The sequence below is a fragment of the Euleptes europaea genome, chromosome 20 (assembly GCF_029931775.1).
Source record: "Euleptes europaea isolate rEulEur1 chromosome 20, rEulEur1.hap1, whole genome shotgun sequence".
NCBI lineage: Eukaryota > Metazoa > Chordata > Lepidosauria > Squamata > Sphaerodactylidae > Euleptes > Euleptes europaea.
In genome coordinates this window covers 22504118-22648296 of record NC_079331.1, presented here as the reverse complement: position 1 = coordinate 22648296, position 144179 = coordinate 22504118, and the positions used below count along the sequence as shown (strand labels likewise).

The window sequence follows — 144179 nt, the reverse complement described above, 5'->3', positions numbered from 1 at the left end:
AACTCAGGGCTGCCAACTCCAAATTGGGGAAATACCTGGGGGTCCCCTCACCAGCTACTTCAGAACTTTGCTTTGATTACGGATGCGTGTTCCAACTGACAGAGGTCACCTCTCTCCCCGCACGTTTCCACGCATTTTGCCCACGTTTTGAACACATGAATACATAAAGCTGCCTTACACTGAATCAGACCCTCGGTCCGTCAAAGTCAGTATTGTCTACTCAGACCAGCAGCGGCTCTCCAGGGTCTCAGGCTGGGGTCTTTCACATCACCTACTTGCCTACTCCCTTTAGCTGGAGATGCCGGGGATTGACCCTGGGACCTTCTGCATGCCAAGCAGATGCTCTGCCACTGAGCCACAGCCACAGCCCCTCGCCTGTGTGGAAACGCATAGGGAAAGCGAGACGACCTCTGATGGTCAGAAAATGCAAGCATAATCAAAGCAAAGCCCCAAAGTAGTCAGCAGGGTGACCGCGAGGAAACAGCTATGCATAAATGGCCAATGTCTGCCTGCCACTGAGTATCCATCACCATTTTTAAAAAACCTGAACTTTTGCCCAGGACCAGAGGATCATTCAGACTGCCCCTCCCTTAGCTCTGGGTTGCAGGATTTGGCGAGACAGAGGGTTGGATTCTGGGTGACTCACTATTATGCCCCCACCTTCTTATTTCAGTCTTTTGATGACTGGAGATCAAACGGGGCCTGTGTGGGTTCTGATTCCATCTATCCCTGCAATGGAGATCTGAATCTTTCCATTCCCACTCGTGTCTGACAAAGGGAGATTTGTCTTGCGAAAGCTGGTACCCCAAGTAGATAAGCTGGAACGTGTCCAGAGGAGGGCAACAAAGATGGTGAGGGGTCTGGAGATCAAGTCCTATGAGGAAAGGTTGAAGGAGCTGGGTATGTTTAGCCTGGAGAGGAGAAGACTGAGAGAGGATATGATAACCATCCTCAAATACTTGAAGGGCTGTCATATAGAGGATGGTGCCGAGTTTTTTTCTGTTGCCCCAGAAGGTCGGACCGGAACCAATGGGATGAAATTAAATCAAAAGAGTTTCCATCTAGACATTAGGAAGAATTTTCTAACAGTTAGAGCAGTTCTGGTCAAGAGTCACTGGAAAAGACAGTCATGCTAGGAAAAGTTGAGGGCAGCAGGAAAAGAGGAAGACCCAACAAGAGATGGATTGACTCAATAAAGAAAGCCACAGCCTTCAATTTGGAAGATCTGAACAAGGCTGTCAAAGAGAGGACATTTTGGAGGACTTTCATTCATAGGGTCGCCATGAGTCGGAAGCGACTTGATGGCACTTAACACACACACACACACACACACACACACACAGAGAGAGAGCAGTTCCTCAATGGAAAAGGCTTCCTCGGGAGGTGGTAAGCTCTCCTTCCCTGGAGGTTTTTAAGCAGAGGCTAGATGGCCATCTGTCAGCAATGCTGATTCTATGAGCTTAGGCAGATGATGAGAGGGAGGGCACCTTGGCCATCTTCTGGGCATGGAGTAGGGGTCACTGGGGGTGTGTGGGGGAGGTAATTGTGAATTTCCTGCATTGTGAAGGGGGTTGGACTAGATGACCCTGGTGGTACTTTTCAACTCTACGATTCCATGAAAATCTTGTTGGTCTCCAAGATGCTATTGAACTAGAATCTCTCTGTTCTACTGCAGACCAACACAGCTACCCTCTGAACCGAACGGTAGGAGACACTGATTTTGCCTACCAGGAGGCTGAACTTAGCTGAGGTCAAAAGAGTGGGAAATAAAGGAAGCTGGATCCATTAACACCTGTCAGGCGAGTGCCCAACAACTTCCTTATTTTCCGCTCACCATCCCTTTGAAGCTCCAGGGGCTGGCAGCCACCCAAGATTCTCCAGCAGGGTTGGTCTTCTGACGACTTTCCGCTGTTGTTCATCAGGTGGCCTAATAGATCCCTGCTGGTTGTCATCCCCAAGGATGTGTTCAGAGCAGAAGGGGACATCTTCTATCCCAAGGGCACATCCAGCCCTCGAGAGCTTTTCATCTGGCCCTCAAGTTGTTTAAGGATTCACTGGGAGCACCACCCTGCCAGATTGCAGTATCAGCAACCTATAATTAAACATTGCAAAGATGGGAGAGGGGGCCACATCTCCTGGTGTTGGACACAGAAATAGCCAGCATCCAGAAGAAGAGTTGGTTTTTATATGCTGACTTTCTCTGCCACTTAAGGGTGAATCAAACCGGCTTACAATCACTTTCCCTTCCCCTCCCCACAGCAGACACCCTGAGCTGTGACTAGCCCAAGGTCACCCAGCAGGCTTCATGTGGAGGAGTGGGGAAATCAACCCAGTTCACTAGATTAGAGTCTGCAGCTCATGTGGAGGAGTGGGGAATCAAACCCAGTTCTCCAGATCAGAATGCAATGCTCTTAACTAGTACACCACACTGGCTTTCTCTACACCACGCTGGCAAACCCCCATCCTGAATAGCCAAATTGTTGGAACAGGCCATGTCTGATGTACAAAGAAGAGAAGAAGACCCTGCAGGGGGCAGCAAATGGGCAGTTAGATAGGATAGTAAGGGTAGGACCTTCTCTCCTTAGGGTTGCCAGGTCCCTCTTGGCACTGGCAGGAGGTATTTGGGGCAGAGCCTAAGTAGGGCAGTGATTGGGGAGGGATTTCAATGCCCTAGAGTCCAATTGCCAAAGCGGCCATTTTCTCCAGGGGAACTGATCTCTATCTGCTAGAGATCAGTTGTAATAGCAGGAGATCTCCAGCTAGTACCTGGAGGCTGGCAACCCTATCTCTCCTGTTAAGTGTCATTCCTTGTCTGTCTCCCAGTTGCTACTCTTAGGGCAATATCCTGCTTCTTCTTGAGAGTTTCTCCTACTCTCTGCTCTCTCTTAGCTAGTTATGTAGCTGGGAGACGCTCTCTGTCTCTACTCTTTATTGTCAAGTATGGTACTTCCTTAATAAATATTTATCCACATTTAGTCGGGTTGTGCATCTTTCCTGTTGTTACTCACTCTGCCAACAAAAACCAGCTCTGCTCCCTCCATGGGAAAATAAAAGAGTGGGAGCAGAGAAGCAGGAAAGCTCTTAGAAATAGAGCAAGTGTGGTGTAGTGGTTAAGAGTAGTGGACTCTAATCTGGATAACTGGCTTGGATTCCCCACTCCTCCACAAGATGCCTGCTGGGTAACCTTGGGCCAGTCACAGTTCTTGCTGAACTCTCTCAGTCCCATAGGGTTGCTAACCTCCAGGTACTAGCTGGAGATCTCCCATTATTACACCTGATCTCCAGCGAATAGAGATCAGTTCACCTGGAGAAAATGGCCACTTTGGCCATTGGACTCTATGGCATTGAAGTCCCTCCCCTGCCCAAACCCCACCCTCCTCAGGCTCTGCCTCAAAAACCTCCCACTGGTGCCAAGAGTCTGATCAGTATTTTGATAAAAGTTAATGCCTATGCAGAAAGGTGTCATGGTCCGCAACAGACTCCTGCAGCACCCGACATGGAGCTCTTACCCTGAATGGATGCAGTGGCGATTTCATGAATGTTGCTGGTGTTTGATTCCAACTGTCCCCAAACCAACACACTGTCCTCAGTGTGCCCTTAGATGCTGATCTGATGGAGTGGTGGATGATTCGATCTTGGGATCTTGGGATCGAATCCCCAAGAACGGAGAAGGATTGAAGCTTAAATAACACGGAACTGCTAGAGTCCACTCATCCAGTCCTCACGCTACTTGCTTCCCAGACACGAAAGAAATACACAACACAAACCTATAGAGGTAAACCAACCAACTTTATTGGAATACACTTTACAGAGGTAGCCCTAAAACACCCATAGGAGCCTCACTACAGGTGATGCTGTTTCCAGGTCCGCTCGAGGTCCTGTTCAGCCTGAGGACCCGGGGCGAACCCAGAAAGAGTGTCACATGTAGAGAAGTCCTGAGTTGCTTCCAAGGAAGGCAGTGCAGAGAAGGCGAAAAACCTGCGTCCACCGAGGCCAATCTGGGGCCGCAGGGAAAAATTCCTTCTCGGCTCCAATTCTGGCAACCAGCTCAAAGCCTGCACTGTCCGGATAGCAGGGTGGGTGGGTAGGGTTGCCAACCTCCAGGTATTAGCTGGAGATCTCCTGCTATTACAGCTGATCTCCAGCCGATGGAGATCAGTTCCCCTGGAGAAAATGCCCGCTTTGGCAATTGGACTCTATGGCATTGAAGGCCCTCCCCAAACCCTGCCCTCCTCAGTCTCCGCCCCAAAACCTCCCGCTGGTGGCGAAGAGGGGCCTGGCAACCCTATGGGTGGGGCAGTTTTGCTTCTCCAAGCGGGCCCTGACCCTATGGGATCAGGCCTCTCCCTCGAAGTCTGCGACGTCTGTGTCTTCGCATCTTCTCATCTTCTTGGATGAGGAAGGGGGAAAGAATGGTATGAAGAGAGGGGGCATGGGGGGAGGGAAGGAAGAGACAGGTATGGGGGAGAAAACAGAGAAAGGAGGGCGGGGGAAGAGGGAACAAAAAGAGGAAGGTGAGAGGAAGACTGGGAGAGGTTTCGGGAAGAGGTGTAGGAGGGATTGCCCAACCTAGGGAAGAAGTGCAGGGCGTTGCCCCTCCGAACGAGAGGATGTTATCCCCGAAGGGTGACAGCATGTGGCTGCTGCCCTCCGGGGAAATCATGGGGTAAGATGTGGCCTCTAAGTGAGAGGCTTTTGATCAGAGGAGGCCAGGAGAGGCCTTTTTATAGGCAATGGTCTTGTGACCTCAGAGGACATTGTGAGGTTGGGCTTGGCTCATTGTGACGTCGCATGGAGGCTGGGCAGCAGGGTTGCCAACCTCCAGATACTAGCTAGAGATCTGCTAGTACAACTGATCTCCAGCCGGTAGAGATCCGTTCTCCTGGAGACAACGGCCGCTTTGGCAATTGGACTCTATGGCATTGAAGTCCCTCCCCTCCCCCAACCCTGCCCTCCTCAAGCTCCGACCCAAAAACCTCCCACCGGTGCCAAGAGACTTGGCAACCCTACATAGAGGAGACATCCAGGAATTCAGCAGCAGAAGTCAGAATAAAACAAGATGGTTGGAATCGCCTTGCCCTGGCATAAGGACCCCCTGACAGTTGTGTCTCGGCTTCAGACAAAAGGAGATTCTAGGCAGATCTCTCCTAGTTTCCCAACATTGCTGATGGGTCTGGCTTTGGGTAATTCGCTTCACTTCAGTGCTTGTTGGTCCAAACTACAATTCCCACAATGCCTTGTTCTCAGTAATTATCTCCCCCCCCACACACACACACACATATACACACACGGCTGCAGCGTCCACCCCACTTTGTTTGTGACTGCTGTTGTAGCATTGTAGCAAATTGGCTGACTGTTTTGTAATATGTACATTTCAGAAGACTCAAGAAACGCTAAAACTACAAGAACAATTTATTGGGTTTTGGAATTAAATGCATCCTGCTTTGTATTCACCCCCAAATTGGTAGGGGAGCCCAAAGCATCCTCCATGCAAACACACACACACAAATATATACACACTCATAGGTTTGCCAACCTCCAGGTGGCGCCTAGAGATCTCCGGAATTACAGGGGTTAGTTCCCCTGGAGGAAACGGACTTTAGGACATTATACTCCCCTGAGGTCCCTCCCCAAATCCTGCCTTCCTCAGGCTCCCCCCCCCCCAAATCTCCAGGAATTTCCCAGCCCAGCTGGCAACTCTATTGGTCTGAGCAGGTTTTAGTCACATGAAGGAAATGAAAGGGTATGGAGGAGTTTTGTTGCCTGTTGAGGTCCAAAAATCCTGATGTGACAGGGTAAAAAAGAGAGATTTCTTTTGTTTGGGGCTTAAAAAAATAAAATAAAGGCCCTTTTGAACTGTTTTATATGATCATGGGACTTCAGATCTCTAGCCAGAGACAGGTTCCCCTTGCCAAAATCAGGGATTAAAAACACACACACACAAAACCAACCACAGAACCACAGGCATAAAAGACAAAGCGTTGTTCTCTCCTGCCTTCAGTGGAGGCAGGTGGTTCTGCATCGGATCAGGTCCAGAACGGTAGCAAAGGATCAGGAAGTGAGGAGCCGAAGCAGCAAGCCCCACAGTGGAAATAATCACGCCAGAGGAACAAATTCCCAAGTACTGTGAAGTCCGGCCAGAGGTGTGGAAGACAGGAAAACCTCATGTGAGGGCCAAGGCAAAGGGAAGAGAGGGTGGGAGTGAGAGGTTAGGAGGCGTGGTTGCCAAATCTGGGTGGGGAAATTCCTGGAGATTTGGGGGATGGAGCCTGGGGAGGATGGGGTTAGGCGGGAAGGGACCTCAGCAAGGTGTGATGCCGTATTTTCCACCCTCCAAAGCAGCCATTTCCTCCAGGGGAACTGATCTTTGTAGTCCGGAGATCAGTTGTCATTCTGGGAGATCTCTGGGACCCACCTGGAGGTTGGCAACCCTATGTAGGGCCAAGGAAAAGCAGGACCAGGGAGAAGGCAAAACTGCAGGTGTGTATAGAAAGGCTAGTCTAGCTGTACCAGATATTAAATTATACCATCAAGTTGAAGCATTAGTCTGGCTGTCAGACTGGGTTATCGACCCAAACTGAAGGAATGTAAGATTGGAAATAATGGATATTAAAGAAGGAATACATAACTATCTATGGATTAAGAAGTCTTTAAGAGCAATTCAAACTCAAGATGGAAGACTTATTTAGAGAGATAGTTTGCTAAGAATATGGTTTCAATGGAGAGGAGGAAGAACAAGAGTTGGTTTTTATATGCTGACTTTCTCTACCAGTTAAGGAAGAATCAAACCAGCTTACAATCACCTTCCCTTCCTTTCCCCACAACAGACTCCCTGCTGATATCATACCGCCCTTGTACAAATCTATGGTGAGACCACACTTGGAATACTGTGTACAGTTCTGGTCACCACACCTAAAAAGGATATTACAGAGCTTGAGAAGGTGCAGAAAAGAGCAACCAAAATGATTAAGGGACTAGAGCAACTGTCCTATGGGGAGCTGTTAGGACGCTTAGGGTTGTTTAGCTTGGAAAGAAGGTGGCTAAGGGGAGGCATGATAGAGGTCTATAAAATTATGCATGGTTTGGAGAGAGTGGACAGGGAGAGGTTTTTCTCCCTCTCCCATAATACTAGAACACGGGGTCATCTGCTAAAGCTGGAGAGCGAGAGATTCAAAAGGAAATATTTTTTTCACACAACGCATAGTTAAATTGTGGAACTCCCTGCCCCAGGATGTGGTGATGGCTGCCAGCTTGGAGGGCTTTAAGAGGGGAGTGGACATATTCATGGAGGAGATGGGTATTCATGGCTATTAGTTAGAATGGATACTGGTCATGCTGCATACCTATTCTCTCTAGTATCAGAGGAGCATGCCTATTATTTTGGGTGCGGTGGAACACAGGCAGGATGGTGCTGCTGAAGTCGTCTTGTTTGTGGCTTCCTAGAGGCGCCTGGTTGGCCACTGTGTGAACAGACTGCTGGACTTGATGGGCCTGGGTCTGATCCAGCAGGGCCTTTCTTATGTTCTTATGAGGTAGGTGGGGCTGAGAGAGCTCTAAGAGAGCTGTAACTAGCCCAAGGTCACCCAGTTGGCTTTGTGTGTAGGAGTGGGGGAAACAAGTCCCTCCCCAAACCCTGCCCTCCTCAGGCCCCACCCCCCAATCTCCAGGAATCTCCCAACCCGGAGCTGGCAACCCTACTCACAAATCGTTGGGCGCTTTCCAGATTATAAGAAAAAAGGCCACCAGTCTCCTTCAGAGGCATTGCAGAACAAACATTGGATGGGGCTTCCCTTGGCGCATACCCAGAGATCCATATATCGCCGATTGTTCCCCAGACAAGCCCGTCAGTGTTTGGGGCTTGCTGACATTTTCGTCCTTGACACCCTTGCTCTGAGGCGGTGCTGGTAGGCGCCTTATCGAAGACTGGGTGGCATTGTAGCCAGCGGGACATCGCAAGCGAGCCGACTCTGGGGCAGCCCGGTGTGTGTGTGGTGCAGCGCGGAGAGCCATCGGAGCCAGAAAAGGCCTTTCTGTGGGCACCGGGACGGCCGACAGACCTCACGTCGCCAGACAGGACAAGCGTGGGCAGGAGCCAAAGATGTACGGAGGCCTTGTTGGCCTCGGGAGAGAAATGCCCGCCAGTCGGCATCTCGGGCCTGGCCTGGCAGAGCTTCCATGGAACCGCTTGTTCCCAGCATGAGAAGAACACTTTTCAAAGGAGGGGGCGGAGGGGGGGGGGGTTGTACGCTTTGCACGGAGAGCTCCAGTTTGCAGATTAAACCTTTCCCTTTCTCGCTGGTATTATGTGCCAAGATAAAACTGGCGACAGCTGTTGATAAAGTGTCTGGCACCGTCTTGAGGCAACTCTGCGGCTGCTTCTGTCTAAAGCCGTTCCCAATGGGGGAGAAACTGACCCCAGCGTTTAAAGAGGAACATTCTCTAGATATTTGTATCTCGCCAGGGAGGGCCGGGGAGGAACAATTGGTCTCCTCTGTGAACAGTGAAACCCAAGTCCCGAGTTCACTCAGAGGGGAGCGGGTGGGAGGGCTCGGAGACTCTCCTCACATCGACCCTTTTCCATTTTAAAAACGGCTCAAAAGTTGGCAAGGGAATTCATTGCCTCTGGTCTGAAACCGAGCACCATGGCACACCCCGTGCCCAGGGACCCCTCTATCTCTGCCTGGGGTGGAAACAGCCGTTTGTGAGAGCCAGCATGGTGAGGTGGTTAATGGGTCAGATTAGGGTCTGGGAGAGCCAGGTTCAAATCCCCACTCTGCCTGGGAAGCTTGCTGGGTGACCTTGGGCCAGTCACACCTACCTAGCCTACCTCACAGGGCAGTGGTGAGGATAAAACTGAGAAGAGGAGAACGATGTAAGTCGCTTTGGGTCCTCATTGGGGAGAAAGGCAGGATATAAATAAAGTAAATAAATGTGTGCCCCCCTTTGGACTTTACCCGAATGACGAGGAAGCCCTATGAATCTATACACATCTGACATTGCCAGAATGTTTGGGACTTCTGCCCCATGTTGTTTCCTGTTTTGGCTGTCTAGGCACAGTTTCTTCCCTAGATCCCATTACCCCAAATCCTTTCCAACTGGAGAAGCCAAAGACTGAACCTGGGACCCAACATCCATTTATTTATTAATTCTAGCATTGCCAAATCTGCGTTGGGAAATTCTAGGAGATTTGGGGGTGGAGCTGAGGGAGGGCAGGTTTTGGAGAGGGGAGGAACCTCAGTGGGGCACAATGCCATAGAGGCAACCCTCCAAAGCAGCCGTGTTCTCTTACTGGTTGCTGTATTCTGGAGATGAGCTGTAATTCCAGGTAGGGTTGCCAGATCCCTCTTCACCACCAGTGGGAGGTTTTTGGGGCAGAACCTGAGGAGGGCAGGGTTTGGGGAGGGGAGGGACTTCAATGCCATAGAGTCCAACTGCCAAAACGGCCATTTTCTCCAGGCGAACTGATCTCTATCAGCTGGCGATCAGTTGTAATAGCAGATCTCCAGCTAGTACCTGGAGATTGGCAACCCTAATGGGCATCCCCAAACCCTGCCTGGTGGTTGGCAACCCTCTCCAAAAGACTCGCAACAACATAAGAATTGTCAATAATAAAACAAGACACAAGAGCAATCCTGGGACAAAAAGAAAAAGAATCAACATAAAACACTCAGCAACCTAAAAGATTTTTGCAAAACAGTTTGCAGACAAGAAGAAAACCATTAAAAGAGCATAAAAAGTTGGAGCACGTCAGTGAAAAGCTTGGCTTTAAAAAGGAATGTTTGGGCCTGGCAGGTAAAGGGCAGTACATAAGAACATAAGAAGTTGAACATAAGAAAGGCCCCGCTGGATCAGACCAAGGCCCATCAAGTCCAGCAGTCTGTTCACACAGTGGCCAACAGTAAGGTTAGTACCAAGTGAGTCTCAAGGGGGAGGAGCCACCACGAAGAAGGTCCTGCCCCTGGTTGCCAGCGGCTTCATCTCTGCGTTCGGTGGCATGGAGAGTAGGTCTTGAGAAGAAGATCTTAACTGACTTGCTGGACAATATGAGGTGTGCGGGGGAGGTGGGATCCTACACATACCCTGGTCCCAAGCAATTTAGGTCCTTAAAGTTCAGAACCACTTCGATTTATACCCAGAAACTAAAGGGCTCCCACTGCAGATCTTTCAGCCCAAGGAGATATCATTCTGATCCAATCCCTGATAGCAACTGGGCTACCACATTTTGGACCCATCAGAGTTTCCAGACCATCTTCAAAGGCAGTTCCCTGGTATGGGAATTATGGAAATCTCACCTGGATACGGCCAGAGCGTGGATCGGTACAGTCAAGGTGAGCTTTTCAAGAAGAGCTGTAGCTGGTGTAACAACTGAAGCTGATTAAAGGCTTTGCTATGTCCCATGGAGGAGACCTGAACCAGAATTCATCATAAGCTAGGATCTGGCAGCTTCCCCAAGCTACAAACCTGCTGCTTCAAGGAAAAGGCAACCCCCTCTAGGACAGGGTGACTCCCTAGACCTCCAGTGGCTTTCTCATTGACCAGCACAACTTCACTCTTGTCAGGACTGAGCTTCAGTTTATTGGCCCTCATCCATCCTGTTGCTTTCTCCAGCCACCCATTCAGGACTTCCATAGATCCACCTGAGCTGTCTGTTAAGGAAGAAGAAGAGTTGATTTTTATATGCCAATATACTCTACCTTTTAAGGAGAATCAAACCAGTTTACAATCTCCTTCCCTTCCTCTCTCCACACCTTGTGAGGTAGGTGAGGCTGAGAGACTTCAGAGAGAACTGTGACTAACCCAAGGTCACCCAGCTGGCTTCATGTGGAGGAGTGGGGAAACCAACCCGATTAGAATCCACTGCTCAGGTGGAGAAGTGGAGAATCTAACCTGGTCCTCCAGATTATAGTCCACCGCTCCTAACCACTACACCACGCTGGCTCACAAGGAGAAATGGAGCTAGGTGTCATTCGCACATTGCTGGCATGGCGCTCCCAATCCCCACTCTCCCAGCAGTTTCACCTTCATCGTGGGGGACAGATGAACACATGAAGCTGCCTTCTGCTGAATCAGTCCCTTGTCCAACAAAGGTGAGTATTGTCTACTTAGACTGGCAGCAGCTCTCCAGGGTTTTTCAGATTACCTACTACCTGGTCCTTTCAATTGGAGATGCTGGGAATTGATCCTGGGACCTTCTACCTGCCAAGTAGATGCTCTATCCCTGAGCCATGGTCCCTCCCAACAAACATGCAAACCTACACCAGCATGGTGTAGTGCTTAAGAGTGGTAGTTTGGAGCTGTGGAGTCTGATCTGGAGAACCAGGTTTGATTCCCCACTCCTCCACATGAGCGGCGGATGCTAATCTGGTGAACTGGATTTGTTTCCCCACTCCTACACATGATGCCAGCTGGGTGACCTTGGGCTAGTCACACTCTCTAAGCCCCACCTACCTCACAGGGTGTCTGTTGTGGGGAGGGGGAGGGAAGGTGATTGTAAGCCGGTTTGATTCTTCCTTAAGTGGTACAGAAAGTCAGCATATAAAAACCAACTCTTCTTCCTCTTCCTCTTCTTCCTCTTCTCTCCTAGCCTGGTCCTCCCTGGGCCATTCTGGAAATGCCAAAGATCAGGTGGACTAGGAAGAGCTTGCCGTGTTTGCTTGCTTTCATCTTGCCAGCCCCTTTGAAGGGCGACTTTTTCCCTCCAATAAATCATATCTCAAGCTGCAAAGCGACCAAAAGGCAGTTGCAGCAAAGTGGTGGAAGCAATCAACGGATGACAAGCCCCTTTTTCGAAAAACAGGAGAGGGTTCAGCTTGCAAACAACTCCCTCCCTCCCTCCAGCCACTGAGTTCCGCCCTGCAGTTCATACGAGGTCACCCCAAATTTACAGCCCGTTTGGAACTAATAGCCACTTTATAGGGTGTGAGAAGCCGGCATCTGTCACCGTGGCTCCTCCACAATCGTAGATTTGGGGATTAATATTGTTTTACGTTTTTCTTCTGAGTGGCTGGAAGCTCCAGCACCAGTTTCTTTCGGAGAAGTGTTAAAACGCCTTGCCGGAAATCTGCTTAACATACCCTTTTTACAGGGCGAAAACAAACAGATGAGAAGCAGTTTCAGTCAGCTCTGCCATGTGCTTACTGAAGAGTCCCGTGAAGCTCAAAAACCTGCAACAAAGGTTAGAATCATAGAGTTGGAAGGGACCATCAGGATCATAGTCCAACCCCCTGCACAACGCAGGAAATTCACAACTACCTCCCCCCCCCACACCCCCAGTGACCCCTACTCCATGCCCAGAAGATGGCCAAGATGCCTTCCCTCTCATGATCTGCCTAAGGTCACAGAATCAGCATTGCTGACAGATGGCCATCTAGCCTCTGTTTGAAAACCTCCAGGGAAGGAGAAACCACCTCCTGAGGAAGCCTGATCCACTGAGGAAGTGCTTTGACTGTTAGAAAATTCTTCCTAATGTCTAGACAGATCTCTTTTGATTTAATTTCAATCCGTTGGTTCTGGTCCGACCTTCTGGGGCAACAGAAAACAACTCGGCACCACCCTCTATGTGACAGCCCTTGAAGTACTTGAGGATGGTTATCACATCCCCTCTCAGTCTTCTCCTCTTCAGGCTAAACATACCCAGCTCCTTCAACCTTTCTTCCATTGGTTGTTCAATGGAGAAATATTTTTGCTCTATTATCTCTTAACTATAAAAGGAAGAGTTCCCAATTTAATCAGACAGCACAGAATCTTTGAACACGAGTTTCACACCAACCTTGCTGCCGATGGCACTAGCCACCTAGCAGAGTTTCAGGTGAATCCACCCTCCGAGGGAAACCCAAGAGAGTGCCCAACAGCCACAAACAGTTCCGGCTGTCCAAATTGAGGCTAAAACAGCTACAAACTAGACTTGGCAGAGGAGGGTGGGGGGAAAGACCTGGGACTTTAAAAAGGTATGAGAGAAGGTGAAAAATCTCACGTTGCCAAGGAGCCCTGATCTAGCCTGACGGCAATTCCACCCAATTATTTCTAATCCCTCTCAAATTTTGGCAGGGACGGAACTCAAACATTGACAAACAAGTACAGAAATTAAGGGAGAATTTTGGAAGACGGCCAGGAAAAGCCCGTCACCGGCTGAAGTGAATGGCAGAAGCTGAAGCAAGCAGAAGAAACTACAGAAAAAGGCAGAGCCCTAAAAGAGCAATCAGATTCCAACTGATGCTCTCTGCCCATCGGCCCTTGCTTCTCAGGGGCCTTGAAACTACCTTCCAGAGCAAACTGTACAGTTCTACCCCTCTCTCCTCCATCAAATCTCTCCTGCCAAAGACCAATGTTTTGTACAAAGCCTTGGGCAGAACCGTGTGGTCCAGGCGTGGGCAAATCTGTTGACCCGAAGGATGCGCCAAGATCCCTCGCTTCTGAGAACTCCGAGTGGGATGCTGGATGGCTCTTCCAGTTTCTGGGACCACAAGTGTGGTATAGTGGTTATATTGGGCGTCCCTGACCTTTTTGAGGCTGTGGGCACCTTTGGAATTGAGAGGGAATGGAGATCGCTACCACAAAATGGCTTCCATGGGAGGCAGAGGCAACCCCCATATGGCTGCCTTTGGAGGCAGAGCCAAATGGAATACCTCTCTCCTTATACCTCCTGGGAAGAAGGAAATCCTGAAGAGGGAATGAGACCACACACTGATTAAGGAAAGCTCAGGTGCTTACTCCCATCTAAGCCTATTGCATTTATTTATTTATTTATTTTATACTCTGCCCTTTCCCTGCAAAGGCGGAGAAGAAGAAGAGTTGGTTTTTTATATGCTGACTTTCTCTACCACTTAAGGCAGAATCAAACCGGCTTACAATCACCTTCCCTTCCTCTCCCCACACCAGGCACCCTGTGAGGTAGTTGGGGCTGAGAGAGCTCTAAGAGAGCTGTGACTAGCCCAAGGTCACCCAGCTGGCTTCATGTGGAGGAGTGGGGAATCAAACCCGGTTCTCCAGATCAGAGTCCACCACTCCAAACCACCACTCTTAACCACTACACCACACTGGCTCTCAGGGCGGCTAACAGTAAAACAATTAAACACGATACAACAAAAATTTAAAACACAATGCTCAATGCATAGTTATCATTCACAAGTGTGAATGAGCCACAACACACACCCTTTATCCTCTCCCCTCGTGACTCCATGGAGACTGTCCACATGTTCAGGTGGGACTCATTGAGTGGTGAGCAATCAAGTGTTGTGCATGCATGTTTGAATCTATGAATGGGAGGTATTTTGCAACGGGAATTACCTGCACGGAGTAGTGAAATCATGGATACAAACTTTTGAACCACACAGAACTCTTTGTCAAAATGTTTTCATTGTGTCACATTGTAAAGCCTGTCGTATTGTATCAATATTCAATCACAATAAAACAGTTGGAAGTTGAAGATTCAAAGCAGTTTGTTTTTATTGGCCAGTACACAAAATGCTGGTGAAAATTGCCTAAAGCGCAGAGCAATTTCCACACACATCAAAGGGTTGCAAGCATGGATATAGACTTTGATAATGGGTGGTTACAGAAGCGTAACACACATGTAAGACTCAACTGCCCAATAACCCTTATAGACGTATAAACAACTATTTGCATATCCAATAGAAAATGCTCTTCAAGGCGTTCCCTAATGGTTAATGAGGAAACACAAGTTTACATTCCAGGATGACACTTTTTGTCTTAAATCAAAGCTCCAGGCCTAATTAGGGAACCTGCCTGTACCATCCAAGACACAGAGAGCAATGATTTCACTTGGTCAGCTGCCTGCAAACTGCTTGCTGGGTCAACGTGACCCAATTTCCTTACAGTAGGAAATGACTGTTGACCAAAGATTGCTACTTTACCCATCATCATCGTGATTCTAGATCTGTACATAAGAATATATATATATATATATGTGTGTGTGTGTTATGCTATGTGAATATGCATATATGTGAAAGATATGTTTTCCCCATAAACTAAGTTAATAAGGCACTACAACATGAGCATGTTGACTGAGCTATGCCAAGTCAACCTGAAGTAGACACTTCAGGGGACGTAGCAGCCAAGGTGGGCCCAATCCAAGAAACCCAGCATGGCATAGTGGTTAAAAGTGGCAGATTTTAATCTGGATAACCAGGTTCAATTCCCCACTCCTCCACGTGAAGCTAGCTGGGTGATCTTGAGCTACTCACAGTTCTCTCAGAACTCTCGCAGCCTCACCTACCTCACAAGGTATCTGTTGTGGGGAGGGGAAGGGAAGGTGATTGTAAGCCAGTCTGAGACTCCTAAAGGTAGAAAAAAGCAGGGTATAAAAACCCTCTTCTTCTTCTTCAAAAAAAGTGCAAGTTGATCCTTTTAAAAGCATTTTCATTTACAGGTATGCCTGACAAATATCTTTTGGAATACAGCCTTTTGTTGCCAAACCTCATTTGAAAGAAAGAAAAGGGGAAAAAAGGAAAGGAAAGGAAAGGAAAGGAAAGGAAAGGAAAGGAAAGGAAAGGAAAGGAAAGGAAAGGAAGGAAAGAAAGAAAGAATTTCTGAGGGTGATCCTTGGCTTCAAATGTGGAACCCATTAGTGGCTAAAACCACGTCTTCCATAGGCTCAAGTGCCCTAATTGTGCTTTTCACCAGCATTTCGCACACAGAAGAAAGCTTTGTCGGATTTTGCTCTCCACGCTAGTATCTCTTACCCACAGGAAATTAAATAAAGTAACCTTTTCAAATGGCTGTCAAAACAAGCAAAGCCGCCGTGCTTTCCATGATTTCACTTCTAAGCCCTTATTTTTACTTCTGGGCTCACTTTGATCTAATTTAATCCAGAGTCAGGGTTCTTCAGACAGATGGCCAGTATGCTTTGTGGTAAAACCTTGCAGATGTACGGTCGCGTCCTCTTCCATTAGGAGCACAGGGGAAGACGAAATCTGGATGCTTTTGCCCTGTATAAGAAAGTGCGCTTCTGGGTTGATGGAAATCGTAACCGTTTGTGTATTATAATGGTGTTTTTATAGGGTTTTGTTTCATTCGCCACTGGGTACCGTCTGGGCACATATTCAGAAAAAGAGAGCTATCCGTCTTCTGATCCTGTTAAAAATGCAAGAGTGGAGAAAAGCTGCAAATATATTTTGGGCTGAGCCCAGGACACAGTTTTGGTCCAGATTTTGTGATCACTTTAAATATTAGTCTGATGCAGGATGACAGTCCCTGTCTTGGTCCAACTGAAGTCAGTGGTTAAGTCAGTGGTTGCAAAAAAAAGAAACAAAAAAACCCTTCTCTTGGAAGTAGGGCTGCCAACCTCCAGGTGGTGGCTAGAGATCTCCCATTATTACAACTCCCACTATTACAACTGATCTCCAGGTGACAGAGATCAGTTCACCTGGAGAAAATGGCCCCTGTGGAAGATGGAATCTATGGCATTTTACTGCACTGAAGCCCCTCCCATCCCCAAACCCCACCCTCCTCAGGCTCCACCCCAAAATCTCTAGGTATTTCCCAATCCAGAGCTGGCAACCCTACTTGTAAGTGAATCCCATTGAAATCAGTGGGTCTTCTTTCTAAGTAAACTGCAGGGCATCTGGAAGTTGTAAAGGGGTCTTGGTAACCGACTTGATCTGGTTCCTCTTGATATTGCTTTTCTTGTTGATATTTAATAATAATATTTATTTGTGTTCTTTATAGTCCATCATTCTCACTGAGGCTCAAGGCAGATTACACTGTGCGAGTCAGCACAATCAACAAAATAGGACATTCAATAAACAGGGCACTAGGACTGTAGAAGTCTGGAACCAATTAGAGAGAACTGAAGCATAGTGTGAGTATTAGCATAACACATTAAGCGGTGCAAAAGTTACATAATAGGATCCTACTTACAGGAAGCTATAAACAACAGTACAGGCCACCATTTATCCAAGTAAGGTCATTTATGCATGGGGTTCGTTGCTTGCCGGACCCACACTTTCCTGTTGGGAATCTATTCACCAGCTGTCTCCAAGCTCAAATCAAGCCCCCGCCCCTTTAAATGTTGCTTTGCAATTGGCTTACTTTGTAGAGCTTACTGTGAGAGAAAATTCCCCTCCAACCCAATTGCCACATTAAAAAGCATTTTAAGAACAAAAAAAAGCAATCTGAAAGGGGAGGAGAAATCCAAGTCTAGGTTTTAAAAAGGCTTCCTTTTGCTCAGAAAGAGCTCAGAGAAAGTAGGAAGCCTTTGAATCCCTGCCTCTGGACATGCTGCTTTGTAAGTACCTGTGAGAGAAACCAACCTAGCGTGCCCCCACACTTTGCCTTATGCAAGGGCATTTCACCTGGGCTGAGCTTAGGGGAGAGGGAAGAGTCGGGTTAACAGAGGAATGGGAAGACCCGGACATTGCGAGGGCTGGAGAGAGGTCATCTCTAATAGACGGAAAACTCATGCAGAACTCCAAGGAACAATCACGTCAGACAGGGGGCTAATGTGAGTCCAAGTAACCATCCATAAATGGCCTTTTGTAAACCAATTTGTACAGTGCAACCCCATTACCTGTGCAGAAAAGGTCTCTCGAATAATTCTGCTTTTCATCGTTTGCTGAAAGACAGGAGAGAGAGAGCCTTCCTGACCTCCTCGGGCAGGCCATTCTACAAAGCGGGGGCCACAACGAAGAAGGCCATGTGTACAGACAATTGCTGATTTTGCTCATTTCCAGGTTGGCACCTGTAGAAGACCCTGCTCAGATGAGCAAGCTGTCATGGCGGGGCAGAGGGGGAGAGGCGGTCCCACAAGTAACAGGGGCCAAGGCCATGAAGGGCTTTGTATGTGATAGCCAATACCTTCCACTGGGCCAGGTAACAAATGGACAGCCAATGGCGTGTCTACAGAATGGGAGTCACATGCATGCTCCGTCTTGCTCCCGCTAATAGATGAGAAAGCCACGGCATTCCGCACCAGTTTGAGTTTCCAAGTAGATTTTGAGGGGAGACCAATGTATTGTGCATTACAGTAGTCTAGTCTCGATGTTACTGTGGTGTGGATCCAGGTGGACAGATCATAACAACAGTGGTGATGATGATGATGATGGGGGGGGGAGAGAGAGAGAGAGAGAGAGAGAAATCTCCAGCTAAGACAGACAGACAGACAGATAGATGATATTTTGTATACTTTACATTGCTGCCATGCTTTAATGCTCATCTTTTTGGAGAGGCGATTAAGCTGCTTTGAGACTCCTTAAAGGTAGAGAAAAACAAAGTATAACCACTGTGAGGGTTCCCAACCTTCCTGTGCAAACTCCATAAAATCACTTGCTCAGACTGTCATGCAGAAACAAGGAACTTTATTGGAAGCTTCCGGTAGTACAGGCCTTACACTGGTAAAGTTGCAAGTGAATACAGTTTCACAAAGACAGAATTATAACCCCTACAGGAAAGCAGATGTCAAACGTATGTTATGGGAATCTACGAGATAATTGTGCATGGTACAAGAACATCAAAGACCTCAGGGAACTCGTTAGGCTATCTATCCACCAAGGCCACAGCTGGCGGGAGGGAGTCAGAGAGAGCAAGGGAGGTGGACGTGGGAAGAGACATTCCAACCTGGGCCTGTCAGACCCAGCGCCTGAACCAAGGAAAGGCAAAAGGCCTGGACTGCTTTTACGAGTCCAGGGGGGGGGGGGAGAAACCACACCAGGCAAAGGCATACAGACCCTCACAACCACCACCACCACCACCACCACCACCACCTCTTCTTCTTCTTCTTCTTCTTCTTCTTCTTCTTCTTCTTCTTCTTCTTCTTCTTCTTCTTCTTCTTCTTCTTCTTCTTCTTCTTCTATAAACCACCAAGGAAGCTGCTATGCAGAGGCAGGTGACAGCAAACCACCTCTGAATGTCTCTTGCCTTGAAAACCCTACAGAATCACAAGTCAGCTGCGACTTGATGGCACTTTTCACCACCACATTAATGAAGCCACATTAATGATCACTCAAAAGGAGGAACCGAGCAGAACCTGGTGCTGCAGATTTAGATCTCCATGAGATCAGAAAGGATCAGATCAGTATCTTGATAAAAGTCAATGCCTACACAGAAAGGTGTCATGGTCCGCAACAGACTCCCGCACCTCCCGACATGGAGCGCTTACCCTGAATGGATGCAGTGGCGATTTCATGAATGTTGCTGGTGTTTGATTCCAACTGTCCCCGAACCAACACACCGTCCCCAGGCCAACACTTGCTCTTAGATGCTGCTCTGATGGAGTGGTGGATGATTCGATCTTGGGATCGAATCCCCAAGAATGGAGAAGGATTGAAGCTTAAATAAAACGGAACTGCTAGAATCCACTCATCCAGTCCTCAGGCTACTTGCTTCCCAGACACGAAAGAAATACACAACACAAACCTATAGAGGTAAACCAATCAACTTTATTGGAATACACTTTACAGAGGCAGCCCTAAAACACCCATAGGAGCCTCACTACAGGTGATGCTGTTTCCAGGTCTGCTTGAGGTCCTGTTCGGCCTGAGGACCCGGGGCGAACCCAGAAAGAGTGTCACATGTAGAGAAGTCCTAAGTTGCTTCCAAGGAAGGCAGTGCAGAGAAGGCGAAAAACCTGCGTCCACCGAGGCCAATCTGGGGCCGCAGGGAAAAATTCCTTCTCGGCTCCAATTCTGGCAACCAGCTCAAAGCCTGCACTGTCCGGATAGCATGGTGGGTGGGTAGGGTTGCCAACCTCCAGGTATTAGCTAGAGATCTCCTGCTATTACAACTGATCTCCAGTCGATGGAGATCAGTTCCCCTGGAGAAAATGCCCGCTTTGGCAATTGGACTCTATGGCATTGAAGGCCCTCCCCAAACCCCGCCCTCCTCAGGCTCCGCCCCAAAACCTCCCGCTGGTGGCGAAGAGGGGCCTGGCAACCCTATGGGTGGGGCAGTTTTGCTTCTCCAAGCGGGCCCTGACCCTATGGGATCAGGCCTCTCCCTCGAAGTCTGCGACGTCTGTGTCTTCGCATCTTCTCATCTTCTTGGATGAGGAAGGGGGAAAGAATGGTATGAAGAGAGGGGACATGGGGGGAGGGAAGGAAGAGACAGGTATGGGGGAGAAAACAGAGAAAGGAGGGCGGGGGAAGAGGGAACAAAAAGAGGAAGGTGAGAGGAAGACTGGGAGAGATTTCGGGAAGAGGTGTAGGAGGGATTGCCCAACCTAGGGAAGAGGTGCAGGGCGTTGCCCCTCCGAACGAGAGGATGTCATCCCCGAAGGGTGACAGCATATGGCTGCTGCCCTCCGGGGAAATCATGGGGTAAGATGTGGCCTCTGAGTGAGAGGCTTTTGATCAGAGGAGGCCAGGAGAGGCCTTTTTATAGGCAATGGTCTTGTGACCTCAGAGGACATGGAACATTGTGAGGTTGGGCTTGGCTCCATTGTGACGTCGCATTGAGGCTGGGCAGCAGGGTTGCCAACCTCCAGATACTAGCTAGAGATCTGCTAGTACAACTGATCTCCAGCCAGTAGAGATCAGTTCTCCTGGAGACAACGGCCGCTTTGGCAATTGGACTCTATGGCATTGAAGTTCCTCCCCTCCCCCAACCCTGCCCTCCTCAAGCTCCGCCCCAAAAACCTCCCACCGGTGGCAATGAGGGAACTGGCAGCCCTACTGGGCAGCCCTCTGGCCTCATTTCCATGGGCAGGTTTGAAGCCTAATTATTTTAATATTACATTTACAACACTTATAACCTGACCAGCATCCATAAACAAGAATTAAAACATTTATAATATAACCAATATCCATAAACAATAAAGTTATTTTGGGAGTAAACCTAAGCAGTCTACTCAGAAGCCAAGTCCTATTTCGTTCCCTGTTGCTTACTTCCAGGAAAGTCATGAATACGTTGCAGTGTTAATTTCAATGATCCTCACATCATCTGAAACTGTGTTTCTGCAAGCATGCTGCTTGGATTTTAATATAACTGTTTAACCAAGTCCTCAAACTACTTTTCTAATTAAAAAGTGGAAATGATGGACATATAAATAAAGAGTATCGGTCTGGCATAAATGCTGACATAGCTGGATTTATGGAATTTGTTAAATACTTCACAATAGTGTAATCCGTTGCCTTGAAAGTAACATGCCTCATATAAATACATATTAAAATAGGTCTCATTCAAAGAAAGATTCCCATATTTCTAATTTTTTTCCAGATTTACTTTTATTTATTTAATAAAATAGTTAACGTGGTGTAGTGGTTAAGAGCAGTGGTTTGGTGGACTCTGATCTGGAGAACCGGGTTTGGTCCCCCACTCCTCCATATGAGCGGCGGAGGCAAATCTGGTGAGCTGGATTTGTTTCCCCACTCCTACACACGAAGCCAGCTGGGTGACCCTGGGCTAGTCACAGCTCTCTCAGAGCAGGCTGTTGTGGGGAGGGGAAGGGAAGGGGATTGTAAGCTGGTTTGATTCTTCCTTAAGTGGTAGAGAAAGTCAGCATATAAAAACCAACTTTTCTTCTTCTTCTAAAATGTCAGTTAGGAATGAAAATATTATTTCTGTCAATTGGGGTATGTATGGGTAAGTTATTTGGCCATATACAGCTCATCATTTGGCCTGACTGGCCAGTTTGCCAAACAGAGCGTCCATTGTCTTAGTCACCATCGAGAAAGCGTCATCAGCCATGGCTGGACCTGGGCTATAAAAAGGGCCGAGGTGGCCCCGGCCAGCCTTAAGCTCTGAACGGCCCCCGAGGGGCAGGTGGGGCTCCAGGCTACCCAGAGCAGGAGAGATCCAAGCACCACCCCAAATGGCAAGATTCAGGCACAGCCGGAGCCGCAGCCTCAGCCGTCGCCGACGCAGGGCAAAACGTGGAGGGAAAGGCGGGAAGCGGGGAAAAGGAAGGCGCCGTGGGAAAAAGGGGAAAAAAGGAGGTAAGGAGTCTTCACATTCGTCTGAACTTAACATCTAACATGACTCAGGCCTTAGAAGTAATAACCATGGTTTTCATTTTCTCAGTAAGTGACCATGGTTTTCATTTTCTTAGTAAATGACCATGGCTTTTATTTCCTCAGCAAGTAATCGTGGTTTTTATTTTCTCAGTAAGTAACCGTGGTTTTTATTTTCTCTCCTATCTAGGGAGACGCCGCAGGAGAGGAGGCAAAAGAAAAGGTTAATCTTGCTGAATTCCTGCTCCCCTCAGCCCAAGTTTTGTCCACCTTCCTAGAGTCTCCGGCAAACAGGAATGAATCCGACCTTCCCACAGAGCTTCCAGAATGACTTCCTCCAAATCCAAGGAGGCTGAAACCATTTGAACATCTGCCACCTGTCAAATAAAAAAGGCTGACATTTCATTTGTGTCTGCCATTCATTGAAGCCTGAGGTGTAATCATTGAGACCAAACAATACATGGTGACCTGGATTGTCTGAACCTTGATGCTAATTGAAGGCAGCTTCATGGTTTTCGCTTCATGTTTCCTAAATTAATGGAATTACTCCTTGTAGATATTATTTACATGGAGGCTTGAGGCCTGTGCTAGCCTCTGCGAACATACACATTGAGTCCTGCTGGAACATGGGTAGGGTTGCCAGCTCCAGGTTGGGGAAATCGTTGGAGATATGGAGGGTGGTACTGAGGATGGCAGGGTTTGGGGAGGGGAGGGACTTCAATGGGGCATAATGCCATAGAGTCCACCTTCTAAAGCAGCCATTTTTTCCAGGTGAACACATGTCTGTCACCTGGAGATCAGTTGTAATAGTGGGAGATCTCCAGCCACACCTGGAGGTTGGCAGTCCTACACATGGGGCTTCAGCAAGGTGGAATTCAAAGTCCCCTTACTCTCAGGAGTAGATTTCTGTAGTTGCAATGTGTATATGGAAACATACTTGTTTTCTGACTATACTCCATTCACTCTTAATTGGATCTAGGGTTGCCAACCTCCAGGTAGGACCCGGAGATCTCTTGGAATTTACAACTGACCTCCAGACAACATACAGTTGTCCCCCTGAAGAAAATGGCTGCTTTGGAGGGTGGACTCTATCCAGCCAAGACCCCTGCCCTCCCCAAACCCTCCCCTCCCCAGACTCCACCCCAAAATCTGGAATTTCCTAAAATTAAGCTGACAATCCTAATTGGGTTCAGTTTTCATCTGGGGAGATTTAAGCACAGTCCTAACCTCTCTGAAATCAAATGGACTTGAATGTACATCATCCCAGCTGTTGGACCATGGATGTGTTCATTTACATAAGTCACTGTGGTCATGATGTTGACACATGACCACCACCACCTCGGTCATGATGTTCACACACACACACACACACATAAAAAAACATTAGGGAAACATACATTTTTCGTAGGGAAATGGAAATGGATGGAGAGATAATATCAAGCAAAACTGTGGTTCCACAGATGAAATCTAGGTGGGATGCTGAATTTTCTTATTCACTCTCCCTCAATCCCGTTGCCCAGCAGCTGATGGAGTGGCGGATGAGGAACCCTGGACAACCCAGGCTCAAATTCCCACTTAAGAACATAAGAAAAGCCATGCTGCATCAGACCAAGGTCCATCAAGTCCAGCAGTCTGTTCACACAGCGGCCAACCAGGTGCTTCTAGGAAGTCCACAAACAAGACGACTGCAGCAGCATTGCCCTGCCTGTGTTCCACAGCATCTAATATAATAGGCATGCTCCTCTGATACTGGAAAGAATAGGTATGCATCATGACTAATATCCATTTTGACTAGTAGCCATGGATAGCCATGAACATTTCCATTCCCCTCTTAAAGCCTTCCAAGTTGGCAGTCTTTCTTTCTTTCTTTCTTTCTTTCTTTCTTTCTTTCTTTCTTTCTTTCTTTCTTTCTTTCTTTCTTTCTTTCTTTCTTTCTTTCTTTCTTTCTTTCTTTCTTTCTACCTTAGAACATAAGAAAAGCCCTGCTGGACCAGGCTAAGGCCCATCAAGTCCAGCAGTCTGTTCACACAGTGGCCAACCAGGTGCCTCTAGGAAGCCCACAAACAAGACAACGATGGACAGGTGGACATTGCTCTAAGCCTAGGGTTGCCAGGTCTCTCTTCGCCACTGACGGGAGGTTTTTGGTTTGCAGCATGAGGAGGGCGGGGTTTGGTGAAGGGAGGGACTTCAATGCCGTAGAGTCCAATTGCCAAAGTGGCCATTTTCTCCAGGGGAACTGATCTCTATTGGCTGGAGATCATTTGTAATAGCAGGAGATCTCCAGCTATTACCTGGAGGTTATTCAACACATAACTATTTTCATCAGTTGGTAAGAAGATAGAGGATTAATTTTTATGGATAAGAAGATAGAGGATTAATTTTTATGGACTATGATACTTACCAACTGATGAAAATAATTATGAAACAGGACAGTTACCGGAAGCCTGTCTTGATGGTCCGGGAATATTTTTACTTTATGTTTATGTGTCTTTGTGAAGAAACAAAAGACTAATACAGGAATTGTGTTTATAATAATTGATATCATTGTGTTGAATAACTAGATGTTGCAATCCAAGTTTGTTTGTAAATTATTACCTGGAGGTTGGCAACCCTATCTAAGCTGCTTTGAGTCCCAGCTGAGGAGGAAAGCTGGCTGTAAACAAATAAAGGCAAAAAATAAATGCACGGTGTTCACTTGACACCAAGGTCAATGGAGGAAAGGCAGCCCCTGGGACCAACGCTTTGAATTGCCAAATAATATATTTTTTCCATGTCGCTCTTGAATCACTCAAGCTGAATGAAGCAGCACCACCATTTCCATCCCCTGCTGCGCACCAAACCATTTATTTCACCAGCTGCTAACTAGGCACCGAGTCACAGGAGCCGAAAAGAGATGACATCACCTGCCTTTACGCAGAGTTGAATATTATCCAGGAGAGAATAATTTTTAAGGAGGCCTTCTGTTTCGTCTTGTTGGAACTTGCGCATCCCTTCAGCCCTAAGCCCACAGAAAAGAAACTAATACAGGGTGGCTCCTTCACCCAGAAAACACACACACAAGAAAAGTTCCCTCCGGCAACTTCCCTTTATCCTTACGTAGGTTTGCTCAGTGGCAACACAAACAGAAAGCCAGAGAACTGTTACATTAGGCACACCTCAGAATAAGCTGAGTATTCTTTGAGTGAGTCAATGTTTCAGCTCGGTCAGCAGATTGACCCTTTAAATAGGGTTGCCAGGTCCCTCTTCGCCACCGGCGGAAGGGTTTTGGGGCAGAGCCTGAGAAGGGCAGGGTTTGGTGAGGGGAGGGACTTCGATGCCATAGGGTCCAGTTGCCAAAGCGGCCATTTTCTCCAGGGGAACTGATCTCTATCAGCTGGAGATGAGTTGTAATAGTGGGAGATCTCCAGCTAGTACCAGGAGGTTGGTAACCCTACCTTTAACTGACCGGGAAATTTCCTGGTCGGCTACTGCCCTGGAGGGGCTCTAGTGTCCAGGGGCAAACCAAACCGAATCCAGCAACTCTGGCAAGGCCTCAGAGGCTGCTGGGTCCCAACCAGAATGGTGGCACCAAAGAGTGTAGACCCACCTGTCGCTACCTTTTCCTCTAGGTTGCCAACCTCCAAGTGGCACCTGGAGATTTCCCACTATTACAACTGATCTCTAGATGACCAAGATCAGTTCCCCTGGAGAAAATAGCTGCTTTGGAGTATGGACTCTACAGCTTATTCCCGGCTGAGGTTCCGTCTCTCCTAAAACCCCAGGCTCCACCCCAAAATCTCCAGGTATTTCCCAACCCAGAGCTGTCAATCCTATCCTCCCAAAACCCTGCCCTCCTCAGGCTCTGCCCCAAAAACCTCCCACCAGTGGTGAAGAGAGACCTGGCAACCCTATCCTCTCACATTTGTTTTTTTAGACTATTAACTTTACAAAATCAGTTGAAAACTTACTGAGACAAAGGGGATGAAGAAGTTCCCTATCAATACCCCTTTAATATATCCACGAATGTAATTTAAATAAATGTGCATCCTATCAAAACCTCAATTCTAGGGTTACTAGTAGGGTTGCCAACCTCTAGGTGGTGAGCGAAATCCAAGTTAGCCTGCTGCTACAAAGCATAGCTGAAAAACAACAGCAGTAAAGCCAGAACACATATATGCAATAGTAATTGTTGTTGTTGGAAAGTGCAAATACACACATTACATATAGACACTGGCATAAACAAACCAGGACCCTATCACAAGAGTCCTTAATGAAACACCTCTTGGGACTAATCTTGTTACATTTAGCTCCTCTATGTTAAAACTCATGACTTACCTTGTATGCATGTATATTCCTTTAACAGCTACGGTACCACCAATTACTGGTTCTCCATGAGCAACCACAGCTATGAGTTTTTCAGATGCTATTTATTGTCCTTCCACTAAATGTCGTTAGAGCAATTCTCTCACACAAAAATGTGAACAAGCTACGTAGCAGTCCATGTGTGAGTATATGATGAACAATTAATATCTTATTATTTTTGTTAGATAAGGATTATATATTATAGAGTACCTGATGTTATATTATTCCTTGTACTTTTCCCTTGTAATTGTTAGTGTGTTCTGAAGAAGATTTTTCAATCGAAACAGGAAGAATTCCGGATCTCTGTATGATTGCAACGCCTTTATCACAGATCAAGGGAACCAAAAACCAAGACTCAAGCTAATTAACAATATATGGCTTAATATGAAGATCGACCTTACAAGAAATATATGATCTCTAATCTTGGACTGTTTCATTTAGGACTCTTGTGATAGGGTCCTGGTTTGTTTATGCCAGTGTCTATATGTAATGTGTGTATTTGCACTTTCCAACAACAACGATTACTATTGCATATATGTGTTCTGGCTTTACTGCTGTTGTTTTTCAACCTCCAGGTGATGGCTGGAGATCTCCTGCTATTACAAGTGATCTCCAGATGATAGAGTTTCGTTCACCTGGAGAAAATGGCTGCTTTGGAAGGTGGACTCTATGGCTTTAGACCCCTTTTAAGTTCCTCCCCTCCAGTGCCGGATTTATGTATAAGCTAAACAAGCTATAGCTTAGGGCCCCACTCTCTTGGGGGCCCCAATTTTTTTTAAAGGAAATATACTTCTTCTTAATTGTATTTCAGTTCAACAATTACTTTGATAAAATACATATTTTGTTATGTGCAAATGGCTTTAGATACCTATTAGGTCCATAAATTACCATATAGCATATATTCAACACAAAAAACAGTGACAATTTGTTGTTGACAAAGGACAGCTGGACATATAAAGGGCCCCATTACCTTCAATAGCTTAGGGCCTCATCAAACCTAAATCCGGCCCTGCTCCCCTCCCCAAACCCCACCCTCCTCAAGCTCCACTCCAAAAATCTCTGGGTATTTCCCAACCCAGAGCTGGCAACTGATAGATCTCTTGAAATTACAACTGATCTCCATATTACAGAGATCAGTTCCCCTGGAGGAAATGGCAACTTCAGAGGGGAATGCTATGGTATATCACAGAGTCTAGGAGAAACAGAGTCCTAGAGTGACATCACATCCCTATGGAATGCCTTCCCCTTTCCAAACTCCGAACCTTCCCAGGTACCACCCCCAAATCTCCAGGAATTTTCCAACCCTGAGCTGGCATTCCTATTCAATACAGAGAGCGTGAAAAAGAAAAAGATAATTTTCAATATAATAACCAAACATCCATCATTAGAAAGGGGGGCCATTATCTTCAGCTAGGGTTTGCCAGACCTGTGCCAGGCAATCCTGGAAGCTTTCAGGAGGCATGACCTGGGGAGGAGGAGGAGCAGCGCAGATGCTGTGGCATTACATCTGGGTGACTGCCTGGAAGTGGCATCACAGCCCCTCCCCCTGATTAGGGGAGCCAGGCTTTGCCTGGCAGCCTCTGGGAGCTTGAAGGGGGCAGATACAAGTGGGGGCACCGGCATCACATGCACCATGACATCACTTCTGGAAAAACCTGGACAGGATGTCACATCACTCTAAAAACTGCCAGAAACTTTATAGGAAAATCATAGAGTTTACAGTGATTCTTACAGTGACATGACATCACTTCCAGGTTTTTCCTGGAAGTGATGTCACACCACACATGACACTGGCATTGGGGGGGTTTTCCTCCGCAAAGAGGAGAAAAAAAACTGGAGTGTGGGGGGTGATGGACAGGACTTGTGTATCTTCAACATTTTCCCTCCCATTCCCAATTCCAGACTGAATCCAAAAAACCCTCAAAATATTGTGCCATTAACTTTAATTCCTACCAATTAAAACTGGACTGTGTTGATTCATCACCTATAGGTTTAGTGTATTGATCCAGCAATTAAATTAATTGTTGCTTCAGAGGCCTAATTTATACAGATCGGACCAATTTTTGAGTGGATGATCACAGGTCATGTTAATTTACAAAAACCACCCCGTGAAGAGCAATGATTTTTGAATTAAAGGCAGTATGTACATCCACTGTAACTAGACCTTGGTAAGTACTAAAGCAAAGGAGCTGTTTTAATGTTGAATTAGGACTGAATTTTCCTACTTGTGTTTTCAAATATTGTTTGTTTACAAATGAAACCAGGGATCAGTATGTGGATAACGGTGAGATTTGTATCACATGTTCAGCTGTACATGCATCAAGTGTAACGTGAGAATTACTCCACGCGCATACAAAGAATAATCAAATGTACCCTGTAACTAGGGCTGCCAAGGGCCAGGAGATGGCGGGCAAACCCCCGCCAATCCACCTGGCTGCCCGCAGACAACTGAGGGTTGGCAGGCAACGCGTGCACGCGCGCTTGCCTACAGTGCCACGTCACTTCCGGTTTCCAACCGGAAGCACCACATTGCAAGGGGCCGTTTACCACTTTGAGTGGTAAAAGGCCCCTTGCGATGCAGCACTTCCGGGTGTAAACACATCGCAAGTGGGTGTCAGGACCAGCCTGGACTGAGAACGGAGTACTGTGGTTTTTGAGGTTTAGCCAGGTGCTAACCCAAGGTCGCAACTGTTATGCTGTCATGCTATTGTTTTGAGAGCTGTATGTGTTGTCTAACTTCTGTGGGAACTGAAGGGTTGCGCTAGCAACCAGAGGAGGCCTGACTTTGTAGCCTTTCTTCTATATATACGATCCTCTGTAGACTGCACCCCCATTAGAGTCCTTCTAGTCTTCTGGCTTCTGCAACTTGTTGTATATTTCCAAATAAACCAGCTTTCTTAGGATTTCCTGCCTATGGAGTCTGTTTATGGATTTGTCAACGAGCATAGAGCTTACAGGGGGCTTTTACCACTCAAACTGAGAGTTGGCATTTCACTTTACCAATTAAACCAGGGATCAGTACCTGGATAAATGAGGGGTTCGTACCACGCATTCAACTGTACATGTATTGAATGAAACATGAGAATTACTCAATGTGCATACAAAGAATAATCAAGTGTACACTGTACACGGATTGCATGTGTGTTCATTGGCTGGAGATCAGTTGTAATAGCAGGAGATCAGCTACTACCAACCCTATTCCCAACCCAGAGCTGGCCACCCTATGTGGTGGTGGTGGTGGGGGAGGCCTGTAGTTCAAGCTAAGCATCCCAAATGAGCATGCTTACTAACACTAACCCCAATATTCCCCAGAGGCCCAATATTTCCCCAGTGCAAAATTTAGAAAAGAAATTAGCATTTAAAGAGTTGGGCCCATATTTGGTGTTTCAGCAGATAAGGGTTTTACAGCACTGGGATCCTGGGAGGGGTTTTTTTGCGCTCCGACTCTCCACGCAGAAAGGGGCCTCTGCACAGCTTGTGGTCGAGGGCCATTTGCTGGTGGAATCCGATATGAAGAAGGAAAGCAAAAAGGGATTCCCAAATACACTTGCTCGAAACGCTGCGCTCTTGACTGCAAGCCAAAGCTGGTGGATCACCTGTAGGGTTGCCAACCTCTAGGTACTAGCTGGAGATCTCCTGCTATTACAACTGATCTCCAACCGATAGAGATCAGTTCCCCTGGAGAGAATGGCTGCTTTGGCAATTGGACTCTATGGCATTGAAGTCCCTCCCCTCCCCAAACCCCACCCTCATCAGGCTCTGCCCCCAAAATCTCCCACCAATGGCAAAGAGGGACCTGGCAACCCTAATCGCCTGGTTTGAATAAGATGACTGAAAGCCTGCCTGCCACTTAATGTGTGTATGTTAAGTACCATCAAGTCGCTTCCGACTCATGGCGACCCTATGAATCCATGTCCTCCAAAACGTCCTATCATTAACAGCCTTACTCAGGTCTTGCAAACTGAGGGCTGTAGCTTCCTTTATAGAGTCAATCCATCTCTTGTTGGGTCTTCCTCTTTTCCTGCTGCCTTCAACTTTTCCTAGTATGATTGTCTTTTCCATTGACTCTTGTTTTCTCATAATGTGACCAAAGTACGATAGCCTAGCCAATCATAAGAACACAGGTGTAGTGGTTAAGAGTGGTGAACTCTAATCTGAAGAACCGGGTTCGATTCCCTACTCTTCCACATGAAGCCTGCTGGGTGACCTTGAGCCAGTTTCTGGTCTTCTATGCAGGGATATTTCCCTGCGGTCACCCCTGCCAGCTCTATAGTGTGCTTTCCAGCCTACCCACCAACGCTGCTGTTTCCTCCAGGGGAACTGCTCTGTGTATTCAGGAGATCATGTGTAATTTCATGAGAACCCCATGCCCCATCTGGAGATTGGCAAACCTAGACGGTATCCAGTTCTGAAGGCCAGTTAATACAGTTCTCCTCAAGAGTAACTGCTGCACATGTAGGGTTGCCAGGTCCCTCTTTGCCACCGGCAGGAGGTTTTTGGGGCAGAGCCTGAGGAGGGCAGGGTTTGGGGAAGGGAGGGACTTCAATGCCATAGAGTCCAATTGCCAAAGCAGCCATTTTATCCAGGGGAACTGATCTCTATCGGCTGGAGATCAGTTGTAATAGCACGAAGCATGGGACATGGGAGAACGTGGTGGGTTTTGAGGCTATGGCTAGTACATATTGATGACATATTGGCAAACACAAAGTACCAACCTGCATTGAACTGGACTGGAAATACTGCAAGCAGAACTACAGCCCAAGGGATTCCCCCCCCCCCCCCGTTCTTGGTAACTGGAGATAAAGAGAGAATTTGGATCAAGCCGTTTGCTGAACTTTTGCTCACCTCCGAAAGGAGAGCAAGGGGGATTTCTTCCGTTTCCTCTCCTCTGTTTTGCCCATCCCTAATTAGCGTCTCAGAGATATCCATGTCAGGATTTTGTAACCGTATGAGAACAAGGAGGGCCTCGCCAGAATTTCTTGGCATTCCAGAAATTTTATAGTTTACTCTCCCATCCTGTTCATAACACCAGATTTCGAAGCCAAGCTCCTTGGGTGTTCCAGGACGATGGGGCCAAATGGCTTTCTCTAGAGTTTACACGGGTAGAACGCAGGCTAGAACCTATAGCTTCCAAGAACTCAAAGGAGGGTGCCTGAAAATAATAACCTACATTGTGGGAACGGAAGGGAGCAACAGGGCTCCCACTAGCCATGAATCCACTCTATGACACGCGCAAGAGGCTTCTTGGTTACCAGCTCAGTGGTCCAACGAGCCCATCACGATCTGCTCTGTTCGGGTTGCCAGCTCCAGGCTGGGAAATTCTTGGAGATTTGGGGGTGGAGCCCAGGGAGGGCAAGGTTTGGGGAGAGGAGGGACTTCAGTGGGGCATAATGCCATAGAGTCCTCCCTCCAAAGCAGCCATTTCCTCCAGGGGAACTGATCTCTGTCTTCTGGAGAGCCCATGTAATTCCAGGAGATCTCCATGCTCCACCTGGAGGTTGGCAACCCTATGCTCTGTGCTCCAACTGGCAGCAGCTCTCTTTGATTTGGGGCAGGGGTCTTTTCCAGGGACTGAATGTGGAAGCCATCTGCATTGGGGTTTTTTTTGGGGGGGGGCATTATTCCCCCACTCAAAGACTATCGACAATGAGCAAAATTTCAGTTTCTTTCTTGTTCCAGAGGGGTGGGAGAAGCTTCTATTCTAAAAAAGCCAAGAGTGTAACTGGGAATCTTGGGCCATTTCTCCAGAGCTACCTTGGAATCCTGGATGTCATTTGCAGTGCTAAATTTATTGTGCAGATGTGCCTTCCTGCAAACAGTGAAATACACAAGCAACACACACACACACACACACACGTGCTTTCAAGCATGAGAATTTTGTTCTTGTTCTTGACTCCTAAAACGTCTATAGCAGGGGTCCCCAAAGTTTTTGAGCTTGTGGGCACCTTTGGAATTCTGACCCAGGTTGGTGGCACTGCCTTAGGTTGCCAGCTCTGGGTTGGGAAATACCTGGAGATTTTGGGGGTGGAGCTTGAGGAGATTGGAGTTTGGGGAGGGGAGGGACTTCAATGCAGTGTGTTACCATAGACTCCACCTTCCAAAGCGGCCATTTTCTCCAGGTGAACTGATCTCTATCACCTGGAGATTAGTTGTAATAGTGGGAGATCTCCAGCCGCCACCTGGAGGTTGGCAACCCTAGTACAGTCATAAAATGGTCTCCACAGGAGGCAGAGCCTACCATAAAGTGGCTGTCATGGGAGGTGCAGCCATGTGTGTGCTCTATCACACGCACAGAGGATACAAAAAGGTAACTTAAAAATATATACTGGGGGGAAAGAGTGAGTGAGAGAGAGAGAATACAACCAGCACGGTGGTGGGTAGTTGCCACCAAAACAATGTTATTTTAATTTGCACAGCCAATCAGATCACCAGTGGCCAATCAGAAGCCCTCCTGGGCAAAAGCCCCACCTGGCCCCACCCTAGTGTCGCCAGGTGGCTTGCAAGTCATGAGATTGCTGACAGCGCGGATTGCATGCATGCACGGCTGCGAGCAATGCAATCCCGTGACTTCTGGTTTACTTCCAGAAAGCTGCAGCGTGATGGGGACCCCTGATCTATTATGATCCCCAGAGTAGTTTAGTGGTTAAGAGCGGTGGACTCTAATCTGGAGAGCCGGGTATGATTCCCCACTCCTCCACATAAAGCCAGCTGGGTGACCTTGGGCTAGTCACAGCTCTCTCCGAACTCTCTCAGCCCCACCGACCTCACAAGGTGCCTGTTGTGTGTGCGGGGGGGAGGAATTTGTCAGCCGCTTTGAGACTTCTTTTGGTAGAGGAAAGTGGGGTATAAAACCCAACTCTTCTTCTTTTATCTGACAAAACGTTTTGATAGATGCTCTTTTCCTAGAGGTGCCCTGGTCATGGAAGAGGGCGTATGCTTTCACATCAGGTGTTGGAATTCAGGTTCTGAAATCATGACTGACGTGTTCCGTGGCCTTTGCCACTGCAGGCAGTGCAGAGCCAGGGGGAAATACGATTCACCTGCCAGTACAGGTGAATGACCTCAGAGCATGCCAGCCAATGACATCAAGAGAAGCTGAGCAAGCGGAGAGGAGGGAGGCAGAGGAGGGGGCAGGAAAGGGGGGGAGATGGGATTGCACAATCAGGCCGAAAGAGTTTGGGCGCTCTTGAAAAATCCATAGAAACACAGCAAGATTATGTACGCACATCCCCCTGAAATGAACTGGGGTGGTGTCGCTGCATGTTCACTGCACTTAATGCTCAAATCTTGTCACTGGGATGTATGCAGGATTAATTTCTAGAGGGTTGTGGTGCAGGAGAGTAACTCTGGTTGAAACTCAAGAGCTGCCGTAATCCTTGTGCCAAAAGGCCTGCAAAAACTTTTTCAAGCCGCACCTGACAGCTCAAAACACAGGTCAACCCATCATGTTTCGGGGATATTGATTATCCTGTCGTCAAAAGAAAGGATCTCTCCAATTGTTACAGCCGGCCAGCTGGTTTTTGGCTTTCCTTTCCCCCCGCCCACCTCGCAGTGTAATATATATCTACCGTTTGGTGGAGCGTCTGACTCACAGTCTCTTTCTTCTGTGTGGAGCCGGTGGATTGGATGCTTGGAGAATAGGGACATAAATCACGGTGGCGCCTCCGTTTAACAATAAATCTTCTGATAATTCAGAATGTGGGGGGGGGAGAAGTCTATAGCAAGGGTTTGATTTTTTTAAAAAACATTAAAACTTAAAAAAAATTAGTCATATAATCCACAAGGGGTCACTCTCTTGGCAGAAATTCCTTCTTTGAAAATGACTTTAAAAATAATATAAAACATGGTTTGATCTCAATAAATGTAAGGAAACCAAGTGACAGGTCCAGCCCCCAAGAGCTCAAAACAGACTAAAGCCAAGCCTCTCGCCTTGAAGAGACAAAATGAAACTCCTATTTCATGAATATTTTTTTTAAGCGGCTCCGTTTTCACGGGACACAAAATCCCAGCCATGTGAGTCTCTCTGGGTAATCGTGCCAAAGCAGAAACAGAAACAGCCAACTACAACTGTGGCTTGGATGCCGTAGATTTTCTTTTTAATGTTGGTCTCAACATTGGAGCTGAATAGATAGGAGATTTTACGTCCCCAAAATGTAATTTTAAAAAAAGCCCCGTATTGACTGTTTTTCTCCTCCCCAGTACAATTTGACATCTCTCTGGCTTTACTTCTCAGAAAATTTCATTCCATCCAGAATTAAGATGCCCCAACTGTGTGAAGGGTCTCGGAAGTGGGGGGATACTTGGACACCGTGGTGAGATTTGAACCGGCGACCTTCCGGACACCTGCTCCCCCTCTTGGTTCATCATTCAAGATAAGTCAAGGCCAGGAGTACGGAGAGAAGGATCTGCCCCTTCTGACTATCAGGGCCGGTGGGAGGCTCCAGCCAAAAAACCCCAACCATCTGTGATGTTGCAAACCTGTGCCGAGATCAGGGTTGCCAACTCTGTAGATTTGGATGTGGAGCCTTGGGAGGGTGTGGGTTTGAAGCGGGGAGGACCCCAACAGGGTATAATGCCTTAGAGTCCATCCTCCAAAGCAGCCATTTTCTCCAAGGGAACTGTAGTCTGGAGATCAGTTGTCACAGTAGGAGATCTCCAGGTGACATCTGGAAGGTAGCAACCCTACCTGAGAATCTTGCCTATGAAGAGTGCTTACAAGCAGGGTAAATGGAAGACATAACTAGGGTTGCCAGCTCTGGTATAGGAAATTCCTGGAGATTTGGGGGTGGAGCCTGGGGAGGCTGGGGTTTGGAGAGGGGACATAATGGCATAGAGTCCACCCTCCAAATCAGCCATTTGCTCCAGGGGAACTGATCTCTGTAGTCTGGAAATCATTTGTAATGCCAAGAAATCTCCAGGCCCTTCCTGGAGGTTGGCAACAATAAGCCCAAGAGGTCTGATCCCCTGGTAGGGTTGCCATCTTTAGGATGGGAAAATCCTGGAGATTTGGGGATGGAGATTTGTGGATGGAGCCTGGGGAGGGTTAGGGTTGGAAAGGGTATGGAGCTCATCAGGTGCTGTGATTACACATTGTGATCCCACCCTCTAAAGCTGCCCTTTATCCCAGGGGAAACTGATCCCTGTAGACTGGAGATCAGTTGTCATTCCAGGAGATCTCCAGGCCCTGCCTAGAAGTTGGCACCCCTGTGCACACTGCAGGATTTTTGCAGTGTCTCTCTGTTGGGTGGAAGAGTCACACAACACTGACCCTCAAGAGGAAAGCTACCAGCCCAAGGCGAGCGATCCCTGCCTCCTGCAAAGGCAAATAGCCCCAGTGGAGTCTCTTTAGCCGGCTCGCAGAGGTGCCCTGCTTGGCACCGCCCGGCCCCTTGGGAGTTCATAAGATAAGAAGCACTTCTCAGCATGAATGCGCTGGGAAAGGGATTTGATGGCCAACCCAGTAATCGGGGACGACACTTCCAAGACGCCTGCTGGGCACTCTCCGTTTGCTGGAAGAGGCATCACTGCAGCTGGGGGGGGGGGAGGGGGAAACACAAAGAAAGCAGCCCCTCCCCAAAACCTTTCCCTGACAAGGCCTCGTGCTGCCAAGGCTGGCTAGTCCTCACAGGTCCCAGAAAAAATTCACCCCCACCTGGAGGCTGGACTTCAAATAGTGTTGCCAGCCTCCAGGTGGGACCTGGGGATCCCCTGGGGATCATCTTCAGACTACAGAGATCAGCTCCCCTGGAGAAAACGGATGCTTTGGAGGGTGGATTCTGGCATTGAGGTCCCTCTCTCCCCACACTCCACCTCCAAAATCTCCAGCAATTTTCCAATCCAGAGTTGGCAATCCTAACTTCAAACCAAAGAAAACACTGCACATTTATGAACGGGGGTTTCCGAGGAAGTTTGCAGTTGGCCTTGATTTTGATATTTAAAGTCCACTTTCCTCCTGATCCAAGGCTGCTTGTGATACAGCTCACCACTCCTCCATTTTAACCTCACAACAACACTGCAAGGTAGGTTAAGCTGAGTGTGAGAGAGAGAGAGACTAACCCAAGGTCACCCAGCAAGCTTCCACAGCAGGTTGAGGATTCACACCTGGCTCTCCCAGATCCTAGTTTGTGGTTCTAACCTTTATGCCACGCTATCCTTTGCTCCCCAACCTATGGGGTTGCCAGGTCCCTCTTCACAACCGGTGGGAGGTTTCTGGGGGGGAGCCTGAGGAGGGTGGGGTTTGGGGAGGGGAAGGACTTCAACTGATCTCTATCGACTGAAGATCAGTTGTAATAGCAGGAGATCGCCAGCTAGTACCTGGAGGTTGGCAACTCTACCAACCTGCCTGCCTCCTCTCTCTGGACTGCTTTCAGACTACATGATGGCCAGACCTTTCCTTGGCATCCATTCACCTCACCTGCCAGGCTGGCTCCATTCCGGTCCCTTTCCTTTTATCCTTTTATCCCTTAGAAGCTCCTTGATCAATTGATCTTGAGCAGCATATATCTAGTATTGGAGGGATATAAGGACTGAAACAAATCTTGCCACTGACAATGTCGCCTTGGGGTCCCTATCACTTAGTAAAAAAGGCGTTATGTCAGTCACAGAGGCATTGGATTTGTATATTAAAAGGGGGAAAATATAGTGCGATCGAAGTTCCTCGTAAAAGCGGCATTCCAAAAGGGCATGGGCTAATGAGTCAATAGAGCCAGAAGAGCAAGGGCAGATCCTGTCTGAGTAGGGTATATTCAGAATTCTGCCCTGCATTACCATAGAAGGGTTAGCATTCAATCTAGCCAAGCAAAAAGCCATTCCGGTCCCAGTTCCCGAGAGCAGCCAGGCAGGCACCTCTCAAGAGCCGCGATGCCAGATAAGGACAATTTGGATTGCAGGGCTCCAGGATTGTCTGCTCCAAACCCTTTCTGTGGGGGGGGGGGGAGAGGTATAGCACCCTCTACTTCATCTCAGGCAGGAGCAAGCCCAGTATAGTTGCTGCCTGACACACTTAAAAGTAGTTTAAAGGCCTGTAAAGTTTCTCCTTGCTTTCCTGCCCCCCACTGGCTCTCTTGCCAAAAGCGCCGCCCTTCCTGCTAGGGTTGCCAGCCTCCAGGTGGGGCCTGGAGATCTCCAGGAATTACAATTGATCTTCAGGTGACAGAGATGATGAAGAAGAAGAGTTGGTTTTTATATGCCGACTTTCTCTACCACTTAAGGGAGAATCAAAACGTCTTACCTTTGCTTCCCCTCCCCACTACACACACCCTGTGAGGTAGGTGGACTGAGAGAGCTCTAAGAGAGCTGTGACTAGCCCAAGGTCAACCAGCTGGCTTCAGGTGGAGGCGTGGAGAAACCAACCCGGTTCACCAGATCAGCCTCCGCCGTTCATGTAGAGGAGTGGGGAATCAAACCCGGTTCTCCAGATCAGAGTCCACCGCTCTTAACCACTGCTCTTAACCACTACACCACGCTGGCTCTCCCCTGGAGAAAATGGCTGATTTGGAGGCCGCACAGTCCCTCCCCTCGCCATACCCCGCCCTCCGCAAGTTCCACGTCCAAATCTCCAGGAATTTCCGAGAGGAGCTGGTCACCCTCCTTCCTGCAAATTCCTGTAGTCATCCTGAGAAGGCAGAGCAATTGGCGGAAGCCCCCTCTGGGGCTGTGGGTGCTGCGAGAGAGGGGGGAACTCAGCCAGAATGCTGTGCCTCCCCAGCACTGGGAGGGCTCTCCGTTCTCTCTTGAGACCTGCGCTGGCCGTGCTAGGGAATGCTCGCATGCTGTTAAATGTCGCAGCGGTTAGCCGTAGCTGGGAACGTTGCACAGGAAAAGGGTGTCCGTACCTGGCATGGAGGCTTTGCATTCTTGTATGTGGTCGAGAATTTTCTGGCAACACGCCTGGAAAGTTTAGTTTAGGTATTTATTTATATGTCATTTCCCTCCCCTGTGGGGACCCAAAGCAGCTCACGACGTCGTTCCTCCTCCTCCGTTTTATCCCCACGACAACCCGGCGAGGTACGTCAGACGGTGAGTGTGCGACTGGCCCAAGGTCTCCCAGTGAGCAGAGAGGGTTGCGAACCCAGGCTTCCCAAACCGCAGTCCAGTACTCTAATCACTATACCACATTGGCTCACAAGAAGAACATGATGGCCACAGCCATTCTCTTGTTTTCCACCAGCCGTCTGGTTTTTGCAGGTAGAGTGCATCTTGCTATGGAGGGTATCTCCAGTCATCACAGTTCTAGGCCTACCCTTCATGAACTGTGTAATCCTTTTTAGAGCAGGCTTTTTCATGTTAGGAAACCCTGCTGTTGGACGCTGCTCCTGTTAGACCTCTTGCCAATTAGACTCCCTAGACAAGCCCATGTTCAGACACACACTTTGACTTCCTCATCCGAAAAGATCCTGTCTCAGGCCTTCCAGAACCCCTTAGCATCTCACACAACCCTTCTGACTCATGTTGCCAACCTCCAGGAGAGACCTAGTGTTCTCCTGGAATGACAGATGATCTCCAGACAACAGAGATCAATTCCCCTAGAGCTTTTTTGCTCCATTCCTCCCTTTCACCATTGTTCAGAATATAATTCCCCCTTCCCAAGATTGTTTAACTAAAAAAACAAAAAAAAAACAAACACACCCTACAATTTTACAGATTGTACATAATCTACAGGACAGCACACTTTGCTGAATAGTGGTCCCAATTCCCACCCTGGAACCCTAAACCCCCCCCCCATGTTGAGAACCCATGCCCTAGAGGAAATGGCAGCCCCAGAGGATGGACTCTATGGCATCATTAGGGTTGCCAACCTCCAGGTGGAAAAAAAGGGGGAAAACAAACCTTAACCCTATAAACAGAATTAAGTACCTAGAAGGTCAAGCAAAAACACAGCGAACACGGCCAACAATATAATTAAAAGCTAAACCATTAAAAGGAGCCCCATGGCACAGAGTGGTAAGCTGCAGTACTGCAGTCAAAAGCTCTGCTCACGACCTGAGTTCGATCCCAACGGAAGTTGGTTTCAGGCAGCCGGTTCAAGGTCAACTCAGCCTTCCATCCTTCCGAGGTTGGTAAAATGAGTACCCAGCTTGCTTGGGGTAAAGGGAAGATGACTGGGGAAGGTACTGGCAAACCACCCTGTAAACAAAGTCTGCCTAGTAAACGTGGGGATGTGACGTCACCCCATGGGTCAGGAATGACTTAGTGCTTGCACAGGGGACCTTTACCTTTTACCTTTTAAACCATTAAAAAGTTGTCTAAGTACATATAAATTTAATACAAGTTAAAGCCAAAATGATGCTAATGACTCCTATATGGCCTTGCGAGGAACCTTCCAAACACATGTATTAAAAGGCTCCACACAAGGCCTTGCAAGGAGTCATTAGCATCATTTGGTTTTAACTTGTATTAAATTTATATGTACTTAGACAACTTTTTAATCTTTTAATTATATTGTTGGCATCATCGTTAGCTGTTTTTTTGCTTGACCTTCTAGATACATAATTCAACCTCCAGGTGGGCCTGGAGTTCTCTGAGAAGTACACTTGATCTCCAGATCACAGATTTCCCCTCGAGAAAATGGAAGCTTTGGAGAACAAACTCTACACTATACCATAGATTCTACATGAAATCGCTCCCCAAATTCCCCACCTTTGTAGGCACTGTCCCCCCCACCCCCCCAATCTCAAGGAATTTTCCATGCCAGAGTCGACAACCCTGAGTCACATCATTGAATCATAGAATCTCAGCTGAGGGCCTTCCCTTCCCCAAACCCCATTCTCCCCCATCTCCAGACTAGGGATGCCAACCTCCAGTTGGGACCTGGAGATCCCCTGGAATTACAGTTAATCTCCAGAGATCAGCTCCCCTGGAGAAAAGGGATGCTTTGGAGGGTGGACTCTATGGCACTGTACCCACTGAGGTCCCGGTCCTCCCCAGGCTCCACCCCCAAATCTCTAGGAGATTCCCAACCTGGCAACCCTACCCCCCCATCCCAGTCACCAGGGGGGACCGGTGACCCTAGTAGTGATGCCAACCTTCCCGGTGGGACCTGGAGATCTCCCAGAATTACAACAGTTCTCCAGACTACAGAGATCAGTTCCCCTGGAGAAAATGGCTGCTTTGGAGGATAGACTTTATGGCGTTATACTAGGGATACTAGGTTATACTAGATAATTCACAGTGGGTAGCCGTGTTAGTCTGTTTGCAGTAGTCAAAAAGGGCAAGAGTCCAGTAGCACCTTAAAGACTAACAAAAATATTTTCTGGTAGGGTATGAGCTTTTCGTGAGCCACAGCTCACTTCTTCAGATTCTTCAGGTATCTGAAGAAGTGAGCTGTGGCTCACAAAAGCTCATACCCTACCAGAAAATATTTTTGTTAGTCTTTAAGGTGCTACTGGACTCTTGCCCTTTTTGACTAGGTTATACTAGGGATAGTAGGAAATTGAAATTGTTCAAGACTTTCTATTCCTTGGCTCCACCATCAACCAAAAGGGAGACTGCAGCCAAGAAATCAGAAGGAGACTGAGACTGGGAAGGGCAGCCATGAAGGAGCTAGAAAATATTTTGAAGTGTAAGGATGTGTCACTGGCCACCAAGACTAGATTAATTCATGCCATCGTATTCCCTTACTATGTATGAGTGTGAAAGCTGGACAGTGAAGAAAGCTGATAGGAAGAAAATAGATTCCTTTGAAATGTGGTGTTGGAGGAGAGTGCTAGGGATCCTGTGGACTGCCAAAAAAACAAATCAGTGGGTTCTAGATCAAATCAAGCCTGAACTGACCCTAGAAGCTAAAATGACTAAACTGAGGCTATCGTATTTTGGTCACGTCATGAGATGACAAGAGTCACTGGAAAAGACAGTCATGCTAGGAAAAGTTGAGGGCAGCAGGAAAAGAGGAAGACCCAACCAGAGATGGATTGACTCAATAAAGGAAGCCACAGCCTTCAATTTGCAAGATCTGAGCAAGGCTGTCAAAGATAGGACGTTTTGGAGGACTTTCATTCATAGGGTCGCCATGAGTCGGAAGCGATTTGATGGCACTTAACACACACACACTAGCCTCCAGGTGGGACCTGGAATTACAGTTTCTCTCCAGACTACAGAGATCATTTTCCCTGGAGACAAATAGGTGCTTTGGGGGAGGGGGACTCCATGGCATTGTACCCCACTCCCACTGAGGTCCCTGCCTTCCCCAGGCTCCATCCCCAAATCTCCAGGAGTTTCCCAACCTGAATCTGGCAACCCTACCTGCCCAACCCCCACCGGTAGCCAGGGGGAAACTGGCAACCCTACAGGAATTCCCCAACCTGGAGTTGGCAACCTTACTTCTGGCCTCTGGGCTAGCATACAGACCCCCACCCCCAGCTTCTCAAGGGGGGACTGAATTCCCCCTCCATTACTTCCCCCAGGATCAGACTCATTTCAGCGCTTATTGGTCTCCTCTGGAACTTCCGTGACTTTGCAGGATTTTCAGAGTTAACAGGAGACATCCTTTGGGTCATATAATTAACCGCCAAGAGCGCTCTGAGTCTCCCCACCCTTAAAAAAAGGCCTGTGGTGACTCAGTCGTTGTGGATGCAAATGGCTTTGTCATATTCATTAGGTGTGGTTAATTGCCTCCTTTGGAAGGGAGAAGGGAAAAGTCAAGGTAGGGAACCCATTGATAAAAAGCAGGCCTCATTCTGTTTTGGCAACCCCTTGATAAAATCAGAAGGGGGAGGGGGGAGGGGCAGTCCTTCTTCCAGATGATCTGATGCCTTCACTTTGTAACTGGATCTTGGCTTCTGCGCCAAAGCAGATTTGGGTTTTTTTCTACTACGCTATTGAATAACCCCCTCCCAAATGCCACAGAGTCATGGAATGCGCATGCTTGGGAGGGCGGGGGGAGATAAAGGGTTCACATGTTGTGCCTTAACCAAAAACAGAAGCTCATTCTCTCTGGGCAACAGCGCAGAGTTCTGAGCCGTCCTCTTCGAAATGGGACGCTAGAGAGATTAGGACTAGGGTTGCCAGGTCCCTCTTCACCACTGGTGGGAGATTTTTGGGGCTGAGCCTGAGGAGGGTGGGGGGTTGGGGAAGGGAGGGACTTCAGTGCCATAGACTTCAATTGCCAAAGGGGCCATTTTTCTCCAGGTGATCTGAACTCTTATTGGCTGGAGGTCAGTTGAATTAGCAGGAGATCTCCTGCTACTACCTGGCAGTTGGCAATGTTAATTAAGACTAACGAATGAAACCAGTCACCAAAACCCAAGCAGTTTAGGATGGGCGGTGCAACTTCTGGAGAGATTAGTTTCTAGCCTCACTCCCTCCCCAAGCTCCACCACCCAGGTCCAGTCAAGTTGCTTGGGTTGCCAACTCTGGGTTGGGAAATTCCTGGAGATTTTTGGGGTACAGTCTGAGGAGGGTGGAGTTTGGGGAGGGAAGGGACCTCAGCAGGCTATAATGCCATAGAGTTCACCCTCCAAAGCAGCCATTTTCTCCCAGGTCTCTGTTGTTTGCAGACCTGTTGTAATCCCAGGAGCTCCCCAGGCCCCACCTAGAGGTTGGCAACCCTACCTGTCACTATGTGCACCCATGGCAATCCACAGCATGGATGTCACTTGAATGGGGGCATTTGAAGCAGCTCCACATACAATGTAGATCTGACTGACCATCATGTCCTGAGGAAGCTTCCTTACTCTTTGAAACTTTAAAAACATTTTTTGTGACATCCCTCCTGATGAAGTGATCTCATGAACTCTAAAGCGCCCCATTTGGAGTCATTTGGTTGCTTCTAAGAAAAGGTATTGCCCTGAAGGGTCCTGGTGTTTTGTATTCCACAGCACGGCCCACAAGGACGTCACTCCGACACCATCTGACCAACAGAGCTGAGAGCTAAAACAAAGAAATCTAAATGCCAGGCCAAGACACCCCCAACTTCTCACTTAGACGCAGTGGTGGACTGGGTCTAAACATATTGGTTGCCAGGAGACAAAGGGGGCCCACCCACAACTATAAGGCCATCATTTAATTTTTATAAGAAATAAATAAAATTTTCAAAAAATACTTAAGTGGAAAAAGGGTACAATTAAAATTTTAGTTGCATACAGTATTAGTATTGGAACTTCTATTATATTTTCAAGCTACTAAAAAAGGCCATTAACATTTTAAACGTATTGTCTAATGTTTAAGGGCCCCCACTTCATCAGGGACCCGCAGGGCCCACTGGCCATCGGTCAAGTGGACCCCCTGGCCAGTCCGCCACTGCCCAGACGCTTATGCAGGTCAGCAGATTTCCCCACCCCCTCTGCATCATCATGCAGTTCTTGCCATCTTATCTCATTTATTCTGCTCTGAAGTTGAACTCCTATGACTACTTGTAAGTCACCTTGGTCCTGGACTGGATGGCCAAGACTAGCCTGATCTCTTCAGATTTTGGAAACTGAGAGCCAGCGTGCTTAAGAGAGGCGGACTCTAATCTGGAGAACTGGGTTGATTCCTCCACTCCTCCATATGAAGCCTGCTGGGTGACCTTGGGCCAGTCACAGTTCTCTTAGCTCTCTCTCAGGCTCACCTACCTCACAAGATGCCTGTTAAGGGAAGAGATTGTGAGTGTAAGCTGCTTTGAGACTCCTTAAGGTAGAGAAAAGCAGGGTATAAAAACCAACTCTTCTTCTAAGCAGGGTCAGTCCTGGTTAGTACTTGGATAGGAGACCACCAAGGAAGTCCAAGGTCTCTAGACAGAGGCAGGAAATGGCAAATCACTCTCTGTGTCTTTTGACCAGCCCTGGATGGCCCTGGCTAGCCTGACCACATCAGATCTCAGAAGCTAAGCAGGGTCGGCCCTGGTTAGTACTTGGATGGGAGCCCCCAAGGAAGTCCAGGGTCTCTATGCAGAGGCAATGGCAAACCACCTCTGTATGTAGGGTTGCCAACTCCGGGTTGGGAAATACCTGGAGATTTTTGAGGTGGAGCCTGGGGGGCAGGGTTCGGGGAGGGAAGAGGCTTCAATGGGGTACAATGCCATACAGCCCCCATATTTCCTCAATAGCCCCCCTTCCAAAGAGGCCACTTTCTCTGGGTGAACTGATTTCTATCGCCTGGAGATCAGTTGTAACCCCAGTTGTAATCAGTTGTAATCTCCTGTCACCACCTGGAAGGTAGTAACCCTATCTGTATGCCCTGCCCTGGATAGCCTAAGCTAGCCTGATCTCATCACATCTTGGAAGCTAAACAGGGTCGGCTCTGGTTAGTACTTGTATGGGTGACCACCAAGCAAGTCCAGAGTCGCTACGGAGGCAATGGCAAACCACCTCTGAACGTCTCTTGCCTTGAAAACCCCATAAGGGGTCCCCATAAGTCGGCAGTAACTTGACGGAACTTTCCACCACCTACTTGCATTGCGGATTGTCCTGCTAGTTCTGGTGGTGAACTCCACCCTCTCTGCTCACTGAAATTGACTCAGCAGCGGCTCTCCTGGATTCAGCGGTTGTGCCAGCCATGGGCGGTGTGCCCACAGCAGAATGTCACCACCAGCCGTCCTGGGTACTTGCTGTTTGTTAAAACTGGAAAGTGGAGACAGTAAAGTTATGAAAAATATATATAAATAAACAATAACCTTGCCCTTAGGGTCCTACGTAGGGCTTCCAGGTCCCTCTTCACCACCGGTGGGAGGTTTTTGGGGGTGGAGCCTGAGGAGGGGTTTGGGGAAGGGAGGGACTTCAATGCCATATAGTCCAATTGCCAACCAGCCATTTTCTCCGGGTGAACGGAACTGTCGGCTGGAGATCAGTTGTAATAGTGGGAGATCTCCAGCTAGTACCTGGAGGTTGGCAACCCTACCCATCCTTCTCCCCAAAAGTGGCTTAGATGCTTCTCCTCTTCTCCATTCTGTCCTCACAACAACAACCCTGTGAGCTAGGCTAGGCTGTGCATGTGTTATGACAAGGTCTCCCAGCAAGCTGCCATGGCCATGTGGGAATTTGGACCTGGGAGACCCCACCCTCTAACCACTAGACCATACAGGCTCTCACGCGGTTTTTTTCCTTCTCCCCTCTGCGTTATATACCACGGGTTTTACTTTTAGTTTAAATAGAGTCAGCAAAACAGCCACAAGCAAGTAGCTTGATGAGTCATATTTCCTTACGAATTCTGGGAAAAGCAGAGCTGCTTTTTAATGAGCGACAGTGTTTTGCTAGGGCTTTCCATAGCCAAACTAATAAAAATGGGGTCTCTTTCTTTCTTTCTTTCTTTCTTTCTTTCTTTCTTTCTTTCTTTCTTTCTTTCTTTCTTTCTTTCGCCAAAGAGGGCGAAGAAGCCGTAGGGATCACCTCTGTTGGAACGCATCCCCAACAAGGGAAGACAATTAGTCACACAACCCGAAACATGTGCGGGTGTGTACATTACGCATCCACGGAGAACATGCAGTTATGGGGGATCCACACTGGGGGGGGGTGCCTGCCAAAGATCCTTGCATTTTTTTTTATTATTATTAAAAAAGGACTGCCTTTACAAAGGCCCAACTGTAAGAAACCTTGTAATTTGCCCAAATAAAACTTAATTTGAGCCATGAAATAGCTGTGGTTTATTGTGTAATAGATGTGCTATGTGTTTTAATTTAATAGAATCTAATATAATTGTAAGCCAGTGGAGGGTGTTCTCGCCCCACCCCCACTTTTCCAGAGCAACCCCAAGCTGTTCCCACAGCACAGATGCTCCTTGGCAGATAGAGCCGTCAATCAAACGGGGAGGCGGGATCAGTTGGAAGGGAGTCCAGAGGTGCGAAGCAGTTTAAGGGTGAGGATCGAGGCCAGGTGGCTCAGTGGGAGTTTGAAGATGCCAAGGGTTGGACATTGGACTTTTGGCTTTCAAAGCAGGTACTCTAACCACTGAGCTACAGTCCCCTCCAACTGGCTGATAGCTTCATATGAAGGACCTGAGCATCGCCTTTTGCTCCAGGCAAAGAGAAAGACCGGCCAGAGGGAAGAATTCCTGTGCAGAATGGGGTGGGGTGGGGGATCTGGAGAGTTGCTTCTTGCACACACACACCTTACAACAGTGACCCGGTGACCAGAGCTTCCTCTTGCTGCATGCCAGCATGGTGTAGTGGTTGAAAGCAGTGGTTTGGAGCAGCGGAGGCTAATCTGGAGAACGGGGTTGGTTTGACTAGCCCAAGGTCACCCAGCTGGCTTCATGTGTAGGAGTGGTCCTACACATGAAGCCAGCTGGGTGACCTTGGGCTAGTCACACTCTCTCAGCCTCACCTACCTCACAGGGTGTCTGTTGTGGGGAGGGGGAGGGAAGGTGATTGTAAGCCGGATTGATACTTCTTTAAGTGGTAGAGAAAGTCGGCATATAAAAACCAACTCTTCTTCTTCTTCATGCTGACAGAGGCTCCTCCAGTGGTGTTGTGTGTACCTGAGCAATCACGTACACTGAGATCTCTTGTGGGATCCCCTTGATCCTGTTGTTTGGGGTTTGACTCAAACACTGTGCCGATCACCTTTGCTCCTCCTGTACAAGAGGTCTTCTTATTGAGCATAATATTACCCGCAGTTCACCCCTCTCTGAGCGTACACAGTCAGATGCATCCTTGATATGATGATGGACAGCGGACACATCATCTTCTGCCCCTGCTCAGTTGGAGATAATCTATTGCAGGGGGTTCCCAACCTTTTTGAGCCTGTGGGCACATTTGGAATTCTGACACAATGCGGTGGGCTGCCCCAGCTTTAGGGATGCCAACCTCCAGGTACTAGCTGGAGATCTCCTGCTATTACAACTGATCTCCAGCTGATAGAGATCAGTTCCCCTGGAGAATGGCCAACCAGTTTGCCAGCTGCCTGGCTCTCCAAGGCCATTGCTTAGCTAACAGAGTCATTTACTGAGCTTCAGTGCTGTATCATTTCCAGATTGGGTTGCCAACCTCCAGGCAGGGCCTGGAATTCTCCCAGAATTCCAACCAATCTCCAGACTGCAGAGATCAGTTCCAAGGGTTGCCAACCTCCAGGTGGTGGCTGGAGAGCTCCCACTATTACAACTGATCTCCAGGCGACAGAGATCAGTTCCCCTAAAGAAAATGGCCGCTTTGGCAATTGAACTCTATGGAATTGAAGTCCCTCCCCTCTCCAAACCTTGCCCTCCTCAGGCTCCACCCCCCGAAATCTCCAGGTATTTCCCTGCCCAGAGCTGGCAACCCTATCAGTTCCCCTGGAGAAAATGGCAGCTTTGAGGTGGGAGCTCTATGGTAGCACATCCCCACTGATCCCCCCCAAACTCCACCCTCCTCAGGCTCACACACACACTGCCCCCCAGTCTCCAGCTGGAATTCCAGGTCCCATTTCGAGGTTGGCAACCCTACATGCAATGCAGCCTCTCCACGCTTCCTTTGAAGGCCCTTGAGAGGGGGGGGGGGGTCAGGGCAGGCCTTTCCTTCCCTTTCCTTCATTCTTTATACTTATGGACCAACAGATCATAAGCAAAACTATTTCAATACATAAATTTCAATACATAAATAACCCCTAGGTCAGGCCCTACCAGAGGGAAGCTGGAGGGGAGGGGCAAGGTGCTGACACCCCCCCCTTTCTCTCAGTCTGAGGCCACAGAGGGGGAGATGGAGCCGGAGCCACAACACACCCAAACACTCCCCAGTGATGCAAAGCGACAAAGTTAATGAACAAATATGCTTGGGTAACTTCCGTGTGCCAGGCGCACTCGTGCATTTACTGTGTGAGGTGGTGGTGGCGGAGAGAAACGTGCTTGGACACCACACATTTGTTTTTCTGCAGAATTTGTTCAAACTCCCCCCCTTGTAGTTTCCAAATTTGAAGTTAATAATTTATTAGTCCGAACAATCAAAGGGAATAAATAAAATGCACCTGTGCAGAAGCTGGCGCTTGCTTCAGGTGCCAGCAGAGGATCCTTGGGCATTGTCGGAGGAGGGCTGGAAGGACCCTGCAGGAGCCACAGCGTGGCTGAAACGATGGCGGGTTGTGTCTGTGCCGGCAGGTCTTCATTGCCGCTGCTCCCACCTTGTTGAGGACTCAGTCAGAGCAGTTCTTCAACACGATGCAAGTGGATTCCTAGGGAGTGATAGGTCTTCCCCAGAGAAATAACCACGTTTCCCATGAGGCAGCGCAAGTACTCATGCGCAAATGTATTTCCGATTAGGACAACGCAGCTACCTTTCCTTTTGGTTTTCAACAGGGGCAACTCATGTCAGGAAAAGTGTGTTGCAAACCGTACCAAGATGCTGTGTGAAAGATTTATGTGAAAATGCATGTGCACAAACTGATATTCAGCAGGACAGCTCAGGAGCCAAGGATGGACGCAACATCGTGTTGTCATAAGGTGCATGTGACCAATACAGTAGTAAGTCTCAGCTCAAAAGTTTTAGGAAGGTTAGAATCATAGAATCATAGAGTTGGAAGGGACCTTCAGGGTCATCTAGTCCGACCCCCTGCCCAATGCAGGAAACTCACAACTACCTCCCCCCCACATCCCCAGTGACCCAGTGCCACATTGCTCTGCAGTACAAGGGCTAGAATTGAGTCCAGTAGCACCTTAGAGACCAGTGTGGTCGAAAGTTAAAGATCCCGTCATCAGATAGTTATGTTGGTCTTCAGTAGAAGATCTAGAAGAGAGTCCAGAAGCACCTTAGAGACCAGTAAGATTTTTGGGGTATGAGCTTTTGAGAGTAAAAGTGCCCTTCATCAGATACTCACGTTGGTGTGCAGCAGAAGAGCTAGAATCAAGTCCAGTAGTCCCTTAGAGACTAACAAGATTTTCAGGTTATAAGCTTTTGAGAGGCAAAGCTACCTTCATAGAATCATAAGAGTTGGAAGGGACCACCAGAGTCATCTAGTCCAACCCCCTGCACAATGCAGGAAAGTCGCAACTACCTCCCCCCACACCCCCAGTGACCCCTACACCATGTCCAGAAGATGGCCAAGATGTCCTCCCTCTCATCATCTGCTTAAGAATCATAGAATCAGCATTGCTGATGGATAGCCACCTAACCTCTTCTTAAAAACCTCCAGGGAAGGGGAGCTCACCACCTCCTGAGGAAGCCTGTTCCACTGCTCTGTTAGAAAATTCTTCCTAATGTCTAGATGGAAACTCTTTTGATTTAAAAATATTGTCGAAGGCTTTCACGGTCAGAGTTCATTGGTTCTTGTAGGTTATCCGGGCTGTGTAACCGTGGTCTTGGAATTTTCTTTCCAGTTTCACCAGCAGCTGTGGCAGGCATCTTCAGAGGAATAACACGATCAGCAAAAGACAAAAGAGACCCCCTCACCTCTGCAGGAGTATATCGTATACCTTGCAGCTGTGGAGAAGTTTACATCGGGACCACAAAACGCAGCATACAAACAAGGATAAAAGAACATGAAAGATACTGCAGACTGGGACAACCTGAGAAATCAGCAGTGGCTGAACATGGACTGACCCAAACAGGACACAGGGTCTTATTCCAAGACACTGAAAGACTGGACAACTCTACCAACTATTTTGTCAGATTGCACAGAGAAGCCATTGAAATTCATAAACATCAGCACAACTTTAACAGAAAAGAAGAGAGTTTAAGAATGAATAAGGCTTGGCTTCCTGTCTTGAAAACCTCCAGACTAACAAAGACTACAGTCAACAATAGCCATGCAGATTATCTTTGGATTTCACACATTAACAGATCACTTCAGGATACAATGGTTCCATACTAACATACCACACCCTCATTAGCACATTATCTTGATACTTACAGGACAATGGTTAGCACATTACCTTGGATACTTTTTGCAGGACAATGATTCAGCTCAAACCCAACCCCTTTCTGACTATATATTACTCTTCCTACACACTTGACACTGAGAGACACTGTTCTTCAGTGTTACTCCTCTTTTGATTTAGTTTCAACCCGTTGGTTCTGTTCCGACCTTCTGACCGTCATCATATAGTCATGTTGGTCTGCAGCAGAAGAGCTAGAAGAGTCCAGTAGCACCTTAGACACCAACAAGATTTTTGGGAATCTTGTTCAGATCTAAGGTGCTAATGGTCTCGATTCTAGCCCAACTAAAAATGTCAAACTTAAAAAAAAGAATGAGTCCTGTTAGAAAGGGAGACTGTGGAGGCAAGGAGGAGGCAGCTGTAGTATAGCAGCACATTTGGTTCAGGCGATAGCTGCCTGTGAGTAGGGTGTGAGCCAAACCCAGCATCCCTGGGAGCACCTGGGGCAGAAAAGATGCCCTCGCTGGACTTTACCGATGACTTCTTTTATTGCCTCATTCAGAGGAAGGGCGGGTCAGGGGGTCCTTCCTGTGCCTTCCCCTCCACCCACCCCGAAAGAGATCGCTATCAACAAAGAGCCGAGTTTGCAACTTCCAAGCAGCCTCCTGGAAGTTTTAGATTTGGTAATGCTTTTCAGATGTTACAATAAAGCCTTCATTAAAAGGGGATTTGGTGAACTTGCTTGTGGAAGCGGTGCAGAAAAAAATATTGCCCTTTAAATTTCTGCATGTGAGGGAGGGGGGACGCTTGTAATACCAATCAGGGAAGAGAGTATGAGATTCTTGATAACCAGTGACCCACAGCAGGAAGTGACAGGGGGGAAGGAAGGCAAAGAATCCAGGTCAGGGAACGACAGCAGCATCCAAACACATCCACTTGGAGAAGACGTTGATTGAGGTTGTTGGTCCTGCTTCTGTTTCCAAGGGTCTCACCAGCCAAATGTAGGGGTTACAGTGACAGACTAGAATTTGGGCGACCCAGGTTGAACTCCCCACTCACTATGCCATGGAAGCTTGCCGGGTGACCTTAGGCCAGAAAGACGCTCTGGCCTAACCTACCTTGCAAGGTTGTTGTGAAGATAAAAAGGAAGAGAGGAGAATAACAGAACCCACTTTGGGTCCTCACTGGGGAGGAAGGTGGGGAATAAATGAAGCAAAATAAAATACAATAAAATACACATACACCGGGATAAAGATAGAAAACAGCAAGAGTCCAGTAGGGCAGTAAAGACTAACAAAATTTCTGGTATGGGGGTGAGCTTTCATGAGTCACAGATCACTTCTTCAGATAAAGAATTAAAGACTAACAAAAATTCTGCTTTCGTGAATCACAGCTATGATTCTATGATTCTTCTGATATCTTCAAATTTCTTCAGGTATCTGAAGAAGTGAGCTGTGACTCACGAAAGCTCATCCCCTGCCAGAAATTTTGTTAGTCTTTACGGTGCTACTGGACTCTTGCTCTTTTCTACTGCTACCGACAGACGAACACAGCTACCCATCGTGATCTATCACCAGGATAAAGGCTTCCACTAGAAACAGCTCCCCCCCCCACCAAGTGCAACTTGCTCAGCTCTCCCTTCCCACTGCAGCCTAAAATCCCCCCCCCCCAAATGCTGCTCCTGCAGGGTACTCTCAGGAACACCAGGAGGGGGGAGTCAGGGGCCTACAGCAAGAGGAGCCCCCTCCGGTTCCATCAGTGGTAATTCTCTGCAGGATCCAACCCAAAGTCACCTACGGAACTGATTAGTTCCAGATTAGTTCCTGATTAGTGTACTGATTAGTTCCACCTTGGTCTGCAGCAGAAGGGCTAGATTTGAGTCCAGAAGCACCTTAGAGACCAACAAGATTTTCCAGGTATGAGTTTTCGAGAGTCGAAGCTCCTTTCATTTGATCAAAAGCTCACACCAAAAATCTTGTTGGTCTCCAGAGCGCTACTGGTGTTGAACTGAGCTGTCCTATGGAACTGATAGAGATGCTCTGCTTAAATCAGAATTGTTGTACCCAATGCCTATGAAGAACAGTTGGGCAGAATTCTTTGCGACATAAAGCAAATGTCCAGTGGCACCTTAAAGGCTATCAACATTTATGTCCATGTGAGCTGTCATGAGTCACACAGCCAGTGTGGTGTAGTGGTTGAGCGGTGATTTGGAGCCGTGGAGTCTGATCTGGAGAATCGGGTTTGATTCCCCACTCCTACACACGAGCAGCGGACACTAATCTGCTGAACTGGATTTGTTTCCCCACTCCTACACATGAAGCCAGCTGGGTAGCCTTGGGCTAGTCACACTCTCAGCCCCACCTACCTCACAGGATTTCTCTTGTGGGGAGGGGAAGCGAAGGTGATTATTATTATTATTATTATTATTATTATTATTATTATTATTATTATTATTATTGAAACTTTATTACAGTCCACGACCAGCACAAAAACAGGTAAAGCGAAGGTGATTGTAAGCTGGTTTGATTCTTCCTTAAGTGGTCAAGAAAGCTGGCATATAAAAACCAGCTCTTCTTCTTCTTCTTCTTCTTCTCACTTCTTTAGATCTGTATAGGTATGTATCGATTTCCATACAGATCTGAAGACGTGAACTATGTGACTCAGAACATGGACGTAAATGTCGTTAGTCTTTAAGGTGCCACTAAACGGCAGTTTTATTTTGCTAGGACAGACTAACACCCCTTTGCAATCAGAACTCTTTGCAGCCTCCTGTGTCCAAACTTGAGTCTGAAACCCTGACCGGGACGGCCCAGGCTAGCCCAACCTCATCAGACCTCAGAAACTAAGTAGGGTCAGCCCTAGTCCATATTCGGATGGGAGACCGCCAAGGAAGTCCGGGGTTGCAACGTGAAGGCAGTCAATGGCAAACCTCCTCTGAATTCTCTTGCCTTGAAAACCCTGTGTGGTCAGCTGCAACTTGATAGCAAAAAAAGCCTTTAAAGTGTCACTAAACCTCTGTCTCATTTTGTTACAACGAACATGGCTCCCCCTTTGCTATCAGAACTCTTTGCAGCCTCCTGCGTAGAAACATGAGTTCCCAAGAAACATCAAGATCAGGTGTCCCCAACATGGTGCCCATGGGTGCCATGGAACCCTCCAATACCTTTTCTGGTGCCCGCCAGGTGTTTTTAGGAAGTGGGTGGGGCCAGCTAGGGCTTTTGCCCAGCAAGGCTTCTGATTGGCTGTGCAGATTCCTTCTAATGTTGCTGTGGCGGCAGCTGCTGGATCTGCACCGGGTGACCAAAGGTAAGCTGTGGCGATGGTTTTTTTGGCTGGCCCCGCCTTCTGTGGCAGCCATTTTGTGGCAGCCATGTTGTTCCTGCACACACCATGCTGCATCAGGATTCCGAGAAAAACCCGGCTTCAGTGTTCTTGCAAGCTGGCCCAGGTTAGACACAGCAAAATCAGGTAGTGGGTTCAGTGATACATGAAGCATATTGATGTCTACTCACATCAAAACTCCAGATGACCTCATTAAGGGGTCTTATATATATATAAATATGTGTAAATAAGTGTTATCAAGTTGCCAACAACTTATGGCTACCCCTCATTGGGTTTTCAGGGTAAGAGATGGGAAGAGGCAGTTTGCCTGCCTCTGCATAGCAATCCTGGACTTCCTCGGTGGTCTCCCGTCCAAGTACTAACCAGGGCCAACCCTGCTTAGCTTCCCAGATCTAACAAGATCAGGCTAGCCTGGGCCATCCAGGTCAGAGTAAGAGACTAACAGAGGTGGTCTGCCATTGCCTGCCTCTATACAGCGTTCTTGGTGACCTCCTGTCCAAATACTAATCAGGTCCAACCCTGCTTAGCTTCTGAGATCTGACGAGGTCAGTCCAGCCTGGGCCATCCAGGTCAGGGCAAAAATGGTGGTGGTCAAGTCACAGCTGAGATGTGGTGACCCCGTAGGCATTTCAAGGCAAGAGACATCCAGAGGTGGTTTGCCATTATCTGGTGTAGCAACCGTAGATTTCCTCGGTGGTTTCCCATCCAAGTACTAACCAGGGCCAGCCCTGGTTTAGCTTCTAAGATCTGATGAGATCAGGCTAGCCGGGGCTTGAATGGTGGTGGAAAGAGCCATCCAGTGGCAGTCAACTTATGGCAACGCCGTAGGGTTTTCAAGACAAGGCATTCAGAGGCGGTTTGCCATTGCTTGCCTCTGCACACCAGTAAGCAAGCAAAAAGTGAGGGGATGCACACCAAAACAAATCAGAGACAAAAAGCAACGAATGGTGCAAGGGAATAAAATTTAATGAATTAAAGCACCCCTACACGTTTTGCACACGTATCAGATCCCCTGAAGAAGCTCGTGTGAAACGTGTAGGGGTGCTTTAATTCATTAAATTTTATTGCTTGCACCATTCGTTGCTTTTTGTCTGTTTTGCCTCTGCATAGCAACCCTGGACTCCCTTGGTGGTCTCCCATCCAAGGACTAACCAGGGCCAACCCTGCTTAGCTTCTGAGATCTGATGAGATCAGGCTAGCCTGGGCCATCTAGGTCACGGCAAAAAGACATTCAGAGGTGGTCTGCCATTGCCTGCCTCTGCATAGCAACCCTGGACTTCCTCGGTGGTTTCCCATCCAAGGACTAACCACGCCCACCCCGCTTTCAAGCTCTGACATATAAATAAAACAATAGCATCAGAGAGAGAGCGAATCCTGCGGCACTTCCCATAGCAAATGCCCTAGAACGGATTCCTCATTTTTTGACATCATTTGACTCCAGAACAATCCAAAAGACTTCAACCCAAACACTGCAATAGTATCAAAGGTGGTCAAAAGGTGCAGAAGCAGCTACGGAGAGCCAGCGTAGTGTAGTGGTTAAGAGTGGTGGTTTGGAGCGGTGGAGTCTGATCTGGACAACCAGGTTTGAGTCCCCACTCCTCCATGAGTGGCGGAGGCTAATCTGGTGAACTGGATTTGTTTCCCTGCTCCTGCACATGAAGCCAGCTGGGTGACCTTGGGCAAGTTACAGCTCTGTTAGAGCTCTCTCAGCCCCACCTATCTCACAGGGTGTCTGTTATGAGAAGGGGAAGGGAAGGTGATTGTAAGCCTGTTTGAGTCTCCCTTAAGTGGTAGAGAAGGTTGGCATATAAAAACCAACTCTTCTCCTCCTCCTCCTCCTCCTCCTCCTCCACTGTCCCACAGCCAAGCCTGAATCCAGACACAACCAGGTCAAGGGCAGATATGTCATCCAGGTATTTCTGTAACTGCTCAGTCACCACTCATTCTTAACAGACGTGGGACTTTTACGCAGCTGTCTTTAAAACATATTTATGCTTCGAATACCTAAAACAGGATAAAGAATCAAATGTGGACTTGCATATCCCTCGGCCTGAAGATACATCCTTTGTATCTACAGAATTTGTTATTTGGCTTGCAAGAGCTGTGGAGTCTTCTGGTTGTTGCAAAAGCTAATTTGCATTTAGATATATGACTCAAGAAGCACAGGGAACAGGATTCACTGATGCAATTGCAGACTATTAAGAAGAAAAAGAAGAGTTGGTTTTTTAATGCCGATTTTCTCTACCACTTAAGGAAGAATCAAACTGGCTTACAATCACCTTCCCCTCCCCTCCCCACAACAGACAACCTGGGAGGTAGGTGGGGCTGAGAGTGTGTGACTAGCCCAAGGTCACCCAGCTCGCTTCATGTGTAGGAGTGGGGAAACAAACCCGGTTCACCAGATTAGCCTCCGTCGCTCATGTGGAGGAGTGGGGAATCGAACCCGGTTCTCCAGATCAGACTTCACTGCTCCAAACCACTGCTCTTAACCACTACACCACCCAGCTCTGGTTTTGAAACATGTACACGCATGAAATTGCCTTACACTGAAACAGACCATCAAAGTCAATATTTTCTACTCTGACTAGCAGCAGCTTTTGAGGGTCTCAGGCAGGGGTCTTCCATATCATCTACTGCCTTGTCGTTTTAACTGGAGACGTTGGGGACTGAACCTGGGACCTCCAACGCTCTTTCACTGAGCCGCAGCCCCGCTCCCAACCATATTTGTGGCAAGGTTCACCTTCAGAGCTGAGCTTGGTTTCCTGAGATTCCAAATGTCCAGTTGAACTGTATTTGGGCAATAGTAATTAGTACTATCAAACACACAGGAATTCACAAGTCTCCACGGTCTTTCCAAAGACTTTGAGGAGAACCTCAACATAGGAAAACTCAACATAGGAAAACTCCTCTGGCTTGCTTGATACATTTCTATATTATTGTGTAAAGATCTCAATAGTTCATATTTTCTCACCTCCATAATTTTCAAATGCCACATTAAAAAGATGGCTTTATGCACCTAACTGAATTTGTGCAGTTTCTAGCGTATGCCTGGTGAAATCTCAGAAGCCGGGGAAGGGGAGGAAAAAGCAGGACATAAAGTAGTCTGGGGTTAGGGTCATAAGAAAGTCCATGCTGGATCAGACCAAGGTCCATCAAGTCCAGCAATCTGTTCTCGATGCCCTGTGGATCTCCCAGCCCAGGGATGTCAAGGCCCGCGGGCCGCATCCGGCCCCTTGACAGCTCTTATCTGGCCCGCGAGCCAGCCAAGGTAGCCACCCCCGCCCATGGCCCGGCCTGACCAAGTGACATCTATGTAATATCTAGCCCTTGTAACAAATGAGTTTGACACCCCTGTCCCAGCCTCTCCCCACAGTTAGCAGAGAAATCAGCATGTTTCCTTGGCTGAAATGAACTTGGGGCAATTTTTTTAGAACAGATGTGTGAACACATCTGTTTGGGTCAATTGGATCTGCTGTAGCATTTAAGTATTTAAGGCATTCCATGTAGTATTTAAGGCATTCCAGAACCACTCATATCCAGCCAGGGCTTTTTTTTTTTACCCATAGAGGCAAAAACACGGGTTTGTGTCAAAATGCTCCAGGGATGTAAATTTATTTTAACAAAGCAACCGTTGAAACTATTAACCATTGCATCATCCAAAGTTTTAAGCATTCACACACTCACAATCTTATCTTGCCTACAAACACATCCTTATGGCTCAGCTGTGGCCAGCCGTAAAAGAAAGTTCACCCTTGGAAATCCCACATTCTGTAAATGCAGACAATCCTGGAATGCACAGGCAATCCTGGGAAATGCTTATATGTACAAACAGTACATATATAAATTGCCTTGGAAAACCTTTAAATATAGAAACGGCCAACAAATCCCTGTCATTCAAATACTTTAATATTTGACCTCCGCCGAATGCTCAGATCAGACTGCTGGAACACTTAGAAAAAGCTGGGCATGGCAAATTTTAGACACTGATCTGGCAAATGCCGTCACTATGGTTGGCCAGATTCTGTATGATGCATTCAGGAGGAGGAGGAAGAGGAGGAAAAGAAGAAGAGTTGGTTTTTATATGCCGATTTTCTCTACCTTTTAAGGAGAATCAAACCAGCTTACAATCGACTTCCCTTCCCCTCCCCACAACAGACACAACAAGTCGGTGGGGCTGAGAGAGTTCAAAGAGAACTGTGACTAGCCTAAGGTCACCCAGCAGGCTTCATGTGGAGGAGTGGGGAATCAAACCCAGTTCTCCAGATTAGAATCCTCCTCTCTTAACCACTACACCATGCTGGTGTAGGAATGGTTCCTCCTCTTGAATATCATCATTTGAGGAGGAGGAATGAAAGCCCCGGTAAAGGGTTGGGTTGGGGGGGAGAGGAATTGGCAGAGATGCAAACGTTCAATCGGTGCTTTGTAACCTCTTTGTATGACTCCAGAATGCCAGAGCTTGCATAGCTGAGAATTTTTAGTTTATGGTCATGAGAAAAGCCCTCCTTCTATCATTTTGCTGTTGCTAGAAAAACAGACAATTGGGGGAAGAGCTATAATGCAAATACTTTATTATCAATGAGTGAGTGACTGTATTAGCTTTTTGTCTGGGTATTACTGTTTGGTATTTTTTAAAAAAACACTATACAGCCATAGCATGGCACTATTCCAAATTTTTGCTGTATATTTTTTTTTCTCCTTTAAAAAAATCTGTATCGAAAGATTTATAAGCCAAAGTGCATTTTCCTTTTTTTGTCCATATACACATTGCACCGTACATAAATAATTACATTGTAAAAATGACTCCATAATTACAAGTATAATATATATTTTCATATAATATATAAAACTTTATATTAAAATCTAGGTAGATGATATCTGGGGACTGTCTGTATTGTGTGGCGGCTCTCCTCCTCAAAGGCCGGTAGCTATCTGTTGTTGCGGAGCAAAATTTCGAGCCAACACGGGCACGAGGTGATGAACTGTCTTGAGTAGCTCGGTCCCCAGCCTTTGGCAAAACTAATCCGGACGCTGTTCGGGTCGTAAGGCCCGTCTGGGTATTCCAAGTCAGTGGTGTGCTGTAAGAGGCAAGACTTCTCGTAATCAAAGACCTTGATCGAGTATCCCGGCAACACTTTGCGCACAATCAGAGTCCGGCAGTTGGGAATGTCCAGCGTTGGGGAGTTGACGAAGATCGGGTGCTCGCTGCGGTTGTACGCCCACACGCCATCCGGTTCTTTGCTAAGCAAAATCCCATAGCCGATCTTACTTCGAGTCCTCCGGACAGTCTCGCTCCGGTTGTCTAGGTTTAGTTGTCCGAGGCAGAAGCCGTTTCCTTGAGGTAGGTCATAAAATATACTGACAGATTGTTCGTACACGGTATAGAGGCGTCCCACGCGAGTCCGATGCTCCCAGTAGGCAACGCTGCACCAGTGGCTTCGTTTAATCGCATCCGGTGATATGCTTGCGTCTAGGGGAAGGAGACAGAGAAAGAGCAGCACATTTAAAAACAGCCAAAATATCCAATCGCTATGCCCAAGTGCTATTCATACACACATTTGCATTTATTTAATTATATCTTGCTTTTCTGCCAAGTTGGGCTTCATAGAATCGTAGAGTTGGAAGGGACCACCACGGTCATCTAGTCCAACCATCTGCACAATGCAGGAAATCCACAACTACCTCCCCTACATATACCCAGTGACCCCTTCTCCATGCCCAGAAGATGGCCAAAAAACACCCTTCAGTGTCCCCTGGCCGATCTGGCCCAGAGGAAAATTGCTTCCTGACCCCAAAGTGGCAATCGGCACTACCCTGGGCATGCAAGAAAGGGTCACGAGAGCTGAACACTGATGCAACCCTTCCTCCCCTCCCTCTCAGGATCTGCCTAAAGTCATAGACTCAGCATTGCTGTCAGATGGTCATCTAGCCTCTGCTTAAAAACCTCCAAAGAAGAAGAGCCCACCACCTCCATTTGTTTTGCTTATGACCTGTTGGTCCACAAGCATAAAGAATGGAATAAAAGAAAGGAAAGCCCACCACCTCCCGAGGAAGCCTGTTCCACTGAGGAACTGCTCTAACAGTCAGAAAGTTCTTTGCATTTTATTTCAACCTGCTGGTTCTGGTCCTGGGGCAACAGATAACTCTGCACCATCCTCTATATGAGAGCCCTTCAAATACTTGAAGATGCTTGTTAATGGTTCCTCATCCACTTGGAGAAAAGTGACTAGTGGAGTGCCTCAGGGATCTGTCCTGGGCCCTGTGTTGTTCAATATCTTTATAAATGATTTGGATAAAGGAATAGAGGGGACGCTTATTAAATCTGCAGATGATACTAAATTGGGAGGGGTAGCAAATACGGTAGAAGACAGAGCCAGGATACAGGATGATCTTGACAGGCTGGAGAATTGGGCTAGAACTAATAAAATGCACTTCAACAAAGGTAAATGTAAAGTTCTGCATTTAGGTAGGAAAAATCAAATGCATAATTATAGAATGGGGGAGACTTGTCTCAGCAGTAGTGTGTGCGGGAAAAGGATCTTGGGGTCTTAGAAGACCAAACACTGAACATGAGTCAGCAGTGTGATGCGGTACCTAAAAAGGCAAATGTGATCTTGGGCTGTATCAATAGAAGTATAGTGTCAAGATCACGCGAAGTGATGGTATCGCTTTACCCAGCTCTGGTTAGACCTCACCTAGAGTATTGTGTTCAGTTTTGGGCACAGCAATTCAAGAAAGATGTAGACAAGCTGGAACATGTCCAGAGGAAGGCAACAAAGATGGTGAGGGGTCTGAAGACCAAGTCCTATGAGGAAAGGTTGAAGGAGCTGGGTATGTTTAGCCTGAAGAGAAGACTGAGAGGGGATATGATAACCATTTTCAAGTTCTTGAAGGGGTGTCATATAGAGGATGGTGTAACATCTTTGTGCCGAGTTGTTTTCTGTTGCCCCGGAAGGTCGGACCAGAACCAATGGGTTGAAATTAAATCAAAAGAGTTTCCGTCTAGACATTAGGAAGAATTTTCTTACAGAGCGGTTCCTCAGGGGAACAGGCTTCCTCGGGAGGTGGTGAGCTCTCTTTCCCTGGAGGTTTTTATGCAGAGGCTAGATGGCCATCTGTCAGCAATGCTGATTCTATGAGTTTAGGCAGTTCATGAGAGGGAGGGCATCTTGGCCATCTTCTGAGCATGAAGTATGGGTCACTGGGGGTGTGTGGGGGGGAGGTGCTTGTGAATTTCCTGCATTGTGCAGGGGGTTGGGCTAGATGACCCTGGTGGTCCCTTCCAACTCTATGATCCTAAGATGGTTATCATATCCCCCTCAGTCATCTCCTCTCCAGACAAAGGGTCTTGGAACATCGTTCTCACTTTCACCATTTTCTTCCAACCCTGTGAGGTAGGCCAGGCTGACCATTTTGTGATGGGCCCAAGGTTACCCAGTAAGCATCCATGGTAGAAGTGTGGATTCCTTTCCTTTATCTCTTAGAAGCTCCTTGATCTATTGATCTTGAGCAGCATATATCTAGTGTTTGAGGGATATAAGGACTGAAACAAATCTTGCCACTGACAATGTAGCCTTGGGATCCCTATCGCTTCGTAGAAAAGGCATTATGTCAGACACAGAGGGATTAGATTTGTATGTTAAAAGGGGGGAGATATGTGATCAAAGTTCCTTGCAAAAGCAGCATTCCAAAAGAGCATGAGCTAGGGAATTGATAGAGCCAGAAGAGCAAGGACAGGTCCTGTCTGGATATGGTATATTTAAAATTCTGCCCTGCATAACCATAGAGGGGTTAGCATTCAATCTAGCCAAGCAAAAAGCTCTACAGAGACGAGGAGTTGTCAAATAATATGTATAGGCAGGCAGACCACGTGGAGGGGGTATTCCGAAGAACTGGGATGAACAGACACGACGAGCACGAAAAGTAGTGCTGTTATATTCGAGCTCTTTAACGCGCTTTTTAATTTTGGTGAAAGCTTCAGTTTTCCCAAGATCGTTTTTTTTTAAAGAATTTTTATTATTTTCTCATTTAGTACCTCATACATACATCACTACTGAGTATTAAAAAAATAGTAAATGTAAATCAGTCTAGTAGAATGTCTAATACAAATAAAAATGACTCCCTCTTCACTTTCTTCCGTCTGAAAATAAATTGTAAGTACTTTTGCTAACGCCCTGACCTGGATGGCCCAGGCTAGCCTGATCTCGTCAGATCTCAGAAGCTAAGCAGGGTCAGCCCTGGTTAGTATTTGGATGGGAGACCACCAAGGAAGTCCAGGGTTGCTGTGCAGAGGAAGGCACTGGCAAACCACCTCTGTGAGTCTCTTGCCATGAAAACCCCCCAAAGGGGTCGCCATAAGTCAGCTGCGACTTGAAGGCACTTTACACACACACTTTTGCTAACAGCGTAATCCCCATCGATATAAATTTTTTTATCCTTTTCCTGTTTTATCTAATACAAATCTTATGGTATCCTAATTAGCCATTATACAAAATACATACATGGGATTAAATCAAAATTTATGCTTTATGTTGATCCATCAGAAAATAATTTTCATAATAAGTTCTCCACGCCTCCTTACCCCCCAAAAATTATAGATTATCACTAGGTGTTTATATAATAATAATAATAATAAAAATTACCCAACATCTCTTTCCATTCATTAAAAGAAGTATATAATTTCCAACAAGATTCACCCATTCTTTATTTTAAGCATTAATATTCTAATAAATCAATATCAATTATGATTCTCTTTCCATTTAAACCAGTCCCTTTAACCCATTCCCTTTAATCATGTCACCAAGAAAGACCCCTCTAGTTTTCCCAAGATCTAATAACATAGCCTGCGAGAAGCCCAACAATGACAGTTTCTCATCTAAGATTTTTTGCCATGAGGATTTAAAAGGGTCATGCTTCAGAGAAGCTAGGAACCCCTTAGTGCTAAAGCACAGTTTAAGGTGTAGTTTAAAGGCGGCCAACCATGCCCTAGCTTCGAGTGACATTTGGCCAAACTCGGAACGAAAAGTACTTCGAGGGGCATTTAGGAGTTTTCATAAGAACTGAAGCAATGGACGATCTATAGATTCATTGACAACTGTTATCCAGATGGCAACACCAAAAATAATTATTGAGATAATTTTTAGGTTAAAAACCTGAATAGCCCCTGGAATATATTTGCCACCTTTGGAAAAAGTTGACAATAGCACCAATCCCAGGTTTAATTTTGTTGGACACTGCTTTTTGATGGGCATTCCAATTTAGATTATGGGGAAAAAGAATGCCAAGGTAAACAAACTCCTTGACTTGGTCAACCTCAAAGCAGTCTAATACCCAGCGAAAAAGAGGCATTTTTCTCCTCTTAGCAAAGATCATAATCTTATATTTATGATAGTTTATTTTAAGATCTTTCCTAGAGCAGTACTCAGAGAAGGTTCGTAAAGATCTTTTCAAACCAATTCTTGTGCGGGACAGGAGAACTGCATCATCAACAAAGAGTAGAATTGGGGTGGGATGACTTGCAAGCTTTGGGGGTGACAAGACTTTGAGAAATTGGTTGCCATATCATTCAGATATAGATTAAACAAGAGAGGAGCAAGGAGGCAACCTTGTCTAACTCCCTTGGCCAGTTCAAAGAGCTCAGTTAGTTCTTCTTGGTCGCCACAGCGAACCTGAGCTGTGAGGTCAGTATGAAATTGTTGAATGAGCCATAGTAACCTCCTATCCATAGTAGAATTTGATAGTTTCAACCATAACCTCTCCCTCGGGATGGTATCAAAAGCTCCCTTAAGATCCAATGGTGCCTGGGCAAGTGACTGGGGCCTGGCATGAACCTTGGGTTGCCAACTGTCAGGTGGAGCCCAGAGATCTCCTGGAATGACAACTGACCTCCATATTGGCCAGGGGTCCTGGAGGGTTTTTGTTGCCATCTTCTGGGCATGGAGTAGGGGGTCACTGGGGATGTGAGGGGCTAGTTGTGATGTAGTGGTTAAGAGCGGTGGTTTGGAGCAGTGGACTCTAATCTGGAGAACTGTGTTTGATTCCTCACTCCTCCAACACTTCTTCTTCTTCTTCCTGCATTGTGCAGGGGGTTGGACTACATGACCATGGGGTCCCTTCCCACTTTATGATTCTATGACAGAGATTAGTTCCCTGGGAGAAAATGGCTGCTTTGGAGGGCATTTTACGCCTGATGAGGTCCCTCCTCTCCCCAAACCCCTCTTTTCCCAGGCTCCCTCCCCAACCTCCAGGAATTTCCCAACCCAGGGTTGGCAACCCTACACGAACCTCAAATGTATAAGATTCTAGATGCCCACAGTCCAACAACTTTTCCCAAACTGTCTTCATCGAGAAGACACAGAGACAATCTGTTTCTTTATTTTGCATTGTTGCTTTTATAATGACAGTGCAGAAAGAAAGCCGGGCATGCGGCAAGAGCCTGGGAAATATGCCACGCAATCAAACTAAAATGCCGGACAACGGATTCGCGGATAGCCGCAAACCTAGTGCCTTCAGGAACCTGAAGGGTGGATTCTGTCCCTTCCTGAGGGTGCTGAGCACCGAACAAACACGTCCCTTTGGCCGGCCCATTGCAGCTCGAAGGGCCACGCTCAACCAAATGAGCACATCGAGCACCAGAAGACCACATGTTGCTGCCCGTTCAGACTTGGTCTTTGTGGCTCCAGCCAGAGTTGGCTTCTCCGGCTGGTATTCAGCTCCCTGACAGTCAATCGCAAGACAGAGGCCCCCTGACCCCGCTTGCCTTCGTGCCGTCAACTCCGATTAAGGCGCACACAAGCTGATGCCATCATTTGGCTTGAGCGACTCTATTGACTCACCAGATTTCAAAAACAGAGGCCCGATTCCTCTCCCCACCCCCCCTTCCTTTTTCATCCTCAAATTACACTGGCAGGAGAAACAGACCTCCTTGCCTGGGGAACAATCCTTGACTTGCACGGTGGCTTTGTTAAAGAGTTCCACTTGCTTTGCAGTTATACTGTTTTAAAGGGGGAGAGGAGAGAATTAAGCTCCTCCCCTCTCCCAATTCTTTGGCAAACAGCATGAGGGGCTAAGAATCTACCTGTTACAAGGAAAAGGTCCTGTGTTCGTGGATCACACAAATCCTTTCTCAAGGAGACTTGTAAATAGCAGTCAAAACCTTGTTTTTTTTAAATGCGTTTTTAAAAAGTCATTCTTCCCCAGCTTGCCTACAAGGCAAACAGTGTTGGGTAATCTCGGCCCCATGCACATCTCTGCCAGCAACGGTCCATACTGTGGCTTGGATCTTATGGACGAGCTGCATGTGTGCTAGACAGTCTCTGCCGTGGAGCGCACTTTCTCCTGCGCTAAAATTCTATTGGTGCAAGTGCCCATGGAAAACCACGGATCTTGCACACAGAGACATTTCAGCAGAAGACGAAGCAAGATGCGCAAGACAGATTATTGAGTGTTCCAGGAACTTGTTTGTGTGGTTCAAGTCCAAGCCCAAACATCTGCTGAGGAACCACAGAATGGTACTGCACATTGCCTATGTCTTCTATAAAGTTTGTATCTCCGGTACTTGGCATTAAATTTTATGGTACACATGGCCCGGCCCGACCAAATGGCATTTAAGTCATATCCGACCCTTGAAACAATTGAGTTTGACACCCCTGCCATACATTTTTCAAGGAATGGTCTGGGTTTGCCATTATCTCCACCTGATGATTGAACACATTAACACATGAAGCTCCCTTATATTGAATCAGATCCTTGGTCCATCAAAGTCAGTATTGTCTACTCAGACCGGCAGCGGCTCTCCAGGGTCTCTGGCAGAGGTCTTTCACATCACCTACTTGCCTAGTCCCTTTAACTGGAGATGCGAGGGATTGAACCAGGGATCTTCTGCATGCCAAGCAGATGCTCTACCACTGAGCCACAGCCCCTCCCAAATGGTTAGTGTGCACCATGAGCATCCCGCCCACCCCAGTGTGGGCCAGCAACTGGCTCTCCCGCCCATCTGCAATATCGATCCAAATATTTCTGTGGCCCCTTCTCCTTCTCTGCCACAAGGGCAGCATCCTGGCACAAGCGTGTTTCCCAAAAGGAAATTCAAAAATATTGAGAATTTTTTTTAAAAAAAAATGAGAATGGGGGAAGGAAGAGATTGGACATTGAAGGCAAACGACTGCCAAAACTAAGCCATGCTGGACACCCTCTTAAAGCCATTGCAACGACCCATCGGGCCATTCGAGATCTGTTTTGAACTGGGCAAGAAGCCCGTGACTGTTTTTAAAACCATGCCAGCCTGAGAACAAGGTGATTGCTGACTTAGGACCCTTCCCACAGGGAATAACTCAGACTTCAGGAATGGATGTACAAGAAAGATGCAGCCATCTAGTTGCCCAAATGAAATCAGCCCTGATATAAAATGATTTAAAAGGTCATTTTAGAGCTTCTCATCTGGTAGATATAACAGCTTATAGTCGGAGCAGCTCTCACATCACTACGATTTCAAACTTGCCGGTCACTTTTAGAAAAAACTGTGGGCTCAACGTATCCGTATATGTGATAGCTCAGTGGATGATCTACCCCATTATATCCTGGCCAGCCCTCTCTACATCGAACCTCGGAATAAGTTCCTGGTAAATATTCTTTCCGCTTTACACTCATTCTCTGATGCCGACAAACTAATTTTCTTGCTTTCTGATACTGACCCTTTTGTTTCCCGAAAAACGACTCTTTACAGCGTAGCGGCCAGGAAAATTAGGGCAAGGAAAGCCACTGAATGAGGAAAGGAGCCCAATTGGTGTATTTTAATCTTATGACTTTTAAGGGATTTTATATTTGCAGTTGTTGCAATATCAACTTGATTGTAAAGGCCTGTGGCCATGCACAATAAACACATGACTGGCTGACGGACTCAGGACACTTCTCCAAAACTCGGTTTCACCGGGGTCACATGGAATCTGCATCCATTAAAAAAAAGGAAAGAAAAAATGACAGTCCTGATCCCAAAGCAATATAAATTCAGCCACAGAACATTAAAACGTGTATAAACAAGGGGGCTCTCCTTGTTGTGATTTACTGTGCCTTTTTAGTTGGTTTTTGCAAGTCACGAGTTCAGGGCGGGCAAGGGGTGATGAAGGACACAAAACTTTATTAGAGAATGATCATTAAAATATTTTACAACTTAAATTTTAAGGTGATAATTTTAATCAGGGGTTGTTTTTATTGATCTTACACCTTTATTTGTACGGGCAGTCTCTGATTTTGTGGTGCAAAACTATTGAGTCTGGACATTTTGATGTGTTGGCATGAGATTTGGTCAGTTGACCGTATTAATAAATCTGATTTGATTTGATGAAGGCCACCGAAACCCCACCCCCTTCCAACCCCCTAACCAGCATCAGAGATCTCAGACTTCTTTCGAGCAAGGAGAGGGGCTGTGGTTCAGTGGGACATCGCTTGGCATGCAGCAGGTCCCAGGTTCAATCCCCGGCATCTCCAGTTAAAAGGCCCAGGTGGTAGGTGATGTTCAAGACCTCTGCCCGAGAACCTGGAGAGCGGCTGCCAGTCAGAGTAGACAGAACTGACCTTGATGGATGAAGGATCTGATTCAGTATAAAGCAGCTTCCGGTGTCCTTGTGAGCACATCTCCGGGATAGTCAGCATGATGTCGTGCTTAAGAGTCCTGGACTCCGAGCGAGGAGGGCTGTTTAAACCCTCCCCCTTTGTCAGGAAGCTCACTGGGTGACCTCGACTGGTCACTCCCTCAGCCTGACCGATCTCACAAAGCTGTTGTGGAGGGGGAAACCAAGTCCTTCGCCTCCTTTGAGGAAAGGCTTCCTCGGGAGGTTGTGAGCTCTCCTTCCCTGGAGGTTTTTAAGGAGAGGCTAGATGGCCATCTGTCAGCAGTGCTGATTCTGTGACCTTAGGCAGATGATGAGAGGGAGGGCATCTTGGCCATCTTCTGGGCATAGAGTGGAGGTCACTGGGGGTGTGGGGGGAGTGAGATGCGAATTTCCTGCATTGTGCAGAGGGTTGGACTAGATGACCCTGGCGGTCCCTTCCAACTCTATGATTCTATGAAGGCAAGAGAAAATGCAAGCAATAAACAATCTGAGGGCTAAAAATCTGAAATTCTCAGCAAGTTGGATTCTGTATTCATAGAATCATAGAGTTGGAAGGGACCACCAGGGTCATCAAGTCCAACCCCCCTGCACAATGCAGGAAATTCACAACTACCTCCCCCCCCCCCACACACCTAGTGACCAGAAGATGGCCAAGATGCCCTCCCTACAGTCCGACATTCTGTGCTGCCATCAGGAATGGGTCCCAATCAATGTGTGTGATATGCTGTCAAATCGTGTCGAACCGTTGGCGACCCTATGAATTATTGACTGCCAAAACGTCCTGTTGTTAACAGCCTTGCTCAGGTCTTGCAGACGGAGGGCCGTGGCGGCTTCCTTTAGTGAGTCAATCCATCTCATGTTGGGTCTTCCTTTTCTCCTGCTGCCTCCTAGTATTCCTGTCTTTCCCAGTGAGTCCTGTCTTCCTCGCTAAGAAGGGGTTGAGTATGAAGGAAAATTCCCCCATGGACAACAGAGCAGTTGCAGCTCCAGCCCCAAAAGAGAAAGGAAACTGTCCTCCTCCCCCGTGACCCAACAACACTTTGAACCGCTTTTTTCACTGAGCCACGATACTTAAAATACCTGAGCCCTACAGGTCACAGCTGGCAAGCAGCACTATAAAACCTAGCAAGCTCTGAACCCAAGCCTTTACTTTCAACGCTCCAGCAGAGCGAGCCAGCGACTTATCTGGAGGTGGAAATTTTTACCGGAGGCATGGCCCCCGACCAACTCACTCCCCTCTGGAGCGACCCTCTGCATGGCTTCGGTGCACACAATGAAGAACCCGCCAGCCAGCCAGCCATGCCGGGCTGGGGGCGTCTGGGGAGCTCCGTTTCCACAGCCCCCAAGTGCTTGTTTGGACAAGCCAACCCGTTCGGAGACATACTTGCCAGGCGATGTAATTTGGAGCTCACTTTGCTCTCCCGCCCCTTCTTCAAGAACCCGCCTCCTTCTTGTAATTTTCTTGACTCAAAAGCCAGGAGAAACAAACGTCCGGCTCATTCATACATGACAGTGGGGGGGGGGGGGTAGGGTTGCCAACTCCGGGTTGGGAAATTCCTAGATTCAGGGGTAGAGCTTGGGGAGAGGAGGTAAGTCAGCAGGGCATAATGACGTCGCATCCACACCCCAAAGCAGCCATTTTCTCCAGGAGACCTCCTGGCGTCACCTGGAGCTTTGCAACCAAGGATGCAATTCAATGCCCTGGTGGTTGCAATTTAAGCTGGCAGCCGGATTCAAAGGGGCCGTCCCCGGAATTTTTCCTCTGGGAGTTCTGCAATATCCCTCCTGCCTCACAAACTGGGAAATGGATGGGGGGGGGGGATGCCAGAGCCCCAACAGGGTAGACCAAATCTGCCCTCTCCAGCTCCGACGCCAGAGGTGGGACCTCTTTCATCCTGCAAAATTTACACACAGTTAAGCCAACATTTTTTGCGTGAGAATCTGCCTCATGATCAATCATCTCATTTTTAAACTTCCCCCTCCAGCCCCAGCAACCATCTACACCAGGGGTGTCACACTCAATTGTTATATGACATAAATGCCACTTGGTTGGGCTGGGCCATGCCTCGCCAGCCCAGACTGGGGGGGGGGCGCTGGCCCAGCCCAGCCAAGTGGCATTTATGCCTTAAAACAATTGACACCCCTGGTGTAGTTGGTTGCTGGGGCTGGAGGGGGAATTTAAAAATGAGATGATTTTTCATGAGGCAGATTCTCACGAGGTGGCTGCCTCGCGGGCTGGATAAGAGCTCTCAAGGGGCCGGATCCAGCCCGCAGGCCTTGTGTTTGACACCCCTGATCTACACTCTTCCTTCCCCCCACTGTGTACAGTTTTCTGTTAGCTTTATCTCTCCGCTGCTACTCAGGAGGTGGCCCTGAGCCAGGGCATGTTATTCATTAATCTTGAGGGTGCAAGCCACATTCCTGGCCAGCTGAACCACTTCCTGCGCCGGTGGAGAGGGGGGGGACTATCGTTGTGCCCGCCAGCTTGCCTTCTGACAAGGTGGCAGCCACAAGACACAGGGAAGAACGTTTGCTGACTCGCGCGTCCACATTTAAAAGAAGACCCTGCAAAGGAGGTCTTCTAAAAGAAGTCAAGCTTTGTCAAACACTTCTTTTTTTTTTGTGAGGTTTCTTGTTGGCCTCTAAGGTGCTACTGGACTTGAATCTAGCTCTTCTACTGCAGACCAACATGGTTACCCTCTGAAATTAGATTTGGAACAATGGGAATACCACAGAACATGTGCCGGGTGTCTCCCCTTCACCACTAAACCACCCCACGAATGGCCCCTGCCTCTGGAACCAGGTTGGTAGGGCTTCCAGCTGTGGCAAAACAGAAGGTCCCCAGTTTTGGTTAAGCCACCACAGTCTTTCTATAAGTCTGAGGGCATATTAGGTTTCCATCAAGTCATTTGTGTCTGGCTGACCAACTTGGCTGAAATGCTCCCCAGACTGATGGAAGGTTGAAACTGAGTGACGCAAACGTCATCCAAGATGCCCGAAGGACTACCAAAGTCCGAGAGCAGGCCACTGCATGTCTCTGAACCACGCTCAAATCAAGGCAATATGTGAGATGATCCAGGGGGCTTGGGGATCAAAACTCTTCTTGGCAGTGAAGCTTACTGGGGGGGGGGGGAGCTTCACCAAGCGTCATTTCTCAGCTTAAGCTGCCACCACGGGGTTGCTGCCGAAGAAGCCATCCCAACCCCCCAGTAGGAAATAATAATGCAAGAAAGGCCTTATCCTGGCTCGCCAATACACAGAAATGCCAAACCACCCCTCTGACATAACTGGCACGAAGCACCCCCACCCTGACTTTGGAAATGCAGATTGCCTGACCAGCCGGGAACGTTCGGCATAAGGGTTCATTCATATCCCTGGCTCCTGTGACCTGCGCTGAGCCCTCGGAACAGGGCAGGTGGCAGAGCTAAACCAAATAAACGTCCCCTGCACCGACAGAGCCAGAAGGAAAACACAGAAGTCAGGAGACATCGGATCTGTTTTGCTGTTGTGAAGCAGCGGGGTGGGTGGAAAAGCCCAGCAACTGATGGCACTGGGATAATTTCTATTTACCATGGTTTATTTTTGCAGGCCCTCCTATTGCTTGGGGAAGGGGAGAGAAGATGGGGGGGAGGAGGCAGGCTGTTGCTGGTGAATCGGAGTCTCTACCGTGGCATGCAGATGGGATTGTCGGCAGCCCGAGTCCCCCTGAACAAACTGGAACACAATCCCAAAATTGTTAATAAGAAAAGAAACACTCAGTTCGCCTTTTAGAAAAGCAACCCCCCCAAAAGCTCGGTTAAATCAACATCTGCAAAAGATATCCCCACCGAACAACATCGCAGGATTTCATTAAGTAAATTGCAACTTGGCAAAAACTCTGAGAGAGAGAAAAAGGAGAAAACCACAGCCAGGCCTGTAATTTTAAACTCGGCTGCAACAGAGACTGCGTTTCCAAGTTAAAAAAAAAAATCCACTCCCTGGCTCCTGCTGTCCCCACCTCTCAGAACCACAATGTTTGCAGGTAATTATACCATTAGGAAGAGCCTCCCTGCTTTGGAGAGAAAGGGCGGGGGATGAGGGGAGAGGAAGAGGTCTCTCCAAAGGCTCCATTATAATCTAGAATGCTTTTACAAAACAAGCCCCCAAGGTGCGACTCTCAGGGGAGGAGTTCGGCCACAGGGGTGGGCTCACTGTCAGCTTGGCAGCTGCACCCCCAGCACACCGAGACTGTGAAAATGCAAAACAACTGGTAAAAGCGAAGACAATAGCAGGTGTGAAGTCTGCTCACGCAGACCTCGGGACACCAGTTCAAATCTTTTGCATGCACCTCAAACCTGCTAGGGTTGCTAGCTTCAGGTTGGGAATTCCAGGAGTTTGGGTAGTGGCGGGATTTCAATGCCATAGAGGCCACCCTCCAAAGCAGCCATATTCTCCAGGGGAACTGATCTCTGCAGTCTGGAGATCTGTTGTCATTCTGAGAGATCTCCAGGCCCTACCTGGGGCTGACCAACCTAAAACCACACCCTAGTCCGACCAGGAATTCCAGAAGGTGAATGCAATTCCTTCCTGTAACTCAGCAAATACTCTCTACCAGAAGACCCAATGTCAGCTAAAGGAACAAACAAACATGCACTTTAAAACAAATTTCGCAAAACTGCCTAGATGTAGTCGCCCAAGCGATGGCTGTTTTTTTTAAAATCAGTAGACGTCAGCTTCCCATCTCAACAAAACAGCCTTCCAACTTTGAGTTAAATCTTGAACTGGGAGACATAAAAAATGCCCTGCAGCCCACATCTCCAATTATTTGCTTAGACTGGGCTTGGCTCCTTACAATTTTCCTGGCACTTAAGACTCCGGTCTGTTATTTTGGAAGACTCTCCTCTGTATACAGAGCTTGAGAAACCAGCGAGCTGACTTCCTCCGTGGTCTAAACATCCGCATGCCGTCCTTAGCTGGATAAAAACTGTGCACTTCAGGAAATGGTAGAAGAACCCTCAATAACTCTGTGTGCGAAGAACAAACAGGCAACCCCAGGAAAAAAAAGAAAACAAAAAAGAAAAACGGGGGGGGGGGGAAGCAGAGCTCCAAACTGGAGCTTCTCGAAAGCCAGCCTGTGACCAGGATGCAAACGTCAAAAGCCGGCTTGTAACCAAGTATCTGACCACCTATTAGACTCCTAAGAATCTCTGCATCCTGTCTTGACTAAAAGGACACACACCAAGCCCTTAAGGATGCAGAGCTGTGGTGAACAGACCAGACGTGGCCACGGCTACAGTAGCAAAAGACTTTTTGCTAGAGACGTCCGGGTTTAGCAGAGACGGGTTTAGAAGAGACGTCCCAGGGACAGCCAAGTTTGTCCTCCTGATGGCTGCCGACCTTTCGTTTCCACGTAGGCTACAAAACCTAAGTCACTGGTCAAAATCCTCCAAGTCTCCAGCACGCCATTTTGCAGCTGAGGATTGCTGCTCTCTGCTTGGCCACTCTTCTTTGAATAAACATTTCTGCTGAATGCAAGCAAGAGGAGCAGGAAATGGAATGTCAGTTTCCAACCAATGGAGTTAACCAATGTCACAACAGAAAAGAAGTGGATAAATTGAAGTGGTTGGGAAATGAAGTGCGCCATAGAGGGTGTGGGGCGGGGAAACAAAACACTCTACAAGTAAAATGGAAGGCGTCCTGCCTCCCCCTTCCCATGGCAAACCACTGCTCCTGGGGGACTGGAGAGCCCCAAGGAATGTTACACAAGGGAGGTCTGCAGCAGGAAAGGGGAATCAGCAGAAATTGCTGGTTTGGATCCGACCTTTTGCCTGCATATTCAGTGGACAAACAGAGCCTGAAGTTACTTATCATCCTGTTCGTTCAACTATTTATGCATCTCTCTGGAAAATCGAAGGGAGCCCGAAAAAGAAATATTTCCATGGAACAAATATTTAGTGAGGGCCAACGTGCAGGCCCAATTCAAGGTGCTGATGTTGACCTTTAAAGCCCTATATTGCTTTAGTTAGGATACAATTATGCAAGCTAGGTATATCCACACTTTGCTTATATTTATTTCTTCTCTGTTGCCTCTATTACAGGTCCACACTACGCAATGGATGAATTGGCGACATCTAGGGGCAGAACAGGGCATTAGTCCTCACAATCATGGGGCCACCATACCTGAAGGACTGCCTACTCCCATATCTCTGGAGGCTCTGCTTCGGATACCCCCGCCACCTGAGGCTAGATGGGTAAAAATCTCCAAAAGATCCTTCTCGGTTGTGGCACCGAAACTTTGGAATTTCCTTCCCAGGGATATTGCCTTCTGTCAGTGGGTGAAGACTTTTTGGTTTGATTGCTGGACCCCCCGCTAAACTCTTATTGCCCCTCCTCTTTGGTAGTGTTGTGTGCGTTCATGTCTTATAGAATTGTTTAATTCACTTTAATTATAGAATTGTTTAATACACTTTATTTTAAACGCAGTTTCAATGCCTCAAAAGTTTTAAAGTTAGCCACCTTGGGGATCCTATTTGTGTGGAAAAGCAGCATGGATATGTTTTAAACAAATTAATAATCCAATGTGAATCAACCAGTACTGACAGCGAAGGCAGCAATACAGGTAAGAATGGAGATAAAGGTTATTTCAGAAGCTCCTTTTCTATACTATGAAGGGTTTTTTCCATGCTTGGGAGGGGTAATGCCCTGTTCTATCCCTAGATGTCGCTAGTTTACCACTTGCCTAGTGTAGACCTGTTATGGAAACAACAGAGAAGAAATAATAATAAGCAAACGCTTGGCTATACCTAGTTTGCACAAATGTATGCTAACTTCAAAAGCATGGATCTTCAGATAGCAGGATCTGGACATTTCCCGAAGTGGACAAATGCACACAACTTGCGGAAACTGACCAGGAAATGCTTATATGTTCCCCATTAAATGTGGCCTCCTAATGACACTATGAGGTCGGTCCCAGTTGTTCACGGGTTGGATCCAAACTAGACAGTTACACAGGCATACCCAGGGAGCTCAGTTTTCCTGCCAGCTTCACCCCCTTCCCATAGCAGCTTGAAAAGTCCCCAAAACCCCATTTCTGGGGGTGAGGGCACCCACAGTAACAAAAATTTCAGGGGATATGTGGGGCTTCCACAGGAGGGGGAGGCAGGAAAATAGTGCTCCTTGGGCAGAAAGTCTTACACCTGCGGAAACATCTAGTCTCGATCCAAGCCATGGGGAACTGATGCTCAAAGACAGTATCAGTGAGAGCCAGTGTGGTGTAGTGGTTAAGAGTGGTGGACTCTGATCTGGGGAACCGGGTTTGATTCCTCACTCCTCTACATGAGCGGCAGACTCTAATCTGGTGATCCGGGTTGGTTTCCCCACTTCTACACATGAGTCTGCTGGGTGACCTTGGGCAAGTCACGGTTCCCTCCAAACTCTCTCAGCCCCACCTACCTCACAAGGTGTCTGTTGTGGGAAGAGGAAGGGAAGGCCAGTTTGAGACTCCTTTAAAAAAGGCAGAGAAATGTGGGGTATAAAAACCAACTCGTTGCTCAAAAGCCGCACAGCATAACTATGAGGCAGGCCTTGAATCCACATCTCCCAGACACTATAGCTACTGGGTCAGACTGCCTCTCAACTGTCCTTTAGTCACAGGCAGACTGGCCATTAGGGCCACTGGGACTTCTCCTAGTGGACCAATGGCTTATCCCGCACTCATTACAGATGAGAAATGCCCAGGGCCCTGAAGTCTCATGTGGCAAGGGTAAGACTGCACTTGGCTTGTCCATGCCTCATGTTGGGATAGGGTTGCCGGCTCCGGGTTGGGAAAGACCTGGAGATTTTTGGGGTGGAGCCTGAGAAGGATGGGGTTTGGGGAGGGGAGGGACTTCAATGCCATAGAATTCAATTGCCAAAGCGGCCATTTTCTCCAAGTGAACTGATCTCTGTCAGCTGGAAATCAGTTGTAACAGCCTAGAATCCTAGAGTTGGAAGGGACCACCGGGGTCATCTAGTTCAACCCCCTGCACAATGCAGGAAATTCACAACTACCTCCCCACCCCATACTCCCAGTGACCCATACTCCATGCCCAGAAGATGGCCAAGATGTCCTCCCTCTCATGATCTGCCTAAGATCACAGAATCAGCATTGCTGATCTAGCCTCTGCTTGAAAACCTCCAGGGAAGGAGCACTTACCACCTCCCGATTAAGCCTGTTACACTGAAGAACCGCTCTAAATGTTAGAAAATTCTTCCTAATGTCTAGACAGAAGAACTCCAGCTGGTACCTGGAGATTGGCAACCCTATGTGGGGAGGGGGAGGCTGCACCCTGCCCACCGGAATGGCGGGCAGCCCCCTCCTCCTCCTTTTTGGGGTAGGCGTGGCCCTTTCCTGGGGCTGCTCTCCTGACTCTGCCTGCCCCATCTTTGCTTGCTGCCACGCCAGCCAGCACAAGTCTGCTCAGAGCAGGTCCAACTTCAATCGCATCTCTCCGAACTGTGTCTCCTTTGTATCAGCATCTGAGAGCGCAGAAACAGACTCTTGTATTTGCCGAGCTATTTCAAAAGGGCCGGAAAACGTAACTGGACGTAATTGGCAGGGAGAACAGACCGGCCCCTGTGCGCTCCCCAGCTCTCCGAGGCAGACTAAAGAAGCTTTGAGTGTCCTGGGACCATTTCCCCTTTTCTCCCAGCCGAGCCGCTTCCAAGAACATCATTCGGATGGCAGGGGGCACTCGGTTACCACAATATATAAAAATGAGCAGCGCCCTGAGAAATGCCAGGAATGCCAGAAACACTGGAATGATTTAGCACGAGAAAACATTATGGGAGCGCATAATCGAAAAGCAGACTTTCATCTTGGGAGCCTCGCTCTGCATTTGAAATGCCTTCTAAGTCTTTCCCTGGCTCTTTTTCCTTACACTTCATCATCTTGCGGGGATACAAAGTCAGATTCTGCAGGGCAAATAAACACACTCGCTACACCAATTACAGCTTTTTAATAAATATATAAATCTATCTCTTTTTTAGCTCTAATCTTGCATCATGAAGAAGCCGTGAACGTCTGCACGCTGCTTAGGGCAGCTGGCGTTTGCGAAAAGAGATTTTGGGGCACCCAGTTTGACTGAGTCAATTACTCCAGGTGGAAACCACGCCCAGGGCAGACGTATCTGTAGGTGTAGCATCTTTTCCCTTTGACGCAAATGAGGGCCCAGCCATGGAAAAATGTCTGTCCAACTGCTGCATCCCTGCTCTACCGATTTATGGCAAAACAGGGGGCTGCCTGCAAACAAATCTTGCGCAGAGAGTGAACACAATCCATCGCCTGATCAAACACTGCAAGGGAAACTGACTTTTCCAAACGGACAGAACTTTTGCTCCCACAGGGATGGGCCCACTGTTGGTCAGCATTCCCAGTAAAAAGGATCTCAGATAGCTGAGATGGGGCCCAATCGCTTCAACATTACCCACATCCTAACAGGGTTTCTCTTGCCAAATTTTAGCAGACAGACCCCCGAAGAGTACAAGAACAGGATCTTGAGTTCTACAACAGCCTCTAGTTTAGGGTTTCCCAACATGGTGCACATGGGCACCAAGGCACCCGCCAACCTTTCCTGATGCCCGCCAAGTGTTTCTAGAAAGTGGGTAGGGCCAGGTGGTGCTCTTGCCCAGCAAGGCTTCTGATACAATCACCTTCCCCATAGATACTGATACTGGACCACTGGAACAAGGGCTACCCCCCTGCAAAGCATGAAAGAAATTTCTCAGGCTCCTGCGCATGAGAGGACTTGATTTTCCGCTCCCCAACTTAGGAAGAGGCGTGTTCTGGTAATTGGGGATTCCCTACTGAGAGGGGTAGAGTCTAAAGTATGCCAACCAGACTTGTTGTCTCGAGAGGTCTGCTGTTTACCAGGTGCACGCATCCAGGATGTGACAGAAAGGGTAGGAAGACTCGTCAAGCCCACAGATTATTACCCTTTCTTGCTCATTCATGTGGGGACAAATGATATTGCCCGACACAGCTCAGAACGTATTAAAAGAGACTATGTGGCTCTGGGTAAGAAGGTGAAGGACCTGGGGGCGCAGGTTGTGTTTTCATCAGTTCTGCCTGTTAAACTGATGAAAGGTCGCGGCTTAGGAAGGGAAAGAAGAATACTACAAATTAATGACTGGATGCGTAGATGGTGTCCTCATGAACGGTTTGGATTTCTGGACCATGGTTTACGCTTTCAAGAAGCTTTTCTATCAGGAGATGGTTTACACCTCACAAGGGTACGAAAAAATATGTTTGGTGAGGGCCTCGCAAACCTGATCAGGAGGGCTTTAAACTAAATCCCATGGGGGAGCGAGACAAAAACTTAAAGCCCAGTTTGCTGACAATAACTGGAGACGAGAACAATAAAGATTTGCAGGGAGTGGCATGTATGCGAGGAAACAAACTCACGGGTAAGTACAGAAACGAAAACCTCAGGGCATATAAACCACGGATTCCAACGTCTGTACACTAATGCACAGAGTATGGGAAACAAGCAGGAAGAACTCAAAGCCCTAATATAGGAAGGGGATTTTGACCTAATAGGCATTACTGAAACTTGGTGGGATGTCACTCATGATTGGAATATTAAGATTGAGGGGTACAATTTGTTTAAAAGGGATAGACAGATAAGGAAGGGGGGAGTAGCATTATATGTCAAAATGTGTGTATACTTGTGAAGAAATACATGAATCTGAGCATGAAAGTCCAGTCAAGAGTCTATGGGTAAAAATAAAAGGAGTAAGAAATAATAGTGATATTATGGTGGGGGTCTGCTATCGACGGGTTGAAATTAGATCAAAAGAGTTTGTCTAAACATTAGGAAGAATTTTCTAACGGTTAGAGTGGTTCCTCAGTGAAACAGGCTTCCCCGGGAGGTGGTGAGCTCTCCTTCCCTGGAGGTTTTTAAGCAGAGGCTAGATGGCCATCTGTCAGCAATGCTGATTCTATGACCTTAGGCAGATCATGAGAGGGAGGGCCTCTTGGCCATTTTCTGGGCATGTAGTAGGGGTCACTGGGGGTGTGTGGGGGAGGTAATTGTGAATTTCCCGCATTGTGCAGGGGGTTGAACTAGATGACCCTGGTGGTCCTTTCCAACTCTATGATTCTGTGGAAATTTCAAAGGTGCCTGCAGGCTCAAAAAGATTGGGGACCCCCTGCTCTAGTGTGACTCTGCTTGCGCTATTCAGAAGCCCAGCCCAGGCATGTTCAGGGGCTCTTAAACCCAAGTAGCCGCTCATGTGAATACGACGCAGGACAACCACCCACAGGGATCGAGGCCCTCGGCAACAGTGGTCTGGTTTGCTGTTCTCTGACCAGGGAGACCTTATCAGAGGAGGCATTCATTCATTCCGCGCACTCTTCAGGGTTCACAGCCAATTCAATTTTCCACTCATTTTCACAGTTGGGGGGGGGGGAACGGCACGGAGTGTTTTCTTTAAGAAACAGCCATGGCATGTTGTAATTTGACCTAAATTGCAAAAAAGAAGAGAAAGGAGGCGCAGGGCAGAGAGGAGGGCAAACTAACGGGATGCAAGGTAAAGCCAAAAATAACCCTGTCTCAGGTTTCCCTTATAAACGGAGAAACATGTTGGCTGTTCTCACATTGGTCATTCCTTACCAAGCCTTTATTTGTACCCTGGGGCAGATAGGAAGGGCACAGCCAAGGAGCCAGATCTCCAGCGTGGTGTACTAGATAGAGTGGTGGACTCGGACTCTGGGCAACTGAGGTTCGAATCCCCACTTCTACCATGGAATCTCACTGGGTGGCCTTGGCCCTGTCGCAAACTCTCAGCCTGGCCTACCTTACAGGGTTGCTGTTGTGACATCCCAGATTTCAGAGTGACATTTGGCCTTTTAGCTCATTTCGTCCGTACGTACCATCAAACGGTTCACTTAAAAAAAAAACTGCCATTACAGCAATATACTTTTTAATGCTGCCAGACCCTGGGGAGAAGAAACTAAAGACTTCTGGAGAGAGAATCCGGTTTACTACATCATTATTCACCTGTCAAGCTGACTGCGTGTGCGCACTCACTCAATTCAAGGTCCAGGAAGGCCACGCTGCAAACCAACTCACACTCGTGCGAAGACAGGAGTCCTGTCAAGGCCCCACGGTCATGGTTTTGCAAAGCAGGATGTTCAACGGAGGCCTCTCTCCCCTCGAATAAACAATCCACGCTAAGATCATGTTATTTCCATTTCCTGATTTCTAATTTATCCACCACCCATATGGGGAAGTTACTGCACTAAGGGTGATCCTTAGGTTTGCTAACCTCCAGGTGGGCCTGGAGACTTCCCAGAATTACAACTGACCTCCAGATGACAAAAATCAGTTCCCCCGGAGAAAATGGTTGCTTTGGAGCGTGGCATGAGACCCCGCTGAGGTCCCTTCCTTCTCCAGAACTGCACTCTCCCAAGGCTCTACCCCCAGATATCCAGGAATTTTCCAGCCTGGAGTTGGCAAGCCTACGGACCCTGGAAACTGAACCCCACACAATGGCCTTTTATGCATGGCTGTTTCCCTCGTATTCACCCCTTCCACGACTTTGTGTCTTTGTTTTGATTATGCATGCCAGTTCCAACCCTGAGAGGTCGAATCACTCTCCTTGCTCATTTTCGAATGTTTTGCCTGTGTTTTCAGGGACCTATTTGATCACGAATTTGAAAACGTGGGCAAAACGCGCGGAAATGCAGGGGGAGAGCGAGGCTACCTCTGACAGTCGGAAACAGCATGCATAATCAAAACAAAGACCCAAAACCATCGGAGGGGTGACCGTGAAGGAAACAGCCATGCATTAAGTACATAAGAAAGGCCATGCTGGATCAGACCAAGGTCCATCAAGTCCAGCAGTCTGTTCACACAGTGGCCAACCGGGTGCCTCCAGGAAGCCCACAAGCAAGATGACTGCAGCAGCATTATCCTGCCTATGTTTCACAGCACCTGATATAATAGGAATGTTCCTCTGATCCTGGAGAGAAGAGGAATGCATCATGTCTAGTATCCATTTTTACAAGCAGCCATGGATAGCCCTCTCCTCCATGAACATGTCCCCTCCCCTCTTCAAGCCTTCCAAGGTGGCAGCCATCACCACATCCTGGGGCAGGGGATTCCATAATTTAACTATGCATAAAAGGCTCATGAGAGGCTGGGTGTCACTTCAAAAGATTGGACGCTGGGCTTCTGCCAGTGGAAAATGGGATTTTTTTAGCAGCTTTCATCAAGATAGTGCAGCGGATTGGGGAGGGGGATACAGTCCACAAAGCAGGCATCCTAGATTGGCTGGACACACTTTAAGGGAGAACCAGTCATACCCCCCTTAAGCCTGCGAAGCCGTAAAACACTCTCTGCTAACTTGGTTGGTGATTGCCCCCCCCCCTCGGTAGTGCGCACACCACGTGAAATCTTCTCCAATGACTCAACAAGGTGCACAAATGCCACACTCTCCCTTCCAAAGCCCTGCACTGAGAAAGACAAAGCATAACCCCATAACCCAAATAGCACAAACATCAAGCAGTCAAGGGAAGGAACTGTGGCTCAGAGCATCAGCTTGGCATGCAGAAGGCCCTAGGTTCAATCCCACACATCTCGAGTTAAAAAGACCAGGTAGTAGGTGATGTGAAAGACTTCTGTCTCTATATATAGATATCATATATAATTATTTATATAATTATTCAGTGATTAATTATAAATAAGAACATAAGAAAAGCCCTGCTGGATCAGACCCAGGCCCATCGATTCCAGCAGTCTGTTCACACAGTGGCCAACCAGGTGCCTCTAGGAAGTTTACAAACAAGATGACTGCAGCAGCATTTATCCTGCCTGTGTTCCACAGCATCCAATATACTAGGCATGCTCCTCTGATCCTGGAGAGAATAGGTATGCATCAAGACTAGTATCCATTTTTACTAGTGGCCATGGATAGCCCTCTCCTCCATGAACAAGTCCACTGCCCTCTTAAAGCCTTTCAAGTCGGAGGCCATCACTACATCCTGGGGCAGGGAGTTCCACAATTTAGCTGTGCGTAGAGTGAAGAAATACTTCCTTTTGTCTGTTTTGAATCTCTCACCTTCCAGCTTCAGCTGATGACCCCACATTCTGGTATTATGAGGGGAGGAGAAGCTGTCGACTTTCTCCATACCATGCATAATTTTGATTACCTACCAAAGGTAATCCTTTGATAGCCCCCTCTGCTAATAACAAAGCATGCGCAGTTGACGCTGTCAATCTGTGGCTTAGGAAACTCCATTCACATACAGGCTCACTGGGTGGTCTTGGATGAGTTGGTTATCTGCAAAAGGGGAAGGACAGCTTCCCCCACCTCCCAACCAAACTTCAGTGAAATAAACAGGGCTGGAAAAAACAAAATGCAGGTGCCCAACCGCCAAGCCGTGATGGCACCTTGAACACATGAACACATGAAGCTGCCTTATACTGAATCAGACCCTTCGTCTATCAAAGTCAGTATTGTCTATTCAGACTGGCAGCGGCTCTCCAGGGTCTCAGGCTGAGGTCTTTCACATCACCTACTTGCCTAGTCCCTTTAACTGGAGATGCCGGGGATTGAACCTGGGACCTTCTGCATGTCAAGCAGATGCTGTTCCACTGAGCCACAGCCCCTCAACCTTCTCCACTCTCTGAAGGTCTTGGCTCTGGAAAAAAAACCTAGTGCCTGTTCCTGAGGTTTTTCTAGCCCATCTGCAGATGGAAGACACACAGAAGGGAGGGGAGGGGCTGCGGCTCAGTGGTAGAGCAACTGCATGCAGGAGGCCCCCGGTTCAATCCCCAACATCTCCAGTTAAAAGGACTAGGCAAGCAGGTGATGCAAAAGACCCCTGCCTGAGACCCTGGAGAGCCGCTGCCGGCCTGTGTAGACAATACTGACTTTGATGGATTGAGGGTCTGATACAGTATAAGGCAGCTTCATGTGCTCATGTGCTCAGAACCTGGGTCCTGGTGATGCCAGGACGCCGGCAGACCCATGATATGCTCCTTGCCCTAGATTCTCTTCCTGCCAAACTATGAAAAGGGAGAGGTCGGCTGGGCTCTCCAGCCCGATTCCTGCGCACGCAAAGCATGAGAGCCCTCCTAGGCATCAGGCACACCTGAACACCACAAGGACTCCGTGTGGATTCCTACGAGGATGAGCAAGAGAGCAAATAAATATAGGACCGTGCCTTCTAAAGAGAACCCTCCGGGCGTTACATCATCGCTGATTTCTCGATAGCTGGAATCTCCCATTGATGGATCTGCTAAAGGGAGTTCCGCCCTTCGAATCGATTTACAACTGTTTGAACCCCGTTCAAAAACCCGCCTTGTTTTTTATTATTATTATTTCTCACCAAGCCAGGATGCCAGCTTGTACATGCAAATGGAGCAGAGAAATCGACAAAAGATTCCATCACACAAAACACCACTTTAGACATTCTCTCTCTCTCTTTGCCCAAGGGAACATGTGTTTACATGAATGTGAATGGGGGGGGGAGGAGAACAGCATGAAAAGAGTGTGCATTTCAAAAGCATGAGGCCCAGGAGCAAAGCAAAGCACTGAAGAGGGAGAGAACTGAACCGCTGCCAGGAGACATTAAGAAATAAGCAAGAAACACGCAGCAGCCAAAGAGAATGCCACTTCGAGGGCTCCGCTGGGCCCTCTCTGCATGCCGTTTCGACGCTGCCTGCAAGGAAAAATTCATTTTCATAGCCAGCTGTTTTTAATTGTGCTTCTTCCACAGCCTGCCTAAATAAGTGTTGTGGGGAGGAGGAGGAAGAGGAAGAAGAAGAGTTGGTTTTTATATGCCGACTTTCTCTACCACTTAAGGGAGACTCAAACAGGCTTACAATCACCTTCCCTTCCCCTCCCCACAACAGACACCCTGTGAGGTAGATGGGGCTGAGAGTGTGTGACTAGCCCAAGGTCACCCTTGGATTTGCTGCTCTGTAGATGCACATTTTCCCCATCCAAATTCTCAAAACTCAGCAGTAAGCCCCCATGCAGAGTTTTGAGAATTTGGATGGGGAAAATATGCATTTTACAGAGCGGCAAGTCCAAGGCAAAACCTTCCATGCATAAAAGGCCCTAGTCGTCCCCCTCCCCACCACCAAAGAGAAGACTGACAAGGGGAGCCACCAGAGCTCAGCACTTGTGGAGAATGTTGCAGGGAAAGAAATCGCGCTTCTCCCCCCCTCCCCCAGCAAAAAGCAAAGTGCGGCACTTGGAAGCAGCGTCCACAGCTGAGCCAAACAGCAAAATAGGGTTGCTCAGCTCAAAAAGCGGGCACAGGAAATGTTTCCAGAGCTGTTCAAATGCTTGTCTCTCCCCAAAGAGAGAGAAACCAGAGAGAGAGAGCCAGCGTGATGTAGTGGTTAAGAGCAGTGGTCCAGAGCAGTGGACTCTGATCTGGTGAACCGGGTTTGATTCCTCACTCCTCCACATGAGCAGTGGACGCTAATCTGGTGAACCGGGTTGGTTTCCCCACATGAAGCCAGCTGGGTGTGGTGGTTAAGAGCGGTGGACTCTGATCTGGAGAACCGGGTTTGATTCCCTGCTCCTCCACAAGAGCGGTGGACTCTAATCTGGTGAACTGGATTTGTTTCCCCACTCCTACACACGAAGCCAGCTGGGTGACCTTGGGCTAGTCACAGCTCTCTCGGCCCCACCTATCTCACAGAGTGCCTGTTGTGGGGAGGGGGAGGCGATTGTAAACCAGTTTGATTCTTCCTTAAGTGGTAGAGAAAGTTGGCGTATAAAAACCAACTCTTCTTCTTCATCTGCTCTGTGGCATCGCTGACACTCACCTCTGTGCCCGGGACCATCTCGAGCGGCCCAGGAGAGAGGTGAGAAGCAGCCAAGAGCTCAGGCCCTTTGCCAAAGCATGTGCATGAAGCCAAAACTCCAGGCCCTCCTCCTTCACCAGCAACATCTCCAAGGAGGTCAGAGACGCAAGTCTCTGGAGCTCCCCAGGGGCGCTTGGAAGATGGGCAGCCTTACAAGCCAGAGAGGGTCTTATACACCAATTTCACACAAAAAGAGTTTTGGGCTCTTTCGCCCAGACCTCTTAGAAGTGTGTGTCTCGGCTCTTTCCACCACACCTGCGTCGAATTTCAGATCGCCAGATTCCTATCGGAAATGGAAAACACTAACTGCATTTTAGAATACGTGCGGCTACAATTATCTGAAAACTCTACTGCAGAAGAAGAAAAAAACACTGGAGAATCTGGAGAAACGGCATGAAAATTTCCCACTGACAAGAACAAGCCGCATGCACTTTCTCGGGCTTCATCCGACTTTCGGCTTTTCGGTAAAACTGTATCACAAACGGGGGCTGGGCGGTAGGGGGGGAAGTATAATGGGGGGGGGGTCTTGCAAATCTCAACCCATGAACAACATTCACACAAACCAGAAGAGGAGAACAAAATATAAGCCTGCTCTCCCGCTCAGTTCAGACATTACGCATTAGCGATTGGTATGACTGTCTGAACACAAACCACTCCACTAACTACAGTTCTATAGCATATACCAAACCAGGATCTGAGGCCAAATTTTGAAATTGGTTTCATAAAAAACGCCCTGCTGGATCAGACCCAGGCCCATCAAGTCCAGCAGTCTGTTCACACAGCGGCCAACCAGGTGCCTCTAGGAAGCCACACAATACACAGGTAAGGACATCCTAGAGCCGTGTTGGCGAACCTATGGCACGGGTGCCACTTCCGGCACGCGTAGCCCTTTCTGCCGGCACGCACGGTTCCTCCAAGCCACTGGTCTTTCCGGCTCTGCCCCACCTCGGATGGGGGAGGCTGTAGCCCAGGGGTGGGGAATCTCCGACATGATTGGCGGTGGCCCCCGGACTCTCCCACAGAAGCTGCCGCCATTGCCGCCGCTGGAGCGTGCGCGGCCAGCCAGGCGGGTGGGAGAGCGGGGAACAGAAGCCGAGCGCTCACACTCGGCATGGCCGGAGGCTTCTCCGGCGCCCTCTGGGCCTGTGCGGGCGAAGGGGCATGGCTGGTCGGTGGGTGCGAAGGAGGCGCCCTCTGCCCCACCCTGCTCGCCCCTCACAAGCCTGCTGCCGCGCCCCACTGAGTGGCAAATCCAAGGCAAAACCTCCCATGCATAAATGGCCTCTTTCTTTTTCTGTCTCCCTCTGTCCTTTTCTTTCTCTCCCTTGCTCCATTTCTTTCTCCCTTTCTCTCTCTTTTTCTTTCTTTCTCTCCCTCCCTTCCTTCCCTTTCCCCCTCCCTTCCCTTTTTTCCTTCCTTCCTTCCTTCTTTCCCTCCAGCGGCTTCTCCGGCACCCTCTGGGTCTGTGCGGGCGGAGGGGCGTGCAGTCCTATTCCACCTTTGAAGTGTCCACACGCTATCCTCCAAACACCTTTCCATTTGTCTTGATATGTAGAGAGAAAACACTAAGGAACTAGTTGCCAATCTCCAGGTACTAGCTGGAGATCTGCTATTACAGGTGATCTCCAACCAATAGAGATCAGTTCCCCTGGAAAAAATTGCCACTTTGGCAATTGGACTCTATGGCACTGAAGTCCTTCCCCAAACTCCGCCCTCCTCAGGCGCCACCCCAAAAACCTCCCACTCATGGCGAAGAGGAACTTGGCAACCCTAGCCTCTCCCTCTGGGCCCCCTCTGGGGGTGGTATTCAGGTTAAATTGCCGCATTGGCACTCGGCGATAAATAAGTGGGTTTTTGGTTGCAGTTTTGGGCACTCGGTCTCTAAAAGGTTCGCCATCACTGTCCTAGAGCCAGTGGGGTGTAGTGATTAAGAGTGGTGGTTTGGTGGACTCTAATCTGGAGAACCATGTTGGTTTCCCCTCTCCTACACATGAAGCCAGCTGGGTGACCTTGGGCTAGTCACAGCTCTCTTACAGCTCTCTCAGCCCCACTTACCTCACAGGGTGTCTGTTGTGGGGAGGGGAAGGGAAGGTGATTGAAAGCTGGTTTGAGTCTCCCTTAAGTGGTAGCAGAGAAAGTGGGCATATGAAAACCAACTCTTCTGCTTCTAGCTTCACTGTGGGCTCCCTGGCACAACACAGGCCACAATCCCAGCCAGAAGCAAAATGAAGATTTGAATGATCATCTGCAAACCAAATTCTGGTTTTGCAAGCTAGTCACTGTTAAACTAAACCATGACTGCGTGTTATGTCTGAACTGATCCTCTGACTAACTCAGCTTTCTTTCTTTAAACACCAAGAACACATTTCTACCCGCTACGGTTACTAGTATGAGTTTGATATCATGCAAACAATGATCGCATCTTGCAGTTTCTTGAGTCTCCCCAGGGCATTAACAACTGGTAACTGCAGCTCTATCCACACTTCCTATTACCTGCCCCCTCAGTCCCCCCCCAAAAAAAACACTTCCTTTTCTAACCTATGACTTCCTTTCTTCCCTTTGACATAGCCTTCCCCACTGATGGTAAAATTTTCCAAACTTGGTGAGATTCCAAATGCATTTTTTGTGAACACAGAACCATAGAGTTGGAAGGGACCACCAGGGTCATCTAGTCCAACCCCCTGCACAATGCAGGAAATTCACAACTACCTCCCCCCCACACACCCCTCTAGTGACCCCTACTCTATGCCCAGAAGATGGCAACAAAAACCCTTCAGAATCCCTGGCCAATCTGGCCTGGAGGAAAATTGCTTCCTGTCCCCAAAGTGGTGATCAGCATTAACCCTGGACATGCAAGAAAAGGCCACAAGAGCCAAGCACTGATGCAACCCTTCCTGCCTTCCCTCTCACGATCTGCCTAAATTCACAGAATCAGCATTGCTGACAGATGGTGTACTCTGTACACAAACTGCAAATTTTGCTAGCAAGAAATTTTTTAAAAATAATTGTTTTAGATGGAATTACAAACTGTATGCAGGACATATCATTAGAAAAGCTGGATTAGATTTAGATGAAGGTGGAGTGAAAATTGGGGGGAGGAACATTAACAATTTGAGATATGCCGATGATACCATATTACTGGCAGAAAATAGCAAAGACTTAAAACGACTACTGCTGAAAGTTAAAAAGAGAAAGTGCCAAAGCAGGACTGCAGTTGAACATCAAGAAGACAAAAGTAATGACTGCAGGAGAATTACTCAACTTTAAGGTTGACAATGAGGAAATTGAAATTGTTCAAGACTTTCTATTCCTTGGCTCCATCATCAACCCAAAGGGAGACTGCAGCCAAGAAATCAGGAGGAGACTGAGACTGGGAAGGGCAGCCATGAAGGAGCTAGAAAAGATTTTGAAGTGTAAGGATGTGTCACTGGCCACCAAGATTAGATTAATTCATGCCATCGTATTCCCTATTACTATGTGTGGGTGTGAAAGCTGGACAATGAAGAAAGCTGAACTGACCCTAAAAGCCAAAATGAGTAAACTGAGGCTGTCGTATTTTGGACACATTATGAAAACACCAGAGTCACTGGAAAAGACAATCATGCTAGGAAAAGTTGAGAGCAGCAGGAAAAGAGGAAGACCCAACAAGAGATAGATGGACTCTATCAAGGAAGCCACGGCCCTAAATTTGCAAGATCTGAGCAAGGCTGTTAAGGAGAGGACGTTTTGGAGAACATTGATTCATAGGGTCGCCATGAGTCGGAAGCGACTTGATGGCACTTAACACACACACTCAGCCCTGGTTGCCAATAAGGGACTTCCATGCTTGTGTCACAATCAGTGGCACTCAATATCTGAAGGCGATGGCAAGCCATTGAAGGATAGAGATACAACCACCTAGAGGTCAGGTGGCAACCTATTACTCCGAGACAGGTCACCGCTTCCAGGCAGGGTGGAGAGAAGCAGCAAGAAGAGGCGAGTGTGAGGCGATGCTATCGCCAGTGACAAGTAACCATTGTGAAAACATTGATCGGTGTGGCTGGTATGCACCGTGCCTGACTGCAAAGTCAGCTGCCCAACTTTCTACCTTCAGGGAACGATTTCCACAATGAGCGCTCGCCCTTGGACTGAAAGCAGCGCCACACCTCTAATGGCCTCTCGTACCTGCTGCACCATTTCAACTAACACCCAATTCCTCCTTTCCCACGACTGCCCTCCCCCTTCTCCCTGCACGGATGAGCACTTCAACAGAGATAAATGTAAAGTTCGGCATTTAGGTAGGAAAAATCAAATGCATAATTATAGGATGGGAGAGGACTTGTCTCAGCAGTAGCATGTGCGAAAAGGATCTAGGGGTCTTAGTAGACCAAACAGTGAACATGAGTCAGCAGTGTGATGCGGTAGCTAAAAAGGCAAATGCAATCTTGGGCTGTGTCAACAGAACTATAGTGTCCAGATCACGCGAAGTGTCTGGACATTGCACGGCAAGATTGGTGCAGCCAGGCATGTAATCTTTTTCAAGGGCGCTGGCATGCCTCAGTGATATTCTCTTGGAGGGAAGTGGTTTATGCCATGAGATGTTCCTGCAACTTTATGTATACAGGTATGATGCATTCGGACAACCAATTAAGATTCTGAGCAATGGAAAAGGTGTGACCACCTACACTCCAGCTGGACCAGATTCAACCGAAAAATGAAACATTTCTTACAAACTTGGGTGCCTCGAGGCTTGAACAAGGAAACTGAAGTGGCTGTCAGTGGTGTGAAAGTTTGTTTTGCAGGCCTTTGTATGTTTTAATTGGACAAAGGGAGAGGCCAGGACTTTTTATCTCCAAGAACAAGACTTGCTTTGAGCGTAAGACAGTTTGGGTGACAAACCTGAGAAAACTCATGACTTGGGGGAAACCAAGAGCTACAGAGAAGAGAGTCCAAGGTTCAGAGGACAAAAAGGGGAGTTTCAGTGGGTCAACATGCTCCATAATCTCCGGCCTGATTTAAATGGGATGCTGGCTGAGGCCAAAGCAATCTCCCAGTGGACATTTTGTCATGGGCATTCCCAACGGTCAAATATCTTAATTCTGAATAAGGGGTCATCTGCTGAAGCTGGAGGGTGAGAGATTCAAACAGATAAAAGGAAGAATTTCTACACACAACGCATAGTTAAATTGTGGAACTCCCTGCCCCAGGATGTGTTGATTGCTGCCAACTTGAAGAGGGGAGTGGACATGTTCATGGAAGAGAGGGGTATTCATGGCTGCTAGTCAAAATGGATATTAGTCATGACACATACCTACTATCTCCAGGATCAGAGGAGCATGCCTATTATATTAGGTGCTGTGGAACACAGGCAGGAGAATGCTGCTGCAGTCGTCTTGTTTGTGGGCTTCCTAGAGGCAACTGGTTGGCTACCGTGTGAACAGACTGCTGGACTTGATAGACCTTGGTCTGATCCAGCATGGCCTTTCTTATGTTCTTAAGGAGAAAGAGAGCTCTGAAAATACTCCATAAAACCAGCTAGCCAATGTTTTCCACAACATTTGAGTCAGCTAAAGAGCAACTGACAGGGAAAACGCACACAGACACACACACACACTGCTTTTAGAGAAAGGCAAGTTACATCCAAGAGCATTTCCCAACTGTAAAACAAGGTTCACTTTATTTATTATTTTGAAAACAAATTACTTCCAAAAGCAGGAAAGCGGAAGGACGCAGCCTGCCGGAATTGGCCGGCCGGCGCTGGGCCAATCCCATAAATGTTTGGCAGTCGGCAGAATACAGAACCCTCTTCTATTGAAAGGAGGCTAGTTACTGCTGGGTTTCCCCCCCTCCCTGTATTCCCAACGGATTCATAAAACCCTTTTCAGATTTCAGAATGCACTTCCTGAGTCTCTCCAAATTAGAAAGCGAACCCCATAGGAAGCGGCTGCTCCTTAACTCCTCTTTTCTATTCACAGCAAAAAGGTTAACGTCTTCTCCTTTATACTCTGGATGGCAAACATTAACCAGCAACCCACAACCTCTGCACTCTTTTCCAGGTATAGCTTTTTCTATCACTAACTTGCTGCTCCAAGATTTCTGCCTCAAATCAGAACCCCAAGCACATACTGATGTGAGATCTGACATGTACGATCAAATGAAACTGCCTTATATGGAATTAGACCCTCGGTCCCCCAAGATCAATACTGTCTACTCAGACTGGCAGCAGCTCTCCAGGGTCTCAGGTTGAGATCTTTCATATCACCTGCTATCTGATCCCTTTAACTGGAGATGTCAAGGATTGAACCTGGGACCTTCTGCATGCCAACCAGATGCTCTACCGCTGAGCATGGCTCCTTCTCTTTAATGGAGGGATCTGCCCTACGGCAAATCCCTTTGAGGCATGACTCTGCCTTCACAACCTAATGTTTGCCCTCAAGTGGGCTAAGAATGAAACAGGCAGGCAGGAACAGTGCAGGCAGGCTGGTCTGTATTTATGGCCTTTGTGACTCAGAACCTAAATATTTTATGGAAGCTCTGAAAGGCCTTCATCCTAGTAAACTGTCTCTTGGGAGTTCAGTAAAGCCAACAAAAGTTTGCAAGATTTAATCATGTCAACCAGGTAGGAATTGTAGGGGTTTTTTTAAAAAAAAAAATTGGGAATTTATTGTTGTTATTTTATTGTTACATGCCAAAACTTGGTCCAATGGCATCCATGTTCTTCACAGTGCTAGTGAAGGGTTGCCTGGCGGCAGCTAGCAATCCCTGGAAGCAACTGGGGGGGGGGGGTGTGGAGCCTGGTGAGCCAACGCTGCACCAGCACGTCTACATAGGAGTAGGGGAGATTAGGGGAAGGGCCGTTGCTCTACTTGGCATTGAGAAGAGCATCTACTTGGCATTGAGAAGATCCCAGGTTCAATCCCCGGCATCTCCAGTTAAAGGGACCAGGCAAGTAGGTGATGTGAAAGACCTCTGCCTGAGACCCTGGAGAGCCGCTGCTGGTCTAAGCAGACAAGACTGACTTCGATGGACCGAGGGTCTGATTCAGTAGAAGGCAGCTTCATGTGTTCATGTGAGTCTGTCACATGCTAGAGCATCCAGTGTCCCTTCTAGTTTAAAACGGAAGTGATGTAAGAGTGCCAGGCTTTTCCTCCCTGCCAATTCCTCCCAGTGCTCAAGGCCCTGGTAGGCATTGACAGGAATTGCCTAAAAGCCTGACATCCTGTTGTTATTGACACTCTACCATGCAAGTCCCAAGATCTCTTGCAATGTTGCAGCAGATGCTGGGGTGCAGCTCTGTCACTTTTAAAACGGCATTCCAGCATCTTCCAGTAACTGTCCTTCAGACAGCACGTTGCCGTTGCTTAGACTTGTGAAAGGTCTTCAGCCAGGTCAGCACAGGGCTTGAGGATTTGAGCCAGGGCAGGCCACACACTGAAATAAACAAGGAAACAAATGGAGAGGCCAAGGCCCCATTCAGACTAGGGGAATCTGCCCAGAACCTCTTCCCCCCCGCCACCCCAGCTTCTCATCCTACTCGTGGCCTCTGGCTCGTCTGCCAATTTCCACATAAAAGGCACTTGTGTACTCCTGTTGGTGTTTGACGGAGGCACCTATGAGCCACGCAGAGCATCATCCGGCTCTTGGTGGAGGATAAAAGAGCATTCATTCAGGATTCGTCTCCAAACAGAGACGGAAGAGAGTTTACAAGGATGAGAGTCAATAAGTGTTTATGTTCCTTTTTTTAGCCACGGACTCCAAAGAGGAGCTGTGGGAGGCGGTCCGGGGCAAGAATGAACCAAGTGAGTCGCTTGCGGACGTAGATCCCCTCATTGTCTTTCACCCACGGTCCCCTACGCCATCAATACAACTGCTTCACAAACATGTCCTTGTCTAGGTCTTAAAAGGAAGAGGGTGCCACTTCATTCCACGAGGACGTGGAAGGCACCTGGGCCCGGAAAGAGCCAGAAGAGGGAAAATAACCAAAGCGACATAGATTGGCACAAATGATTCTCAGGCGCCTGAGGTAAAGGCCTGGATGGATCTATCTTCCTGAGGGGAAAAAACCCAACACGTTCCCTTTGTTCCACAGAGCAAAAGGCCCTGTAAAACAAACAAACAGCTAAAAGGCAACCGTTTTCAGTTTCTCTCCATTTCACACAAGTCTGTGCTGAGAAATTAAAGGGGAAAACGAAAAATAACAGGTTCACTGTCAGCCGGACTTGAATGAGGAAGCAGGTGGCTTGAGGCCATGGCCTAGTGAGCTGGGGCTGTTCAACCCGAGAGCCTTTTTCAGACAGGAAAATGGGGCAAACCACCACCACCCTCAGCTACTGGAAAATAGTATAGCCTCCAAGCCAGACCCTTCTTGCTTTGACCTGGTCAACTCGCTTCAGACCTTCAGGCCTGGCCCTTCCAACTTCTCAGGAACAACTTTACATAAGAACTTAAGAAAAGCCCTGCTGGATCAGACCAAGGTCCATCAAGCCCAGCACTCTGTTCATACAGTGGCCAACCAAGTGCCACTAGGAAGCCCACAAGCAAGACGACTGCAGCAGCAATGTCCTGCCTATGTTCCACAGCACCTAAGGTAATAGGCATGCTCCTATGATCCTGGAGAGAAGAGGCATGTATCATGAGTAAGAACATAAGAAAAGCCATGCTGGATCAGACCAAGGTCCATCAAATCCAGCAGTCTGTTCACGCAGTGGCCAACCAGGTGCCTCTAGGAAGTCCACAGGCAAGACGACTGCAGCAGCATTCTCTTGCCTGTCTTCCACAGCACCTAATATAACAGGCATGCTTCTCTGATACTGGAGAGAAGAGGTATGAATCATAACTAGTATTCATTTTGACTAGTAGCCATGGATAGCCCTCTCTTCCAGGAACATGTCCACTACCCTCTTAAAGCCTTCCAAGGTGGAAGCCATCACCACATCCTGGGGCAGGGAGTTCCACAATTTAACTATCCTTCCCACAGCAGTTAACTGATCTCTCTGAAATGCTGCTCCGTGTGTGTCAAGGGACTCTCAATAATGGCATGAAGGGCAAATCAGGGGTCTGCAGCAGAAAGAGGAAACTGGTACAAGTTATACCTCTGCCAGCATGAGTAGAATATTTTGTCTGGATCCAAGCCACAGGCCTTAGCACCACTGGGTTTGGGAATGCACACACACGGAGTCCAGATTTGGAGACAGCTGCATTTGCCAACTTCCAGGCGGGGCCTGGAGATCTTCCGAATTACAGCTTATTTCCAGATGACACAGATCCGTTCCCATAGAGAAAGTGGCTGCTTTGGAGGGCGGGCTCCATGGAATTAGACCTTGCTGAGGTCCCCCCCCTCCCCAGGCCCCACCTCTAAAATCTACAGGAATTTCCCAACCTAGATTTGACAACCCTACAAACAGCTCCTGACAGCCACAGACTGACCACAACAGTTGGTATTGAGAGCACAGCCTATATTTGTGGAAACCTATATTTCCTCAACGGTTAACAATATTGAAACATTGTTAATAACCATTTTTTGTTCCTTTTCGATGTTTAACAAAAAAGGTCCTTAGTAAAATTTTCACAGGACCACTCTGAAAGGAGTTATAGCCTGGAATGCCAATGAATGTCCACAGGGGCAGCAATCTTGGATTTATGACCTCACACAGGCAATATGCCACAAATTCAGGTAAAACACCTGGTAGTACACTATATTAGCAATATGTATACACTGTAGTCATTCATTCCCTTCAATCAAAATCCCACGGACTAGGTTATTGTGACGTATGTCCCCACACGAAGAGAGACAAGGGCATCCATCATCAGAAAACCAAGTTCAGTGTGGGAGAATACAGGACAGGTAGAAGAGGGAAAGCTAATTCAGTTCCAAATCTGAACCTGAGCAAACCTCCCAGGCCTCCTGACGTTGGCTTTTCTTTGGGCAGCAAACCCAGCGAAGAGCACAGCGCCAGGGAAAGGCAACCGCCAACGCGCCGCCACTGCTGCTGATTCTTATCCTACGCAGTCGTCTCCTGGATGCAAATTTCACATGAGCTATCTGCCTCAGGATCTTTGGTGTTGTTTGCTTTGGCATGTGCTGCTGCTTCTAATGCCAGGGTGTGCCAAGATGTCACAAGCTTCAAAGCCTGCATCTGCAGAAGATCCTGGTTGGCAATCCTCCCTAAGACAAGAGGGACAGTGGGTTCAACGGGTTCGTCAGATGGCACTACCAGTGCTGCTCTGCCAAAGTGCCTTGGGATCCTCCCCTCAGGGGCAAAGGGCCACATCTCACAGGAACACATGAAGCTGCCTCCAACTGAACCAGACCCTTGGTCCATCAAAGTCAGTACTGTCCATTTAGACTGGCAGCAGCTCTCCAGGGTCTCAGGCAGGGGTCTTTCATATCACCTACTGCCAGATCCTTTCAACTGGAGATCCCAGGGACTGAACCTGGGACCTTCTGTATGCCAAGTAGATGCTTTACCACTGAGCCACAACCCCTCCCCGATTCACCTGGGGTGAGTAGAAACAGTCCCTGGGCAAGTAGATGCGTGACAGGACCTACCCGGCCCTCCCTCTCAGCTCTCAGATATAAAGTCTAGAAAGGAACCAGCAGAACCGGATCTTAATATATTCTAGTTGCTTTGTTGGCCGCAAAGAAATACATCTTTCCAAAACAAGAGGGCTGCTTGGATTCAGAACTCTGCAACTCTCGAAGGTCATCCAAGACAGGCATTTCTATGCAAAGCACTTTTGTTCTTGCACAAAATCTAAACATCAACTCTGCGCATTTCCATTCATTAAACCGCCATCCTCGAAGATGGAATTTCTTCTCATCTGGAACAGGTTACTCCAAACCTCCCTCTTTGATATATTTTCTTTTAGGTATATATCTTCTTTCAGATTAACCATTTTCTTACCCACCCTTTCTTTGAAGGAGGGTCCCGGAGATGAATTAGGTGAAGGCTAGACAAGAAGGGAGCCAAGGAGCAGGACGGCCAATTCCCCATTGTGAAGAAATGCTCACTCCCTTAACAGCTCAGCTCAATGAAGAAATGTGCTAGGCCTGTCGGCGGCTGCAGGAGCACACCAGAAAGGCTGGCTGCTACCTCCTTTGGGTAGATTCTGGTCTGCTTCTCAAAAAATGGCTGCCAAGAATGTCCGCTGACAGTGTGGAGCCAACTGAAGCAATCAGTAGCCAGTTCACGTCACAAGACTCTACGCGACACGTGGAAATGCAGAGAAACAGATGGGACTTATTTCCATATGTGGTGGACATGTAAAAAGGTGAAGAAGTACTGGATACAAGTTCACCAAGAAATTCAGAAGGTTTTAAAAACTAATTTCCCTCTAGACCCTGAATCGATGTTGTTGGGAATAATACCGGAAAAGCTGGATAAAAATCATAGAGACTTGTTCAGCTGTATGATTACAGCAGCAAGAATAGTCTTGGCATCAACTTGGAAACAAGAAGAAATTCCAGAACTGGGGAAATGGCAAGAAAAAAGGGCAGAATACGCAGTGATGGCAAAATTATCTAATCTGGTGAAAGGCAGATCGATGGAAGAATTCCAGAAGAAGTAGGTACCTTACTTTGATTATGCAAAACTGAAACCATAATTTAATAAAGAGGGGTGGAGGTATACTCGCGCTTACTAGAATATTAGAATAGCAATATAAAGATAATAAATTTAATGGATATATATATATATATATATATATATATATATATATATATATATATATATAATAGTTTAATACGGAATAGTAAATGGAGATTATAAACTAAATATAGATCAAAAGATAGACAGCTGATTAGGCTTTTTCTTTTTTGTAAGTAATGAATCGATAAGTTTAAAACGAATCCCCTGGAAGATTGATTATACTGTATGTATGGGAATGATTGAGTTTGTTATGTGTAAATTTTCAATAAAATATCTTTTAAAAAAAGACTATGTGACACGCAGCTTGCTGTGTCCACTGCCACACATTGTCCATTCCGTGGCACTTCGATCAACTGAAACACCCCTAGATAAGCAACCTTTACCAAGTTAAAAATTGTGTCACACCATTATGGGTGTCTTGGCAGAGCTTTGAAATATGGGGCAAATCAAGCTGTAGTAAGCCACAATCTCTTTGGGAAATTCTCTTACCCCTTGACATAATCTCATATCTGACGAAGGGAGCTTTGACTCTCGAACGCTGAAAATCTTGTTGGTCTCTAAGATACTACTGGACTCGAATCTAGCTCTTCTACTGCAGGCCAATATGGCTGGCCCTCTGAAACTATTCTCATGAACAAACTGTCAAAAACAGGATTAGGGGTATCCTCTTCTAGAGAAGACTCCGTGCTTCTTCCCCTTCTCTCCTTGCCTGGAGAATCAAGACGCATCTTCTTAACCTGAAGTAACAGTTTCGGGGGAAGACAGCTGATGAAAACGTATGGTGATGCTCCTGGGTGGGAATTCTGAGGGCTTCCGCCGTACTACTCAAGGAAAGTTCTCCCATCCCTATACCTTGTTTGTTCTGTTCTTCTTTTCACTATGCCCTATCTTTGCCCTCCCCAACGCTACCGAACAAAACCACCTTCAAATATTATGTTCAGAAGTTCTGGTGCTGAGCAGGTTCATGGAAAAACAGGGTCACATTTATTTGCATAAACCATCTCCAGCCGGGAAGTGCCGATTTTCTTGATGCAAACATTCTAGCTCCTTTGGTGAAAAGAAAAATCTCTGAAAGGGGAGGGGAGAGAGGAACAGAATAGTAATAGTTCCCGTTAAATAGTTCAAACGGCTCTGCCAGTAACCCAACCTGAGGTTCCTACGCAGTTCAAAGCCTTCATCGGTGCAACCAGAAATGGCAGATGCCGTGCTCAAGTCCACACAAACAGCCAGTGTTTCCAGGGCAGAGGGCTTCAATCAGCAGAAGTGCTTGGAAATCATGGATGTTTTTCTGAAGTTCCTTCCCTCCAGGCTGTCTGGGGAAGCTTAAAGTCCTCTTCCCCCATTGCTGGCTCCCCAAACCACTGCCTCTTCCCCCCTCCCCCCCCCACTTTTCAGACTCAAACATTCTCCAAAAAAGCAGAGTCTGGATTTGGCATCTCCAGGAGGCACCTTTGATGAATCCGTCCAACTTCAATCGCCTCAACAAGTGTCGCACATTTAATAAGTTATTTCCGTGGAAAATACTTGGTCACACAGTTTGGAAGCAAAACTTATAAACACCTCCTGCTCGTCAAAGAGTTGGGGAGGAAGGCCCGTCCCTCTCTGACTGTAATTCTGAAGAATTGCGCTCAACAAGTTCCCAGAAGAGAGCCGAGCTTCTCTGAGATTACTGATCTCATTTTCACATGTGGCAAATGCACTGCGGCCAACATTCAAACCTCCAACACCCCCCCGCAAGCAAATAAGTAGATCAGGCGGTGATCTGAGAGCCACTGAGAGCCTCGCCCTTCTTGTCCGGAGGAAATCCAACAGCAAGCGAAACTGGCCTATTCTCCAAGGAACCCATTCACACATTACAGAGCAGCAAACCTGGATTTGTCACTCAGTGCACACAGACAGGGCTCAGCTAAATGTTCTGTCACAAACACCTTCAGTGTAATAAAAACGAAATAGTTTTTGTAAAATATAATGCAACACATGAAACCAACATAGATGGCCAACCTTAAATAACCAACTGTTATATATTAACACGCAAGCATCTAATAGTCTGAAATTGACAAATATACCACAAAACACCAGGTAAGTACCCAGGGTTCAATAACCCACAAAGGGATTAAATGTAGGAGGTAAGGGTGATGTCAAGTCCATTAAATCCCAAAGTTTCAAAGTGATATCCACAAAACTATTGAAAAAGAACTCCAAGCTGGACTGCAAAGCAAAGATGGTCTTCTAGAAAATTAGCTCCGTTTCGTCTGATGACTTCTTCAGTTCCTTTAATTTCTTCTTCTTGTATATTGTTGTATCAAAACAATACACAATAATGATGCAGCCCTCTGTTAACAGCTATACACTTACAAAGTTCCAATCTGGATACTCCCTTGTTGTGAACGCCTGATTTCTGGGAGGGGGCATTACTTAAGGATAGGATTGGGATCCTGGTCAACTGTCTGCCTGTTATTATTGAGACCAAAGGTGCTGTTCTGAATGTTTCCACCCTTCACAATATGAAAAACTGCATGCGATTAACGAACCGGCACATCAGAGTCCATAGTGAGACCCACCGTTGTACCAGCTTGCTATTTGCGAGGCTCTTCACTGGCTGCCCATCAGTTATTGGGCTCAATTTAAGGGATTGGCTATCACATACAAAGCCCTTCATGGCCTTGGCCCCTTATTTTCAGGACCACCTCTCCCCCTCTGCTCCACCACGACAACTTCGCTCAAGTCAGCAAGGCCTCCCGCAGGTGCCAACCTGCAAATGGGCAAAATCAAACAACTGTCTGTACACATGACTTCTCTGTTGTGGCCCCCACTTTGGGAATGGCCTGCCTGAGGAGGCCAGGAAGGCTCCCACTCTCCTGGCTTTCGGCAAACAATGCAAAACGGCACGCGATAAACTCTAGTTAAAATTGTGGAACTCCCTGCCCCAGGATGTGGTGCTGGCTGCCAGTTTGGAAGGCTTGAAGAGGGGGATGGATATGTTCATGGAGGAGAGGAGTATTCATGGCTACTAGTCAAAATGGATACTAGTAATGAAGCATACCTATTCTCTCCAGGATCAGAGGAGCATGCCTATTACCTTAGGTGCTGTGGAACATAGGCAGGACATTGCTGCTGCAGATGTCTTGTTTGTGGGCTTCCTAGAGGAACCTGGTTGGCCACTGTGTGAACAGACTGCTGGACTTGATGGGCCTGGGTCTGATCCAGCAGGGCTTTTCTGATGTTCTTAAAACTGAATTATTCAAGAGGGCTTTTCTAAACAGACCATAGAGCTGCACTGTATTAAATGACTCACAAAGTTACTTAGATAGGTTATTAGGGACTGTGGCCTATACTACTGTGTGTGGCTTGCTGAAACTAGGGTCCTGCTATGAATTTTGCATCATTTAATGTGCCGTGTTAACTCTTACGTTTTGCTTCAGTTCTGTTTCTTAGACTTTTGGTCGGTTCTCTGACCCAATCCTATTGCACTACTGAACATCCCATCCTGACAATGGCATTGACTCATTCTGTGTAATCCGCCTTGACTCTTAAGTGAGAAAGGCGGACTATAAACAATGTAAATCAAAATAAATCAAATTTATATAGGGAAGGCCTTCAATGGTCCTGCCCATTCCATGGCCTCCAAATTCTGCCCACGCATTCTGACGCTGGGTTCCAGCCCCGTTCTAAGGGCCACAACAGGCAAGCAAGAGCTTGTTCCGTCCAAACTTGCATTTCTGCTTGATGAAAATTCATGCATCACTCTTAAAACGTGCCTTGCTGCTGCAGCCTCTCTGCTCAGTAAAAGATATACGATCTCACGCCTCTCTTCCCCAGAGCAAAGCAAACAGACAAGACAGTTAAACACTCCGCAGCTCAAACCGGCCAGATGCCCGACCACTTCAAAGAGGCAGCCAAAAGGAGTTATATCAAAGACACTTTTAATAACCTGCAGCATCCTCTCCTGTTCCCACCCACCAGCATGGAAAAATGGAATGCTTTGGCTACAAAGATGTAACTTGCTTCGCTTAAGACCCACCCTTTTTTTAAAGGAAGATGATATGGGACCTGAGGGGGAAATGAGGGAAGCCATTATAACCAGATTTCAAAGTAAAACATTAGAACAGCTTAGTGGAATTGAGACCCAAGCCCATTTGTACATTGGAGATATTAAGGCCGACTAGTGATATTAAATCTCTTTTTTCCCCTGATAGGGCAACTAGGATGTTCGCTTCAAAAATGTTCTCTTCAAAAAAAGTTGTGTCCAAGGAACAGGGACTCCAAACAGCACCAAAAAGAAGCATGCTAACAAGGGAAGAAAAGCACTTCAGCTGCCCCACCCCCACTCCATTTTCCCACCTGAAATAAGACCGGAGGGACAGAGGGGAGGGACAGAGGGGATGAAGGAAGGGGTCATAACTTCCCCAGTACCACCTTGTGCTTTCCCTCCATACCCTGGGGAGCAGCTGTGGCTCAGTGAAGAGCATCTCCTTGGCATGCATAAGGTCCCAGGTTCTATCCCTGGCATCTCCAGTTAAAGGGACTAGGCAAGTAGGTGATGTGAAAGACCTCCGCCTGAGACCCTGGAGAGCCGCTGCTGGTCTGAGTAGACAATGCTGACCTTGATGGACCAAGGGTCAGATTTAGTAGAAGGCAGCTTCATGTGTTTTGTGTATGTAATATTTCATGGTTCATACTGGGTGATAAAATGTATGAAATCGGCTGTGTTACATATGAACAGATTCTGAATTATTCTTTGGGGAGGGGCTGTGGCTCAGTGGCAGAGCCTCTGCTTGGCATGCAGAAGGTCCCAGGTTCTATCCCTGGCATCTCCACTTAAAGGGACCAGGCAAGTAGGTGATGTGAAAGACCTCAGCCTGAGACCCTGGAGAGCCGCTGCTGGTCTGAGTAGACAATGCTGACCTTGATGGACCAAGGGTCAGATTCAGTAAAAGGCAGCTTCATGTGTTTTGTGTATGTAATATTTCATGGTTCATACTGGGTGATAAAATGTATGAAATCGGCTGTGTTACATATGAACAGATTCTGAATTATTCTTTGGGGAGGGGCTGTGGCTCAGTGGCAGAGCCTCTGCTTGGCATGCAGAAGGTCCCAGGTTCTATCCCTGGCATCTCCACTTAAAGGGACCAGGCAAGTAGGTGATGTGAAAGACCTCAGCCTGAGACCCTGGAGAGCCGCTGCTGGTCTGAGTAGACAATGCTGACCTTGATGGACCAAGGGTCAGATTCAGTAGAAGGCAGCTTCATGTGTTTTGTGTATGTAATATTTCATGGTTCATACTGGGTGATAAAATGTATGAAATCGGCTGTGTTACATATGAACAGATTCTGAATTATTCTTTGGGGAGGGGCTGTGGCTCAGTGGCAGAGCCTCTGCTTGGCATGCAGAAGGTCCCAGGTTCTATCCCTGGCATCTCCACTTAAAGGGACCAGGCAAGTAGGTGATGTGAAAGACCTCAGCCTGAGACCCTGGAGAGCCGCTGCCGGTCTGAGTAGACAATACTGACTTCGATGGACCAAGGGTCAGATTCAGTAGAAGGCAGCTTTATGTGTTCATACGTGCACCTGTAGGTGGGGTTTTGACGACAGAAATGACATTTGACAGATTTCCTCTGGAAAGCCTCTTCTTTAGCCCACAGAGATGACGTATATCTTCTCCCACCCCACCTCCAAAAAAAGCTGATACCATAATACATTTGTTAAGCTCCCAAATGCCACGGGACTCAGAGCTTTTGTTTGGTTTCGCACTGCAAGAACAAAAACAGTTCCCACCCTTTAAGAAATTCACGTTTCTTTTTCCTAATTGCGTTGGCTAAAATTGTGTCAGTTGAGGAAAAAGAAGACTGCATCAAGCTTTGCGGGTTTTGATTTCCTGCCCAGTTCCAAAAAGAGTTAAGAGTTTCACAAAACAAAGGGAAGGAATGTTATTATTGGGGGAGGGGGAGCTCTCTGACCCTTTAAAAAAAAAGAAATAAAACTGCTCAGTCATGCTGCAGCTCTGTGATTTTTTCATTTGAAAGATTTAGAGAATCATACAGGCCATATGGGGGAAACCATCACAAGGGGCAAAGAAATTTTTTTTTTAAGCCACAGAGGGAAAAAATGTTTAATATAAAAACTTCTGACCAAGGTGCTTGCAGAACGTTTCCTGGTTTATTGGTTTGTTTTTGCATCGAAGTAGCAGTTTTTGGCAACGGAAGAGTTTTGGCCAAGGCTTGGGAAGTCACAGTCTGCCCTAAGAAACTAGAAATTGGAGGGTTGGGAGAAGAACCTGATTTCTCCAAATAAAAATTTACTTGGGGTTAGAGCAGCTTGCACACAAACGCCTTTCTCTCCTCAAAGGCAGAGGTGTGGATTCCCTCTGAGACCAGATTAAGCCACACCTGACAGCCTTCCTCAGAACAGGGGTCAGCCATAAGAACATAAGAAAGGCCCTGCTGGATCAGACCCAGGCCCATCAAGTCCAGCAGTCTGTTCACGCAGTGGTCAACCAGGTGCCTTTAGGAAGCCCACAAACAACACGACTGCACCAGCACCATCCTGCCTGTGCTCCAAAGCACCTAGTATAATAGACCTGCTCCTCTGGTACTGGAGAGAATAGGTATGCATCATGACTAGTATCCATTTTTACTAGCAGCCATGGATAGCCCTTTCCTCCATGAACATGTCCACTCCCCTCTTAAAGCCTTCCAAGTTGGCTGTCTGTCTGTCTGTCTGTCTGTCTTTCTGTCTTTCTTTCTTTCTTCATAAGAAAGGTCATGCTGGGTCAGACCCAGGCCCATCAAGTCCAGCAGTCTGTTCACACTGTGGCCAACCAGGTGCCTCTAGGAAGCCCACAAGCAAGACGACTGCAGGAGCATTGTCCTGCTTGTCTTCCACAGCACTTAATATAACAGGCATGCTCCTCTGAGCCATCAAACCGGCTGCTCCAGACCGGCCTTGCCCATGTCCCTGAAGGCTCCTTGCTCCCAGACGTATTACTTAGCCCGCCTGCTTCCCCCCCAACCTCTACATCCCTCCTGGGGTTTTCTCCCTTTCAGGGCAGGAACCTGTCTCCTCATAACCCAGGGGTCCCCAACCTTTTGAAGCCAATGGGCACCTTTGGAATTCTGACCCAGCGTGGTGGACGGTAGGGTTGCCAGCTCCAGGTTGGATATTTTGAGGGGGGGGGCTGCCCACTTTCTAAAACCACTTGGCATTCACCAGGAAAGGTGTTGTTGGATGCCATGGTGCCCATTGGCACTATGCTGGGGACCCCTGTCATAATCTATATCATGCCACCAATGCGAATGGCACTTTACAAACAAAACAGTAATGAGGGGCAGGGAAAACCCTACTGGCTCCTGGCATCACCTGATTCCTATTGAGCTGGTAACTGCAATACTGTTCTCTGACCATCTTCAGGGGTGGCGCTGAGGAGCATCAGGCCAGTGGCTTCCTCCTCTAGTAAGCTACTTCAGTCACCCAGGGAGTAAGGCTCTCGGGTCAATTTTCTAAAGTTCATTGTATATGAAGGACAACTTTCCAGCGTGGTGTAGTGGTTAAGAATGGTGGACCCTAATCTGGAGAACAGGGTTCAATTCCACACTCCTTCACATGAAGCCTGCTTGGGTGACCTTGGGCCAGTCACAGTTCTCTCGGAACTCTCTCAGCCTCACCTACCTCACAAGGTGTCTGCTGTAGGGAAGGGAAAGGAAGGAGATTGTAAGCCGGTTTGATTCTCCTTAAAAGGTAGAGAAAGTCAGGGTATAAAACCCAATTTGTCTTCTTCCAGAGGAAAGCTCTCCTCAAACAGCAGAAGTCCCCCCAGGATGGTGCCCCCCAGAATTTATTTGCAGCCCTGGTAGCAAGAATAAGTCTTGTACCTCATTCACAAGGCACAAAAATCCCTGGGAATCTCTCCAAAAACTCAGCGCCACTGAGGCAGTCTGGAGAGCTGGGAGTTAACTACGGCAAGTCGCATATCCTATATATGTAATCTTGGCCACTGGGGAAAGATAAATAACCAGCATTACGCTCTTATGAAGAGGTTGCGCCACTTCAAATTCCACAGTAGGAGATGGGAATATCCAATTACACTGCAATCTTGGTCACAAAGTGATAGTTATTTTGTTCAAGTAAAAAGTTTAAACCCCCTTTTTCTTCTGTCTGCTCGGCAAGAGCTCAGATACCAAAGAGACTACTCCGCCCCCCTCTGCTTTGAGAGTGGATGGCTATTGTATTTTTGTTTTTACAAGAGAGAGAATCAGAGAAAGAGTGAAGCAGCACCAGGTCAGTCCAGACATTATTTCAGCGCTGAAAGCACAGAGATTTTTCTGCTAAAAATCATATTTGTGCCTTTCAGGGTCAGAAAGGAAATTTATTGAAACTCCACGTCTGTGTCAGAAGCCCGAACTGGCCAAGCCCCAACCCCACGGCTCGTGCTCCTTCCCAGGAAGTGGGGCCAGAAAAGTATCTCAAATTCCTACACGCCAGAAACAAATTTCTAGATTCTTCCCCAGAACTTCCTCCCTATTCTCGGGGTTAGCGTGAGGTCTACCCTGAACAAAGCAGTACTGAAGTACTGTACTCTTTCCAGGTAACCTGAAAGCCACGTGAGCTCCCCTTAGCAGGTTCCATCTTTAGCATCCAGCTCTTGCATTCAACCAGAAAGCATCTTGTGGTCTTAAGATACCTTCCACCTCAACAGGCACAGAACAGCAGGGTCAAGAACGCCCAGATTGGGCCCAAGAGCATAAGTTGCCAATTACTTAACCTCTCTCCCAGCCCCCATGCTCAAGATAATGTATTGCACCCAATACACAGTGATGGTGAAACTATCCAATGTGTTAAAAGGAAAATCGATGGAAGAATTTTGAAGAATTTCAAAGAAATTGATGTCTTATTATGAATATGAAAAACTTAAGGTGTAATACAGTAGAAGAAGAGTTGGTTTTTATATGCCGACTTTCTCTACCACTTAAGGGAGACTCAAACCGGCTCACAATCACCTTCCCTTCCCTTCCCTACAACAGACACCCTGCGAGGTAGGTGGGGCTGAGAGAGCTCTAACAGAGCTGTAACCTGCCCAAGGTCACCCAGCCGTGTGTAGGAGTGGGGAAACAAATCCAGTTCACCAGATTAACCTCCGCTGCATGTGGAAGAGCAGGGAATCAAACCCGGTTCTCCAGATCAGAATCCACTGCTCCAAACCACAGCTCTTAACCACTACACCACGCTGGTGTAGTAAAATAGAAGTTAGTAGAGAGTATGTTGTGGAATTTTAAAGTCTGTGTTGAACTGGTCTTTTGACCGCAATAAATGATTTGTTGTTGTTGAAGTTAGTAGATATTAGTATTTAGATGCATACTAACATGTATATCTTAAATGGTATAAGCTGAAATGATTTGATAACTGATCTCATATGTAATAAAAAGTAGAAATAGAGGGTGCAGTAAAGCCAGAGGGGGAGAATAAGCTTAATTAAGAATAGCTATAATAAATATTGTATAATCTTCAAGTGGAGAATGGGAAAGTAGTTGGAATAGTCATGAATGCAATTATAACTAAAGCAGATATAATGGCAATGGTTATAGAATAGTATATTAAGATGATTAACTTATTTTTAAGATATAAAATGCAAGTTTTTGAAAAGGCAATTATTTACTGGAACCCCGAGAACAGTGAAAAAAGACTGTGTGAACGTGTATGTTTGTTATTGTCTTGCTTGTTTTATAAAATTTATAATATGTTTTTTTTTTAAAAAAAGATAATGTATTGCACCCAACAAAAACTGCTCCTTCGCTCAGGCCACAGAAACATCTAAAAAGCACAGCTAACTCTTCCACCCCAACTGGGTGTTAGGGAGCACCAACTGAGGCAGCCAGAAGGTCCACGGCGAATGGACCACTGCTGGCCGGAGCTGCCAACCCCTCACCCTCAGAACTGCTGCAGCGCAACAGAAAATTCCATCAAGGCCCTCTTCCTTACCGGTTGTTCCTCTGCTCTGCCAACAATAACCTATTGCAATCAGACTGTTTGGCATCAGGAAAACAACTAAGACGCCTCCAGACTAACTCTGGCCATAGCAAACCACACGCTTATCGCACCAGAGTGCGTGGGGGTGGGGGGGTGGGAGGCCAAATGTTAGCAGTGTGCATGAGATGACGCGCATTCACACACATAAACAGCCAGGATGGATTAAAATGAGCCACACCTTTCCACAACAAACCACAAGAGGAGTGTGAGAACTCGCTCGTCAGAAGTTCCCTCAGGCAAATCCAAGTCCTGCAAAACGAGCGAGACCATTGCAAAGGGAACAACCCATTTTTTGAACGGAGCAGATACGCCGACCCAACAGTGGCAGTTACGTAAGCCGGTCAGATGGCGCAAGAGGAATTTCCAAGAGATCCCCAACAAGCAAGGCGATCACCAAACCTCTGGTGTAAATTTGAGGCTGCAAACCCCTCGCTGGGATGATCGTCGCCTCTTGGTTTCTATTTTTGATAACAATTGTTCAGGAGTTTATTTCCGAAAGCTGTCTTGCTAAAACTGTCATCAAAAGGGTTGCTCGGAATCGAGAAATTAAAACATCTGCCAACCTGAGAATTCTCCAGGTGTGACGCAGGGAGAGTTCGTAGCCTCCGTTTCAGTGTAGGACAACGTGGAATCAGAAAGATCTGGGAATGAGAAGAGAAAGATCGACAATTATTCCACATGATGAGGAGCACAGTCATTCTCATGAGTGTGGCACAGCAGTTGCTGCACATCCAGAAAGCAAAGTCATGTTCACACAAACAGGACATGCTCAGACAAATTGTTATACCGCTTTTAACTCCTGCTTCATTCTTATTTGGGCTAATTTACGTGCTACCCTCTATGGAAGACAAGCAACAACCCTCAGTGGATTCCCGCTATTTCATTGCCAAGACAATGAAGGAGGAAAGCTTACAAATACAAAGGGTGTGTGATGGGTAGCCATGTTAGTCTGTCTTTAGCAGTAAAAAAAAGCAAGAGTCCAGTAGTCCCTTAAAGACCAACAAAATTTCTGGCAGGGTATAAGCTTTCATGAGTCACGGCTCACTTCTTCAGGTACAACTAGAATGTGAGTCCATCTATTCTTAAGTAGAGAAGAGTTAATTCAGACACTCAATGGCAATAGCATACAATTGTCAATAGCAAGTAAATGACATTAGCGGGCACGATTGGATTAGGTGTGATATGCAGAGGGGAAGCAGGCATGGAGAAATCAGCATTGGTAATGAGACAGGAATCCCAGATCTCTATTCAATCCAGGAGAATGCTTAGTCTTGAGAGGTGCCAATGGGTAGGAGTTCAGAAAATGCTGTTCTAGATCTGCCATGAAAATGTTGGCATACCGTGGAGCCATGCATGTGCTCATGGCTGTGCCACTGATTTGATATAAAGGGTGGGGGGTAATCCTTGAAGAATGATGGCAGCTGCCAGAAAGATTTTCATGCCTGGAGAACAAGATGTGGAAAGAGGAAAGCATGGTTGTGAGTGGTTTTGGTTAAAGCTCACTTCTTCCCACTTAATACAGATGGAAGGGGCTTAATTAAACCTCTTCCCTCATTAAGTGAGTACCGTCTGAACATTTACTTCTTGAAATTACTACTTACTGAAATATTTATGTCCTGCCTTCCACAGAATCTTGAAGGCAGCTAACAACCATTAAAAAAAAAACCTTTCTTAGCTGGATCAAAATAATACAAGTCAGAAATAATCAAAATGGTTAAAAACTATGAGCAACAACCAAACGGGGAATTAAACAGCAGAGGCTAAACAAACAGCCAGTTATCATGAGCACCCCAACAGACATGTATTAAATGCCAAACACTCTCTGGAATGAAACCATTTTTGCCTGGTGCCTCAATGGCAACGGGGCAGAGTGAGTTTCCTTGGGCAGGGCGTTCCACAGCTTCAGCACCACTGCTGAGAAAGCCCTGTCGTGTATAACCAGTGTGGTGTAGTGGTTAAGAACAGTGGTGTGGAGCGGTGGACTCTGATCTGGAGAACCGGGTTTGATTCCCCACTCCTCCACATGAGCGGCGGAGGCTAAAACTGGGTTTGTTTCCCCACTCCTTCACACAAAGCCAGCTGGGTGACCTTGGGCAAGTTACAGCTCTGTTAGAGCTCTCTCAGCCCCACCTACCTCACAGGGTGTCTGTTGTGGGGAGGGGAAGGGAAGGTGATTGTAAGCCGGTCTGAGTCTCCCTTAACTGGCAGAGAAAGTCGGCATATAAAAACCAACTCTTCTTCTTCTAACCGTCCTCCTGATGGGGTTGGTGGGGATCACACACAATAGAGCCTCCATGGAAGAGCGCAACCTCCAGCAGGTTCATAGGGAAGAAAAAGGAGTTCTGCAGCATACTCTGGACCCAGTGCATGTAGAGGCCAAACACGCCACTCTGAATCAGGCCCGGACACCCAGCTTGAAACCAATGAAGGCGTTGCTGCTCTGGCGTTCTTGGGCCCTGTCGTTCCCAGCCCCGCCTGTGGGTGGGTTGCAGTGACCCAATCTAGGTGTCACTAGGGCAGTAACTCTTGAAATGTGGGTCAAGACCCAAAAGAAGGCCACAGCACTCTGGCAGGTGGGTCACGAGGTCAGGAGCAGGGAGGGATAATTGGGGAGAATGGACTGCGGGAGTTCCCGATGGCAAATCTAGGTTTGCTTTGGCAGAATGTGTGAAATAATCTTGTTGGCTCCCTAATGACGTATATCGATAAAAACTAAAAAACGAAAAATAAAATTATAAACTGACTGAGTGTGAGATTGTCGTGGGGAGTGAGAAAGTGGCATGGAGTTACTTTTTAGGCAGGTCCCCAAAATCACAGTAAGACTAAAAGTGGACTATTTCCTGAATTTTGAGAGCCTCCGCACGAGTGTATGCGCTACTATAGCTTGGGAGTCCATGAAAGGGCTCCACTGATCAACCAGCTTTACCTGGGAAAAGGCACCCATATCCATGCTATGGGCCAAGGTGTACTAGGCCCCTTCCTGCTCATATGGTGCAGACAAAATCCTTCACTGTTACTGCAGAGTATGCCCTACAACAAACTCCAATGCGTTTGGTCAGATTCACTGCTAGTCTTCTGCCATTAGAGCTCACATCATGCTCCCTTCCAGGGTGGTGTAGTGGTTAAGCACGGTGGACTCTAATCTGGAAAACTGGGTTCGATACCCCAATCCTCCACATGAATGGTGGACTCTACTCTGGAAAACCGGGTTTGTTTCCCCACTCCTCCACATGAAGCCTGCTGGGTGACCTTGGGCAAGTTACAGCTCTGTTAGAGCTCTCTCAGCCCTGCCTACCTCACAAGGTGTCAGTTGTGGGGAGAGGACAAGAAGAGGATTGTAAGCCAGTTTGAGACTCTTTCAAAGGTAAAGAAAATCAGGTTATAAAAACCAACTCTTCCTCTTCTTCAAAGCTCCTTCAGATTACCAAGGAACTGACGGGGTTCTCTTAGGCAATGGAAGATGGCCCTCAGAGAACAGAAGGGGAGAAGGATGGGGGGAGCCAACCTCAAGAAAGACTCTCCTCCCAAATCGCTTGTCCTTATGGACGTTTTATCTAAGCAAGCAGAACTTGCCCATTTACCAACAAAAAAGAGGCTTGTTTCCTTTCTAGAAAAGGAGAGCGGAATACACCTCCGAGAGACACTCCCACAATTACAGTAGGTGTTGCCCTCCTTGAGGTGAAGAGGTGGGCTGCTCTCTGGCAAGGGGCTTTGTCCACTCAAACAACCTTGACAGACGTTAACTAACTAAGTTTTAGTTTGTTCATGCCAGACCCTGACTCAACATTCCCCTTCATTTTCCTGATGCGCCAAAGCCGACAGAGCACACTGCCTCAAAAATAACCAAGATTGCGGGAACGAAACAAGTAGGAACTTGGTGCTCTGGGGATAAGGTTACATTAAGCCTCCAAACAATTCATCGTTACTATACTTAATTATCACTATTAAAATTCTTGAAGCTGTTTATTCTTGTTTCCTTCCTTCCTTCCTCCCCTGCTGAAACTAAGGAAACTTTGTTTTAACAAGTTAAATGTCCTTTGTGGGTCTCTCTCCTCCCACCCACCCACCCCGCACTGAGGCCCCTTTAATTAAAACTGTGTTCTAAACGTTTGCTCCAAGATCAACTTTGTGTGTCTTGTCTGCTTTGCAATCACTCCAACCCGAAAAGCAAAGTTCCATTCAATTCTCTGTCCGGAATATACAAGGAAGAAACTGAAAACAACCAGGGAGTCCAATTTTATGCTAGTTGCAGAGGGTAGCCATGTCGGTCTGCAGTGGAACAACGAGATTCGAGTCCAGGAGCACTTTAGAGACCAATCAGATTTTTGGGGTACAAGCTTTCGAGAGTCAAAGCTCCCCTTTCCAGAGCTGACGAAGTGAACTTTGAACACTAGTAGCCCAAACAGCTGTTGGTCTCTAAAGTACTACTGGACTTGAATCAAGCAGATTCTCGGGAAGTTAAGAGTGGCGGACTCTAATCTGGAGAACCGGGTTCGATTCCCCACTTCTCCACACAAAGCCAGCTGGGTGACCTTGGGCCAGTCACAGTTCTCTCTGAACTCTTTCAGCCCCACCGACCTCACAAGGTTGTGGGGAGCGGAAGGGAAGGCGATTGTAAGCCACTTTGAGACTCCTAAAGGTAGAGAAAAATTGGGTATAAAAACCAGCTCTTCTAAAGCAACATTTGGGGCAAGTATGGACCAATTTCCAAGGGCTACATTCACCCTGGGGAGGTACAAGGGTAAGTTCCAGCCCAAAATAGATTACAAGAGAGAAGGATGGAAAGGGATGCCTCCCACTGCCAGTTCCTGCTTTGTTAAGCTTCCTATTACAACCAGGGGATTCACCTTGATACGGTCCAAGCAACAGTTATCACTGTAGGATTCCATGCCAGATCTGTACATTAAATAATAGAATCATAGAATTCAAAAGGACCACCAGGGTCATCAACCCCCTGCACAATGCAGGAAATTCATAACTACCTCCCCACCCCACACCCAGTGACCCCCTCACTCCATGCCCAGAAGATGGGGGGAAACCCTCCAGGATCCCTGGCCAATCTGGCTTGGAGGAAAACTGCTCCCTGACCCGCTTTCTAATCCCAAGAGATGGGCACTGGGGATCCAGTCACAGCTTTAGAAACCCACCCACGATGCTGCTGACATGGCCCCACTTTTGGTTCCCCACCACAGGAATGCTCTTAGCAACCAGCTCAAAGAATCCGGTGCTCTGACCTTAACGGTGACCAGTGCGCATTTCCCTCTTCTCTCCAGCCCCAGTTGCACTCCCTTCTTTTCGTCTCACTCTCCTCACCCTTTACTCCTGGGAGCATGCAAGCCCACGACCCGCAGTTCAAAGCTCCGTCACCTCCACCCAGCTCCGATCCAGCCAGCGTGCCCGGGATTCCTGTCCACCTGAACAGCCGCCGAACGGCGAGCCAGGTATCACATCCACCAAAGGCGATGTTTAAATTCCTCAACGACAATATATACTTTGGATGACAGCTCGCTTTTGGATTCTGCCAGTTTTTAAGTAGGTCGCAGTTTCATGCCCGGTCTCTTTGACCATGTTCCCTTTGATTTATTTTCCTCTAAACAGAAGTCTTTAAAGGAGGGGAGGGAGAGGAGATGGGCCACTCAAAGCATCTTGCCATACAGTGCTCCAGATGCAGTTGCCATCTTTGTTCCTCTGGCAAAGGTACGTTTTAAATAGATATCAAAGATATCCCTTTCACTATTCCCTGAATTTCCCACCACAGAAGGCAGGGGTGTTCCTTGCTATCAACAAGACCATATGGAAGAAAGTGTGAATCTTACTCTAAGCAAGAGAACCAGGTTAGATACTAGAAAGCAGAAATGGCCAAGTGCAATCCTAAACAGAGTTACACTTCTTGGCATCAATGGGCTTGGAAGGGCATCGCTCTCCTTAGGGCTGCGCTGTATGAAAACCCACGTTGTGGTATAGGAGGGCCTTTACGCTGGCAAGATGCGCAGCCCTGGTAGATATAAGAAGGTACCGAGATCAGAGAGACTTCCATCGGGATCAAACTCAGGTCGTGAGCAGAGCTTGGACTACAGTACTGCAGCTTACCACTCTGCGCCACGGGGCTCTTGTCAGTAGGTGATGAGAAAGACCTCTGCCTGAGACCCTGGAGAGCTGCTGCCACTCAGAGTGGACAATGCTGACTGAATACCAGAATGATACCCAGGCACAACTTACTACAAGATAAGCCCAGAGAGAATGACAACAGAACACCTCTGGTTGTCACTTATAGCTCCCAACTAAAACCAGTCCAACGTATTATTAAGGACCTACAACCAATGCTGGATTGTGACACTTCCCTCGCTGAAGCACTGGGGGGGCGTCCCTTTCTTGCTTACAGACAGCCGGCTAACCTAAAACAACTTCTCACCCATGATGATAAACTACTTAACAGGAACATGGACTCTGGCACCAAGGCCTGCAACAAACCAAGGTGCCAACTTTGCCCTCATATAGATTCTAGGAACACAATCTCTGGACCCACCAATGTCAGCCACACTATCTCAGGTTCATACTCCTGCTCATCTTCTAATGTGATTTATGCCATCACATGCCAGCAATGCCCTTCCACAATCTACACTGGACAAACAGGTCAGTCTCTTAGACAAAGATTAAATGGACATAAGTCTGACATCAGAAACCACAATATTCAAAAACCAGAGGGAGAACATTTCAACCTTCCAGGACATTCTGTTGCAGATTTAAGAGTAGCAGTTTTCTTACAAAGGAATTTCAAAGGGAGATTGGAAAGAGAAACTGCTGAATTACAGTTGATATTCAAACTAAAGACAATGCATTTACCTGGGCTGAATAAAGACCTTGCATTCATGGCTTATTACCAATGCTGATTTCTCCACACCCATCTCTCCCCTGGACACCACAGACTCTTCTGCATACCACACCTAATCCCATCATGCCTGCTATTCACATTTACATACTGTTAACATTTACATACTAATGCTTGTCTGAATTCACTCCTCTACTTAAAGACAGATGGATTCACATTCTAGCTGTATCTGAAGAAGTGAGCTGTGGCTCATGAAAGCTCCTACCCTGCCAGAAAATATTTTTGTTAGTCTTTAAGGTGCTACTGGACTCTTGCTCTTCTCTACTACTGCAGACAGACTAACACGGCTACCCACTGTGAATGCTGACTTCGATAGACTAATGATCTGATTCCGTATACGGCAAGAAGAAGGGGGTGGCGCCCAGTGGTAGACTGCTTGGCATGCAAAAGGTCCCATGTTCAATCCCCAGCACCTCCAGTGAAAAGCCTCAGTAGAGGATGATATGAAAGACCTCCACCTCATAGCTACTGCCATTCTGAGTACACAATAATGACCCTGATGGACCAAGGGTCTGATTCAGCATAAGGCAGCTTCGTGCATTCACTGCCACCAAGAATTGTGGAGACATGGCCCATGCGCTCTGGGGCCACTGCTGAATCTCACTTCAAGCTGGAAATGAGCTATTTTTTAATGAAAGGGCAGGAAACACCGATTTCTGCACTTCCACTGTATGATCTAGCAAGTGATGGCTTTTGCCACTGGCATTCTGTGTCACAGCAATGTAGGTATGCCTGAACACCATAATTTCCCACTCCGAGCTGAGCAAACCACATTCCAGTACCTGCCACAATACATCTTTCTTGTTCTGAACATCTCATGCACAAACAAACCGCTAACATACACACAAACTGTGGTCCAATTTCTTGCCCAACCAAATGCAGAGAAAGTCTATATGGAGGAGATACCTACCCAGCGGCTTTTGTTCATCGTTTGGAGATAGCCGAGAATAAGGAGGGGGTGGAGATTCTGAAAAAGAAGAGGAACTCACATTAACACCACAGAATGCTTTACACAGTGAAAAAGAAAAAAATGTGCTCTCCAACTAAGGATGCAAAAGCTGGGTTGAAATCAGATGGAAATTGACTGATGGCGACATCCCAAGAAGATCAAGAACTCAAGAGTGAGGCCCAGAAGTTTCATGAAATTTTAAATGGACCTCCACTGACCAAGGGTTTTGTCCTTCCTTCCTCATTATCTCCCAGGAACTGGGTAATTTGCATGGTATGCTAGATACTTTATCGAGTGGAAACCAGGCAGTAGAAGATTCTGCATGGCTCCGAAAAAGGTTGGGATCAACCAATGAGATGGCACTTGGCCACCACGCATATCTTGATGCCAGAGTCATGGGTTGCTTGGCTAAAAAGATATCCCAAACATGTTTATTGGGAATTCCACTCTGACCTGGATAGCCTAGACTAGCCCAATCTCATCAGATCTTGGAAGCTAAACAGGGTTGGCCCTGGTTGGTACTTAGATGGGAGACCACCAAGGAAGTACAGGGTTGCGACGCAGAGGCAGGCAATGACAAACCATTGAGGGCCCTTTCCACCACCAAGTTCCACTGATTCTCATGTTCCAGAACTTAATCACTAGCAAAGATACTGGTGTGCAGGTCAAGGGAAGGCTATCTTGTTGTCCAGGAAGTCATCGACCCTTCAAACAAAAATGGCTTCCAACCAGTTTCTGCCCTTTACCAACCCCAAGGAAACTTGGGAATTGTAGTTCACACGGCAGAGTAGCCCTGCTCAGTTCCAAGACCTCTCGTCAATTTTAAAGAACTACGAATTCCAGAGCTCTCTGGAGAACCAAGACATTCAAACTGGCTTATGCCTGTAGTGTAAACCCGGTTTCATTCTGCAGTAGAAACATTCCCCAATAGCACTGTCATGATTTTGGAAAGCTCTACTCCTTTTGAGGTGGCGGATGCCATGCCAATTCCACTCCAGCTCGTGCACATTTGTTACAAGGGACACGGGGCTGGGTGTACCAGTAATATTTCGGGCAGGGGGAAGGGGAGAGAGAATTCACAAATACAATTAAAGAAAGCGCTCTTGCCAAAAAGAGGGGGGTTCCTTAGCAGGCCTTTCAGTATCCTTAAGGATTGGTTCTTTGCAATTACACACACACACACACACACACAAAATGGAGAGGGGGGGACCAAGTTGCTCCCCCTTTCCATGCCAAGCTAATGAGATCCAGGAGATTATGTGTCCAAGAAAACTTTGGACTTTTAATTTCCCTTCTTCAACCAAATTTCAGCATTCAGGGAGGGAAAAGCTCCTATAAAGTTGGATACCGAGGCTCAGATATCTGGCTGTTCCTGCTGGAAAGGAGTTGTTGAGGAGAGGAACTTTAAATTTTTTCTAAAAAGCAACAACAGCAAGGAAATTCCCACTTGCAATAGGAAAGAAGTTCGAAAAGAGGCACTGCGGCTTTAAGGGAGGCAGCCGGCTTCCCTGGTAGTCAGCCTGGCGCCAGCAAAATGCAAACTGCATATTATCGCCACTTCTTCACCTAAATAGTGAGGGGGGAACCTCCTAAGGAAAGAGAAAAAGAGGGGGGGGGCTTTTTAAGCACAACACGAAACTGATCTCAGTTGAAAGGGGATAACGCTAGGGCAAAAGAAAAGGGATTTGAGTGTGTGTGTGCAACTGTTGTGTGTTTCTCTAATTCCCATATTCTTCTGCTTGAAGAAACCAGTCATTTTATAGACCTTTCTTGCCTCCCCCGCTCCCCAAAAAAAGGGAGTTGTGTCTCCTCCGGCATAAACTGAAACCATAGTAATTTTATGGATTTGGTTACAGCGAAATAAGTGTGGCTTTAAAGACCACATACCATTCGAGACAGCAACCTCTGGCAGGGATCCTTGGGAGTGACTCCCCCCTAAAAAGCACGTGCCCACGGAAACGTGCTTAGGGCTGGATCGGGAAGCGCCTCCAAGCCTTCTCCCGAGGAGGGGGCCCTTTGCACGGCTCGCCACCCACCGCAAAAGACTTTTTCTGCGGAATCCAAGCCCCTGGGGAGTTTTCTCCTGAACTCCAAGTGGATAAAAGGCGGAGGGGAATCACGTCCTGTTTCTCCCCCCCCCCACAAAAAAAGCTCATTTAACAAACAACAAAAAACTAAACTAAACCAAAGTGCTTGTTGTGGGAGTGGAGGAAAGAAGCCAAGGTGCCTCTGGTCCCCTTCTCCATAGGCGAGGGAGGATTCTCACAGCATGCTCCAGCGAGCGCCAGCTATTCCCAAAATGTAGGCAGAAATGGGGGAGAGTCTGCGCCGTTTTGTGTGTGTGTGTGTGTGGGGGGGGGCTGGGTCCAAGGGGAAGCCTGGAGACACGCACCCTTCTCTGCCCCCCCCTTTCTGGCTGCTGCCAAACTCTTCCTGATCTCCTTCCAAAAGTGCCCCGCAAAACTTCTCTCCAGGGCTGCCTCCTGATGTCAGCTGACCCACACCAGGGGGGGGTGGAGAAAGGAGGCCCTTTCCCATGCCAGTTTAGAGGTCAGGCGAGGAATCTCGCCGGAGTTAATGGCTGAAAGAGAACATAACGAGAAGCAGAGCTGGATTTTGGATTAATTCGCACGCAGCCAAGGTTGGGAATCTGGGTGTAATCTTATCCCCTTTTCCTGGCACCCCACGGATCCCATTACCATGGGGGGCTGCCAGCATATCCAAGGGGTTCCCAAAGTGGGGCGCTGCCAATGGAACGCTGCCATTGCTTTCCTTCCTCCCCCCACCCTCTCCTCACCAAAGCAAAAATTAATCTACAGATGGCCAAAGCCTGCTGGGTTTCTATGTTTCTCAGCCTGCCTCTTCCACGCTTCATCTCTGAGCTGTGGCTGCAGGAAATTCAAGAGGGGGACCTGAGGATCTGCCCCCCACCCAGGAGTGGGGGGAGGTTTATTGCAGTCAACTTCAAGCAGAACACGAGGACGGGGGAAAACGATCCTTGGCTCGAGGCAGGGTCTCAGCCCCTACCCAAACATCTCCCCTGTACTTTGGCCTGACCAGGGCTTGGTTACTTCTCCAGATATTCACTCCTGGTGGATCTCATGAGCGAGGCTTTAAAACTACCCTGGCTAAAAACAGCCATTCCTTCACCCATCAACACAACAACTTGAAAAGACCTTTGAAACGAAAGCACCAGAAAAAATAACAGGTCTCTCTAAAAAGCTATGTAAAAACACCACCTATTCTTTGACATTTCTCATCTGGACTTTAATGCTGCTCCAAAGGAGTTCACCCACACAGGAAGCCCCTGAAGTCAGAAGAAAGGGTTCCCTTTTCCTATCTTCCAGGAAAAACTAACGACCAGTCCACCTTCCACCTGCAACCCCCTCGCTGACACCCCTGGGGCTCCATGTTGACAATTTGCATTCGTGCCCGCGCCAAATGCATGCAGCACGGATTCAGGTCATGGATGTAAATCCTGCACCCCACGACTCACAGATTTTTTTCTTTCTTAAAAAATAAAAATAAACAACACAAGCTGTAGAAGCCAGATGGCTCTGGAAATAAGGTGGAAAGTTTGCAAGTCATCCGTGGTGACCTCGGAGGCCAGAAGGGGACTCCATCGGGTTTCTGCCGCTATTAATACATTCTGCAGCACTCATGGGGTGTGTGTCAGGTGCTGTACAAAACAGCACAGTTAAGAATCCCAAGCTGTGCCAAGGGGGGTGGGACAAACAGGGAAAGGAGGGAAGTAGGGGAGCTCAGAAGTTAAGAAAGAAAAGTCTAGTCTCTCCCTCCCCCCATACACAAGAGACAGCTTCCTCCATGAAAGGAATTTTATCCTATAGAGGAACATTCCATCTTGCAACCCACCCCCACCCCCCAACCCCGTCTGGAGTCCACCCAGGCTGACCGGTTCACTAGCCGAGAAAGGGTCCTCCTTAACTGTAATCGGATAACACCGTGCCGTTTCCAGCCCCCTGGAGTGTGCCAACAGCTTTCCATTAATACAAATGTAATAGCTAACAAATAAATAAGAAACATGGCCTAACACCCAGAGTTTTCCTGGCAGCCCTGGAAACATGAATGGGCTGACCTCCTCAGAGTAGGTCCAGAGTCCAGCCCTATTCACCCACGCATGCTCATCACACCGGTGGTGTGCAAGCACGAAGTAGGCGGCACCAAACCAAGGAAAGAACTCAAATGTGATGCCCCCCCACCCAGTAGAGCCCATACGCAGAATCAAGGGGGGGGGGGCATTTCAGTGCATGAACCAGCCACGGCTTCAAAATAGTCTTTTGACAAATTTCAGCCAGACCAACTCTGTCCGAATTATGACCCCAGACATCACATTATTGTATGATATCTACACAACCATTGTTGTGCAATCCTACAAAAGGATTTGCGCTTTTTTAATAAATAAAAAAAATCACTATGGTCCGTATTCACTTATGGGCGCATAAATCTAGCACTGCACAAGAGAACACTGTGTATATAAATAGACCCCAACGGCTTTCCCTAATTTAAGCTGCAATCTATTCCCCCCAAAAAGGAGGAATTGAAATATGAGCAAAGGTGTTCCATTGCCAGTTCTGCTCTGCTCCAGGGCTTTTAGGCTGGTGGATCTTAAACATTCTCGGCTCCTTCCACTCAGCTTTGGAGCTTCAGGGTACCTTTAGCACTCAGGCTCTCCAAGATCTACATGTGTTCTAGACTATGGAGCGGATCGGCAGCTAGACGACCCTCAGCGAAATCTGCCCGGCCACCATGGGAAGCCCGACCTGCCACTCCCGGTTACCAACTTAGAGGCAAAAATGGGGGACGAAGTGAGTGGTAACTGCAGTAGAGGGTCAAGCTTCCCCCCTCCCCAAAACCAATCTGGGGCCCAGAAGAGTGGAGTCTTGTCCATCTCTCAAAGGGGCCCAAACTAGTTGCTGACCAGGGTCCTAGAGAAAATGCAGAGAACTGTGGTATTGAACAGCCTGACTTGGGAGACAAACTGCACTGAATTGTGTTACCACTGAAGTCCATGTTTGATTTTATGTCACACCAACTTTTGTGGAACTTACTTTCCCAGTGACATGTGGTGGGGGGGAGGCAAATACACGCAGGAGAGATTCTCAGGTTTTTGCTTCCATTCGCAATTGTTACATCCCTCCGGTGTTCATATCATAGGCGGCCACTGCAATCCTAAACAGGGTTACACCCTTGAACTCAGTTGGCTGAAGGGTATATGATTCTGCTTAAGCTGGCAGTGTGCATCCAAGAAAAATATTGGGAAATATTCGGGGAGGGGCTGTGGCTCAGCGGTTATGCAGAAGGTACCAGGTTCTATCCCCAACATTTTCAGTGATACAGTGAGCTCGGCACCTGGTACTGCAGGTGCCAAAGCTAGAAAATACGTATGAGATCCCCACAATGTTAGGCTCGAGTTTTGTAAAGGGCTGAGAAAGATAACCACCACAAATGACAGATGCGGACCCAGGAGCCACCCAGAGAAGGAGAGTTTTCCAGCCCTCACTTTCCAAATTTCCCCACTTGCCACAAAATGCCCGTTTGCACATCCAAGGACTTCATGGGACTTCTCTATTGCAAATCACGCTAAACTTCAACAACTAAGCACCTCCACTGATTAATTAAGAACCGTCCCTGGCTGCAAAGAAAGTTCTCCCTGGTGCCTTTGGCCTGTGTTGGACCCAGGCCCACGTGTTTACAGTCCCTCTGCAAGCCAGCTTTTCAGCAGCTAAACATGCGACATCGGCTTGGTACGAAACGCAGCACGCCATGTCCACCATGTTAGAGTTAGCCAGTCAAGCCTCACTTGATGCTGCGATCACATCTTTAGAGTCCGGCTCTCTTGCGTGCAGGATGGCTCGCAACAGCAATCCTGCTCCCTCCTCCTGGCTCCCTCCACAATTCAAAGGGGTTGCAAGGGGGGGGGGAGGGATTACACCAAAACCTGGGGAATATTTGGGTAAACAGGTTCTCTTCCTCCCAAAACAATCAGCCCTGTTGTAGTCGGAAAAACTGGACCGATCCCTACATGGGCCAGGGAAAAGAAGTCAAGCCCAGCATTCCTGGCATAAAATGGCAAGGCAAGGAAGGAGGGGACCAGCGGTGGGAAGGCCCTGGGGCTCAAGCTGGCCTGGGAACTACAACCAAAGGCATGCAGGACATACCCCCCCCCCCATCATCCCAGAATGCTTGCTGCCTCTGCTCAGACAGGATCTTCCCAATTTATACCCCACACTTCCCACAAAAGAATTAACATCCCTGCCCCAACCAGTTTACTGTGACGTCACAGAAGCCTAAGATTTAGCATCAGGAGCCAAATTTTGGGACTGACCACCAAACTCAAATTGAGGGGAAGAAATGAGCTCCAAAGTTCTTGCAACAAAGAAGATGTGTGTGATGGGGGGGGGGGGCACCAACTCTATCAGCATCTCGCTTATTAATCTCAAAATCTCAACAGAAGACCAAAATTCAGAGTCAAAGCTCCCTTTTTGGGATACTCTGACTCTGAACCACACAGCAAAAATCATGTCGTCCTCTAAGTCCAACAGATTGACCCCCTGAAACTAACCCCGACACAACTTTGCTAGCCTCTACCACACGGCTACTCCCAGCAGTTCTTTGGGAATGTGTCCCAGGGCTTGAGCCCCGCGAGACAAGTCTCTTCCCTGAAAAAACCCAAAACCGATTAAAAGTCCCTCTTAGCTCCAGGTTCTGTTCCCAGCCGCAACCGCTCGGAAGCCAGGCCTGAAGGCTGAGGATCTCTGACATCTGGTACCCAAAGGTATACTGCCTTGGCCCGTGCAGGTTCCACGGAGGCACTGCGGGGGACCCCCTCCCCCCCCCCGGCTTACCTGGCCCGCACAGCCTGCTGAAGTGGTAGGGGTTGCAGCACACGGTGGGCCCGTCGGGCAGGCCGAAGGTGCGGCACTCGCACAGGGGCTTCAGCTCGGCCGGGTGCTGCAGGTCCGGCCAGCGGAAGAGGCGGCCCAGCACCAGGTGCGGCGGCGGCGGCGGCGGCGGGGCGGCGGGGCCGGCCTCGGCGCGGGGCAGCAGCACGCAGCCGCTGGGCATCCCGCCGCGGGACTCGACGGCCTCCAGCAGGCTGTGCAGGGCGCGCTCCTGCAGGCGCTGCAGCAGCGCGTACGGGCCGCCCTTCCGCTCCCGCGCCCCGGAGCCGGCCGGGGAGGACGAGGACGAGGACGAGGAGGCGCCGTCGGGCTGCCGCTCGGCGAAGAGGCAGCAGCTCACCGTCTGGCCGCCGCCCTCCTCCGGCGCCGCTCGGGCGGCGGGGGCCGGAGCGCCGCCCTCGCCGCGCGCCATGCCCCGCGCCCCGGCCGACGGCTCCTCGACGGCCCTGGCGGCGGCGCCGCGGCCGCTCAGCGCGGGCTCCGGGCCGGCCGCCGCGCCCGCCTCGCCGCCCCCGACGCCGCCATGGCCCGCTCCCGCCGCCGCCGCCGCCGCCGCGCCCGTCCCGTCGCCGCGGGCCAGCACCCGGCTCCTCCAAAGGCGCCGCACCAGCCCGGCCCGTTTGGACCGGAACATGCGAGGCTCCCCGCCCGCCGGCGCCGGGTCAGATCCTCCGCCAGGCGCGCCGCCCCGGGCAGCCGCAGCGCCGCCCGCCGCATCAGGCTCCGGCGCCGCTCGCCGCCTACGCCGGCCCCGCCAGGCAGGCCATGCCGCCCGGCGCGCCTCGCCCCCGCCGCCGCCTCCGTCCCGCGTTGGCCGCCTTAGGGTCCGGGCGGGCGGCGCATGGCCGTCGGGCGGCAGGCGCGCAGCAGCGGAGCCCCCCGCGGCACGAGCGCCTCCCTCCCTGGCTGGGTGGGTGGGTGGTGGGCGGGCTGGGCTGGGCTGGGCTGGGGGCGCGCCTGCCGCCTCGGCCCCTGCCTGGCCGGGGCTGCTTTTTGTTCTGCGGCCCCCGCCGAGCGCGCCCGGCTCATTGGCTCCCGCCCATCATGTGCCCGTCTAGACACTTTGGCGGCGCTCAGCTGCTCCGAGGGTTGCGCAAAGGCCGGCTCCGGTTTCGGAGCGCGCCCCCCCCCCGCCCCCGCCCCGCCCCGCCCGGGGAAAGAGGGAGGGGAGGCGCTCGCCTCGCCACGCCAACTCCAGGCCGGGACATTCCCGGGGATGGGCGGGGGCAGGCTGGGGGAGGGCAAGGCCCCAGCGGGGTCATGAACACACCAAGCCGCCTTCAACGCAACCGGTCCCCCGTGGTCCATCGAAGTCAGCCTCGTCTCCTCTCTCCAGGGGCGCAGGCGGAGCTCTTTCACATCACCCGCTTGCCTAGTCCCTGAAGGTTGAACCTGGGGCCTTCTGCGCGCCAACCATTGAGCCACAGCCTCTCCCCAACACCATAGAGCCCACCCTGGAGGCCAGCGGTGATTCCGCGAAGTCTCCAGGCCACACCTGGAGATGGGCAACCCCGTTTGCCTTGCCCAGAGACTGCCACCCGGGGGCTCTTCAAGCTGTGGTTTCCTGAGACCTGTCCTTGTTGTGTGGGTGTGTGTTTGTTATATTACCAGGGGTGCACCACACGCAGTGGCTCGGCTGGCTTCACAGCACAAGCAGCCTGCGAGGCAGGCCCAGATTCCCACTGAAAAGGAGTGATTTGCGCACAGCCAGGCTGCAGAATGGGGGGAATTGAGATCACATCCAAAGGTAGCACCACCTCGATTCCATCCATCTGGATACTTTGCGGGGAGTTTTAGGACACACAGAAATGGAGAAGGAAAATGTCAGGAAAATGTAAAGGGGGGGGGGGCTCACTGGAAGTCCCCAAGGTTTATGCAACAGCCCAGAAGCAGAGTCAATAGAAACAGTTAACATCCAATTAGAACATCCGATTAGCACAACTTCAATGTGCTTCAATTCTCCCAAGGGGGAAAAAGGCATCCTTCTCCCTTTGCCCAAGAAAACAGCTTACTTTGCACACCTGGCACACCTTGAGCTGCCTTGTCAGAAGGCCTGGGCAGTAAAGGGTCTGAGGCACTACGAGGCAGCTTCATGTGTTGATGTGTTACCATTTAGGATGCAACATATATCCAGAAGACCCCAAGGGAGGTGTCAGAGTCCAAGGAGGGAAGGAGGCCATTTAGCTGGACGACAGACACAGGCGGCAGATTTTTATTTTTAGAAGTAATTCTTGGTTTTAGAGAAGCCCACAATACATGGAGGGAAATTCCTTCTGCTAGAATCACCTTTCTTGCTCCAGAACATTCCAGCTATCTGGATCTGGCTAGATCTCAGGAAGGAACAGACATCCCAACACCACATCTCTCTTGGAGGAAATGCTGCTCGGCGTGCCCCAAACACCCTGAAGCTGGAGTGGCGAAGGCTGGGTAGCGCTGCACGGCTTGTTCCAGCTTGTAAATGCAGGCTTGCAGTCTTTTTGACATTCACAGCACCTCACTTCTAAAAAGGGCATTCCAAACAAATTGGCAACTGACAGCGGGCCCATCTTAAGTACCCAGGCTGTGCAAAACTCCCTGTTTTGTAAAAGCAAAACCCCACGGCCGGTGTCCTACAGAATAATAAGATTCAGGTCATCTGGGAAGGAATGGGTTTGCCTTGGCAGAGGGCAAAAACAATCTTTTTTAAAAATATCTCTTTAGTACCTTGTTTTGGGGTAAATGCGGCCTGCCAGCCCAACCCTCCATTACTCCCAGATCATGTGGCAGACATTTCTGTTGTATCACTGGGGCTTAAATAATGCTAGTGTTGGTATTAAGAAGAAGAGGAGTTGGTCTTTATATGCCAACTTTCTCAACCACTTAAGGAAGAATCAAACCAGCTTACAATTGCCTTCCCTTTCCCTCCCCACAACCAACACCCTGTGAGGTAAGTGGAGCTGAGAGCTGTGACTAGCCCAAGGTCACCCAGCTGGCTTTATGTGTAGGAGTGGGGAAACAAATCCAGTTCACCAGATTAGCCTCCGCCACTCACGTGGAGGAGTGGGGAATCAAACCCGGTTCTCCAGCTTAGTGTGCACCGCTCCAACCCGCCACTCTTAACCACTACACCATGCTGGCAACCACTGAGCCATGGCCTCTCCCAAATATGAACACACGAATCTGCCTTCTACTGAATCAGACCCTCGATTAAGCAATAACACTGGGTTCTTTTTCCGCCACAGCTGCCTGACCCAAACAGAATAGGCCATAAAGTACCCGTTGGAGAACACACTTGTGGGACATGCAGGGACAGGTTGCTTTGGAGCCCTGATGGAATGGGGGGGGGGGAGATGCCATCAGCCTTTGGGAAGAGGTCCAGAAAAGGCCCAGGAGGCCTACGGGGGCGAGAGGTTCTTTGGGAGCACCTCTTAGTGGTCCCAGATCAAGGGAAATTGGGGGAGGGGAGTCTTCCCTTCTCCCCTCCCCCCACGGCTTGGTTGGTGTTTACAGGGGCCGTGGCTCAGTGGTAGAGAATCTGCTTGGCATGCAGAAGGTCCCAGGTTCAATCCCCAGCATCTCCAGTTAAAGGGACTAGGCAGGTAGGTGATGGGAAAGACCTCTCTGCCTGAGACCCTGGAGAGCCGCTGCCGGTCTGAGTAAGCAATACTGACTTTGATGGACCAAGGGTCTGATTCAGTATAAGGCAGCTTCATGTGTTCAGCTCTGAGGCCACTGGGACTGGTTCCCCAGCCAAGCTTCCACTTGGGACAACACAGTGGGGTTACCTCCGATGGCCCTGCGAGGGCTCAGCTCCCCCCACACAAACATTGGTGGTTTGGATCGATGCCACTGCCAGCCGGGTCAAAGCCAAGCCCCAGTGTGGCTGGAGAATACCGAGCACCTGGCAGGAAAGACTACAGAGCAGGGGGATTTGTCCCAACCCATTCTAAGCTTCTTGCTTCCAGGATACCATATTTACTCGAAAGGAGGACGACCCTAAAAAGATGTACACAAAAATAATTGTATTACTGGATGTAACTGTAACTTGTATGTAAATGTAAGATGACTGCCTTTTTTATGGAATGCCTGGAAAAAATGCTCTAGTCTTGCATTAGAATAAATCATGTTTAGAGCCGTGTGTGTGGGAGGGCTGTTCATGGAGAACGCATGTACATCACTTTGCTGTTGAAACCAGGGACTAGTACCTGGATAAATATGGGGTTTGTATCCCAAGTTCAGCTGTTAGCTCCTGGAGCGTAACGTGAGAAACATTAAAACCAACAACCCACCAATCAAGCATACACTGTACATGAACGCATACAGGAACACATTAAGCTGCTTTATACAGAATCAGATCATGGATGGGCAGCAGCTCTCCAGGGTCTCAGGAAGAGGTCTTTCACCCCTACGGCGTGGCACTTTTAACTGGAGATGGCGGGGATCGAACCTGCAGCATGTCAAGCAGGTGCTCTGCCACTGAGCCACAGCCCCTCCCAAATACAAACACATGAAGCTGCCTTCTACTGAATCAGACCCTTGACCCAGCAAAGTCATTATTGTCTACTCAGACAGGCAGGGACTCTCCAGGGTCTCTGGCTGAGGCCTTTCACGTCATCTCCTACCCGGTCCTTTTTACCAGGAGATGCCGGGGATTGAACCTGGGACCTTCAGCATGCCAAGCAGATGTTCCACCACTCAGCCATGGCCCCTTCCTACAGGGCACGCACCGTAACTTGTGAACAGATCTTTATCTCAAGCAAAGGCTTGTAAAACCCCACCCCCACCCGGTGCCTTTAACAGCCACGCACGGTTGCCAACTCACCGGGAAAGGCTTTCCCGCCTTAAGAGCGTGGTGAGCTGCGGAAATGATGCTGGTGGATTCTTTCCAGGCATGTGGGTAATAATGTAGCCCACGTAGCCTCAATGCGCTGTTACATGCACAGGCGCAAGGGCCAGTAAGAGACTTGGCAACCGTTTGGCCTTAAGAGCCTGGATGGAAAAACTTCAGCAGGGCGAGCTGTTGGCTTCCTCGGAGGAAAAGGCCTCCTTAAGGGTCTCCATGTCCGCGCCGAGGCCGGGGGGGGGGGGGAAGAGCCCGGCTGAAATCGGGTAGGACTCTGCAAGGAAAGAGCCGCCCGGCACGTGATGAGTTAAGGGGGCCTCCGCTCGGCCACGCCCCCTGGATGTAGCGACTTGTTTAGGGTAGCAAAAGTTCAGGCTCGGAAAGCCCTGATTGGTTATCAGCGGAAAGGAGACCCCGCCCTCCAGGGCGCTGATTGGCCCGACTGAGCGGCTGGGGCGACTGGGCCGCGCTCGCTGATTGTCCCCGAATGAAAGCCGTTCCGTTGCTCTGATTGGCTGCTAGCCGCAAGATTCGTGCAACGTCTCCCGCCCCCGGCCGCGGTTCTTAATGGGGAAAATGCAGCCAGAGCCGGAGGGAGTTGCTGCTGGCGCCGCGGGTCTACTCGGAAGTCAGCCCCACTGAATTCCATAGGGCTGTTTCGCGATGCAGCAGGACTTCATGGCTCGAGGGTGTGAGCGGGCTATTGCCAAGTAACGATGCAGTGGATTGCACGAGAGTCCTGTTGCACTCTGCGTAACTTACTTCCGAGCAAACATCTACACGACTAGCCCCTTAATTATTTTCATTGCTCACGTACAGCTTTTTTTTCTTTTTTCTTTTTTACAAAGTTAGAGACATGTTTTGATATTACACCTGAAAAGGTTTTCTTGGTGAGTGTTCAAGAGGAATGATCCTGAGTCCCTCCTTTGTGTTTCTGCATGAATCACTGAGCCAGGCAGAGAAGCAACAGGTATCCTCCTATGAGGGCAGGTTGCAGTGGGAGCCACGGGTTGTGTTGCATGGTGGAGTAACCCATCACTGGTAAAAGCAAAGCCAGAGCGGAAATAACACGAGGAATCTTCTTCTGAGAATGGACTTTGGACTTTTCATTGGCCAGTTAATCTCATGCAGCACGCCAGCAATTCTCCTGGCACCCTTGGGTGCCCACAGCCTGCAAATCCCTTGTGTGCCCACAGCCTGCATTAAACTCTTGATGCCCACAAGTGTAAGTAGCTGTGCTGGCAGGAATTGGTAGCACAATGACTGCAATACAGTTTTTCATGAGAAATGTTTAGAGCAACACAAGCAGCATTTCATTTTGTTTGGATGAGAGAGCAGTGGAGACTGAATGGAGTATTTCAGACATTGGCTTTATTTGCAGATGTGCAAGCAGCACATAGTGGAAGCCAGTAGGCTCCTCTGGCAGCACAACTGCTGATCTTGCTTCAGATTCCCTGTTTCAGCCCCTCCCCAAAGCTACTCCCTAGGTTTACTGATCTTTACCTAAATTCTCCTCTTTCTGTCTGGATCTCTAAAATTCAAATTGCAAAACTACCTCCAACCTGTTTCTCTGCTCCTTCCCCTCCCCAGAGGCAGTCACCTTCCCAACCTCTGATGGGTATGGCATTCCAAAACCTAGTGAGAGATTCCCAGCTAACTGCTGTGCTGTTGTCCATGTTGCTGGACGCTCATCAGTTACCCATTCACAACACTTCAGAATCCTAACCACTTCCCAGAGCGGCTGGCAATGTGCTGAGTTCAGCAATCTCGGTATGAAAAATGCCAAGTATGTAAATGGCATACATCCACTAGAAGCTTGAGTTGAATCCCACTCGAAGCGCCAATGTGTGTGTGTAAAGTGCCGTCACATCGCAGCTGACTTATGGCGACCCTGATGGGGTTTTCAAAGCAACTAACAGGGGGTTTGCCATTGCCTGCCTCTGCGTAGTGACCCTGGACTTCCTTGGTGGTCTCCCATCCAAGCACTAACTAGCCCCAATCCTGTTTAGCTTCCAAGATCTGACAAGATCAAGCCAGCCTGGGCCAACCAGGTAAAGGCAAGAGACATTCAGAGGTAATTTGCCATTGCCTGCCTCTGTGTAGCATCCCTAGACTTCCTCGGTGGTCTCACATCCAAATACTAACCAGGGCTGACCCTGCTTAACTTCTGAGATCTGATGAGATCAGGCTAGCCTGAGCCATCCTGGTCAGGGCCCAGCTGCAATGCAAGCATTCAGATGCAAGGCAATCCGCTATCTTGCCCAGTTCTTTGGATCCCTGGGGTTGCTGTGAAAGGGTGCTTGGAGAGGCGTCGGCTCTCGGTTAAAGAGAACTCCCTGAGGAGTAAGGGACCGGTCTTGGCTCTCTTGAAGGAGGCAGCTGTGAGACCCTTCCTGCTTGGATCTCTTGCTATTTTTCAAATAAATCGCCTGCTGTTGGAAACAGGTCGGGATGATGCAGATCTCTGGGTTCATTTTAATCTGACTTCTGGCCCTGTTTGTGGCTGAAAACCATTTTAACTGCGCTGGTGCATGACCTTTATCTGAACAGTGTGAAGCTCTTGATTCTCCTGGACCACTGTGATTTTTTAAATACTTTCCCTCAAATACCTCTGGATCTCCTAACAGGTTTGGGGGTTGGGAGCCCTGTGTCCCAGTGATGGCACTCCTGCATGGCAGGTCCATGCTCCAGAAGATGGTGCTGTGGCATTTGCAAGGGTCGGGAGGGGCCATGGCTCAGAGGTAGAGCATCTGCTTTGCATGCAGAAGGTCCTGGGTTCAATCCCCGGCATCTCCTGTTAAAAGATCTGCCAGTAGGTGATGTGAAAGACCTTTCTCTGCCTGAGACCCTGCCAGTTTCATGTGTGTTCATGTGTCTCCCTGCTAATTAACAGATATAGAAGATGCCAGCATGGTGTAGTGGTTAGGAGCGGTGGACACTAATCTGGAGAACAGGGTTTGATTCCCCATTCCTCCACATGAGCGGCAGACTCTAATCTGGTGAACCGGGTTGGTTTCCCCACTAGCCCAAGGTCACCCAGCTGGCTTCATGTGTAGAAGCCTGCTGGGTGACGTTGGGCTAGTCACAGTTCTCTCTGAACTCTCTCAGCTCCACCTACCTCACTACTTGTGGGGAGAGGAAGGGAAGGAGATTGTAAGTCGGCTTGATTCACCTTTTAAAAGGTAGAGAAAATTGGCATATGAAAACCAACTCTTCTTCTCCTTACTCAGAGGCATGGGGTTGGAAGTCATCAACAGACCAGTGATACCCAACACTAGGTCATGTGTTCAGGTGATCTAATTCAGGTGATGCAATGGATGTCCTGAATAGATGTGGAGTCAGTAATGGCAAGAATGGGGGTTCATAAGTTGAATACACACGAAATAAGAGGTACTGTTGGTAGGTTAGTGTACCATGATAATTCAACCAATTCTGGATAGGGTTGCACTCCCCCATACGTATCAGGTTTGCAGTTTAGGGGTATTCTTAGATTCCACATTGCTGATGGGTGCGGTAGTACAGTCTGAAACTCCAAGTGACACTTTTTTTTAACCAAATTCCAACGTTACACCAGCTGTGTGACCCCTCAAGAAAAAGGATAATCTTCCCACCATCATCCATGTTTTAGTAATATTCTGGCTATGTTTCTGAAAACTAATCAGGCCTTTCAGTTGGCCTAGAAAACAGCAGCCACGTTGTTAACTACAACCAGTCATTTTAAGCATATTTTACTTGTACTTCTTCATTGGATCCCAGTTTATTTCCAGGCACAATTCAGAGTGCTGGTTTTGATCCCCAAAGGCCTAAGTCAGGGGTGTCAAATTCAATTGTTATGAGGACCGGATATGACATAAATGTCACTTGGCCGGGCCATGCCTTGCCAGACCAGTTCGGGACTGGGGGCAGAGGTGGCTGCCTCGGCTGGCTCGCGGGCCGGATAAGAGCTCTCAAGGGGCTGGATCCGGCCCCCGGGCTTTATGTTTGACACCCCTATCCTAATTGAAATGGACCACTATCCTTTCTGTGAGCTGCCTGCCAATAGCCTTTGAAGGCCCTTCTCTGGCTGCCCCTACCTTTGGAAGTGACACAGAAATCTACCTCAGGCAGGGACTTCTCTGTGGCTGCCCCGGTTGATGGAACTTTATCTCCTGACGTCTGCTTCCTTGGTGTTGGCTTTGTCATCTTGCCATTACCAGGTGAAGACTGTTCTGTTTTGTTTCAGCATCCCACAGTAAACTCTTACTTGGTCTCCTCCTTAGTCTGTGTGTGTTTATCATTTGTATGTCTACATGTTCCTCTTGCATTGTTAAATATTTATATATACACCTTTTAAATGCTACTGTAATGGCACTGGCAAACCACCTCTGTTAGTCTCCTGCCATGAAAACCCCAAAAGGGGCTGCGACTTGACGGCACTTTACACACACACACAATGTTTTAAATGTTTGAACACATTGAAGTTTGCCACCTTGGGGACCTTATTTGGGTGGGAAGGCAGCATATAGATGTTTTAAATGAATAATAAAACAAATCTGTAGAGGTTATGCTCATTCTGTGCTGTTGCTATTTTTATATTCACAGCCCTGTTTTTGTGGTTAAGGTGGCTTTATATCATATTTTCTATTATTATATTTTGTAAGCTGCCTTGAATGAAAGGTGGCATATGCATTTTAAAAGCAAGCCAGTTATATAAGTACATGTCAGATAAATGACTGATGGTAATCTAAATAAGAGGTCCTATCTATTTTTACAGACTATGTTTTATCACTATCTGAAATGGGTGGACTCTGTGTTATTATTACTGTCCACTAGGAGGTAGGTGAGCAGATACCAGGATTATTTTCACACCGTGTTGTTGTGGAACTGTTTTTAAAATCCTTGCCACGCTGAATTTTAAAAAGAAAAATACTTAAGGAAAACCACATGAAAGCCATGAGGGCTCAGACATAATATGGCAAAGTGTTCCATAGAGAGTGATGAGGATGATCAGGGGCCTGGAGACCAAATCCTGCGAGGAAAGGCTGAGGGACTCAGGAATGCTCAGTCTGGAGAAGAGGAGGTGGAGGGGGCACAGGGTTGCTCTCTTGAAGTATTTGAAGAGCTGTCACTTAGAGGAGGGCAGAAGAGGATAGGACTTGCAATAAGGGGTTTAATTAAAGGCAGAAAGGTACCATCTGAATATTGGAAAATTTTTACAGTAAGATTTGTTAGGACAGTGGAATCGGCTGCCTAGGGAGGTGGTGAGCTCCCCTTCACTGGCAGTCTTCAAGCAGCGGCTGGACAAACACTTGTCAGGGATGCTCTAGGCTGATCTTGCATTGAACAGGAGGTTGGACTAGATGACCTGTATGGCCCCTTCCAACTCTGATTCTATATCCAAAAACTCAAGGCAGCTAAGAGCTAGTGAAAGCAGGCCAACAGCAAGGGTATCTTTCTCCTTCCTTCTGTGCCCCTCTGTTCTCTCCAGTATCTGAAGAGCATGCCTATTATATGAGGTGCTGTAGAGCACAGGCAGGAGAATACAGTTGCCGTCATCTTGCTTGTGGGCTTCCTAGAGGCACATGGTTGGCCACTGTGTGAACAGACTGCTGGACTTGATGGACCTTGGTCTGATCCAGCAGGGCCCTTCTTATGTTCTTAAAGGCTGGCCAATGGTGACAGCTTTAGCCCCCAGCCATTAATGTGCATTTAATGTGCCCCACCTTGTCCTCGGTGCCTATGTCGGAACAGGTTCTTCTATGGCTATGGAGCGAAACCACAGCCTGGAGAAACAGAACCCTCATAATTTTGCACAGCTCTAACCATATTCAGTTTGCAGCTGAAGTTGTTTGGCACAACTCAAAAAGATGTCAGGACAAACCCCATCAGGGCAGGAAGATGTGGGGCAGGTCAGGGTAAGCCTCCTTAGAACCAAGGCAGCAAACCAGACTCCCCGCCCCCCATATTAACAGGCAACTTAAACTTGGGCAATCTTACACACAGGTAGCTGCAAACTCCAACTGCTTCATCAGAAAAAAATCTGAACACGGAGGGCCTTGTCTGCGTAAATGATCTGCTATTGTTTAGGCAAGCAAAACACAACACTTCTTCAACACCATATATTCACCCAGCATGCAGCAAGGCACCTGAGTCAATGGGGCTATTATAGTAACCAAGGCCCACTATCAGGAGCTATGCAATGGTGAAGCCCCTCCAATGACAACAAAAAGCATACCCTCCATTGCCCGGCCTCCTCAACTCACCAAGACCACATTGTCTGAAATGCTAGCCCCAGGCAGGAGTAATAGAGACCTCTTTTGCCATAATACTTGTGTAATTCATATTATATGCACCATTAAGGGATTTCCCCCCTGTAATTAATGACAATATGCTTATTTCACTACCAATTTTCTAGATAATAAAAAAAGAAATGTTCTAGCTGAATTGGTGTAAGTCTCTAGATGATGACCATTTCCATTTCACCATAAAAAGAAGAGTTGGTTTTTATACCCTGATTTTCTCTACCTTTAAGGAGTCTCAAACCAGCTTACAATCCCCTTCCCTCCCTCTCCCCACAACATACACCTTGTGAGGTAAGTGGGGCTGAGAGAGTTCAAAGAGAACTGTGACTAGCCCAAGGTCACCCAGTTAGTTTCATGTGTAGGAGTAGGGAAACAAACCCAGTTCTCCAGTTTAGAGGCCACCGCTCTTAACCACTACATCTCTCTGAGGTTTGTTTACCTATTTCATCGCCCTGACCTGGATAGCCAGGCTAGCCTGATCTTGTCAGATCACAGAAACTAAGCAGGGTCGGCCCTGGTTATTTTGGAGATGGGAGACCAAGGACGTCCGGGGTTATGATGCCCCACCTGAATGTCTCTTGCCTTGAAAACCCTACATGCTGGCCCTAAGTCAGTTGCAACTTGATGGCATTTTCCACCACCAGCTATTACATACCATCTAGAAGAAGGGCTGAATTCCTGAGCAACTGGACCCCCCAAGAAATGCAAATGCAGGATTTCAAACAAAATAGACACAGTGTTGAGAAATTGAGAAATTGCAAAGATGGCACAGAATCATTCTCAGCCAAGCAGGCAACACTGGAAATCTGGACATGCCGCTTCTGTTTCCCCTCTTGACAGCCCCAAGTCCTGCGACTGTCAGTCCCTCAAACTCTATCCAGACATGAGAAGCCGAATCAACTCTAGCATGGTGCTGTATTGTCATATCTGTGATGGCTCCTTTGCACATGCAAGGCATCAAACCAAGAGATACATGAAGCATACATGTGGAAAGCAGTCAGACATGGGTTCAAACAACCAAAGTTAACATCAGGAACTGGAACCAAAATTATCTGCTGCAAATGCCAGATTATCTCACAGTTTCTGTCTAATATTTATGAAATGGCTCAATTCTTCTTTTGAAAAGCAGCTGGGACAGGGCCATTGTCATGGTGTAGTGGTTACAGTGTTGGACTAGGACATAGGAAACCTAGGTGGCTTAGGGTTGCCAGCCCCCAGGTGGGACCTGGAGATTTCCCAGGATTATAATTTGTGCCAGGAAAGGGTGGGGTAGAATTCTAATAAAATATAAAATAATCTCCAGACAACTGAAATCTGTCCCGCTGGGGAAAATGGCTGCTTTGGAGGGTGGATTCTGTGGCATCATACTTGCCTAAGGCCTCTCCCCTCCTTAAACCCTGCCTTCCCCAGACTCCACCTCACAATCCCCAGAAATTTCCCAACCTGGAGCTGGCAACCCTACAGGGTAGGTTCAAATCCCCACTCTCCCATGGAAGCTTACTGGGTGACCTTGGGCCAGTCCCACACTCTTAGCCTAACTTACCTCACAGGGCTGTTGTGAGGATAAAAGGGAGGAGAGTAGAACAATGTTTAGTTCCCGTTTGGAGAGAGAGAAAAAGGTAAAGGTCCCCTGTGCAAGCACTGGGTCACTCCTGGCCCATGGGGTGATGTCGCATCCTAACGTTTCCTAGGCAGACTTTGTTTGCGGGGTGGTTTGCCAGTGCCTTCCCCAGCCGTCTTCCCTTGACCCCCAGCAAGCTGGGTCCTCATTTTACCGACCTCAGAAGGATGGAAGGCTGAGTCAGCCTTGAGCCGGCTACCTGAAACCGACTCCCGTCGGGATCGAACTCAGGCCGTGAGCACAGCTTTTGACTGCAGTACTGCAGCTGACCACTCTGCGCCACGGGGCTCTTTTTGGAGAGAAAAGTGGGGTATAAATGAAGTAAATAAATAAATAAACAAACACAATTTTACTGATAACAATTTAGCCTGTTAATAATCATTAACCTGCCAGATCCAGTACTTATATCCTGGCCTTCTCCACACACACCCAGGTACACTGACTTGGGAATGTTGCCAGCTCTGGGTTGGGAGATGTTGGGGGTGGAGTCTAAGGAGCGTGAGGTGGGGGAGGGACCTCAGCAGGGTACAATGCCATAGAGTCCACCCTCCAAAGCAGGGTACTCCAGGAGAACTGATCTCTGTTGCCTGGAGATCAGCTGTCGCCTCTGGAGATCTCCAGCCACCACCTGGTGGTTGGCAACCCTAGGTGTTTACCTCCACGTACTCATATGTAGGTTTGGGTTACGCCGCTCCTAAATGCAAATGCAATCAGAACTGCAATGTCTGGAAGGGTATTAAATCAGAACATAAATGCCACTTTTTGTCAGCAAGTTGCAAGAATTATTTTTCCCCTCCCTGCAAATTAATGTTGCCTCTTGCAGAAAAGTTCCCTTTTCCTCTAATGCAAAAGCTTATTCATGCATTATGCTGGAATTTGCTTAGAGGAGCAGGTCAGAGCCAGCGAAAGCAGAGTCGCTTTAAAACACACACGGAATAATTTCCCTCCCTTGGAAAACACAAAGCAGACAGGCTGGCCTGGCGACTTCCCCCCCTCCCTCGCCTCTCTATCGGCCGCCTGGGGCAATAAGTTCTGTTGTGGCAGCTCCCGCTGCCGAGGCTGGCGTCTGGTACGTTTCAGAGCAGACGCCAGTCACTCCGGCAGAGAGCCGCTTATACCAACTTGGTAAATATTTTCTGCAGCACTGCTCTTAACCGTCTTGAAAGGCAACGGCGCACGGCGCCTGCCAGGCCCCCCCCCGCCGAGGAAAGAGCCAGAGAACACCTTGGTAAGGCAGTCGGTCCAGAGCAGCAGCCAGGTGTCAGTTGCTGCAAAAATAACCAGGGGTCAGGGCATACTGGACTTTTAAACCGTTCTAACCTAATGTTTCATGGACTACCAAAGTGGCCGAGCCCCAAAGGTACTACAAGATTCCTGTAGGAACAGCAGCTGGAAACAAAGGATGAAAGACCATGAACACACATGAAGCTGCCTTATACTGAATCAGACCCTTGGTCCATCCAAGTCAGTGTTGTCTCAGACCGGCAGCGGCTCTCCAGAATCTCAGGCAGGGGTCTTAAGGAAGAATCAAACCAGCTTACAACCACCTTCCCTCCCCCTTCCCACAACAGACACCCTGTGAGATGGGTGAGGCTGAGAGAGTGTGACTAGACCAACGTCACCCAGCTGACTTCATGTGTAGGAGCGGGGAAACAAATCCAGTTCACCAGATTAGCCTCCGCCGCTCATGTGAGGAGTGGGGAATCAAATCCGGTTCTCCAGATCAGAATCCACCACTCCAAACCACTGCTCTTAACCACTACACCGTGCTACACAACACCATGTGATGAGAGCATAATGGGAACCCTAACAGATTTCAAGAGGTCCCCAGAGCCAGACTACATATTACACTAGGGATGCTATCAAGGCAGGATGGCAACCTTCCTACATCAGAAGGTGGGGGGAGAAGCCTGGTCACGGGGCCACAGAATTAATGAAGACCGAACTGAGCTCCCCCCTCCCTCTCTTGTCTATCCCACGGTCAACACTGAGATTGTAAGGTCCTGGGGCAGAGACCTGCTGCTTATGTATATGAAATAGGGTTGCCAACTTCCAGGTACTAGCTGGAGATCTCCTGCTATTACAACTGATCTCCAGCTGGTAGAGATCAGTTCCCCTGGAGAAAATGGCCGCTTTGGCAATTGGACTCTATGGCATTGAAGTCCATCCCCTCCCCAAATCCCGCCCTCCTCAGGTTCCGCCCCAAAAACCTCCCGCTGGTGGCAAAGAGGGACCTGGCAACCCTAATATGAAACTCTATCAAGTAGGGAGGGCATTACTTTCCAGCCGCTCTTAAGCTTTACCAAGCAAAAACACTGGCACAACTGGCATATGGGGACTTTACTTGGGCCGCCTTCATCTACTTTTGTCCCACTGGAGCAGGTTCAATCTAAATTCTTGAGAGCAGCCCTCCATTTACCTTGTTGCGTATTAAATGCTACTGCTAGACTGGAGGCAGGATTGGCGAGGGGGGAGGCGAGGGTCTGTACTGCTTCCATTATCCTTTGGCTCAAATTAAATCTTATCCCTCAAGGACTGCTACCCCTGCTTCTACAAGATAAGTTCCAGTCAACGTGGCTAAAGATGTCCTTAATAAAATGGCCTGCCTGGGCCTTTCTCCACCTATCCTGTTAGCCATGGGAATAGACCGAGCATCAAGTCTCTTGAAGCAAAGGGGGGAAGACATCGAACGCCAGACAGACCTTGGAAAATCACCATTTTTCCTAGTACCTGATAAATCTAGATACTTTGTCTCACCTGCAGCTTATTTTTATCATCTTGAGTCTACTAATTATAGGAAGGCCTTTCCTCTTGCCAGATGCCAGGCCCTACCATCGGCTGTTTTAGAAGGGAAATATAAGAAGATCCCTAGATTAGAGAGGTTATGTCCGTGTGGAACAGGGGACATTGAAACCATTGAACATGCACTATGTTGCCCATTCTACCACGAAGTTAGGTCAAAGCTTATTTCCCCCCTACTTGGTAAATTCCCTGAAGAGTCAGTTGAGCTTTTGGCAAAGAAGCTCCTATTAGGAGAAGGCCCTCAGCTTATGCTCCAAACTGCCAAGTTCTGCGCTGTTGCTATTAAAATACACAGAGCTTTATTAGAAAATGATTCCTAGAATATTTTACAATTTTATCAATTTTAATGTGATAATTTTAACCAGGGGTAGCTTTTATTGACCTTACACCTTTATATGTACGGACAGTCTGTGATTCTGCGGTGCAAAACTATTGTGTCTGGAAATTTTGATGTGTTGGCACATGACTGGTCAGTTGACCGTATTAATAAACTTGACTAAACTCTATCAAGTATTGCGTACGATAAAACTGCAATGCTGTGTGAATAACACAACCACAAAATAGCAGGTCTAAGCTGGGGTTGGAGCAAGACACAGAGCACTTGCAGAGACCCAGACCAGCCTGCGCATGCGCATCCCTTGAAAACCGCAATCTAGGGGTGGAGGAGGTGTATTTGCCAACCAGACATCCACGCTGAGTCACCAAGAGTCAGCATTTCATATCTTCTCACTTTAGCATGATCACTATGCTTTTCAATGCAATCTGTGCACGCATTCAGCTGTGAGCCAGGACATGCGACCTAGTCCCTGCCCTCCCCAAGTTTTTGCACATTTTGCACATTTCCTACATGCGTGTTAATCACTCCTAGGCTGTGCGTAGCACCATTTGATGACTTGTTTGTGGGCATGTGCTACCACAGGTCAGTGGCCGCAGAGAGAACTTTCTAACCTCCAGCATCAAATCAGATGCAGTTCTTTTAGGTGAAGAGGAGCTCACCTAAGACTCAGCAAGCAGTTCTACAGAGTCACACCACTGATCAACCAAACTCACTCTTATCAGCTCCAACAAGCAGTGGCTCTAGGGTTGCCAGGTCCCTCTGCAACTGGCAGGAGGTTTTGGGGGCGGAGGCTGAGGATGGGGTTTGGGGAGGGGAGGGACTTTAATGCCATGGAGTCCAATTGCCAAAGTGGCCATTTTCTCCAGGTGAACCGATCTCTATCGGCTGGAGATCAGTTGTAACAGCAGGAGATCAACTAGTACCTGGAGGTTGGCAACCCTAAGTGGCTCACAGCTTCCAGGCAGTGTTCTTCGTGTGTGGGCAAGCAAGAATCCTGAAACCACATCTGGCCCATGAGAATTTTTCACCCTACCCCTCAAGTATGCTTCTCAACTGCCCAAGCCCAACAGGGAATTCCCCACCTCCAGTCTCCCTCCCTCAGGAAACTGAGGAGCAGAAATAAAAACCAGCCTCCATAGTGACGCTCTAGGAATTTCCCCTAGTCTCTATGGTCTTTACAATAGAGAATAGGGAATTCCTAAAGCATCGCCCCGAAGTGACATCACATCCTGTCCAAACTGAACTCGACCTTGGCATCACCTCCCCACAGTTCTCCTAGTTTTTGCTTAAGTGGTGTTGGGAACTCTACCATCAAGCTGCTGAACAATATATCAGGGTCACTGGTCTGCAGAGTTCTCTGCTGATTACTGGGCTACTGAGCTGATGCATCCAAAAATTGATAAAGAGAGCAGCAGGTCATATTTCTTGATTTATCTGAAGCACTTTCATCCCGCATTCTCAGCCATCAACGTTCTCAAGCAGTGTACAATAAAACCAGGAAGTTGGTTTTGTGATCATAGAATCATAGAGTTGGAAGGGACCATCAAGGTCACCTAGTCCAACCCTCTGCACAATGCAGGAAATTCACAACTACCTCCCACCCCCACACCCCCAGTGACCCCTACTCCATGCCCAGAAGATGGCCAAGATGCCCTCCCTCTCATGATCTGCCTGAGATCATAGAATCAGCATTGCTGACAGATGGCCATCTAGCCTCTGCTTAAAAACCTCCAGGGAAGGAGAGCTTACCACCTCCCGAGGAAGCCTGTTCCACTGAGGAACCACTCTGACTGTTAGAAAATTCTTCCTCATGTCTAAACAGAAACTCTTTTGATTTTATTTCAGCTTGTTGGTTATGGTCCGACCTTCTTGGGGGGGGGGGGCAACAGAAAAACAACTCCACCATCCTCTACGTGACAGCCCTTCAAATACTTGAAGATGGTTATCATATCACCTCTCAGTCATCTCCTCTCCAGGCTAACCATGCCCAGCTCCTTCCACCTAGCAATGCCACACTAGGGCTGCCAACTCTGGCTTGGGAAATTCATGAGGGTTTGGGGGCAGTGTCTGAGGAGAGGGGAGTTTGGGGAGGGGGCTTGGCCACCGGCAGGGAATAGTGGGCTAGGGTTGCCTGATCCAGGTTGGGAAACTCCTTGAGATTTGGAGGTGGAGCCTGGGGAGGGCAGGGACCTCAGTGGGGCACAAAACCATAGAGTCCACCCTCCGAAGCTTCCATTTTCTCCAAGTAAACTGATCTTTATGGTCTGGAGATGAACTGAAATTCCTGAAGATCCCCAGGCCCCACCTGGAGGCTGGCATCCCTAGGCTGGGTGGGTCTGCGATGCCTTAGACTCCACCCCCTGAATCTGACATTTCCTCCAGGGGAAGTGATCTCTGTCAGTTGTAATTCCAGGAGAACTCCAGGCTCTGCCTGGAGGCTGGTAACCCTGACCACACCGGCGATTGCTTCAGCAAGAGACGAGAAGTGGAGTGCATGTGCCAACCAGCCCAATTTGGCAACATAAAAGAAAGCAAACACCTGGTGGCATTTCTCTACCTCCCTCCATCCTCCGTCCTTTGGTTTGTCCTCCCCAGGCCCATCTGTTAAGATGAATTAAGTTCTCCTGGTCAGCCAGTCTGACTTTCTTTTTATGCACGTCAGCGCCAATCCATTGTTTAGTCAACAGAACTGGCCCAAAGGATGGAGACAGGCTGGGTTAGTCACTCTGACCGCAGGTCGCCAGTCACCGAAAACGGCCTGAGGTCATTTCCAAAATGTACTGCCTGCAATGCAAGAGTATCTAAGCCCAGGAGACCCGCAGGAAACAGAGCGGAGATGGGAGACATAGATAGTCCCCCACAAAAGAACATCGAAAGAATGTCCCCAATGTTTCCATCGGGCAAGAGTTTCTTCCTCCTGGAAGACTCTCTTTTCTATTTTAAGTTTGTTTGCAAACTGAAAATGGTCGTTCACAGTGGTTCCTGGCCTGCTCCATTCAAAGCGGGAGCTGAAGCAGATCAAGGAAATGAAACCTCCGACTGCCTTTTGTCAGGGGAATTCCTTTAAACAACTTCTGGTGGCGGAAACCATTTGCGACTTCTTGTCCTCCGTCTGTTTGGCACTGGAGTCAGACTGGAGTGCCCCCCCCCCCAGTATCATTTGAGCAGTTGATTACAATTGCCATTACAACTGATCTCCAGCCGATAGAGATCAGTTCACCTGGAGAAAATGGCCACTTTGGCAATTGGACTCTATGGCGTTGAAGTCACTCCCCTTCCCAAACTCCGTCCTCCTCAAGCTTCCCCAAAAACCTCCAAGTATTTTCCAACCCGCAGCTGGCTACCCTGGCTATCCAGCTTCCAGACAGCTATCAATCAAGCTACCAAATGCCCTCTTTAGAAGAAGAAGAGTTGGTTTTTTTATACCGATTTTCTCTACCACTTAAGGAAGAATCAAACCGGCTTACAATCACCTTCCCTTCCCCACAACAGACACCCTGTGAGGTAGGTGAGGCTGAGAGTGTGTGACTAGCCCAAGGTCACCCAGCTGGCTTCATGGGTAGGATCAGGGAAACAAACACATTTCACCAGATTAGCCTCCGCTGCTCATGTGAAGGAGTGGGGAATCAAACCCGGTTCTCCAGAGTCCACTGCGCCAAACCACTGGCCTTAACCACTGTACCACGCTGGCTTTACACTGCCGGTGGACATGTTCTATTCTGCAGGGCTGGTTCAAGGTATTTCCTCGCTACCGTGAAGATACCCTCATTCCCTGCTTGGCCTGCTCTGCTCTCCCTCCGCCAGGTCTCAGCTTTGTCCCTAGGGCAACACGGCAGTGGCTTGCTTGAACTCAGCCAGCAAAAGCAGCCCGGGACCAAGAAGGGAGGGCAGGTTCCTCCCGTGCCTCAGGTTGCCAGCTCCAGGTTGGGAAGTCCCTGGAGATTTTGGGGGTGGAGCCTGAGGAGGGCGGGGTCTGAGGGGAGGGACTTCAATGCCATAGAGTCCACCTTCCAAAGTGGCCATTTTCTCCAGGGGAACTGATCTCTGTCACCTGGGGATCCGTTGCAATATCAGGAGATCTCCAGCCGCCACCTAGAGGTTGGCAATCCTAGCTGTTTACCTCCAGTCAACCTTATGTGGGTTTGGGTCACACCGCTCCTAGATGCAGACGCAATCAGAACTGCAATGTTTGAAAGGGTTTGTGTCTGCATCTAGATAGGGCACAGGCAGATAGGGCACAGACTGATCAAAGTCTTTGCGTCACTGTAACCGTTGCAAGATCTGAGCAAGGCTGTTAGGACAGTTTTGGAGGATATTGATTCATAGGGTCCCAATGAGTCGGAGTGACTTGACGGCACTTAACACACACACAACCTTTAAAAATAATCTGAAGAAATGTCCTGTTCAGGATTTTCTCCCCCCTCCCCTCCACCCTGAATTCATTTTATCTCTGATTTCAGTGCACAATCGCTGGCATGAAGAGAGTCTATTGAAAGTCTAACAATAACAAACAGAGGGAAAAGGTTTTTTCTTCTTTTTTTGCAAAGGAAAGAAGAGAGGAGAGACAGATAGCATAGCGAACTCAACTCTGGAGTTGAGGAGAGCCAGAAACTCCTTCAAGTCTCCTGCTCCATGTGGAGGGTTTTCATTCTTGTGTTGCTATCAATGGGCCCATTTTCTACCTGCAAATAATTTGTACTGAAACAAAAAGTGGACATTTGTGTCAGTGGAAAACTTTTGCCCTTTGAACAGGGTAATGAATTTCTATGCTCGGAGAAGAGCCATAAAAGAACAGCCCTAAAAGCAGGGATAGGGTTCAGATCTTGCTGTGACCAGTGAAAGCGGGAGATACACAACACAGATCCTCCCTGGCCAGCATCTGGAGGCTTACTGGAATGCAAGCTTTCAAGTGACACAGAATTCTTCATCAGGCAGTGAGAAAAGGTTGCTAACCCTATGATCCCATTACTTTGGCTGTTGCTAGCTCAAGCTAAATTTGATATAATATAGTCTCAATTCTTCTGCAAAGCAGGCAGGAAAACAATACCTGTAGACACAATAGGAAGCAGCCAGCGCCACAACCCACTTCCACAGCATAAGAACATCAGAAGAGGAGCCCTGCTGGATCAGATTGGCGGTCCATCTAGTCCAGCATTCTGTCTCACAAAGTGGCCAACCAGGTACCCTGGAGGTCCAACAACTGGGCATAGAGGCCGAGTAGGGTTGCCAATCGCCAGGTGGTGTCTGGAGATCTCCCACTAATACAACTGATCTCCAGGCGACAGAGATCAGTTCACCTGGAGAAAATGGCCGCTTTGGAAAGTGGACCGTATAGCATCCTATCTCAGTGAAGTCCCACCCCTCCCCAAACTCTGCCCTCCTCAGGCTCCACCCCCAACATCTCTGGGTATTTCCCAACCCAGAGCTGGCAATCCTAAAGCCAAGGTCTTCCCTTGATGCTGCCTCCTGGGATTCAAAGGTTGACTGCCTCTGAACGTGGAGGTTCCCTTTAGTCACCATGGCTAGTAGCCCCTGATAGATTTAGCCACCATGAATTGGTCTAATCCCCTTTCAAAGCTGTCTATGCCTGAGGCCATCATTACACCATTCCATTGCGTAAAGAAAATTTTCCTTTGGTCTGACCTGAATCTACTGCCCATCAGCTTCACTGGATGCCTTCAAGTTCTAGTACTTTGGGAGAGGGAGAAAAGCTCTCTTTGTCAACAGTCTCCATTTAGTGCATAATTTTATAAAACTATCATGTCCCAGACTCTTCAGCCTCTCCTCATCTTGGTGATTCCACCGCCACCCTCCAGCCACAGAGCTGCACACAAACAGTTGCACGCAGTAACTATGATGGAGAGCACCAATCAACACTCACAATGGCATTATGGTTACCAATAGGGCTGGAGATTTTGGAGGTGGACCCTGAGGAGGGCAGGGGTTGAAGAGGGGAGGGGCTGCAATGGGATACAATGCCATAGAGTCCACCTTCCAAAGCGGTCATTTTCTCCAGATCTATGTCACCTAGAGAGCTGTTGTAATAGTGAGAACTCTCCAGCCTCCACCTAGAGGTTGGCAACCCTAGTTACCAACCACTAGGTGGGGCCAGGAGTTCTCCAGCAATGACCATTGATCTCCAGACTACAGAGATTGGTTCCTCTGGTAACTTTGGAGGCTAGGCTGTCAGGAATCACATCCCTGTTGAACTCCCTCCCCGAGCTCCACCAACCTGAGGAACTGCCCCCAAATCTCCAGGAATTTCCAAAGCCAGAGATGGCAACCTAATAAGAACATAAGAAAAGCCCTGCTGGATCAGACCCAGGCCCATCAAGTCCAGCAGTCTGTCCACACAGTGGCCAACCAGGGGCCTCTAGGAAGCCCACAAGCAAGACGACTGCAGCAGCACCATCCTGCCTGTGCTCCACAGCACCTCATATAATAGGCCTGCTTCTCTGATCTGGGAGAGAAGAGGTATGCATCATGACTAGTATCCATGTTGACTGGTAGCCATGAAATGATATCACAAAACTTACTTCTTGCTTTTATTATAAACTGTCTTGAACACTCTGGATGGCCGCCCGAGAGTGTGGGATGGAATATTTTAAACAAATCAAGAAATGAGACCCGCCAAATTTTTCAGGAGCATCTGCTTCCAAGCCAAGTGTCCTCCCGTGATGAATAGGGTTCCCATTTGCCCTCTTGTAGCAGCAGACCCCCAGCTAATTGCAGTCCTTGCCTGTCGATGCTCCGCTGATTGGCGGGTGGAAACTGTGGTCGGGGTGGAGTGGAGGGGATCGTACTGGAGAGAAAAATGAAAAAGAAAATTAAGTCCTCGTCTACTTACAAGAAGTTCTGACCACAAAGTTCCTGACAATTCCTAGAACTATGCAGAAGTGACAAGGGTAGCCCTAGCAATTGCTAGAAGCTCTATGGTCGTGCTGCCTGGCAAACCTACTTGATGCAGATGGCCGTTTTTTCACAGTTGCTCCCTGCAGACAGAAAGGTGGTGCCTCCTGGACTCTTCTGAAGCACCTACTGTCTAAACGGACGAAGGAAAGCCAAGACCAGTGCTTTGCTTTGGGAAAGAAGGCAGTGGGCACCAATGGGCACACCCCTCTTCGCCACCAGCGGGAGGTTTTTGGGGTGGAGCCTGAGGAAGGCAGGGTTTGGGGAGGGACTTCAATGCCATAGAGTCCAATTGCTAAAGCGGCCATTTTCTCCAGGGGAACTGATCTCTATCGGCTGGAGATCAGTTGTAATAGCAGGAGATCTCCAGCTAGTACCTGGAGGTTGGCAACCCTAGCTGGAGATCAGTTGTAACAGCAGGAGATCTCCAGCTAGTACCTGGAGGTTGGCAACCCTAGGGCACACCCATCTATGGGCAATACTTCTTTGCAGCGTTGGGAGACCAGAGAGCTTCCCAGCAAGGCTAGAAGTTAAAAATACCTGCCTGTGTGCACGGGGCTCTTTGCTGAAGGAGCAAACCTTAATCCTGGGAAGATAAGCCTACAGGGACTGCAGCGAGGGGCAGATTGGGGAGGGAAGGATTTGGATGCCTTGACATGAACTATATATTATATTCCATTCGTTTCCCCTGAAAGTCTGGGAGAAACCACAGCCAGACCCCAGCAAAGGCTCAGGCCCTCGGAGCGGGAGGAGCGCTACATAGAAAGAGGGTGACTTGTGGGGGGGGGGGCTCCTTATCCGCTGCTGGTCAGTTTGATGAAGAGGGTTGGCGTCTGTCTGGTTAAGCTCGGCGGCTCCCATCTTAACCCCGGCAAAGGCTGCCTGGGAGGAATGCCGAGGAAGACAGGCCGGCCCGCTAACTAATCGCATACCTTTTAGCAATCACCAGAGGCCCTTGGCCCCGGCTGGGAGCTCAGGCTTGCCTGGATTTTCAGAGGGGGAAAGGGGGGGAAACAGCAACTGTCAACAACAACCTTCCAAGACTTTCGAACCAGCCTTTCAACCTTTCAACCAGCTGAGGCCGAAAATCAAGATGGGCGAATGGGTGCTTTAGAGCCGACGCAGGCAGACTTCTGTGCTCCAGCTGCCGGGCCAGCCTTTGGCGACACCCCTGCAGAGCCTCTGGGAGCGAGACTTTCAGACGACCTTCTGAGATAAGGGCCTTCCCTTTGGCTCTCTGCTGGACAACTCCTCTGGGCAGACCCTGGTTCCC

General features: G+C 48.2%; 1 protein-coding gene across 1 annotated transcript; it reads right to left on the bottom strand.

Annotated features, from left to right (window-relative positions):
- Positions 1 to 57952: 57952 nt before the first annotated feature.
- On the bottom strand, positions 57953 to 120768 carry SMAD6 (SMAD family member 6). Its single transcript, XM_056866126.1, is given in 6 exon segments — positions 57953 to 58743; positions 105937 to 106014; positions 113173 to 113229; positions 120078 to 120580; positions 120642 to 120709; positions 120712 to 120768. Coding segments are annotated over 6 exon segments (1305 nt in total). The 3' UTR covers positions 57953 to 58201.
- Positions 120769 to 144179: the final 23411 nt, after the last annotated feature.